Below are 104,661 nucleotides of genomic sequence, written 5' to 3'. Positions count from 1 at the left end.
AGCACCGGGCCCCCCTCCACCTAGGGGCCCCATTTTTGGTTATGCTAACCAAACTTGTGCATAACATGCCAATTCATTCACCAACATTGTGCGTAGCTTAGTTGGTCTGTCAGCAAACCTGCGCGCGAGAGGTCCCAACTTCGAAACCTCTCCCACCTTTTGTTCTTTATTATTTAAGTTCCCTATTTTATAGGCAGCCATACGTTCTACCTTCTGTAGGCGCCCCCATTTAGTAAATAAAAGCCCCAGTTTTATGATTTCATAACACTCCTCATAGACATTCTAAAGGCTACCAATCTCTATTTTCTAGGTTCTACCCCTAGTCTCCTTAGGCATTCCACGTCATTTTACAGTTTAATAAAGTTCCTTCCAACTTCTACAGGTGCCCCATGCCCAAAATACAAAGTTCACTTTAATGAATTCATGATCCGTGTTGATATTCTAAAGACAGCTGCAGCCTCTAATTTTTTATTATTACCTCAATTTTTCTCTCTCTAATATGTAATAGGTTTCTATGTCTTTATCTCCCTAGAATACATACTTTCTATGTTTTCGTAGTAATTTTTTTATGCAATACAATATTGTTTTCTGTTTGTTGCATCTAATTTTGTGTCATTCTTAATTTATGTTAGTATTTATTTTAATTTATAAAATTCACAACTTTCAAATAGTGAGATAATTTATTTTCGTAGAGTTACATAATCACATTGAATATAGTTTATATAGTTTGAAAGTTATGTAACAATTGAGATAGTAGTATTTTTTCATATAAACATATGTATTTTATGAAAAAAATTCTTCGGACAAATTATTTAAATATTAATCTATTATATCACATGAATTTTTTTCGTTCTCCAATCATAAGAAGGGCCCCGAAAAAAATTTCGCACCGGGCCCCGAAAATCTCGGTCACGCCACTGACCACTATTAAGCACCCCGCTACCTCTTTATTACCAACCCAACATAATTTCACCATCACCCCTATATAAAGTTCAAATTTCTCAATTCTTGACATATGAAAAATTAATAATTTTGTATTTTTAAATTTAGTTTTTACTATTTGTATATTTCTCTTATTAATATAATGAGATACGTATAATTTTCTAATAATTACAATATGAGGATTGCATTTTTACCAAATGTCACATAAGTATTTAAAGTGCGCACGAAACGACTCAGATAGATTTTTCTAAAACATCTTTATTTTATAGGCTAAGAGAAACAAGAGTGCTATAATTAGGGGTGGGAATCGGACGGGTATGGGCACCCGCGGGTAATTCTGAGTCGGGCTCGGGCGGGTCGGGTAAGTTTCTCCTCTGCCCACTCGGGTTCTCGGGCGGATTCGGGCGGGCTTTTCTGAAATCTCCTATGATCAAAGCCCGCCCATGCCCACTAAAGCATCGGGCAAGTCGGGCTTCGGGCAAATCGGGCATCGAGTTTCTCTATCTGATATTTTTTTACCAGATCAGGAAACTCTAGAAATTTGATATTGCTCAAATAAGCTTCTCTAAACAAATTGATACCAAATCTTTACAAAACTTATAAATCAAGAATGAAAGAAATACTCAGATTCCGTAACATAAGAAATCAACAACTGATATAGATCTATATATGCAAAACATGAGACTTGGTTGTCTTCCACTTTTTTTCTTGTCTTTGTATGTTTCATTAGTTCTTCTTTGTTCTTCCTTCGAATCAAAATAATCTTAAAATTTGACCACTACATAGAGATGGAAGATGATCCCAATAACTTATTTAATAGAGAAGAAGGTTGGCACAAGAAGGTCTAGTAAATAAGAGAGAAACGGCTAGAGAGACAACGTAGATTCTTTTTCTTTCTCTATGCTACCGAATTTCTCAGATTCAATGTGGTAAACTATTAGGGTTGCTTCAATGTGTAGTTTATATATCTTGGGAGAAACCTTAAATCTACTTTGGGCTTTATAGTGAAGTATAATCGACACTCAAAGTGATTGGCATCTATAGGCACCCGTCGGGTGAGCATATCGGGCTCGGGTATGGGCGGGGTGGCGGGCAGAGCTTTTCACCCGAGCCCGCCCACAAAAAATCATCGGGCTGGGCGGGTAGTACCCATCTTCGGGCGCGGGCGTCCATGAACATTGTCGGGCGCGGGTAAACGTGACGGGTATCGGGCTTTCGGGTAGAATTCCCACCCCTAGCTATAATAGCAAGATCCTTAAAACGATGAGTCATTTTTACTAAAAAAACAAAAATATCTCTAAATTTAACTTTGATCTGGACCGTTCATGTTACCGTGTGCCTCATCGTGTCAAGAATCTTGTCAAAAATTCTTTGTACACTAAATTTTCCCAATCGAAAAGCTCATAATATAAACAATATGTACCCAAACGAGGCCTCATTATGTCTAATGAACATGACTTGATTAAAATTCAATAGCATGAAATGCGATGATGTTCATTATCCAGACCAAACCCCTCGATTTTGATCTTCAACATCCTTACCAATCCGGATAACCATATGAACGGTCCCCAAGCCGCCCAAATCTTTTCGGTTCGGATTGATTTGTTGGTCATTACAAGAATGTTTCTCCTCCGAATCCGATCCATAAGTAGGCCATGAACGCCGTTTAATTCTGTATGTATTTCACAAGAATTTTCAGGTTCATCAGACTCCGCAGCAGGCCAAATTACAATTGATAGGAGTCCATAAATTGAATTTCGTCGGGAAGAGCAAACTTATAAGGATTGTATTCTTTTTTAGTCTAAAGAAAGAAATGATGATTAAATCTATTTTATTTTGATGACAAGAAAGAGCTACTTAACACAAAAGAAACCTAATCGTAACTGGCGTATGTATTTTACAAATGCAATGTGGATAGTTTTATTTTTATCAGTATATCTCAAACCCTTGACCTCTGAGGTGGAAGACTATACCTCTTACCACTCCAACCAAAGGTTGTTGACGCAATGTGGATAGTTCATGGTGCCTTTGGTCCAACATGATTCATTTCTATGTGAAATCAATGTTAATTGGATATCTGATGTCAGTTCGAGGTGTTGAACACAAAAACGTGGAGCATGAAGTCATAAAACATGAAGCATAAAGTCATTCAACGGTTGGGTGAAAATACACCGAAGAGCTTACTCGGAATAAAATAGCCTATGGACATGTTGAGACTTTTTCTCTCAACAAAAGTGTTTTGAAACAAATAAGCATATACAAACCATATATCTCTCATCAGCACATGTTGAGAGTCTGGATGAACTTTCTAGATATCCAAAATTCTAAAACTCAAAAAAAAATGATGAGGTCCTACCATCAAACCAGTAGTCAGAACCCAGATAGCAGGATTCAGAGTTCTAAGTGCTTAGCACCACAGCATAGAACCATTTTGGACTGGTCCCCAAGCCGCCCAAATATGTTCGGATCGGTTTGTTGGTCCGTCCGGATACTAAATTTACACCCGTGTTTCTTCCTCGGAATCCGATCCATAAGTGGGCCATGAACACCGTTGAATTCTGTATGTTCTACAATTGTTCTCATCTTCCTCGGAATCGGATTCAGAAGACCATGTACACACTTGACTTCTGACTCTCTTGTCATTTTTCTGTCTCGAAATTTCATCTACGTCAAAAGAATTTTCATGTTCATCACACTCCGCAGCAGGCCAAATTACAATTGACGGTGATAACACGGAAGAAACTTCTTGATTTTGATCATTGCTTATTGGCGACTCCTCTGGGGTAGAATGTGTGCTTCCGTCGCAAATGGGCACATCTTCAACAGCTACCCAGGCACTAGGTGGTTGTATTGCAGGGACAAAAGAACCTTCAAGAACCACATTTTTCACTTCGTTTCGAGGTAATGTTGCCTTGAGTGATAGTTTTATATTACCCCTGACATCTTGGCCGATGCACATTAATGTAAGTTGTTGGCCAGTGGATACTACATCGGTAACTCGAGAGACCTGAAAAGAACACCATAAAATATGACACGCTCAAGATGAAGCGAAGAAAGAAACCTCGTATGAAATTATTGCTAACTTAAATTAGGAAATCTGTCCAATCAAAAACTATATTCTTACCTGATTATGTGACAACTCCGATACATGTAATAACCCCTGTTGGCCTCCATTAAGTTCCACAAAAGCACCGGACTCCTTAACTGCGGTCACAACACCTTTATAAATTCCTCCAACTTCGATCTCTCCTCCAAGAATAAAACCAACCTGAAAGAAAGTAGATTACTTTACCAGGACATAATCATAAAATAACTGCAATTATTTCTTTAGAGATGAAATAGCCCAACCAAAGGACTAGAATGTAAAGCCCCGTCAGTAACTCAGTAGTGAAGATGAGAAAATAAATCTTCATTGAGACCGGAAAAAACATTATCCTCTCATGGCTCATTGTGGAGATTATTCTATGCATCGTGCTGATTGTCTTTTACATTTTCCCGAACAGTAAATTATGTTTTTCCTAAACCAGGTAGCCTCGGGAAGATGCAACTAAGAGTCCAAGACTAAGGCTGTCAATATATATCTAACAACTCGATTTGAATCAGATTATTCCATTAAAAAGTTTTGAAATTGAATTTGAATTCAGGCAAGGAATGAAATTTCGGTTTCGGTAGAAATTTCGGTCGGTCCAAAAGTGGAAATGTTTCGTTGAAACGTTTTATGGAAATCTTACAAATCTACAGAAATGATAGAAATGTGATGCAGTTATGTACAACAAGATTATTAAACCATAATGAAGCATAAAAATGATGTTTAACATTATCTATTAGTTTGAGGGAGTATTAACAATTACTTGCAGGGGTAAACTTTATAACTTTTTGGCTATAACAACCAAAAGATAACATTCTTACTGATAATAGGTAATAGTTAACAAACTTTGTTAGTTTGAGAAGGCGTCGTCAATTACACAGTTATATCAGGGGTATTACTAAGATAAAATCAATTTAGGTAGTTAAGTCAAGGCGTAAATCATTCAAATAGATTTAAAAACCATTAAAAACATAACATATAATTATATAAATCAAGAGAGGTGCAAGAGAAATGAAGATGAAAAAGACGAAGGAAGGGATGTTTCTAGTATTAGTTTCTCCGTTTTTTTGCTAGATTTCTACTATGTCGGTCGAAATTTCCATCATGTCGGTGGAAATTTCGATATTTCCAACCATTTCGGTGGAAGTTTCGTCATTTCGGTGGAAACTATGCAGAAAATAGTTGTAAGTGTTATTTCGTGCACCTAATCTAATTTTAGGAAACGTTTCGCTAAATTTCGGTGAAATTTCGGGAAGTTTCATTCCTTGAATTCAGGTACCTTTATCTGGTAATATTGTCGCGGATTCCGATATTCCAGCACTCAAGCCAACAATTACCAGAACCAGAAAATTTTAGATTTTAGAGGAAATTGATCAAAAAGCAAAAATTACCTTTTCTTGTGCTTTTTCAATAACTGATTCATTCTTCGCAAGCATAGTGAGTGTCCCATCACTCACAAAAAGCCGTGCACCTGTATGAAAAATATATAACAAATAAGCTAAAGCTCTAAACATTCCGAGGGACACAATTATCCGAAGAGCAAACTCCTCCAAGCATTGACTAAGTTTATGCAACAGAAGAAGTAACACCATTTATATTTCTTCTTTGTTAACCCTTAATTCTGTATCATATTGTATGAAAGTGAAAAAACACTATCTTATGTTTTTATTTCTTCTAAAACAACTAGTATACTCCTATTACGCATTGTCGATGCGGCATCGAGACATTTGCTTCAAGGGCGGGCTTTGCTTTCCGGAACAAACTGCCTTGAGGTAGGCAAACGTTTTTTAACCATTGGTGGTCTAAAATCCTTAGAATGAATCATCAAGTACACAGCTTTTTTCATCAAATAAAATATTATAAGCAGTTATGCACGAAATTCGCAGTTTTCAGACGATGAAACTAAATTCACCTAGAAAGTTGAAACATCATAAATGCATTTTGAAAAGATACACATTTTTTAACAGAAAGGGAATGCAAACTACCAAAAACAAATAAATGGGAGATTCCAACCAAATGAAATCCATCCATCCAAAATTACCTCTCGTCAACACATTTCTGCTGGAAAACCAGCAAAAGGGATCACAAGAGAAACAAGTAGAAAAGTACTTCTCGTGAACATACTCGAGCCAAACAGTACAATTTTTCGGAATGCCAATCATATAGTTCACGCAACATGAGAACTGGAGAAATAAACATGTTGGGCATAAAAATATATGCAGTCTCACCCTCATGGTACTAAGTTCAAACTTCAACCGGTAATTGAGATACTCGGGCTTTTGGACTAACTGACATGATCTCTAATTACAATCTGTAAGTCAGCTGAATTTTTGTCATTTCGTAACAATGTTAATTTGGAAATAGAAGAAAGAGAAACATGATTAGCATATTTCTATTAATTTTGGCTTATTGCTTACCTACAAATTTTCCCATAACAGTCAATGCTTTAACAACATTTCTATTATTTTCATAATCATATAGTATTCCCGACAAACTTAAATATTTCATGGAAATATTAAGACTTCCAGACAAATTTAGATTGAATGCATGCCTTATCCTACAACACACCATTGACATTTAGGATCCGGATAAATCAGTCTCTACACAATTGTTTTGTTAAATAATAATTGCAACAAACCTCTAATCTCCTATAGATTACAAAAATATGTATTCAAAAAGAACAAAAAGAAAAAGGACGGGAGATTTGCTGTTTGGACCCCCTTTCCTGTAATTGACTTGCTGTTTGGACTTCCTATTTCCAGAGTTGCATTTTGGACTCCCTTTTGACGGAATCATCCGGGAATATTCCGTCTCTAAAGTTATACTTAAAAAAATTCCCCCTTTACCCTTACATTATCAATATTGCAATTTGGACTCCTTACTTTATTAATTCATCTTCTTCCTCCATTTAAAAATACAAACCCTAATACCCAAAACCACCCAATCACCAAAAATCAAGACGATGACTAAATATCATGGATAATATTAGTTTTGGCTAAATAGAAATAATAACTTCATCTTTTTCTGATAAAACTTCAACTTCACCATGAATTGAATTGATGATTAAGTTGATCAATGTTCTTGGGTAATGACACATCATGAATTATATTTTTGTTTTCATCAAAATTGAATTGTTGAACACTAAAATTCATAACTTGTGGTTCTTCCATGAAGCCACTAAAACCCTTACCAGACATTAAATGATACTTACTAGTATTAGTAGTAATGAAGGGATTCTCTATTATTTTCATTAAACCCTTACCGGGCATCTTCAATCTAATTAAATTTTATCATCTTCCTCATTCCCTTTTCATTTTTCTCTGATTCTTAAACAATGCCTCCAAGTCAAATTCCCAAAGATGAAGAAGAAGAAGAACTATAATATTGTAGTTGGAGAGTCCAAGAAGAAATCTACGAACAGATTGTGGAGTGAAGATTATGAAAGGACTATTAAATTAAAAGAAAAAGGGTTTAATTCTTAAGAGTTTTTGTTTCAAACTAGTAATGGTGGTGGGTAAGAACATTTTGTCTCTTTGATGGCTGAAAGATCAGAAGATTGGGTTGTTTTTTAAGTTCTGGTCAGGGCTTTAGATTGTGAGTATTGGTGGGTTTTTTGTTGTTGATTGAATTTTCGTTCATGGGGTTTCTATGTTTTGACTTTGTTATGAAATTGATCATTTTGATGTACTTGAATGATATTAATTTCAAAAAAAAAATCTAATTCAATTTTGAGGATTCTAGTGAGAGAAAGAAAGAAAGAGGAGTTCAAGAAGAGGGTAAAACAGTATTTTCACCTATTATTATTTTGGAACAGTTAATTTTAACCTTTTATTTTGAAAAAGAGAGTCCAAAATGCAACTCTGGGAAAAGGGAGTCCAAACAACAAGTCAATTATAGGAAAGGGAGTGCAAACAGCAAATCTCCCAAAAAGGACGAAGTCTAGCCGACACTTTAAAGGAAGAGAAAATTCGACCGGAGAAGCGAAGAAACAGAAGAAAACGTAAAACAAAAGCAATAAAATGAGAATTAAGATGCATGATAACTAAGAGATATTATCAGATAACATGGTCAGTAAAGAATCTAAATGCCTATAACCATGAAATCTCAACAGACCAAATAAGTCAAAAAAGTTCAATTCAGCAAAGAACTCAGTCACTCATACTGCAAGATAAAACAGATGCATGGATCATTCATTAGAATTTAAATTGCAGACTAATGACTCCTGAACAAATTAAAGGGTTAAAAGTACCTGTTTCTTCTTCAATTTTTCTCAGTTGAGCACCTTGAGGTCCTATCAACCGTCGAAAATTGTCATTGTTGTACTTCAAGTTAACTGTGATGGGTCATACATTTTAATCCACAAGTTAATCAGCAATTAGAACGTATATATAAACCATATTATGAGGGCATTAATAGATATCGTAACAAAACCAAAATAAAACAAATCTTCCAACCTAATCGTGGAGAATTCCTATCATTTTGAGTACGAGGAGCACTGATCTCCTGTTCCATGTGATCAAGGATTTGAAGGCGACCTCTCCGTGCGTGCTCTAATGACTCGCATATAATATCCAAAGGAATTCCAGCAGGTTTCATATCCAATTGAATTGCAGTTACTCCCTTCCGGGTGCCTGCAACTTTGAAGTCCATATCTCCCAGATGGTCTTCCAAGCCCTGTAATCCCAAAGCAGACAGAAAACATCATCAGGTAGGTCAAGGCTTCCAGAAAAAGCAGTCCTAGATTTTGAAAGCTACGACATCTAAAACTAAATGACAAAAGGACTCCTTAAATCAAGGAATGAAATTTCGAAAAATTTCGGTCGAAATGACTGAAATTTTTCGGTATTTCACATTACCGACACGAAATCTAGCTTACATAAACTTGTTGTCAGATTTCGGTCAAAATCTGCACGAAATCTCCATATATTCGAAACAATGGTGGATTGTTCAAGAGATTTCTTCCCTAATTTGATCATAGATTCATACCTTCAATATATTCAATGGATTTCTTCAGATTTTTTCTATGGATTTCTTTACTGGTTTGGAAGTGGGTTTTATTCAAGAGATTTATCCCTAATTTGAAAAAAAAATCTAGAGAGAGAGAGAGGAGGCGTCGAACTTCACGAAAGTTCAATCTTTTTTTTTTTTAGTTTTTTTTAAGGGAACCATTTCCATTAATAAGTGACAAAATCACATTGTTTACATGGATGATACATCATTCTTATTTCTCTCCTTTGAAAACTTCATGAGAGTTACATACCTTTAAATGCAAAGTGCCTCATGAAGAGAAAGAAATGGGACTAGACACAGACTTAATAAAATGACCCTAAAGGTCGAGAATGAGAAGACCCTGAAGGTCGTGAATGAGAAGACCCTAAAGGTCGCGAATGAAAAGACCCTAAAGGTCGACAAAAAGTAATACCAATACAAATACTAATACTAAAATAACCACCGTAGTCTTCACCGGAAAGTCGTCGTCGTCCGGAAAAACCGTTTTCATCACCGGAAAACCGTCTTCATCGTCGGAGAACCGCCCCCATCACCGGAGAACCACCACCACAGGGGAACCGTCGTCCATGCTCCCGATTCATAATCATGTCTTTTCCATTTCTCTCACTCAACATCCTCTCAATTTCGATTCCTATAATAATACTATCTTCTAAATTTCCATTTGATCTTACTCTTAATCCTTTCTTCAAGTTATTCCTTACATCTAAATCCCACAACAATTCTCTTTCCAAACCCTAATCTACCAAAATCTAATCAAACAAAACTAACAAATCTGAAAATGCCGAATCAAAAACCAAAACCAATTTGCGCTAAATTTCCTCGTGAAAACTCGGTCCGGTAGGAAATCATCTTGATGACTAGGCAGTTGTTGATTTTTCTGGTGAGGGATGGGTTTTGTTCAGTGTTTAGTAAGATGTTTGGAGTGGGTTCTGTGGTTTGAAGGTATTGTAGTTCTAATGAAAGGATATCAGATTCAGACAAATGTGTGGAAGTGTTCTTAGAGTTAGCCATTGAGAGTGAAGGGATAGGTGTTAATTAGGGTGAGAAGATGAAGGATGATGAAGGGAATGTAATGGTATAGAAAAACCTGAGAGTTTTATGCAAGATCCCTAGGATTATACGAAAAGGAGTTAAAATAACCGTTTTCACCACCACCCAATGGAGGTTGGCGGCGAGAATTGTGGTTGTTCCGCTGCAGAGCTTTTCCTTATCCGGGTTTTTTTCCTCTTGTAAAGACTTAATGATCAAAGTTCAATTTGTTTAGTTGATTGTTCCGGTTTCAAATTTTTAGAACTTAAGAAATAATACACGAAAGTTCGATCTAGAAATTAGGGTTTACTAGGAGACTTACTGTTGTTACTAAGCAGGTACATCGAGTTTGAACTTTGATGTTTAGTTTGTTTTTACATCTTTAACATTTAACCCCTATTATAACTGTTCAGAAGTTAATTTTATGTCATTTAGCCCCCTGATTTTACTCTGTTATTTCATTTTAGCCCCTAAACTAACATATGACTATTATGTGTGTTATTTTCATCGAACAGTTCAATTTAGCCCCAAATCCAACTGTTTTACTGCATATTAACCCTCAAATTAACAGTTTGTCACATATTAGCCCTTTGTAAGATTTCCACACAGAGCGAAACGGACCGACATTTCCACCGAAACCGACATTTCATTCCTTGCTTTAAATAACTTGCTCTCATATTAACAAAGAACATACTCCAATTCTACGCAACTAAGAACAGAGAAAGACTACAACTTCATATCGGGTTCTTACAGAGCCAAACGACATTCTGCCCGTAAGGCATAGCATCAGTGTTGTCAAAATCGTGCGATTTGGGATTCAAATCGCACGATATAAATCGAATCGTGAGGATATCGATTCAAATCGGTTTTGAAACCGCAACTTACAAAAATCGTCCGATTTTTATGCCAAATCGTAACAGAATCGTGAATCGTGGGATTCATTGTGAATCCCACGATTCTAATTCCAGTCGAGAAGTTGAAAATTTTCTATCAGATACAACGAAACTATTTATAGAAATTGGAAACTTACCTTCAAACAAGATTACGGTTTCTTCATAATTTTTTTTTGCATAAATTTCTTCATATTTTTTCTTCTTGATCTCTCTCTAGAAACTAATCTACCTAACGTCTCTCTCTCACTACTCTCTCTCTCTTCTACTCTCTCTAGAACCAGGTAAGTTGTTATAAACTTGTAATCATTTTTTTTTCACTTTTTATCTCTAGAACCAGCAGGTAAGGGTTTCTCCCTCTCTGGAAACTGCCCTAATTTTATAACTTTTGTTTTGTTTTTTTGCTGAAACACATTTTTTAGTTGTTATATTATAATCTATTTGTATTGTATTATAATCTGTTTTAGTATTATATTATAATCTGTTTTAGTATTATATTATAATCTATTTTAGCATTATACTATAATCTATTACAACTAATGCAATTATAATCTTTAATATTTTATTATTTTTTACTTTAACTATATTGTTTTACAGTTTAATACTCTCTTTTTAACTCTAAAATTAATTTACTATTTTTTACTTATTAATTTTTATTAGTATTAGTTTACTTTACTGTTTTTACTTTCTTAGTTTCATTATAATGAAGAATGCAGAAGAAGAACATCTTACATTTTGTTTTTAATAGACACGATTCGATTTAGAAAAACAATTTGCGACACGATTCACAATTTGACAACATTGCATAGCATTATAGCAACACAACAGACATCTTCCTGGGCCACCGTTTCGAGGAAAGCAAAAAAAAAATTCCGGGGAAGACGGTGGAAAACCAAAAAAACCCCAAACCAAACGCACCTTAGAGGTCGCCGACAAAAAGTCGCCGGCCGGATGTTGGCGGTGACGGCCGGCGACTTCATCTCTTTCCTTTCTCTCTCTCTTCTGTTTCTCTCTCTTCTCTCTCTCTTCTGTTTCTCTCTCTTCTGTTTCTCTCTCTTCTCCCTCTCTCTCTTCTGTTTCTCTCTCTTCTCCCTCTCTCTCTTCTCTCTCTCTTCTTTCTTTCTTCTCTCTTCTCTTTTTCTCTCTTTCTTCTCTGTCTCCGGCGAAGGGGAGGAACCCCTTCGCCGGAGCTCGTCTGTTTGCAAACCAGACTCGTCTGATTTGGTTTCCAGACGAAACCAGATCTGGTTTCGTCTGGAAACCAGAGTTCCGGCGAAGGGGTCCTCTCCTTCGCCGGAAATGGAGGAGAAAAAAAAAATTGTCGCCGGAAATGGTGGAATTCGCCGGAGATGATGAAAGGAAGAAGAAGCTGAAATTTGGTTGTTTGGGGAAACAAAAAAACTAATTATTTTTTTGTTTCCACCCAAAACTTCACACCCCGGAAAATTTCTTTATTTCCCCGTGACACCGGCCTTTGGAAATAGGTTTTAATCTTTCAGAAAGTATATTGATTATTTTTAATCTCAACAGAACACCTTTGAAAAAGATTAATGGCCGCACTTACTAATATATCTGTCACTATGCGGTAATCCTTAATCGCTCCGGATGGATCAACTTCACTAATAAGCCCTACTGAAACACCTGCCACGTGTTCTCTTAATGGAATACCAGCATCCATCAAAGCAATGCTTCCTGCAAAGAGCATCAGAGTAAGGCATGTTCAGCAAAACGGGAACTCGTTAACGAAATCAGATAAGTTCTGGAGATGTTGGCCACTAGGAAATTTACTATTGTATGATGATATTAACTACTCTTGTTCACCCTTTAATACTTTCTCTTCATCTTTTATTTCTATGACATTCGTTTTCTAATTATATGCTGAAAACGCCTTGTCAACTTGGGAGTGACAACAGTTTTTCTTTGAAAAGCTAAGGGAAGTCAAATGAATGTCTTTTTGTAGGATTGGCGACATGAATCCAATTTCACATTTTATTACATGTTGTATCCTCTTTTTTGTAAGTTCGCGGTTTCTCATCCTACTAAATTCTCAACTAGCTCCTGTTAATTGATGAGTGTTATAACAGGTTATCTCTTTAATTTTTATGCAGAAATGCTCTTTAAACTATGCATTAATACCATATTACATTAATAATATGTGGATGCATCCACATATGAGGTCCCAAATGAGGATATATCTATCCTAGGCGACCATATAGTCATGGAATCATATTGCAAGTCATTTAAGATCAGTCGTAAAAGTGAAGAAATATTAGTTAGCGAATAATTAAGCGTATCCCAGGTTATCTTTAGTTTCCTGTGAACTGGAACAATTGCCAGAAAAACACTTGTAAGAATTTAACCTCCGCACCTAAGAAAGCTCGAATGATTCCAAAGACTTTTTGGTTATGACACATTAAAACATAAAAATACAGGAGAAGGACAATACCTCCACAAACAGTTGCCATAGAGGTTGAACCGTCTGAAGCCATGACTTCTGAATTGATACGAACAGTATATGGGAATTCATCTTCAGGAGGTAAGACAGCAAGCAAAGCTGTCTCTGCTAGAGTGCCTACAAGCATAAGACAAGAACAAAGGACAGAGAGGAATTAGATATTAAAATTGCCTCATTTTAAAAATGCACAAACATCTAATATAAACTTGTCGTGGGATAAATATGTCCAACCCGATTTCAACAAGCAAAACAAAATACTGTTTCCATTGCTATGTAGAAATTGGCTTCTATTACGTACACACTTCACATTATTAAATAGTAATACATGATTAATGTGGCTCTGTCCTTGAGATTAGGAGGTTGATTATCAAGGTACCTCAATTACACTCACCAGTAACTACCCACGTGGCTATATATAGCAAGTCATCTAATGATTTCAAAATTATTTCTGCCAACAACTGGTAGCCCAGTTGGTCAGTGCATCTACTCCGCAATGCGGAGGTCCCAGGTTCGATCCTATGGAACTGCAAATCCCGGATTATTGAACTTGGATATAAATAAGGTAGATTATGTAGGTTTTACGCCATTTCATTCGTCAGCTATAGGCCATTTAATTTTGTTGGGCTTTACGTCAATAGTAATTCGGCAGTTACCGTGCTCATCACATCGTATCGATGTATCAATGCCTTCGTAATGACCATGTTGTCAATACTCAAAAAAAATATTAATTCTGAAAGAAGCAATACAACTTTTTTACTAATTGTGTTCTTTTCCATAAGTCATTTTCAGCTTTTTTTACTATAATGCAATTAACATGAAATAGAATGTAAAAGCATACCATGCCCAACTTCACGCTTATTTGAACCACCTCGTTTGCCTACTTCATTAATTGAAAAGGGTGGAAAACTGTGGTGAAACATAGAGCGCTTTCTGAGGGGACCAACCAAAGAATCCAGGCGTTGAGCATCTCCTGGTGGCCTGAGTGTAACAGTGCACATAACCTGCAGTTATAATTTCAATGAAGATAACTGATATAATGATAAAGGTTGAGTTCAATACAACTTCTGCAGATTTCAAAGTAGTAGAAAAAAATAAATATAAATTGAAGAAAGAAGGTAGTAACCTTAGTGTCCCCTTGCGAAAAAATAGATGATCCATGAAATATTGATAAGTTACCAGATTCACAGTAAATAGGCCTAACTTCATCAAGACGCCTTCCATCAACTCTAAGTCCTTTTTCAATAATCCTACTGAGAACAACCTAAGAAGAGGAAATGAAATCTTGTTCAGCCGCTTCCATCAATCAAACCAAAGGCAAAATGTTTTAACTGGGGTGAAGCATAAGAACTTGCATCCAAAGCCAAATGCACTTATACTGTCTCAAGGCGATATGAAAGGTAGCACGAGACACTAACATCTAAGGTATACTGCTTTGAAATAATTATAATATAATGGAATCATAAAGGAAACGAAGAATACCAAGAGCAAACTGTAATTAAACAAAAACATAGTAATTACTTTGATCTTTTTTAATCTTTAGTTATTTACAAATCATATACTTTTGACCAATCTGAATGCACTCATGAAGGACCTTAGGTGGTGTTTGATATCATGGAAATAGTTTATAGAAATAAAAGAGTTCCATGTAAAGTCTTCCCCAAAATTTATTCCGTGGAATGTGGAAATAAGAGTTCTTTCGTTTGATAGGCATTTATTATTCCATGGAATTACGCACTTTGTTATTCGGTTGACAACTAACTTCTACGAATATAATATTTAATTATGAGTTTTTATTTATTCTTTATGTTGTCAAAATGACATTTTTACCCTTATGTTGCCAAAATGACATTTTCATCCTTATGTTGTCCAAACAACATTTTTAACCTTATGTTGTCAAAACAATATTTTTGCCGCTATGTTGTATAAATTATTTAACCTTGTGTCACTTTGCTCTTAAGAGTAAGAATGTCAAGAATCAAGATGTTAATAAAACAAGATGAGAACGTAAATTTGATATCGTATGGAGAAAAAAAAAAATTTACTAATATAAAAGGGTAAAAATGTCATTTTAATGCAAAAGTGTAGGCATACCATTTAACAAAATAAAGGTAAAAATGTCATTTAGACCACAGACGGCTAAAAATGTCATTCTGACAACATAAGGGTAAAATGTCAATTTGATATTATAAAAGGGTAAGAATGTAGTTTTGGTTACATAAAGCCAAAATGGCACTTTGACAATTTCGTAAAAAGGACAGAAATGTCATTTGCCCAATGTATAAGTAAAAGTGTATTTTGCTAAATTTTATAGGCAAAATTGTCATTCCGAACATATCTAGAGATAAATATTAGGTTTCATGTATCTAAATATATTAAAATACTTTTCTTTTGATTTTTGACTTTCCACGGAAACTAATTCCTAGGGGGAGCAAGGAATTAAAAGTGGACTATTTCGTGGAAATAGATTCCTAAGGAATTAAACCATAGAATTATACTTCGTATCAAACGGTGGAAATACATATTTCCATGGAAATCCATTTATTTCCGTGGAATTAGGTGATATCAAACACACCCTCTTAGCCTGTTGATTCACTACAATAGATACATCTTTTGGGCTTTGTTATTCTCTCTTTTGGTCTTGTATCCGATAGGGAGGCTATCATGATACATCATTAGGCCTCTTTAAATCCTCTTAGCCTCCCTTTTTTTCTTTCTTTTTCTTTTTTATTCTTTTTGTTTTTCTCTTTCGCTTTTGTATCACCTATTCTTTTCAATATTAATTCCAATTTTCAAAAAAAAAACATTAAACACACTCTTAAAGGAAAAGAAATAAGAGAACTTGTATATCTTAGTGGAAAAACTTGCCTTTTTTCTCACTGTGTCTACAGTCTTTGGAAGAACTTTTAAGCTCTCTTCATCTTCTTCTTCTTGGAGAACTTTTTTCACATCCTGTGTAATTTTATCCAACGCTTCTCCACGTTCGAACTGAATGTAAATGACACAAAACAAAATGAAATTTCCTTAATGGCACGAATAATAAATAAAACGCTACTGAAAACCACCTAGCAATTGGGAAAGCAAGTAAATTATTACAAAAACTATTGCACCACTTACTAGGCATAACAACAAAAATGAAGCAAGGTAACCAATTATGACCATTTAAGTAGCATGTGGGTCTCCTACTGAGAAAGAAAATAACATAATAGTTGTCTGCGACTATTTCGCTCATCTTGTATCAAGACATAAAACACACCTAGCATCATCAGTTTAACAGAAATTGTCACGGCAACATAGGCAAAACATCAACAAAACAGTTCTCTTTGCATGCAAAAGAAAGATCCTTTTGAAGTAATTACTTAAGGAAAAAAAGACAGAACAAGTGTAAACCAAACATTCCAAATTGGTCATCTAAAAGGAAACAAAAATAAGAGAGAGATTTTCACCTTCCCATATGTCAGATTAGTAAAAATAGCTTCGATTGGCCCTTCAGACAAGCTCTTTACTTTTTCAAGTGTTCTCTCTGTTGCCAGGGTTATTTTGTAATCCTTCTTGTGTTTCCCAGCTTTGGCAGCCAATCTAATTTGGGGTTCAAGATAATTTACTGCCTAATAATCAATTTCACCAACTTAACACAAATTCATTAATGAAGGATATAAAAGACAACAACAAGAAGTTAATGTGAGTCTCTTGACTCACCTCAGAGTGTGCAAGCCGTAAAGCTGCTACTAGATCTCGCTCTGAAATTTCACGCGCTTGTACGTCTATCATTAAAGTTTTATCTCGGGTGCAAGCATACATCAAGTTGAGATCACTTATGCTAAGCTGCAGTATATCCAATCGAATAGACATTAAAAAGTAACAAAAGGAAGCAATCTCAACAAACATAAATAAATCGTATGTCCGTGTTCTGTTGTGTGAGCACTGAGCAGTCAAACCAAGTCTAGAAACTGATAATGATATATTAGAACACAAAATGCACATGTAGAACATAACAAAGTCACGACATGCGACAGTACATATTAGCTTATACTCATATAGGCAAACGAAAAAAGGTGGTATATTTAGAGCAGTACCTCATCTATGCTAGGAATGATAACTAATTTTCCGCAGATCCTTCCTATACGTATGACGCCGATAGGGCCACCCCAAGGAATATCTGATAACATAAGAGCTGCAGATGTGGCATTAGCTGTCATTACATATGGATCTTGCTTCTCATCATAAGAAAGGACACTTGCCTTTACCTATAAACAGGTAATACCAATGAAGATCTTAACATTTAGAAGGTTCTACCCCTGATACTAGAAGAAGAGAAAGTAAGTAACAGCAACATACCTGGACCTCGTGGTAGAAACCTGCAGGAAAAAGTGGTCGAATTGATCCATCAATAATACGACCACAAAACAGTTCACGTTCTCTGAATCTACTTTCCCTTCTCATGTACATCGAAGGAATTACCCTTTCAGCATATTGTTTTTCCTGATAATCAACCTTTCAAAAGCAGAAAAGAACTAAGAACAACACTCTTGAAATCATCAAAGCACCATGCAGTTTAAGAAGCCTACGAAACGGGAAAGAAAAAAAAAAGATACTGATAACAAAACTAAAACACATTAGATCACGCTTAAAAAAACGCAGACTTCTTACACCAATTCTAGTCCATGGTGAAATCATACAAAAAGATACAAATTTGAACATTAGGAACCTTTAATCAACCAAAGAAATGATATGTAAACCAAATCCGAGTACTCGGCTCTGTATCTAACACTCCAAGTCTATTAGTTATGAAGTTCCATTCGGACATATAATGTATAACAAACTTTCGTCGTAGACAGATTTCAGGTGCTATGTATAAATTGCAAAACCAGTCGCTTGTTTATACAGATCACTCATCTTGGGATAGATAGATGATTTGAAACCAATTAAATGTAACACAAAATACAGCTTACCAAACATAAATCGATAACCTAAATTCAAAAAGGTAACATTGCTGCATAAATGGAGCCATGAATGAACCCTAACTAAAACCCTAAATTTAAACAAAAAAAATCCGAACTTTGTGATGAAATACACTTACAGTTAGTGGTAAAACGTCACCAGTTCCATCTCCTTTAGCAGAAGCAGCAATAGTAGACGAGACTTTAGTTTCTTCCATGGCCATAACAACAGAACCATTAGAAACCCTAGCGATTTCCCCCGCCGTCTCAAAACTAATCACATGAGATCCTATCTCAAATTCTTCCTTAAATGATTCCAAAACCTTGTTTGGCAATCCAGGAATTTCAGACTCGGAAGTCGAAGCTTGGAGGGATCCATGGAGGTTACTACTACACACATTACGTAATCCAAGCTTTCTGTATTTGAGGATAATCGATACTGATGAAAAGAAAGGGTTTATTCTTCTTCCTAGAGCTGTCATGCTTAAAACCCTTCGGGCAGAAGCAGTTGCTATCAAGATAGATTTATCTTACGTCATTTAGGTTATAAATAATGTAATAATTTATCGGGCTTTAGATTTCTTTGTTATCGGACTTTAGACCTCTTTATTGCCGGGTTTTAAACCTCTTTCATTCTCAGCTTAAATTAGGATGTGTCGGGTTTTAAACCTCTTTCATTCTCAGCTTAAATTAGAATGTTATCGTGTTTATTCCAAAATTAATGTCATTCTAAAATGTGTCTTCAACAGTTACTTTTTAATTAATGTCATTAATAAACGTGCCTTTCAAGTCCCTCCAAAAGCATACGAGCAGTACCTTGGTGTTGTCGCCAGCTGGCGGCGATATGCCTAATACATTGGTTTTTGTATAAAAAATATTTTCAAACTTTTACTTCTTTTGAATTCTTTATCTAGGCTAAAATATTCTAGGATCTCTTTGGACTAAAATAATTTCCGCATCTTGAACATTTTTCGCCGCATCATTTTTCTCAAACGAGAAATTTTGCCTAATGCTTCTATTTTGTGAGAGTAATTTTTGTTAATTGTGCTGGTTGTCTTGATATATTTCTAAAAACATCTTAAAATTGCATTACTTCCAATACAACTCAAAACTCGATTTTGTTCATCAACCCAATCATCGAACAAACCGTCAGTCGGTAATGTGATAATCAAGGTAAAGTAAAATTTCAATCGGGTAACTCCGATGCGCCTTCTCCAGAGAAATCTAGATAGACTCAATGAACACAATACTTCTCGCAGACAACTCCTCACTACTGATGTCAAAAAAATGGCATTCCGTTATATCAGCACGAAAAAAGGAGTTGATGCATGACAACCTCCGTTATGCCTGAATATTCTGTTATAGAGTTAGATTCCGCCGATTATTCCTACTTCCGGCTCTGGTTCTCTGCTCTTTCGCTCCTGCTCCTTGCTCCTCGCACCAGCTCTTTGCTCCGACTCCTTGCTCCAACTCCTGTCTCGACTCCTATTCGTCTGTTCAAAAAGGGGGGAAAACCTGCAAAGGGCTCTTTGCAGTAAAAGAATGAATATTGATTGATCCTTTTTGGGGGGCAAGTTGTGAGAACTCTGAGTTTCTTGTGATCTTTTAGGGGTAAGAGATCGTGTCCTGTGAAGGACGATGTAGGGGGTCTTTTATAGGCGATGTTAGGCCGACTATGTTTAGTGGTGGTGTTGAGCGGTCGCCGTCCCACCAAAGGAGAAGTTTCCTCTCTTGAGTATTTAGAGTTTCTCTTAGAGTCTATCTCGGATCTTTGATAAGTGGAAGTTCCTAAGTTCAAGGATTCTTCGTAGATATCTTGCCGAAGTGATAGACTCTAAAGGAGAAGTTTCCTCCTTTAGATACGTGGAGTTCAAACTGGCTTAAACACTTCGAGATGTGTAGCCGACTGAGATCTCTCTAGAAGTTTCGGGATTAAGTCGATAGGTCATTTGGCGCTTCTGCCTCCCCAATTCTGGGCGAAGGCATTGACCGAACTTGTGCAGACCCCCCTTACTCCTTTGAAGACCCCATGGTTGATCTGTTCATGCCAAGGGTGTTTGCAGGGCTGGTTTCCTCTAGCCAACCTCCCAGGTAGGGGAATATGTGGTGGACCATCAACGGTTCAGTTGTCCTGCTGCCTTAAGTCGAGTTGACCCAATGGACTTAAGGTCTGATTTTGACTCTTCAGACGTTAGTCAACGTCTGGACATTTTGTGCATCATCATGACTCTTCAGAATTTACTATTGATGGTTAATCTCTCTTAACATGCTACTGCCATCCAGATCGAGAGAAATATTGGACGAGGATGCTACTTCCTGATCTTTAACTCTAGATTGGGTCCATTTATCCTTAATCCAATTAGCATATAATACCAATAGTTTTGAAGATTAGATATATAATGGTAGTTAAATCTTGGTATTTGCTCCATTTTCCTTCTATTCTTCTTATGTTAGCTAGCGTTGAATTGAATCATATAATTTCACATTGCAATCATCTGAATAAATTCCAAAAATATATTAAGGCATGAAACCTTAGTTTCTTGCAATTAAATTATTTTCAAGTTCGTTGAAAAATATAAGTTCCTTCCAACATTTCATAGTTTTCACCTTACTATGCACAAATTGGGTAGCTCTAGATACGTGAGTTCCACTCATTTTTTGAATTTACCTCGTAATGAAGCCAACATTGTATAATATAACCAATTGATAAGGTATCGTTTGATATAAGCAAATGTCACAAGAGAAAATAAATGCTAAACTACCTCCCATGTCATTTTTGTAAAATTTTACAATGAATGCTTTGGTTTTGAGAAAGGAGCAAGTAGTGCAAATTCATAATTTTCTTTGCCCACCCTTCTTTGAGGTCATTAATTAGTGCCTTTTTTTATTGTTGAAATGCATTCATATGTGTACTTTGTTTGATTAACTTTATTATTTAACCATAATTAAATATACAGTAATTACATAGGCGCAATAATTCAGTTGTGGTGTAATTTTCTTAAACTTAAGTAGTCATCAGGAACGTAGGAGAGGGGGGTGCAAGCAGTACGGTCGCACCGACCCCTCTTCATCTTAGGTCCCATTTTAGTAATGTTTAAGAATATTAACTATAATATGAGTAGGGATTGGATACTAAACAAAAAAAGTATGTAGCTTAGTTGGTGATGAAGTAACCCATCCGCATAATAATAGGTCTTTTGTTCGAAGCTCCTGAATCTCTATTTAAAATTTTATTTTTCCAATATTTTATAAGATATTACATCTAAAGGCACCCAGCCTGGGCTCACATTATAGCTATTCTAAAGGCCTCTCTATCTCTTTATCTACTTGTTTTCTTTCATATGTTTACCTAACTTTATTTCTATGTTTTTATTTCATTTTTCTCTCTACTGTGGTCTTTACTTTTCTTTTTTCTTCTTTTTATTTCTATCTTTTTCTTCTCTCTTATTACTAAAATACAATAAGGTCCTATGCCTTCTTCTGTAAGTGTGTATATTTTTCTTTGTCACCTAATATTCATATGCAAAAGGTACGGGATTTTCGTGTAGCATTGGGTTTTCCAAGGCATACTTATTTGTTATATGAATATTCTTTTACGTATTTTTGTCATTATAATATTTTACTTAACGTATTGGGTTTTAATCATTCATGCATTAATGTTTTCACTTAACGTATTTTTGTCATTATAATATTTTCTTCGGTAAAATTTTTAGATATTTTACTAATATATCGTATGTAAAAAAATTTGGTTCTTACATCATATGAAGGGTCTCGATTAAAAGTTTGCCGAACTCCCAAAATCTCAGCCACGCCATTGGTAATCATTAAATCTAATTCAAGCGCACTCTTTCTTAACCCACTTCCCAGTTTTGATATCTAAATTTGCAGTCTAGATCAATCAATTTCATCTGATTTGATTACGTATATAAGAGTATTTTATTATAATAGATGTCTCATGAAAAATGAACAGTTGATTTGATCAATCTCAATCACATCTTTCTGAATTTTGAGGTTTGGTTCTTTATGTCTTATTGAACTTTGTTTGAACAACTGAAAATCATTAAAGACTTCCAAAATCACATATTTACAGATCATATCCATTTGTATTTCAACAACATTAAGAGGCAAAACCCCAAAAGGAATTTTTTTTTAGTTCCCCCAATCTTATAATTTGACACGACACATGCAAAAGAGTTTCCCTCTCATCTCGTCGACGGTCGACACTGAAATAATCCGTTTATAAACGAACCCTCGCAAACTAAGTTGTGCAAGCTATATAAGGAGAAAGAAAAGGAGAACTTTTCGTTTCACATTTTATTTAGAAGTCCAACTAGATCGTAAATGAACAACAAGACTAAGTTATTCTTTCAGCTAAAAGAACCACAAGACTAGTTAAGTGCGATTTGTCTTTTATAAATCTGAATCTGAAAACTGAAAATGATTAGGTATGCAATTTTAGTTGTTTTGCATGTTTTTATATTAAGATCTTAAAACAAGTGTGCATATTCAATGAATATGTTTTCAGCCTTTAAAACAAGTCTGAATTTAAAAAGAAGAATTTGTTTTAAGGTCTGGATTGATTAGAGAAGTAAACACATAGAAATCTCAAACTATATAAGTAACTACACACTATCTATTTCAGATTTCAGATTTAGAGTTAACGAAAAAACAAACAACACCTAAATTATTACAAGAACATAGAAAAATCAAAAGGTAGAGACTAGGTTTTTTTTTGTTGAAGAGACTAAGTCTGAGACTAGTTGGGTTGACTATGTCCTGACCTACTCTATTTTATAGTTTTTGCAAATTCAATACACCCAAGAATTTTATAAAAATGTAATATCTCCAAGGAGGCATCTGGTATATTCAGATAACCACATGGAAATATGAAGAAAAAAAAATTGAGGGTAGTATGTTTTGTGTCAAACTAGTAACTTTTAACAAAAGAAAGTGTCAAATTAGTAAAGACATACAGTATAATTTATAATGGTTATGACTACGTTCGGGTCAAAAAAGATTAGCGTATCTTAAATATATTAATTAAAAAGATAATCTCAAACTATATTTAACTAACACATATGAAGATGAATATCTCCTTTGAATTTTACATTTGGGTTGAAGATATCTGTGAACTTATTCTTTTGCGAACTCAACATGTTTGGCCCATGAAAGGCGTAGCAAACTTAATTTTTTTGTAATCGAATTATTTCCTATGAAATTTTGAAAAATATAAGTTTCTTCCGATATTTCAAGTGATCATGTGGTCAACTTATTATGCATAAATTGTAAAACGAGGGAGTAATATAAATATAATATAGTCACTCCATCATGAGAGAAAAATTGCAGAACCATCCCCATGCTATTTTTGTGAAATTTGTTGATAGAAATGATTTGAACATGAAAAGTGAGAAAGTATTGTAAATTCATGGTTGTTTATTCCATTCTCTCACCACTGTCCTAATGTGTCTATCGTAACAGATTCGACGGTTGTTTATTCCATTCTCTCGGATCACAGCAAGCTCCCCGACCCCTTGAAATGTGTGGCATATCTGGGCATCTGGCTGCTTATTCTGAAACTTTGGAGGCAGTTTCATCACTGCAGTGTTCATGGAGCTGAACCAGCCGGCAGATTATCTAGCTAAGTTGCGGTCAGATGGGGTTCTAGAGCTTGATGTTACCTGCTTCGTGTGTGTATGGCTATCTTAAAGTATGGTCAAGTCAAATGGTGATTTAATACGGTTAACTATTGACCAAAGGTATCAAAGTGTATTGGAATAAACTTGTAAATACCATTAAGTGATTTCTAATTTGATGAGGGGTCAAATTAAAAATAAAAGTCTACAAATAGGAGTTATGGTCCCCATCTGGGCTTCTTCTCAAGCTCTCTAATTTTGTGTGACATCCCTTCGTCACAAAGAAGTCTCTAAAGGAAGAAGAACCAAGTGAAAGATCAACCTAATCAACCATCTTCAAACTATGGATCAAGGTACGCTTCCGTAATTAAATATATTTCTTTGAATCTTGTGGATAGCATGTCTAGTTTACATTATACATGATATTTTAACATATTAATGCTTCTTCATGGCACCAACAGAGTGACTGACCAACTACCAATAAAACCCTAACTTGAATATTTAGTTGATGAGTGTCGTTTGACAACCAAAAGTAGAAGTACTTTTGCTTGTAGTAGAAGTTCTTTTGCTTTAAAAAAGTAAAAAAATTTCAGAAGTATATTTGGCAAAAATGTTACTTATAAGTAAAAAAGTCAAAAAGTTAGTTTGGTAACTCAATTTACTTTTGATAATTTTATTTTTCTTTTTCATAGAAATACTTGATTTCAATTGAATTTATTTATAATTTCCACAATTACTCGTGTATGCGAAGTAGTGGTAATACTGGTGGTAGTGGTGGTGGAGGTATGATGGTGGCGATGGTAGTGGAAGTATGGCGGTGGTTGGGATACGGTGGTGGTGATGGTGGAGATACGGTGGTGGTTGGGATACGGTGGTGGTGGTGGTGGATAAAGTATGTAAGTGATAGTGACAAAGTTATGGTGGAGGTGGTACGGTGATGGATAAGGTATGCAGGTGGTAACGATGGAGGTATGATGGTGGTGGTGAAGGTATGTTGGTGGTGGTGGTGGTGGCGGTGGCTGTGAAGGTACGGTGGTGGTGGTGGCGGTGAAGTTAAGGTGGTGGTAGTGAAGGTACGGTGATGGTGGTAGTGGTGGAGCTACAAAGTGATTATTGTCGAGGTGTGGTGGTGTATGGTGGTGGTGGTGGTGGTACGAAGGTGGTGGTGGTGGTGGTAGTTGAGGTAGGGAGGTGGGGGAGGTGCAATGCGTGTTGTGGTGGTGGTGAGGGTAGAATGTATGGTAGAAGTTTAGTTGGGTAGTGGAGCGGAGATAGACAAAAAAATAATTCGTCAAGTAAAATTCATGCATGTCTCAAAGAAAAGTTACTTTACTTTGAAGTCAAAAGCTAAAAATTTTAACTTCAAGAAAAAGTCAAATTTTAACTTAAATGAAGTCGGTAATTTTTGCGTACCAAACTAACTTTTTGACATTTCTACTCAAATAAGTAAAAAAGTAACTTATTTTAGTGTTGCCAAACGACACCGAAAACAAATTTGTTTTACATAAGGATAGCACAAAGGTCTCTTGTAATACTCCTAAAAGTATGAATGGAAAATTGGGTACTAAAAATGGTCTAAATCCAACATTTGTATTACAATCATACGTCAAGACTTCATTTTTACCCGAAATTCTAGGTCAAGGTGAAGAAAGAGGAAAAGAAGAGAAGTAAACTCCAATCTCCTGACTGTTTCACAACTGTAAAAACTGAAACTTAAGGGATTATACTCTAAATTCTCTTTTTTCCGCTCTAGTCCTCCTTAAGAAACTTCATCCACATTTCCTCCATTTTCTTGACTCGACCTAATCTATTTTATAGTTTTGCAATCTGAGTACACACAAGAATTTTATAATAGTGAAAAATCTCAAAAGACCATATATTTGGATCATGTACATGGATATGGGGAAAAAAAATATTTAAGTGTCATATTGGTACCAAACTATCAACAATATTAATTTTTACTATTCTATAATTTGTGTATATATATATATATTTGATTTGACGATTTTAATTTCTTAATATGAGAATTATCAGATTCATCTTCATATCGAAAAGTATATGTTACTTATAAAAATCAGAGTTTCAGAGACAATGAGATAGCTTTGGCTTTTGGAAATACAAATTCTAAAATCTCTCAACAAAAAAGAAAAATACAATTCTAAAATTAAACAAAAGCATCAATTTTGTGATGTCCTAAATCATTTACTTATTTCTAAAACTTAGAAAGCTTGTATAGGACCCCTAGTTGATTGATAGGGGCACCAATTATATAGGGACATTAATCCTATTTGTCATATTACAATTCCGTCCTTAACACTTTTTATATTGCTTTTAGGAACTTATTTTGATAAATTCTTCACATATGGGCCCTTAACTATGCAATTAGAGGCAAGAAATAGACCGATGTCGACCACTTAAAATCAACCGGAAGTCAAACCAATCAGTGAAAGTTTGAAAATCATCGGTCGAACCGATCAAATAGTCGACCGAATTTGTTCGACCCAGTTCAGTTTAACTCGACTGAGTTCGGTTGGTAGATTCAGACGAGCTCAACTAACCAAATCAAACATGAAGAAAAAAAGTTAACTTGAACAAGAAGGGTGGAAGTTTAAGTTTAAGTTTAAAGTCTGCCTTTAAACTTTTAGGATCCTGATGGGTAATGATTATTAATTCATAGTATTCTATAATTTGTGCGTGTATATTTATTATATATATATATATATATATATATATATATATATATAGTTAGGTCGATTCGGTTTTGACAGTTTCAACAACCTAACTCAGAACTAGTGTTGTTAGAAAGGCCGGGCCGGCCCGGGTTGGGCCCGGGACCGGCCCGTTCCGTACAGGCCCGGCCCGGCCCGGCCAGTTAGGATACCGGGCCAGGTTAGCCCGGGTCTGTTGGCGGTCCCGGGCTGGGCCGAGAGTTTTGGACCGGCGGGCCATAACCGGCCCGGCCCGGGAAGAACCCGGATTTCAGCCCGGCCCGGCAGGCCGTTGAGACGGGCCGGGTTATCCGGCCCGGCCCGTCTCAACGGTCAGATTTCAATTTTTTTTTTTTTTTTTAAAACAAGTACAAAAACGGCTAGTTGGGGGGTTTTTACCATTTTTACCCCCCAACTAGCCGTTTTCTAGTTGTTGGGGGGGGTAAAAGGTGTCATTTTACTTCCCCCCTTTTGTTATAAATATCTCCTCTTCTTTACTCAATTTCCATTCAAAACTATCTCATCTTCTCTACTTCTCTTAACTTCATCTTCAAGCTCTATATTCTTCAAGCTCTAAAAATTTTCATCTTTATTATTTTACCTCTCATTCTTTAGAACTACAAATATTCAAGATATCAACATTTTCAAGTATTGGTTTAGTAATTAAAGAGGACTATTATTCAAGAGTCAAGTGATCAATTATTGAAGACTTCAATTAATTACTTTAGTAATCAATTACTCAAGACTTCAATTAAGTGTATCAAGTAAGTAATTTACTTCCTTGTCAACTTATTTGAGTTTTTTACATATAATTTCTTTTCTCCTACCCTCTCATTTTTATTTTAGTTATGGATAACTATGATTTTGGTAGTCTCTCCGGACATGATAATGTCCAAATGTCCGGTGAAGAACCAACCGTAGAGACTAATATCCCCGGACATGATAAAGTGACACCAATTAATTTGAAACCACTAAAAGACAAACTAATCTAGATAAAGAACTAAGGAAAAAAAAAAGTAATACACAACTTATAGGCTTTATGAAAAGAAAAAGTGTTTTCAAATAAAAAAAGTTGTGTTCCTAAAAAAAAAAAAAAAAAAATTTGACCTGGCCCGTTTTTTGAAGCCCGCGGGCCGACCTGGCCCGGACCGGTCAAACCCGGGCCAGTTAACAGTCCCGGGCTGGGCCCTTGTATTACCAATAGGGGTGTTCATTTAGTATCCAAACCGACCAATCCAATCCGATCCAAACAGATTTCAACGGTTTGGATACCGATCCAATAGTATTCCGGATTGGTTCGGATGTTAAAATGGCAAAACCGAGTGGTTTGGATCGGTTTATGGATTTGGTTGATGGATAACCGAACAAACCGAACCAAACCATTTATTGTTATTTTTTATATATTATATATATAAATATAAATGATAGGAATGATGAACGGTTGAGATTTAATAGTTAAGTTAGTTCCATGTTTGTTAATATCGTAGCTTAATGCATGTGTATCAGAAGTAAATGGCGTCGAGAGTTGTAGCTTAATTCAATAGTTAAGTTAGTTCCACGTTTTTAAGTCGAAAGTGCGAAATTTTATATATGGTAAAATATCACAGGTGGTTCTGTTATCCAACCGATCCAAACCGCTCATGCATAGTTCGGATCGGTAACCGAACCAAATCATGAACGGATTGGTTCGGATTTAGATTTAAAAAAACTGAACCGTTCGGTTTGGACTTTGGATTGGTCGAAAAAGTCGGTTATCCAACCGATGTTCACCCCTAATTACCAACCCGGGTTGGGGCCCGGCCCGTCAATTTTCAACCCGGGCTGGTTAGGCCCGGCCCGTCAACTGGCCCGGCCCGGACAGGCCCGGGCCGGGCCGGCCCAGCCCGGCCTTTTTAACATCACTACTCAGAACAAAACCGAGTTGAATATTGATTGGTTTTGTTCGACCAACAGTCGCTCACCCCTATCTTCAATCCACGAAAGCCATAAAACGTATCTTTCTCTTCCTTTTCTTTGTTCATGACAGATGAAAACCTCTGTTTTCAACAATTAATCGTCTAAAATAAATAAAAAGTTGTCTTTTGTCTTAGATGCAGAGCCCATCGACAAAAGAAGTCTATCCATTATTCTCAACAGAGATAGAAGAAAGGTGAACAGAGTCTGAATATGATGAAGAAGACAGGGACAAGGGGAAGTGGTAGAAAATCGCGGTGGTATTAGCGTTATGAAGAAAATTAAGATGAAGGCTCTTCCTTGGAAGTGATCGAAAGTGATTGGTTGATGTTGGAGAATTATCATAAACACCAAAAGCCTAACAAAAATGTTAAAATGCCTAAAAAACTCGTACAAGATCCAGTCGAAAATCGACCTAGACGACCATATATCGTTCATTATACTCTCTCTCATTCTCTCTCGATCGATGGATCGATGAATTAGGTGAAATCCAAAACGTTAATGTCCAAAGCAAACTCCTCTCAAATTTTGAGTGCCCCTTTACACCAAGTGGGGGTCCCTATACATGCAACCAAAACTTACTGCTTTTCTCTCTATGTATCTCTCCCTGTCTTGTTTTTTATTTTCTTCTTCTCTTCCAAAGCCTTCCCTTGTCTATTTTCCTTCCTTGCAAATACCCACTATTTCCAACATCGTCCACTTCCTGGGTAACTCTCTCTTCTCTCTCTATCTAACTAAGGGTATCTTGTTTTTTTGATAAATAAGTGAGCAATCGATGTTAATCTTTACATAATCATTAATACCCATTTTTAAGAAGTTGATTTTTAACGTGGGTTTTGATTTTCTAGCTTTTTTGTTTATTGATGCTGGTGAATCTTATAGATTATATTACTATCATGTTTATTTGTGTTGTCTACTTCATGCTTTAATGTAGTTATGGGTTATTAGTTTTAAGCTATCTTTAGTGTTCTAAAAGTGTTTAATTTGATTACAATTCTCATTATAAGTTATGGGTTCTTTATGTTTTATGAGTTAGGTCAGGTTTTATGAGATTAGGTAAGTTTATCTCAATACATCCATATCATGAGAAATTTCCTAATACATTCATCTGGGTTTCATATATAGATCTTTGAAGTTGTAATAATTAGGTTTTCTGCCCATCTCAATGCATAAAAATCGTGTTTTCTTTCGTTATGGTTTACGATGTTAATCGAAATTGAACGTGAATCGTGACCACTTCTATGGAGTTCAACCCATTAAACGTTTCGGTTCTTTCGTTTCAATCTTAAGTTATTTGGATTATACACTACTAATGTTTGGATCTATTTTATTCTATATTTTAGGTATTGGGTAAAGTTCTTTTTATGAATGCAGATGGATTCAACTAAAGAAGAATATCACCGAGATTGCGTAATGGAGAATGCGTCAGCATAGTTACCAGAAACGAGATACGCTCTGGTACGAATACGGGGTACGGATACGGGGTACGCTAATTAGACGTTTCCGATTCGCTAGGGGGTATAATTATTCGCAGAAATTTATGCAATATATGTATATTGCATAATTATTCGCTAGGGGGTATATATATATATATATATATATGACGTGAAACTTAAAACCGAGGAAAGCAATATTCACACTTTGTAAACCCTAAATATCATGTTTTCATCTTTTTTTTTTCTTCTTGCGAATGGGTACGCCAGATTTAGCGATCTGATTCGCGTACCCACTCTAAAAGGGTACGATCGAACCAGATCGGAGTTCGCTCTCCAAATGACCGAATCTGGTAACTATGTGCGTCAGATCCAGGCTCGCTTTGTTCGGGTGCTCCGGGTATAAGTCAAATATGGGGAGATCGACAAGTACTTCCTCGAGTTGGAAATGAGTATCAGGTTAATGTTCCTCCTCTGATAACAAAAGCTGATATTCTTCAACTTGATCACGATTCTTGTCGAATTGGATTAACTTTACCAATCATGTGGGTTCATAATGAGCTCGATGGGAGCAAAATTGATCACAATGGGTCTTCAGAATTTAAGAGAAACAGAAAGATACGAAGCTGCTCGAAGAAAGAAGCTTCAAAGCTTAAAAAAAATTCTTCGAATTCTATATCTGATTGTGTAAACCAAGTGAAGCAAGAGTCCAAAAACAAAGTTCACTTTCCGGTTCCTGGCTGCTTAGGTAGTTCTTGGACTGAATTTGAGAAGGAGTGTTTTCTCCTTGGTCTCTATATTTTCGGCAAGAATCTTGTTCGAGTAAAGAAATTTGTTGAAAGTAAAGAAATGAGTGATATATTATCATTCTATTATGGGGAATTTTATAGGTCAATTGGCCAGAGAAGGTGGAGTGAGTGTATGAAGATGAAAAAGAAGAGGTGTATACATGGGCACAAGATTTTTACAGGGTCAAGGCAACACGAGTTTTTATCCCGTCTGCTTCCCCTTGTGCCCGAGGAATGCAGAAACATTTTGTTGGAGGTAATCTTAATGTTTTATGCAATTTTTACGAGTATAAACCTCATTATTGGATGATGACCCGAACTATCTCATTATTTTTACGCCGTTTCCTATAGAGATAATTTCGCTTTTTACTTGCTTGGTTTTGCATTATTGTGTTCCGTCGTTGAAAATACTTGAACTATTATCGGTCTGTACTTGTAACATTTCAACTAAATATCATTCTCGGGTCTCGCTTAATGTCAAGGCAGAGCTTAATTAGTTGAGCTGAGAGCGACAACCTGCTCGAAAGATGCATCTACCTAGCTCACTCTTCCTTAGCCATGCTCGAAATAGCTGTAAAATCATTCTCTTGGATGATAATGCATTTCGACTATCCCAAAAATCTCTCTTCCATTCTTCAGTGTCAACCGTCACTTTGCTTCTCTGAGTGGTTTTGTCGGAAAGAAGATACAGAATATTAAACCTTACAACTATATTTATTCTCTTCTTAGCGGTTATCTTTTTGCAGGTCTCGAAGAGTTTCGTAGAAGGGAAGATCTCGCTGGAAGAATATGTATCGATTTTAAAGGCTAAAGCGGGTTTGGATATTCTTATCGAAATTGTTGGGATCGGTAAGGGAAAGCAGGATCTTACTGGCACTATCACAGAGCCTACAAGAACCAACCAAGTTGTTTCTAGTCGTCCAAGATTACCTATTGGAAAGGTATGCTCCGATCTTACATCTGAAGATATAATTAGGTTTCTAAATGGAGATTTTCGACTTAGCAAAACCATATCAAATGACCTATTTTGGGAAGCCGTTTGGCCTCGTTTACTTGCACGAGGATGGCACTCAGAGCAACCTAATAATCGGATTCGCACAAATCTTAATTCGTTAGTGTTTATTATACCCGGTATTAAGAAGTTCTCAAGACGAAAACTTATTAAAGGAGACCACTATTTTGATTCTGTTACCGATGTTCTGGACAAAGTTTCAGCTGATCCACAACTTCTTGAGCTTGAGACCGATCCTGCTAAAGACAACATGAGGAATGAAGAAAATGGGTCGGCCCAAAAGAAGATGAAACTGGATAGCAATTATGATTATAATAGGCAATGCCGGAGTTATCTTAAAACAAAATTATCGAAGAGTATTTCAGACCTCATGATTGCAGAAACCAACTTGAGTAACAGAGAAGATGCAATCCATATTGAAGAATCGAAAAGGTTGCCAATGGATACTGCTAATATTTCGGCCCCTACAACTTCTTCGAGTGAAAATAAGGAGATTCTCAGTTACGGGTTGTTATCAAGTCAAGGAGATACTATGTTTAGCGTTCCGACGAAAGAGATTCTAAGTAATGGGCCAGATAAAGCGAACGTAACGTTGGAAGGGCCCGTGGGTTCAAATGCTGGTAATGACAATAACCCGAGTAAGGTTATAAAGTGTCAGTTTAGCCGGAGGAAGAAGCCTAGCCAGTCAAACTACTTAACTCCTGTCACTAAACGCCACAGGTTAACAGCTCGTTGTCAATCAGATACAAGATGCAAAGTTGGCAGTTTATCTGTCGACAGTGGATTTAGAAAAGACGATGAACGTCTGATGGTAGGCCGGTGCAGTCCAAGTGAGCCAGTGGGTTCTGAAGTAAGATTGTCATCTGACAAGAAAGTATCTATTAGTTCTTCGGCTAAAGACAGTGGAAGTGATTGTAGCAGTGAGGGAAATCTCAGTGAAAACTGCATTGTGAAGCCAACTTCTCACGAGAAACATCGTCGGAAAGAGTTGATCGACCTGAATCTACCCCATGTTCCATTGAACCTCGAAACGGGTGAACCATTTACGACAGAAGTGGGAGAGAGCTTGAAGACCCGACCTTTGCCTTGTAGCGATAATACTAGTGAACAGAAGCAACCAGTTGTGATTGCTCGAAGGCAAAGCACAAGAAACCGTCCATTAACAAAACGAGCATTAGAAGCTTTTGCTTATGGGTACTTAAACACAAAGCGAAAAACGAAAGTATTTGTTGCAGGCCTCTGATAGAGGAAATAATGGTGGTGTTTCAGCCAAGACGATGGAGCCTACGCTGATAGTAATGTCGAAATGCCTAACAATCTAATGAATCACAAACGACCTCGAAAAACCAGGAAATAGAAATTCATGCACAACTAGAAAGGTATTTTGGGCGATTTTTTGAGGAGAGAGAAAACGCTCTTGTTCTTCTCTCTTCCTTTCCATCGCAAACCCTAACCCTTCTCTTAAATTCAAGCCAACTACTACCACACATCACCTGTTGCCAAGCTTTTACTACCATTTGCAGATCCACAACACTCACAGTGATACTTCTATTTCTACAGAAAAAGCCCCAAAATACTCTTCGGCCAAAACCCCATTCAAACCCTAAACCAAGAACAACCATCACCAAATCTGCCATGGCTACTCATCTGACCACACATGCAACACCTCTTTCCACCTAACTACCATCAATAAGCACAACAGGAACAATCAATTAACTTACTACCCCAAAAGAAAAAAACGGTTAAGTGGGTTTCTTTTGCCAGTTCGTCACAACAAACCCAATCAAAGTAATTTCCGACTAGGGCTTCGGTTTGTAGCAAAGAAAGCTTGATCCAACTTGGGAGAGGCTCTTCGCATCCAGTACCCATCTTTGATTCGGTGACAGGCAAAAAAAAGTCTTCGACCTATTGCAAAGCCAACATCAACGACTAACCTCATCATCGTCCCAAATCACACACAACAGGGAAGTTCCTCTTTAACTCTAAGCTTTGGTTTTGATTTCTTTAAGTATACTAGTTTCATATCACTTTAACCTCATCTTGCATGTGATTCCATATGATGTTATCTATTCCCTTCTTGTCTGTTGGAATCCATTCTTTTATATAGGTCTTATTCTAGCTCTTATTGGTAGTGTCATGAATAGCTTTCTTGGTGTCATGAATAGCTTTTTGCATTTTCTGTTGAATTTGGTGCGCTCTAGATCTGGCGGCAACCATACTGTCACATTTTTATCTATGTTTCTGCATCTCTCGACTTTCAGATGTGTATCTTTAGAGGTCAAGCTTATAGGTCAACATCGGTTGGTGGTTTTCATCCCACTCAGGTTAATCGATGATCATATCGTAGGTTCCAATTTCTCTTCTATTTCAACTGAATCTTACTCTAACTTTAAACCACCTCCTATCATCTTATTTTTCATCTCCAAGAAAGGTTATCACGTATGTAATCATTTCATGTTTAATTGGATCCATCGCTTAACCTTATGGATCATGAGCTCATATCGTATGTCTTATAAGAGATTTAATATTAGTATTAACTTACCTTTCGACCCAGGAAGACATTTCGATTCACATAGGCATGTCCATCTTAGTAACCCACCTTTTGTCTCTTATGTTTCAGCTCAATCTCTGTCGAATTCTTTCGTGTTTGATTTTCGAATAGATTTAACTACTTATCCAAGGTCCTTAACATGCTCACTTCCACCCCTTGTCGCAACTCAGTTGCGATCTTTTGTCGGATTAGCTGAGTATTTATACTCGGGCTATGACGGCGATCCCATTTACCAGGTGTCTGATCAAATTCTACTTTGTGGAACTCGATCGGATATGGTCTCTGCATATGGAGAATACTGGCGGGATATCTCGGAACCATCTTTTGGTTCCACCTTACAGATGCCCTTGTTTCGCTCTGGAACTTCGGGTGTCTGTTTAATCCATCTCCAATGTTACAGGAAGGCAGGTACTAGTTTCATCTTTCAATCTATCGGAAGAAATCTCAAGACCAATTTACACATCATCCTCTTGAAGAGCTGCAAGAAGTATAAGCTACAGAATGAAGGACGATCCACTACACGAAGTTATTTTATGCAATCCCTCATTTCTGTATTTTGTTGTATTACTTTGTTTACTGTTTATGTTTTTCTTTTTAATTGGATATTGTAATAGACTCTTAAATTAATGTATTTGCTTTCAACAAAAAAAAAAAAAACAAACGACCTCGAAACCTCAAAGTTCTTGTTAATGGTTATCTGCTGTAGAAGAAGGAATCAGAGATGTTTCCTTGATGGTTATGGGCTCTCGTCGAGTCCTAGAGAGTTGGATTTCATGAAACTGTTTAAAACATATTTCTTGTACATCTCTAGGGAGAGCATCTGAAGCTTGGACTATAGATGCGTGCTCAAGCGTAGCAAGTGTTGAGGCCGTCTAGGTAGGCTCGTGGAGCCTTCGCCGAGAACATAAATGTGTATCCATGAACTTGGGTTTAAGAGTAAAAAGGAAAGTCAATATCGATAACTGCTAAGGCTTTCGGACCTAGCCACCTCATATTTTCTGGGAGAGTAATAATGGCTACTCTCCATGACTTCACAAACTTCATTCAGTTTGCAGCTTAATTATACAAGTAAATCGTACTTCAACCCCATTATGATCTTCTGTAATTACTAAATAGTTTTTACTCTTTTATATGCATATATTGTGCTTAACTTCTCTGTTTTTTCTGAAGATAAATGAAATATTTGAGATTTGAAACCCTATATATCCCATTTGCACTTTTCTTTCTCTGTTAGAAAATAATTGAACCCAAATCTCTATAAGAGGCTTGATTATATCCCGTAATCCGAAATGGAAGCCTCTAGATCTAGACGGAACCAAGCACCATGAAATCAGAAACAAGAAATTTCATCTTTAGAGAATTAAAAGAAAGAAAAGTAGTTGAATAAAAGCTTAAATTGCCAAATTGAAGATAATAAATTTTTAACAGGAAAGAATCCTTCTCTCTTTATTCTCTTCTTCACCTTTTTGGAGAGAGATAGAGAGTGAGAGAGATGAAAAGTTAAGAAAGAGATGATACTAAGGAGAGAGAAATCTTGAACCATTTCTATTTGTGTTGTTGTTAGAGATAACTAAACCGGTGATATTCCCGCGGACGGTAGCTATTAACGGAGCTACCGCCTCCGGTCAGTGGGAAACCTTGGGATCGAACCCCTTAGAGTAACAATCCTGTTGATACCATGATAGAAGCAAAACTCAACCCATTAGGAAAAAGTAAATAAAACAAACACCATTTACTACTCAACAAGCAAAACTCAACTAATAAAAAAAAGGACAGAAGAGAATAACAACTGTGAGTGCTTCAAATATAGTAGTATCTATTTATATATAAAACCACCATGTATGGCATGGAAGTTGATAAAAGTATAATAATAGTTAATAAGAACAACAAGAACGTCAAGAACAAAACCAACAAGTGAAAACCTAAAGAAAAGCACCGAACCGATTATAACGGTAGAGGATTTTTGGTTAGAGTAATATTCTTCACTTGAAAAAAAACATCCCTTGATGGATTGGGGGTTTATTAATATTGGAGTGATTCAGTTTTGACAATGATTTGTTGGGTAGTCATCTCTTCAATCTCCTCTGTATAATTTGACACCTACAAGAAAAAGATGCATGACCCAACATAAAATTTTTGGTTAGAATTAGTCACAAAGATTTTAATTTCAAGTATTCAACTCTGTTTGATCTACATATTACCGAAGAATCACCGATGGTGGTAGTGAATGTGGTGGTGGTAGTGGTGGTGGTAGTAGTTGTAGTAGTTGTAGTAGTGGTTTTGTATTGTAAAGTTTCAGAATATTCAACCGAAACTATAGTAATAATAGTGGTTGTTATTTTGGATTCAAGAACTTGAACTGTTGACGCCATTCTTCGTCTTGGTTTCTTCTTCTATGTTAGAATCATCATCAACAAAAAAACAGAAATGGAAAAGTTGTTAGTTCAATCTTTCTTTTTCTCTCAACAAAAAACAGAAATTAAAAAAAAAAAAAACTTTCACATTCTCACTCTAAATTACTAACCAGCTGAGAATGAAATAGGAAATGTTGAAGGTAGCTAATGAAGATGGTGGTTTACAGACTCCCAAATTTATAGAGTTTTTGCATGTAAACCACCAAGTGGAGATGCCTTCTTGTCATTAATGCGTAGAAGAAGAGAGAGAAACAGAGGAAATAATCAATGAGAGGGCAGAAAAATAGCAAAATACTAGTATCTGTAATTCCTAAAAAATAATCAATGACTGAGTTGGAGCTCTTGTCAGACAACACCCATAGGGTATAGCTTAATCAGAACACAAGTCCTTACCAAAGTAAGAAAACAACACAAAGACTCAAATGAAGTAACAGCACAAGGACTAAAAGATTTAAGTTATATCATTAGAGGGCTAAAGCTTCAATCGCTAAACGATGAGGGACAGAATTCGAAGATCTAAGAAAGTGCATTAACCTGATATGCTTCAATCTGATTCGGCCACGTATCTCTTCGATCTCACCTCTTATTCTTCACATGGGTTGCTGAGAGCCGTCGGATATTAGGGTAAATATGACTTTGACTCCCATTCCAACTCTAACCGAATTCCGATCACCTCACTGTAAAATGTAAATGGCTGAGATTATAAGAATTGTCTTCCCTATAGACAACCGAGTATACTTCCATTTGAGTTTCTTAGAACTGCTGATGCTGCAGAGGCTCCATTGTTTCTTTATGCTCCATCGACGTTAATCTTCAGTGTACCTGTACTAGGAGGTAACCATGATGAGCCCACTTATTGATCTACAACTACAAGAGAAAGATTAGCTAAATTGAGATTATTTCCCAAATCCTCCTCTGCCCTCCACCAAACCCGATCCAGATCTACAACAGCTTGTATAAAATACTTCTCGTTTCTTTGCTTCCACCAAACCCCTATTTTAGAGATAGGTCTCCTGGCCGAAAATGTTGAAAAATTAAACATAAAATTGACCGAAAATGTTGAAAAATTAAAAATCAAATTGACCGAAAATGTTTAACGTTCTAAGCATTATTTCACTGAAAATTTGGGATGTTCACTTAGAATGTTGTTATATGAGTCCAATGAAGAGTTGTAGTTGAGTTCTTCAATATCAAACTCTTCCATTAATGAAACCTCTTGACCACCAAGCTCCTCCAGTAATGTACCTTCTTCATTGTTAGGTTCTTCAATTAATAATGTTTCTAGTAGGTGATTGTGAGTTGATTGTTTATAGTTGTGGTGGTGGAAGGTGTTGGTGGTGGGATTTAGGAATGAATGAAATAAAATATCTTCTACTCTATAATCGATATTTTTTTTCAGTTTGATCCTTATCAAAATTTGATTTTAGTCTCTAGATGCTCTGTAAATAGCAAAACCTTTACAGAGAAAGTGAAAAGGTTTGAACTTTTGGACTTTGTAATAGCTAAAGTAGCACTGTAAATAGTTTCGAACAGATGAATTAGGTGAAATCCAACCGTTCATGCAGGAAAACAATTCCTCTAAAATTTTGAGTGCCCCTTTACACCAAGTGGGGGTCCCTATACATGCAACCAAAACTTACTACTTTTCTCTCTCTGTATCTCTCTCTGTCTCTCTTTGTTGCTAATAAACTGAAGACTTTGGTCTTGTTATTTTTTTTTGGTTCTTTTCTTCCAAAGCCTTCCCTTGTCTATTTTCCTTCCTTGCAAATCCCCACTATTTCCATCATCGTCCACTTCCTGGGTAACTCTCTCTATCTAACTATGGCTATCTTGTTTTTGTATAAATAAGTTAGCAATCGAGGTTAAATCTTTACATAATCATTAATAATTTAATACCCATTTTTAAGAAGTTGATTTTTAACATGGGTTTTGATTTTCTATCTTTTTTTATTGATGTTAGATGAATCTTATAGATTGTATTACTATCATGTTTATTTGTGTTGTCTACTTCATGCTTTAATGTAGTTATGGGTTCTAAGTTTTAAGCTATCTTTAGTGTTCTAAAAGTGTTTAATTTGATTACAATTCTCATTATAAGTTATGGGTTCTTTATGTTTTATGAGTTAGGTCAGGTTTGATGAGACTAGGTAAGTTTATCTCAATACATCCAAATCATGAGAAATTTCCTAATACATTCATCTGGGTTTCATATATAGATCTTTGAAGTTGTTATAATTAGGTTTTCTGCCCATCTCAATGCATAAAAATCGTGTTTTCTTTCGTTATGGTTTACGATGTTAATCGAAATTGAACGTGAATCGTGACCACTTCTATGGAGTTCAACCCATTAAACGTTTCAGTTCTTTCGTTTCAATCTTAAGTTATTTGGATTATACACTACTAATGTTTGGATCTATTTTATTCTATATTTTAGGTATTGGGTAAAGTTCTTTTTATGAATGCAGATGGATTCAACTAAAGAAGAATATCACCGAGATTGCATAATGGAGAATGCGTCCGATCCAGGCTCGCTTTGTTCGGCTGCTCCGGGTATTAGTCAAATATGGGGAGATCGACAAGTACTTCCTCGAGTTGGAAATGAGTATCAGGTTAATGTTCCTCCTCTGATAACAAAAAATATTCTTCAACTTGATCACGGTTCTTGTCGAATTGGATTAACTTTGCCGATTATGTGGGTTCATAATGAGGTCGCCGGGAGCAGAATTGATCACAATGGGTCTTCGGAGTTTAAGAGAAACAGAAAGATACGAAGCTGCTCGAAGAAAGAAGCTTCAAAGCTTAAAAAATTTTCTTCGAATTCTACATCTGATTGTGTAAACCAAGTGAATCAAGAATCCAAAAACAAAGTTCACTTTCCGGTTCCTGGCTGTTTAGGTAGTTCTTGGACTGATTTCGAGAAGGAGTGTTTTCTCCTTGGTCTCTATATTTTCGGCAAGAATCTTGTTCGAGTAAAGAGATTTGTCGAAAGTAAAGAAATGGATGATATATTATCATTCTATTATGGGGAATTTTATAGGTCAATTGGCCAGAGAAGGTGGAGTGAGTGTATGAAGATGAAAAGGAAGAGGTGTATACATGGGCACAAGATTTTTACAGGGTCGAGACAACACGAGTTTTTATCCCGCCTGCTTCCCCGTGTGCCCGAGGAATGCAGAAACATTTTGTTGGAGGTAATCTTAATGCTTTATGCAATTTTTACGAGCATAAATCTCATTATTGGATGATGACCCGAACTAACCTCATTATTTTTTTAGCATTATTCTGGTACGTCGTTCAAAATACTTGAACTATTATCTGTCTGTACTTGTAACATGTGAATTAAAGATCATTCTCGGATCTCGCTTAATGTCAAGGCAGTGCTTAATTAGTCGAGCTGAGAGCGACAACCTGCTCGAGAGATGCATCTACCAAACTCACTCTTCCTTAGCCATGCTCGAAATAGCTGTAAAATCATTCTCGTGGATGATAATGCATTTTCGACTATCCCAACAATATCTTTCCATTCTTCAGTGTCAACCGTCACTTTGCTTCTCTGAGTGGTTTTGTCGGTTCTAAGTCTTCATTTAGAATGAAGTCACTTTCATTTGCGGCTGAATATTAGCCTATCTCGGAAAGAAGATACAGAATATTAAGCCTTACACAACTATATCTATTCTCTTCTTTCTTTTCCTTTTCGAGTTTTTTTGAATCATACTTCTTAGCGGTTATCTTTTTGCAGGTCTCGAAGAGTTTCGTAGAAGGGAAGATCTCGCTGGAAGAATATGTATCGGTTTTAAAGGTTAAAGCGGGTTTGGGTATTCTTGTCGAAATTGTTGGTATCGGTAAGGGAAAGCAGGATCTTACTGGCATTATCACAGAGCCTGCAAGAACCAACCAAGTTGTTTCTAGTCGTCCCAGATTACCTATTGGAAAGGTATGCTCCGATCTTACATCTGAAGATATAGTTAGGTTTCTAAATGGAGATTTTCGACTTAGCAAAGCCATATCAAATGACCTATTTTGGGAAGCCGTTTGGCCTCGTTTACTTGCACGAGGATGGCACTCAGAGCAACCTAATAATCGGATTCGCACAAATCTTAATTCGTTAGTGTTTATTATACCCGGTATTAAGAAGTTCTCAAGACGAAAACTTATTAAAGGAGACCACTATTTTGATTCTGTTACCGATGTTCTGGACAAAGTTTCAGCTGATCCACAACTTCTTGAGCTTGAGACCGATCCTGCTAAAGACAACATGAGGAATGAAGAAAATGGGTCGGCCCAAAAGAAGATGAAACTGGATAGAAATTATGATGATAATAGGCAATGCCGGAGTTATCTTAAACCAAAATTATCGAAGAGTATTTCAGACCTCATGATTGCAGAAACCAACTTGAGTAACAGAGAAGATGCAATCCATATTGAAGAATCGAAAAGGTTGCCAATGGATACTGCTAATATTTCCGCCCCTACAACTTCTTCGAGTGAAAATAAGGAGATTCTCAGTTACGGATTGTTATCAAGTCAAGGAGATACTATGTTTAGCGTTCCGACGAAAGAGATTCTAAGTAACGGGCCAGATAAAGCGAATGACACGTTGGAAGGGCCCGTCGGTTCAAATGCTGGTAAGGACAATAACCCGACTAAGGTTATAAAGTGTCAGTTTAGCCGGAGGAAGAAGCCTAGCCAGTCAAACTACTTAACTCCTGTCACTGAACGCCAAAGGTTAACAGCTTGTTTCTCTGTCGACAGTGGATTTAGAAAAGACGATGAACGTCTAAATGTAGGCCCGTGCAGTCCAAGTGAGCCAGTGGGTTCTGAAGTAAGATCATCGTCATCTGACAAAAAAGTATGTATTAGTTCTTCGGCTAAAGACAGTGGAAATGATTGTGGCAGTGAGGGAAATCTCAGTGAAAACTGCATTGTGAAGCCAACTTCTCTCGAAAAACATCGACGGAAAGAGTTTATGGACCTGAATCTACCCCATGTTCCATTGAACCTCGAAACGGTTGAACCATTTACGACAGAAGTGGGAGAGAGCTCGAACACTCGACCTTTGCCTTGTAGCGAGACTGCTAGTGAACAGAAGCAACCAGTTGTGATTGCTCGAAGGCAAAGTACAAGAAACCGTCCATTAACGAAACGAGCACTAGAAGCTCTTGCTTATGGGTACTTAAACACAAAGAGATAAGCATAGCATTTATTGCAGGTCACAGGTAAAGGAAAAAATGGTGGTGTTTCAGTCGAGATGATGGAGTCAAAGCTAGAAGGTTCGAAATGTCTAGCAATCTCAAGAGTCACTAACAACACCGAAACTTAAAGTCTTAAAGAGTTGGATTTCATGAAATGGTTTCAAACATATTTCTGGTACACTAACGAAGCTTGTAATAGTCCCACATCTCTCAGGAGAGGCATCTGGACTATAGATGCGCGCTCAAGCTTATTATGTGTCGGGGCTTTCTAGGTAGGCTCCTGGAGCCTTCGCCAAGAACAAAATTATGTACCCATGAACTTGAGTCTAAGAGTCAAAAGTTAAGTCAATGTCGATAAATGCTAAGGCTTGGGTTGCTACAAAGCTCTTTGAAAGTCTGCAACCAGGGAAACAGAGAGTAATGTTTGATGTGTCCCACCTCATGTATATTCAGTTGGGATGTTTGTTCGATTATGCAAGACTAACAAAGTAACAATTGCTACTCTCCATGACTGCACAAACTTCATTTGTGTCGAGTATCTAATACTTGCAGCTTAATTATATAAGTAAATCGTACTTCGACCTTTTACGAACTTTTGTAATTACTAATAGTTTCTTTTTGGACATTGATATTTCATTCCGTAATAATAAAACAATTTACTGTGTTTTTTTGTTGAACGAAAATTTACTGTCCTATATGCATATATTGTGCTTTGCTACTCTGTTTTAAAATAAATTCATTCATTTCTCGATCCTGAGCACGATGGCACTCTACAAGTTTTTTCTTTGCCAAACATCTTAGGCTAAGTTCATTTTCTGGCAGAAAATTACAACTTCGATGACATTCATACTAAAAATTACAACTTCAATGACATTCATACTAAAAGATCCACATTAGTGCTCGAACTTTGACAACATTCATAATGAACGATCTAGATTGGAACAAACACTGTTACGACAGCGTTTATTTCTACAATAGAGACAATTAAAGATATTTTAACATATTAATGCTTCCTCATGGCACCAACCACCAATAAAACCCTAACTTGAATATTTGATTGACAAAGATACATTTGTTTTACATAAGAATAGCACAATGGCTCTCTCGTAATACTCTTAAATGTAACAAGGGCAAATTCGGTACTAAAATGGTCAAAATCCAATATTTGTATTACAATCACTAGTCAAGATTTTCGTTTTTACCTAAAAATCTAGGTCAAGATGAAGAAAGAGAAAAAGAAGAGGATTAAACTCCAATTTCCCAACTGTTTCACAACTTGAAAAACTGAAACTTTGGGGACTACGACCTAATTTCAGTTTTTTCCTCTTTAGTCCTCCTTAAAGAAGCTTCTTCCCATTTTCTTGACTTCATTTCATCTTAGTACCACTTAAGAACAAGTTCTTCTGTTCATTCATTAATTTTCCGGCTCAGTATCTTCGATCTCGCCATCTCCGATTATTTCCCCCACCTTGTCGAGAAAAGTCTCGACGACCACCACCGCCACCAGTATCTCGTCTTGTGGACCAATCATTTCTAGAGTTTCTGCCATTTGTCCCCCTTCTGAGTTCAGGCATCATATTCCTACCTGAATGGTACCCAGGAGACCTGTCTGGACTCCAACCCTCAGATTCTTGCTCACCAAAATACTCGTCTCTGTCCAAAGTTTGCGATTGATACATCGCGGGCCCTGACGGGCCTCCACCAAAAGCGCTATAGTTATTATGGTTAACTTGGGTCATATCGTTTCTATTATGGCCATTATCGTTCCATTGCCACGACTGTTGGGTCGGCTCTTGTACGACTTGGGGAGGTTGTGATATCATCGTAGTTGACAATAGAGCTGCCATTGAAGGCACCTTGGAAGGATGGTTTGTGACCATAGAAACTGGTGCAGGCTTAACATTATGGAATTGTCCATAACTTACTGATTCTGGTTGCAGTAATGGAAGTGCTGCAGTAAGAATACTATGTTGTAATGAACTAACAGTGGGTTGGATTTGGGTTTGAATTTGAGGGATATTGGGTAAACTAGAAGATGAAATTGAGTATGAATTTACTCCTAGGTGGTGATTTTCCTGATTCATTAATTGGTATTGTTGTTGGGCCTGTATCAGGCCAGTTCCGAGGATGGTGGTAGGATTTGGAGCAGCTGCCTGAAAATGAGCAGTTTCTCTGTTGGCCGCTACAATTGGTTGTGAAATCGAGTCATTAGATCTCCATTGGTTCTGCAATTTAAAAAACTCGTATTAGGATCATATAATATAAATTTAATGCAGCAAGAATACGGTCAAGAACAATGCAGTACAAATTGAAGCATCATAGGGTATGCGTGAGTAAATGAAACAACACCGACGAATAACGGTCAAACGACTACCATGTTGGCTGGTCAAAGGACCCAATAGCATCTAGCTATCACATTTTATAAGGTCAAATTCTACCCATATTTGAGAGTCAAGCAGCAATGGCTAGACGATGGGTTTATGACTGTTGTTAATTGAACAATAAATTTACAGTTCAAATTACAAACCATTCTGATTTCTGATGGAGGAGTTGGGGAAGGAAGAGACGTCACTAGTGGGTTCACGGGCTGGCCCATGTTTCCGATGTTTCCACCCATTAACCCACTTAAGTTTCCAGCCAAGTCAATCCCACTTGTCTTGATCATGTCAAGCAATTTCACTGTATCCTGACTTGTGATATTTCCAACTTGGCCTGAAGTAAGTGCAAAAACTAGTTCTGGGTTTTTGAGCAGCACAGCCAACAACTCAAAATCTGGTACTGATTCAGTAGCTTTCACTTCACTACTACCAACAGGCACCAGGTTAGAAGTTGAAGCTTCTGCCGGATTTTGTATGTTGTTATACGAAGATGATGAAGTTTCTGCTGGAGTATCAACATCAGAAGGTTGTTCCATTGGAATTTCAAGAGTTAAACTGTCATCATAATCCATCTCTCGGTCCCAAGGATCCCTCGGATCTGATGGAATGTCTTGGGTTCTCTGGTAGATAGTTTCTTTCTCCCTTCTCGTTCTGTCTCTCTGAATTTCAACTTCTTTGCTCTTCTCACCAGCACCAACTCTCCATAGACTGTTGATCTTAATCTCTGCAGAATGAATATGGAAAATTGGTCTGAAATTGATCGACATTGTAAACTTAACAGATACAACACTACAAGCATAGGAAATTAGGAAAGTTAATTGCTACTTATTTATTGCCTTGCATGTCGAAGGGAAAAAAAAGGTAAGTGGTCGACAATTTTGTGCAAATTTTCGAGATTGTCCAAACCATATCTAGACTCTGGAATGTAAAATGAACTTTTTACTGGCAGACAAAATAACTAAAAAAAACATGTAATTGGTTAAGTAATTTGATCACATCGAATATGGAGCTCTTTCAAATTAGATAAAAGTCCGAGTTTTTCCTTAGCCCAGCGACTCACACTTTTGAGTAGTAATAGATGTCGAAGGCTCGAAGCCCATCAGAAAAAGTTCTGTCATGATAGTGTGCCCTCTGCTTAATCATATGTTGATGCTCTCGTGTCGGTACTCAGCCGGGACAGACTTCTTTTACGATATAACTCGACTGCCTCTTGGCGTATTAGAATATGAATTAATCAGAGTCAAGATTGAGCGGCTTGTTTCATCTATTAGAGTTAATATGATAGTGAAAAGATCAACTGGATCTACCCAGGGTGATAAAATATACGAATAGAAGTCTGGATATCCAAAGGTGACTCTGGGACGAACTCGAGGAACACAATTAATTTCTTCTTAATGTGGTTTTCAGCAAACTTCAAGTTCTGAGTAAGTTCGCCGGAAAAAAAACTTCCAGAAACTTGACCCATTAGAAAAAGTAAATAAATGGAAATAATTTGAAGGTTGTTAAAGGTCATTTTCCTACTACTAAAGCAGAACTCAGCTAATTAAAAAAAAGAAAAAAAGAAAAAACAACTCTGAGTGCCCCAAATATATCTATTTATAAAACCATGGCAGTCGATAAAAGTGTAATAGTTAATAAGAAGATAGGTATTTTGAACAACAAGAACATTTGACAATATGTATAAAGAACCAAGAACAATACCAACAAATACAAGTGTACCTGATGGCATCTGCCATGGGATTTGATCCCTCTTCAAATTCTCCCACGAGGGACGAACGGGTGAGCTAATTTCTGGAAGAACGGGTGAGCTAATTTCTGGACGAACGGGTGAGCTAATCTCTGGACGAATGGGTGAGCTAATTTCTGGACGAACGGGTGAGCTAATTTCTGGACGAACGGGTGATTCAACCATTGTAGTAGTAGTGGTTGTAGTTACTGTGGGAAACGCAACAGGTTTTCTCGATTCTGGCGAAGAAGTATTTTGTTTAATTACTTCTGGTAAAGCAGGAAAAGTCTCTGGGGCAACTGAAACCTGATCTCTATTTTCCTCAATTTCCGGCCTAACGGGACTTTTACACGCTGAAATCAGATGTCTGGCTTGAGAAGTAGAATTTCTATTAAGAACTGCAACTTTTAACAGGGGTTTGTCATTCGAAGAAGTAACACTCTTCCCATACTTGCTCTGCATGAAACTTGCTCTCATCTTTGCTTTTTGAATATCATCAGTGGACATTGGACGACCTTGGGTGGAAGTAACAGGTCTTGCAATCTGAAGGCTTCTGCCACTAGCATTTCGCCCTGGTTGTTCCACCAGGAGAACTTTTCTACGTTCTCTGGTTGCTGCTACTGGTCAAGGAAGTAATCATATCATATCAAAAACATACTGGACAACAGCTCAGTCACAACTCTTGAGTAGGGATAGAGCCACATATAAGCTTAGTTATGATTAAACCTAGCTAGTTTTGTATTCTCAACGTGATCTCATTTACATAGAGTTCACATTCAGCTTTCGTGTCACTTACATTGGTGTTAAGAAACTAGCTAAATGTGATATAACATTTATATCATCCATATCCCGAGTTCTTTTCTGATTCCGAGCCATTGTGCCTAAAGATGCCATATAATCATATAAATTACTCAGTTTGTAGGCTACATCTAGCAATTACTTCGTCGATTCCTCATTATGTTTTCTATTACTTAATTCTCGAAACTCTGTCTAATCTGAAATTCAATCAAGAATTCCTCCTGCTTTCACAAACATTACATAATTATGACCCTGCTAATTATTTTGTAATAAGAAATAAGCAAATGGAAGAAATTTTCAAAGGATACGGGTAGAAGAGACACTGCGGGCATGCTTTCTATTTGATTCATCAGTGGAAGCTGGGAGCAGCTTTAAGGCCTGTGGAGGTTCTGATTTCCTGAAGTAACGATTAACAGTCATGTTCAGTAAAAGATGAAAATTTAACTCTATTCATAACAATTTCTGTTGGGAACGACTTGCATCTAAGGGCATGTTCAACTGTGCTTCTTTTTTCCTTTAATTTTCTTTCTTTTTCTGTTTTTTTACATTGCCTATGATTTTTTTTACCAGAACTCAGAACCTGATCGAACTATGCTGGAACAACAACGAAGAAATGAAAGGATTCTTGCCCCCAAAAAGCAAAGAAAATTTGTTGCACTATCAATTTATTTTCTTGTTCAAAGAAGTGAAAACCTAAAGAAAGGCAACGACTACAACGGTTTTCTGGACTTCTGTTTTAAAGAAACTTTAACTGCACAGATCACAAACATGCCCTTAGTAACCCTGCAACTTGAAAATGGGAACTATACCTGCAATCTTCTGAATTTTCATAAGTAAAAGCAAGAATGTCCTCCTGTAGAACAACAAATCGATATAAGAAATTTTTAAAGATGGAACTGCTGGTTATATGAACATTCTGTGCAATGAACTTACAGGAAGATTAACTATGGCCTGATTGTTTTCACTGGTCCTGAACACAATTACAACATCGTTAGAGGAAACATTTGGGAATAAATATCAGTATGTCTGATAAGATGAGGATTTACCTCTGTTTGTTAATAATCTGTTTATGTGTATCATTTGGTGAATCTGTAGAAGAGGGTCTCTTTAATGCCTGGCTTTTAAAGAATAGTTTGCTCCACCGTGACAACAAAACCTTTGCCCTGTTTGATATGTCTGATCTTCAAATTAATATAAATGAGTTTCAAAAGGTTGGATAGAAATGAAAACACACCCACTCACACACTACAAAAAAGCTAAAGTTGCGAGAATATTAACATCGGCTGTCTGTTTGACATAGATGTCCATTATTTCCATGTAAGAGGATTGACACTTCACGTACACGACAAGGAAATCCACTAGTTGGAGATTCTTATTAACAACTTAAGAACCAAAAAAAAATGGCATAAAAACTATATTAACGTAACACACCTGTTGTCCGGTAAAACCTCAACCTATTAACTGTTTGCAATATAGCAGACATTTGTACAGGAAGAGCTTTTTGCAATGGAAGGTGACAGAGAACCTGTGTAATACTAATCTAGTGAGAAATCTATATAAACAACGAGAACGCAGTGAATTAAGCCCATCGAAAAAAATATACACCTTAAGAGTTACAAGAAGAACAGTAGTCTGCTCTTCTATGGTAGCATTACTCAACCATGCTGCCAAAATCATTAAACCACCTTTGGTTAAAAACCTGTAAAATAGTTCGGAGGATGGTCATGTTAGGAAAATGGAAATAAAATCTGGTATTACCTGCTCATTATACAGTATAATCTACACTTCTTCACAAAGGTTAAAAGGAAGTACCAACATAATACTGAAGGATTTTGGATTCGCATGATCCACTCCATCAACTTCACCTGCCCAGAAAACTTTTCTTCTCTTCTCATCAAATTAAAAATATTATCTATGAAATTTTTATCAGAAGCTTCTATCCCAGGAATTACTTCGTCTTGTGATGACGTAGGTGGTGCTACTGTAACAGCCTCAGGGGCCACAGTGTTCAAGGGTGCTTGATCTATAATAGATGTTGCTGGATCAGAGCTAGTGGAGCACTCATTTTCGGATGTCTTACTTGCATCGGACTTTGTTGCCTTCTCCCTTGCCAACCGAACATGTTTCCTTACTCTAGAACGTTGGCTAGCAAAAAAATCTCGAACCTATATTAAGTAAAAGTTTGATTTTAAGTGTAATATTCAGCTAATGATTTTCATTGTGAACCTAAAAATTAAGAATATGCACCCAGTTAAAGAGTTGATGCAATCATGGAACGTTGTTCAGTGACAAATTATATGATTTTAATGACATCTGAGTAGTCCCAAGCGGAAAGTTACATTAAATCACACAATTTGACACTAAACAATTCTAATGTAACTAACATCTCGACAAGTTCTTTATATAAATTTTTAAGTTGATATAAGCTCAAGTTCACGCCAGAAATGCACATAAAAGTTAAGAAAAAAATATACCTGTGTGACAGTAACACCACAAAGGGCACTAATCTCACGAGTTTCCTTTTTGCTGATAGTATCTTTAATGGAAAATACTGACTGCATATACTTCACCCCTTTTGGATTTAACAAATCCCTAGGCCTTTTTCCTACAGAAGGTGGAGAATTTCATTTGTCAGACCCTGTATACTTTATGCAAGATTATGACACCCTGGAAGCTCTCAACGAACTATATATATATATATATATATATATATATATATATATATATATATATATATATATATATATGTCTATAGACCGAGCCTTTGGGACTTGACGAGCAGGTGTGGTTGGTTTGATCTACAGATGACTCTGCTGGATTTTTGTCTCGTCTAGTCCTCTACTCCTCTGTGAGTTGTCGGGACGTCTCCTGTGACCGGCCATATGTGGGGCGCGAGGCACACGAATGCATCACACGACACCGCAAAAGTATAAATTCGCTTCGAACTTCAAAGAGGTGATCCTTAAAACTGTATCACTAAATGTTTGTTCTCTAGGATTAAAATGGCATCCTAGCTTAATCAAGTGATAAGCTTAATCCTGTTATGCTAAAGGAATATACTATTAACTAATCAAAATTCAAACAACTACCCCCAATTTCTGGACCTCAGAATGACAAACAATTTTTTATTTCTAATGTTGCTTCTAATTAATTAGCAAGACTTGATTAATTAAGGAGTCTAAAAATTAACACAACTAGTTTGAAATACCTAAATGGAATGAAATAATCATCAAATAACTCACCAATATTAACAGATAAAGCACCAGCTGCCTGCACAAAATTAAAAAAAAAATGATTTTTTAGCAATGTCTCTTATCTACCATTCCACACACACAAAAAAATCCTAAAAACAAGAAAAACCTAAAACCAAGAAAAGAAACCCTAGAAAAGGGGAAACCACAACCATGAACCCTAGAAAGAAAGAAATAAATACCATTTCTTGAGAGAGAGGATTTGTTCCAGTAAGTTTACATTGAGTAACAACAATATTTTGTAACTGATCGATCTGATTATGAAAAAGTTGTTTCTGTAATTCCAAAAATGTTTGTAAAGATTGTGCGGAGTTTCCAATACCGACTTCCATTAAAGTCGTCGTCGTCGTCGTCGACGTCGTCGATGTATTTGTCTTCTGTTGAATCTCCATTTTCCGATCAAAATCAACAAGATTTTACAATTCTAGTTGATTTACTTCATGAATTGATGAAATGAAAAATGATTCTATATACATTTATTTGATTGTAGACATAAAGACCACCCATAGAAATTGGAGTTGTTACTAATTTTTAGGGTTAGGGTTTCTTTGTGCTACCAAGTAGGGAGAGAGAGAGAGACGACGAGAGCACTGACTTCCCGCGATAAACCTAGATCCTGCCTCTTCAAGTTCACGTTTCTCTATCTATCCTACGCTTCGAGCCTTGCCCTCAAAGAGAGGGCCAGTCAAAAGTTATTGACTAGAGTCAACGACTGAAATGGGGCGCCTAAGCAAAAAGACGTTGCGCTTGTATACTCACCCAAGGAAGAATTTCACACCAAAAGGTAATATATTGTGCCTACGACCGCAACGAAGAAGAAGAGATGAGATAGGAGAGAGAGAGAGAGAGAGAGAGAGAGAGAGAGAGAGAGGGGCCTGAGAGAGAGAGAGTTGAGGAGTGAGAGAGTAAAGCGTAGAAGAGAAAGAGATGGATTCGAGGAACGAGAGAGTAGAGCGTAGAAGAGAAAGAGATGGATTCGAGGAACGAGAGAGTAGAGCGTAGAAGAGAGTTAGAGATAGAAATGATGTGGGTAAAATAAGAAAAACTTATTTACATAATTGACATAAAAGTTCTAGAAATTTTTGGAATACTTCTGGACCGTCTCGGTCCGAGAATGTAAGCAAGATTCTAGACTATCTAGTCTGAAAACTCTCGGGCTAGACAAGCGATGGAATTTGTTTACTCTCGCGAACGGTCAACTTAGACAGTGGGGCGTCTAGAGAGCAAGCCAATCAAAAGTCATTGACTAAAGTCAAAGCAACGCTTTAACCAGTCCGCCCTTGTTTGCTTTCGAGTTAGGACATGGGGTTAATACGTTCGTGAGATTCGGAATGACCTTCCAGTTCTAGACTTAGGTGAGAGAGTTTAGTCTGCGACTGTAACAAGATCTCAGTCTGTCCAGTCTGAAAAATCTCGGCTTAGACAAGCCCGAAAATTTGTTTACTCTTTCGGACTGTCATGTCAGAATATAGAGCATCGAGAGACGGGCAGAGAGTGGACCAGTCAAAAGTCATTGACTACAGTCAATGACTCAAATGGAGCGCCTAAACCAACAAAGTCGTGCGCCTGTATACGCGCCCTCCGAAGAGAGTTTCACGCCAAAAGTCCGAAAGGTTTCATTTCTGATTTCTCTTTCTCATTCCCTCTCTCTCTCTCTCTAAACTCCCTTTCTCTCTCTAAAATCTCTCTTTCTCTCTCTAAACTCTCTTTCTCTCTCTAAACTGAAGAAGCTATAATGGCAGCGAGAGCAAACTCTCTTCCACCTTATCCAGACAGATTCTACGCAGCTGCTTCATACGTTGGTTTAGGTGAATCATCAAACTCTTCCAAAGCTGGTGCCGCGATCTCCAAGTTCGATGACGATACAGCGTTATTGCTCTACGGATTGTATAAACAGGTTTTGAATTCGGTTCTCCTTCAACTTTTTGTCTCGGATCTATCTTTAATTTTCTCAATTCTTTATTCATTGTCACTTTCTTCATGTGATTTTATGGAATTTGAACTTTAGATCTTAAGTTTTGAATCTGAGTTGTTATTGTTTAGTGATTGTTGATCTGATCTGAGTGATTGTAGAACAAAATGATAGATGTGACTTGAGTTCAATGTGGTTTTTGTATTTACAAGTTGATTTGGAATTTATTAGTAAAGTTGAAGAGGAAAGACAATTATGTTTCTCTGGTTTAATTATTGTTTATCTCGAATTGATTTGTAACTCAACGAGTTATTCTGAAGTAGTGAAATTTCACAATTATGTCCGTTCTTCGTCGATGATTTCGAGAGAGAGAGAGAAGACATTTATGTTTTTCTTATTGTATTATCGAAATAGATTGATTTGTGGTGCAATGAGCTATTTGGAAGTAGTAAAGTTAATTCGTTTATGATTTTGGAGAGATGAGGCAGTCATGTTTCTCTGATCGAATTATCGGAATCGATTGTTTTTTTATCTGAATGAGCTATTAGGAAGTAGTACATTTCAGTTATATTTGTTAATAGTTAATGATTGCAGGCAACAGTTGGACCATGTACTATTCAGAAACCGCGAGCTTGGAGTCCTGTGGAGCAAAGCAAATGGGCAAGGTTTTAATGCACAATCAGACTTTTGATTTGTTATCTTACCATTTTTTGCAATAATTCACGGATATTTTATTCAATTCTGCAGTTGGCATGGGCTTGGAAACTTGGCTTCAGCTGAAGCTATGCGTCTATTTGTGAAAATATTGGAGGTAACTGTAGTTTGAAATTGAATGGGTTAGGCTTTTGATATGATGTAATTTACCGGATAGCTGATTGTACGACTTGTTTCTTTGTGTAGGAAGAAGATCCGTCATGGTATTCAAGGGTGCCCGAGTTTGTCATCGAACCTGTTGTAGATGTGCAAATGAATGTGAGTTTCTAAAATGATTTCCATATTTCGTGTTAGTGATCGAGCATTTTCCATATTTCCCGTATAATTCATTGGACCCACTTGTCCATTATGCCCAAACTTATCAACTTTATTTGTACGCATTATTGAATTCCTACTAGTTTTTGTACGTCTTTTTCATCGTCTTGATTCTTAACTAACCTATTTTCATTTCCCTAACATTGTAATACACCACATGTAGTTTGGTTGCTACAAATTGGAGAAGCACATCATGTGCTATTCAATTCTAATTTAACGAGCATCATGCGCTTAAGCCTTTTCCCCTCTTTAATGAGGTCAACCTAGATAGGAAATCTGTTTCTAGGTGGTATTTGTTGCCTAACTTGTGGAAGTAGACGATAGACTGGTAAACAATTTAGTGAAGCAAATAAACCAATAATGTGTTCATTGAAGTTCCTCACGAGTTTTTCATATAAATCTACTCTATAAACTCCAAATTGGCCACAACTTTCTCATTCCTTGTTTGTTGCAGAATACAAGGGCAGAACCAGTAATTCCAAACGGAAATCATTTTCCTGAGTCAAAAACAATTTCCATAGAAAATGGCAGCCTAGCTGAGACTGAGGATAAGGACATCGTCTCTGAAGGCGTTGGTTCAGTTAGTGTATATGATCAATGGATCGCACTTACAGTATCCGGTCAATGCCCAAAAGCTCGTTACGAGGTGGTAATCCTGTCCTTGCCTTTTTAATGGAGTTGTATAGTTTATGTAAGTGTCTGTTAGTCTGTTACTTTTGTAGCTTATTTATATAATGTGGATTCATGCAGCACGCTGCAGCAGTAGTTCAAGACAAAATGTACATAATTGGGGGAAACCACAATGGCCGTTATCTTAATGATCTTCAGGTACGCTGTATTACTTTGTAAATAATGCTGATGACTTGTCTCTTCTCATAATGTATTGACAGGCTTCAGTAACTATATTAGTAAAGAATTCATACTTCGTCCTGTTATAGATTATTTGGATTTCTAAATTAGTCATCTAGATATTTTGGAAGATATGTATTGCATGCATGTTGGCGTTGGTTGTTATTCATGGCATCCTTTCTTTTCTGCTCTTTTTAGGAATCTGCAATTATGAATCTCAGCTGCTTACCATATGGTTATTCTTCGTTACTTTGAATGATGCAGGTCCTTGACTTAAGAAGCTTGAAGTGGTCGAAAGTTGAGGTTAAGTCCGAAACAGGTTCTTTGGAAATGCCATCATCAGTACCTTTGCCTCCCTGCGCAGGTCATACCTTGGTTAGTATTTTATACTTCCTTAGATGTGCCTTCTGCTAATGTCCTCTTAAAATAATATAATTTATTCAATTTTTTTTGGGCAGATACCATGGGAAAACAAGTTGCTTTCAATTGCTGGGCATACTAAAGATCCTACAGAGACTATCACAGGTTGGCTACTTATATGGAACTTGTGTTTAGTTTAGTCTGTTCATATTTAATTGTTAAATGCTTCATAGTGGATATATCTCACTTCGTTACTAACATTTTCTTTTTTCCATGATAGTGAAGGCATTTGATTTGCAGTCATATACGTGGTCAACCTTACGGACCTATGGGCAACCACCGGTATGTCATACGCCTTTTTCTTTTAAAGTAGAATGTACCACTTTGTATGTTGATATAATCTTATGGTTTTGTATCCTTAATTAAGAGTTTGGTTAAACTTTATCAGATTTTATGAACTTCGGAAATGTTATGACTTACAGGCTTGCTATTTTAGAGTCGGCCTCCGGCAAGATTGTTGGTCTAGGTATAGCACCATTTCAAATGTTGCTCACTTCCCTTGACCAGCAAAAGAAAAGAAAAAAGTGAATTACCTGAAGACTTTTTTCTTTTATATAAAAGAACCTAAAGACTAAAACTAATATAAAACTTCCATCATATTCAATGATCGGCAAGCCTATTGTCAAATTTTACTAATCGTAATTTGTAAGGATGATCATACAACTGGTTCTTCGTTGTCTTTTGCAAATTCCTGATAACTCACATTTTGACCATCTTCTACATTCCATCTTTTGAAGCTTTATTAATATCTTACTCAGGCGTGGTGTCTTTCTCTCTCTTGCACTAGATAAGCTCTGAACTGTTGCATTTCATTTGCAGCTCACTCGTGGAGGTCAGTCTGTGACCCTTGTTGGAACTACTTTAGTCATATTTGGTGGTGAAGATGCGAATCGATCGCTCTTGAACGATTTGCACATTCTTGATCTGGAAACCATGACTTGGGATGATATAGATACTCTGTAAGGGACTTCTAAAATTTCTGAAGCATCATTTTTTATTTATTTTGAGACTCTTAGCTAGTCAGCCACAGGTGAAGAAGGATTATGCCTGTCAACCAACAGACAAGAAGGCAATAAAATAGCAAGACCTTAGAACAGTCTTCTCCCCGTAGTTCTTTTATCTATCTTCTATGAACGTTATCTGCCTTATAAATTTATCTTACCTTACTAATCAAAATCAATTCTCGTCTAAAATAAGGTCCTTAGATGAAAAGTTTTCTCGCATGAGTTCTTAATTTCATTATAGTAACATTTGCAGCATATGGGGTCACCTTTCACACTTTCATCTCTTGGGTTCACTATTTTGTCACTTTTATGCATAAGAAACAAGGCCTTTTAGTTTGCTTTGTATTGTCGCCGTAATTATTAGATCTTTTGAGTTGATCACTTAAGGCACCTGTTGTTTTAGTGGCTTAAGAAAAGAGATCTGTCACGTTTTTAGTGATTTACTTCCGCATTACTTGCCACATAATCTTCTTCCATTCCATTTATTTTTCAGGGGAAATCCTCCTTCTCCAAGATCCGATCATGCTGCTGCAGTACATGCAGAAAGATACCTTCTCATCTTTGGTGGGGGTTCACATGCTACATGCTTCAATGATCTACATGTCCTTGACTTGCAGGCTGTAAGGGAGCTTTCTAGTTTGGCCTTTTTTGCGGGACATTTTTTTCTTCTGAAAAGAGCAATACCTTTTCTTTTCAATATTTTTCTTCTAATCCAAGAGATAATTTACCTGTTTTCCAATTTAAATATGTCTTGCTGTTGCAGATGGAATGGTCGAGGCCAATGCAACAGGGTAGCATACCTACTCCACGGGCTGGACATGCAGGTGTAACTGTAGGAGAAAATTGGTTTATTGTTGGTGGAGGCGATAATAAGAGTGGTACTTGTGGATTTGCTTCACTTATTTCTCTTAAAAATTTCGAATTAAACATATGCTTCTCAATTACTTGGTTTCTTATTTGTGTTGTGGTGATTAATGATCTTTGTATCTTCTGCAGGTGCCTCAGAAACTGTTGTCCTTAACATGTCTACGCTAGTATGGTCAGTTGTAACAACTGTCCAAGGCCGCGTTCCTGTAGCTAGTGAGGTAAGTTTTATTTCTTGAAATATTTCTATACCCCTATCAGTTAGCATGAGAGTATATAAATCACTCGCAGTCCCTCATGAGTGCGGCACCAACATTTTTGTTTGTATCGGAGTCGTTTTGGCGGGGCGTACTATTAACACTACGTACCACACCACGGGCGGCTCGCCTGAATGCTGAGTCTTCCTCAGGCGCCAACTCGACGTTGTCAAGTGTGATGCTTCATGGATTCTGACTTGACTTGGTTCTCCAAGACAAGATGGACTAGCACTTCATCCAGCATGGCTAAATCATCTTTTCCTTCATTCAGTTGACTAATGAAATAGAAATGGAAATCTATTTATGTATTAACATATTACGTTGTAGGGCTTAAGCTTGGTGGTGAGCTCGTATAATGGCGAAGATATCCTTGTTTCTTTTGGAGGATATAATGGGCGATACAACAACGAGGTACAACCTAACTATAATTCTGCTACATATATTGTATTTCTAAATGAACTATTTCCCCGCCTAAATTTTTTTGCTTGTGATTAGGTTAATGTTCTTAAACCAAGCCACAAATCAACATTGCAATCAAATATGATGGAAAGAGGTGTCCATGACAGTGTTGCTGTAAATAATCCAACAAATGCTACAAGAGACGGGGAGTCCGAATTAGAAGCAGGGAAGATAAGGGAAATCGTCATGGATAACATTGACTCGGACTCCAAGGTAATAGAATGATGCAACACCCGTATTAATATTCAATACCAACCATATAGCCCTTAATCTAAGTGCCACCCAGACCCACTAGCCTAGTTCCACACAGAACAAGATTTTTCCTTCGCGTAGTCTGCCCGATAGCCGAGACTACCCCAAGCTTCTCTGCCTAACCACTCTAGGCACCAAAACCCACCCAAAAGACCTGGCCAATATGCAAGTGCAAGATAGGGTTTATGTTATGACCCACCTCTGGCAGGGTGTCTTAAGCAACGTGGAAGTGGCTTGCACAAGAAACTTCTGTTTCACGTCATTTAATAGAGAAATTTGGTCAAAACTCCCTACAAATTTTTGTTTTGGTGAAAAATGATAACTCAATTTTTTTCTAGTCCTCGTCTCTCTAGATATTTTCGTAATTTGCAACTGTTGCAAGAGGTTTCCAACTGTTTGCAAGAGGTTTCCAACTGTTTGCAAAAGGGTTGCAACTGCTTGCACAAATATTGGGGTTTTAACCAAAGAAAATACAAATATTTGGGTTTTTAACCCAACAAATACAAATGTTGGGGTTTTAACCAAACAAATAGCAACTTGTCTTTTTAAGTTAATAAAAACTTAAAAATTAGGCCTTCGGCTCGCTTGTATGCTTGATCTTACCCGTTAATCGCAATGACCTCTACACTACACATGGTACTGCAAATTTTTACATGAATTGTCTAAACATCCGACACGCGATTTGGATAAATATTCTTACTACCAAGTTAATTTCATTCGATGGAGTTAAAAATTGCTATGGGCTTCACTGAATATAATTGTTCATTTTCAATGCTAGGGATCACACAGAAACAACTTAAAAAAAGAGGATCATAGTGGTAGGATGATTGCAGCCCTCAAGACAGAAAAAGAAGAATTAGAAGCAGCATATACAAAAGAGCAATTACAAACTCTTAAGCTGAACCAAGAGTTAGCAGAAGCTTATGGCCGAAATAACGATCTTACAGAGGCAAGTACATTAACTTCAGGTCTATTTTCTGCTTAAAATCAGCAATCCCATGTTCGTCAGCTCCAGCAATATATCATCAAATTCCATAACAGGAATACACACTTTAATGCGATCTCCTTTACGATTCGTCCCAATTAATTTTGATAATGTAGGTCCAATTTACATTGCCAAAATCATGCGATTAACGTGTTTTTGTAGCCGTAACTTCATCGAATGATCAAATTAATCGTGTTCTGTTGTTTACCTTTTTCCTTTCTAGGAGCTCCAATCTGTTCGGGGTCAGCTTGCTTCTGAGCAGTCAAGGTGTTTTAAGCTTGAGGTATTTGCACAACAGTTTGAATGTTTTTATCTTTTGATGTATGGGCCTTCTATTATGTTATATTGCTCCATTTTACATACAATTAGGCAGCTAACTACATGTATTAGGAACTAGGTCCTGCTCGGCTATGGCTGAGCCCGAGACCAGGGGACACTTTCGGACAAAAACTTGACCATCACTACTTGTGTTCCCCTCTATCCCAGTTAACCAAGTAACCCCCAAATAACTTGGGACTGATTTCCAAATCCGACTAGACCTGCTATTAAAGAGTTGCTCTGGTAAAAGGATTTCGTAATATTTGGCATGGTTTTATATATTGAACCATAAAACTCAAACTTCTCTAAACTCAAGTAATTGTAGCATAAAATTCAGAGATTTTCCTTATTATTGCTATAACTTACTGGTCTTATAAGTACACAATTTGGAACTACAGGTTGATGTTGCAGAGCTAAGACAAAAACTACAAACAATGGAAACATTACAGAAAGAACTCGAGCTATTACAACGACAAAAAGCTGCTTCAGAATTAGCTTCTTCTATAAATGCTAATAAGCAAAAGCAAAGTTCAGGCCGTGGTTGGGGTTGGTTTGGTGGAGGAAACCCTTCTCCTAACCGAAACGACGATGATGAGGATGAAGATGATGATGATGCCTGAAATTTTGCTCCAGCAGATTAATCAGTCAGTAGTTTTACTTTTCTCTTTCTTATTCTTTTTGTTTTTTTACTCCTATGCAATCTTTTTTATACTAGGGTATATCCCGTACCCTATGGCACGGACACTTGTATCAATCAAATGTTACGAAATTTATTGTTATATTTTATTGAGAGAGAGAGATTTCAATTTCTTTTTTTAACGCTTGAAATTTATTTTGTTTCTTTATTTCTTAAATTAGTTATTTTATTTCTAAGAAGGTGAAAGAAGTATTAATTACTCATCTACCCTTAGTTGGTTAGCGGTGACTGCCTAGAAGTAGCCCCAAGTTAGATCCGGCAGCTCTAGAAGCACTCCGAGTGGGGATAACTAGTCTTGTTTGCACGGTTTTGATTGTGTCTTTGTTCTTTTAAACTTTATGATGTAATTCTCATTAGCCTTTTGGCCTTTAAATGAAGTTCGATTCCAAAAAAAAAAAAAAGGAGTAAATTCGATTTATTCCCACGTCAGGTACCATATTTATTACCAATTTTATTCAAACTGTATTTGAGCACGAGATTAAACTTAGTATAAATAGACAATCTACATCATTTGGTTTTGATACAATTAAGAATTTAGTATGCTTACAAAGAAAAGAAATTCCGGTTTCGATAGACGTAGACGTGATCACGGAAATATTTCTGTCATTGAGACCGAAATATTTTAAAATTTAAATTCGAAATTTAATTCTTTCTTGATCGTAATTGCTATAGAACTACTCTATCCCCATATGTCTTAAAGGCCACACAAATTAGCCTACAATTGATCATTTATACCCTTAATATGATAGTGTGAAGAAATCATAGATTTCTACTTGTAACGAAAATCAAAACCAATGATGTTTGGATTTGCAGAGCGAATGTCCAACTACTCTACCTATCAAAAACAATTACCTATCGAAAATAATCGTTATTGGTTACTTCACCTCTACTATTGGGTTGATGTTCTTCAAATCTTATAGCTGCTTTTTGATCATATACTTGAAGCCTAAAAGCACAAATTGAAATAGCCTGAGTGGGACACGGAATTAAATAAACAAGTTGCATAGATATTAGAGAAGGTGGACTCTTTTTTCTTCTTTGCTTCTTATTATTGAAGGAGGTCAAACTTTACAGACTACAATTATGCAGTATAGTTTTATTTTGAACAATCAAAGAAGTCGAAATGAACATTCTTCTAGTTTTTGGTAGGAAGTTTTTCTAGCAATTCGGGTATTGCTTCGAAAATATCAGCTACAAGTCCATAATCAGCAACCTGCAATATGATCAGGAACTTGTTAGATTCGGCAAGAAACGAAAAAATGCAGCTGACCCATCTATACAACGACACATATGGCTTAGGCGGATGGTTGTGGCAGGCCTGCATCTCATGTGAGAGGTGTATAAAGAAGAAGAAATATTTAGGTTTCATTGTGTTTCATGGAATGAAGAGAAGTCGGCCTAGGCGCTGAAATTGTTACCTGGAATATAGGTGCATCTGCATCTTTATTTACAGCTACAATGACCTTAGAATCTCTCATGCCGGCTAAGTGTTGAATAGCTCCAGAAACACCAAATGCCATGTACAACTCCGGAGCTACAATTTTTCCAGTTTGCCCTACCTACCAAAAAGAGGAAGACAAAATATCATATAAATGCCCTCCCGAACTCGCTAATAATATTGAAGGCCAGAAAGTGTTTGGTGTAAGTATTTCAGTTTCCAGGCGGACCAATTTTTCTTTACCAAATCTGAAATTGTAAGGTGTTTTTACCTGGAGCTCATTAGGAACATATCCTGCATCAACAGCAGCACGGGTAGCACCAACTACGCAAAACAAACACACAAGTTACTACACGAAATTTTATCATTTTCATGAGCATGAATCTCATCGTCCTTCATTTATAGTAAACTAACAATCCAAGTATTTGATAACTACGACAAAATATAGTACACGTTTATTTAGGAACTTCGGAACTTGGTGGCTTAGAAAGATTCATATGTAATATGCTTACCTGCTCCACCAAGTTTCTCTGCAAGTTTCTCGATTAATTTGAAGTTCTCGACACTTTTAAGTGCTCGGCCTCCTGTGACTACTACCCGCGCACTTCCGAGATCTGGACGTTCTGTATCTTGAGATGTCTTCTTTATAAATCTAGATTTGCCAAGACTATCTGTAAAAATTTGAAATGGAAAGGTAAGACACATATATTGTTTGTGAAATTGCAAGTTTATCTAAACTAGGATTAGTGCCATATCTAGGAATATGAGAGTTCAGCATCCAGGGTATATATTTTCAGCATTAAATTAATGAAAGACAAACAAGAACAGACCTTCACTAAAGGTTGAGAGATCAACTTGGGAAATCGGAGCTGGATCTTTTGAATGTGCTGAATTAAGGGACAATGGGAATGATGTTGACCTAATGCTAAGCATACAAGGATTGACACCTTTGTAGCGGACAGTACAAAGTGCATTTCCAGCATAAATAGGCCTGCCAGATAGAAGCAAAACCTTAAACCAAACCGAGAGAATCGTCACTTATCTTAGAACTCAGCGAATGAAAGCAAGAGAAGCTTAATTGTAAATATAGGAGAAAGCAATTATTGCTTGAGAGTGATTGAATAGTATACCATACGACATAGATGACATTGAGACCTTACTTTGGAAATGGAGGGTCTAATAGATAGTTTTGTTTCGGCAATTCAAGATCTGAATCAAATAATGGCATGAATTAACGAATATTCAACAATCAAAGAAAAAAGGGAGGTCCAACTTTTCGTATTCTATAGAATGGGTAATGTTATTATTAAAGGTGGTTTCCTTTCAAAGTAGATGTTAATGGGGAAGAACATAGACACTTTGTTTACGCCATCACGATGACCCACATTGGGATGTTTGAATATCCTTCACTACTACAGTACTATATGACGAGAAGACCACCCATACAGATTCAGGCCTTGGATTTTTTTCATGCACACAAATGAAGGTGCAATGTAGATGTAGAGGCTTGGTTCGGTTAGTAGTATGACTCCTTAAAAGAAGACATAATAACTAAGAAGTCAAATACGAAGAACTGAACACAACTAATATACTAAGAAACATAATTTAGACAAGAGAAAATTGTACAACACGTAACTAGCACTAACTTTTGAACCAAAATAATGCTCCAAATAAGTTCATCAAGTAAATGATATAATTCAGTTCAAAGAAGTAGCTTAAACAGCGAAATAGTACCTGACGAATAACTGAGGCCCAGTAATGTCAATGACATCGGTAATAGGAGAAACGTCTAAAAGAGCAGCTGCACGTGGAAGTATATTCTTCCCAGATGAACTTGAAGCAGCAATTATGTGAGAGTAGCCACCTCTCTGTTGAACCAACTGGACTAATTCAGCCCAAGGTTCGGCCAGGGGATGGTTTAGAATATCCGAATCTGCCACAAGAACCTACACGCGAAACATCAAATAAAAATATATTTGCTATATTGTTTGATATGAAAAATGAGAATAACGGGTTTAATTTGTTCAAATGTGTAAATAGAAGAACCTACTTCAGAAATCGAAGGATGGCTTGAAGCAGCATGAGAAGCAGCTTCTCGAAGGGAAGAACCTGATCCTGCCAGCAACATAGAAATAGAATCGCCCTCACCAATAACCTTTGATGCGGCTTCAACTGCACTTAACGATGATTTTGTCACCTGCCCACTTTCATGTTCGCCCAAAACCAACGTGCTTGCCTATGTAATAAACGTAAAAAACATAAAGTCAATAGCGCACCAAAGGTGCAAGAAGAGAACCACACTGTATTCGTATATCGGTCGAACAAATGAATTTTTTCTTTGCAAAATTACCACTCTCCCCTCCTTTCCTGACATACGTCATCGGTAAGTGAAGTATTACACGTGTGAACCCATTCACCCAGACAGGTGTACCCTCGGCTGGATGACATGGGTGCTACCTGCGTTTACAAAATTGATGGTTCACGAGATTCTACAATTGAAACCAAATATCACATTTTACTATGTTCTCCATTGATGGGAAAAATCAAGGCATCCGTTGCCGAGAGTCTTCCAAAGTTCGGACAAAACGACCTTTTCGTGGGTCCTTGTCTCCTAGTTTTGGTCCCTTAGCACCTTCCAGGCCTCGGGATTCATTTTCTCATTAGGTCGACCCAGACGGGTGGCGGAAGGAGAGACGATCTTCTCCGAGGAGATGAGCGAACTCCACCGCCCTCTCCCCTACTACACAATTCAAACTCATCCTAAATAGTCAAAATTCAACATTCCTTAACCACAACAATACTTAGATATTTGTGTATATTCTCCATGTGATGCCCTAAAACTACTAGAACTCCCCATGGATGAAGTTCATGCGACACCAAACTAATCGAATTTGTTCATGAATTAAGAAAAGAACATGACAGAAACAAACAGAACTTACCTAAAAATGAGATTTTTTTTTTCACAGAAAGTAAATTCTGAAGTTATTATACTAAATCATCACAAATAGATAGATAAAAATAAAAAATTTGAAGGTTCATCAGATAGTTAGTTGCAGAGAACTTACAAATCTAGAAATTGAGGTGAAAGGTGAAGTTGAAGATGATGAAATTGCAGGTAATGATCGTTTCCTGATAGCTCTAAGCATCACCAAAGCTGCCATTTTTATCAAGATTAGAGAAAAATCAAAAATTTGATTTCTAGGGTTTAGTTTTCAGTTATTTATGTGTTCTTCAGATGATCGCCGGAAGAAGATAATCACCAAAGTGTCACTGCTGAGTTAGCTCTTAGTTGAGGTTAATCGTTTTACTTTCCAATTTTACCCTTACTTATATAAATATGTACACATACGTGTAGGGATGACGTCGAAAATAAAAACAGTTAAGTTCGTGCAGGTTTTGACTCGTAGTCTCTTCTAGCATCACTCATATCTATATCTCATCCGCTTTTAAAATTCAGATATCGGATACTAAACAATTTTGGATATTATAAACATTTAAAGCACACGAGACAATAGAAAATCGCACTCGCACAGTTATGAAGTCGTTAAGTAGACACTAACAACTTGGAAGTCGAGTCACCAAGCGGGCAGATAGAAGGATAAAAGATGAGTACTAGTAGACATGCAAAAGACGAATAAAACCGCAAAATCCTTGGGAAATACCTGAATGGTGCCGATTAAAGGAGTCTCTGGTTGTCATGTTAACGACCAAGTATAATACTAGAAAAAGAGATAGAAAATAACTCGAGATAGCTTTGTAGTTATCAAAGCTGAAGTAGTATGATCTTACTAGGATTTATTTCGAGCCATGGGTGATGTGCGCAACTACTAATCGTACTTGTTCTTGGTAGAGGTGGTCTACTCTTACTGAGAGGAGCATGGGATACTACCACCTGTCCATAAATGACATATTGTAAGTAGTAGCACTCATTAGTGGTGAAAAAAATCAAACACCTAAAAGGTAAAAATGATTGATGGACTCAACCCTAAACTCAAATTCATTATACCAATGGAAATGGTTAGTTGACAAAGTCTAGAAGATGAAGACTTTTCCTTAATTAAAATTTATGCTCTAGATTATTAAGTTCAAATATTCTAATTATTGAAGATATTCTAGTACACAAAATCTTTAAATAACCTATATTTATCATCTTAATTTTAAAATTTTAGAAAACTTACCAATATTTGTATGAAATTTAGATAGTAATTGAAATTATACCATATCAAATAGGGTAAAAGTATTTCTTCATTGACTTTTACCATATCAAATAGGGTAAAAGTATTTCTCTCTTCATCTTTTTTTCAAATTGAAGGAAAAGAAAAAGGAGGAAAAGGTTTACAACTTTAAATTGGTGTTATAGGTATGTGTTAATATAAATGTTTTTCCTTAATTTTGTATTGTGCCCTTAAGACAAGATTTAATTTGTGGTTCACTCTCCTTACTACACAGTTTAGAAGTTTTTAATGATCATTTAACAAAAAGTTGGTTATAATGAAAATCACAATTGTTTTTCGGTAACGATAAACTAGGCTACTGATATTTTTTTTAGTGAAATAAAATTGGGTGAAAATCACAATTGTTTTTCGTTAAAATAAGCCAATTCGTTCGTTTGAGTCGAATATTTTGACCATTAGACATTTTTGCCTCCTAATTTATAGTTATTTCAGTGTGTGTTCTTATCATTTATATTTGTTGTGCAGAAGATCCAATAGAGATAATAACAAGAGCATTAACAATGAAGATCGATTCGTCAATAGCTAGACAACCCATTTTTTGGTTCATAATCGCCTTGGTAATCTATATAAATCATAAATTTATTATATCTTTATTTTTCAAATTTTAATATTTTAATTTCGCAACCACTAATTAAAATTATATTGCAGGGAATATTGGTATTAAATCCCATTTCGGCTATTTTTTCATATAAAATTATGGTTAGACAAGTTGAAAGCAATATGGAATTTGCCTCCGGTTCTTTACACAAGAAAATACTTTCCGACGTTCAAAAGTCTGCAGGATTTCCTCTACATTCTTCGACCGCAAACTTGGCAAAAATCTTGCGTACAACTTCAAATGCAACACAATTATCCTTCTCCAACATAACGGAAATGGTAAGCCAACTAAACTTCTTTAACGTTTCATCTATTTTAAGTTTATAAATAGGTCTTACTTGTCGTTTTCTCTGGCCCTTCAAACGGGTAACGGGGGGCCTTTTTGGGCCTCCACGACCCGTTGTGAAACCTCTAGTATAACATACATTGGCATGATTGTGTACTTGTGTTGTAGGTGGCACCCGAATTATTCGTTGTTTTCTCCGTGCTTCCTATATCCCAAATTTCTTATATGCAAGCGGATGGTTTATTCTTCTCTTATTACACCATAAAGAATCAAACTTTTGCTTCATTTTCGAATACTTCATTTATCGAAAAACCTTCTAATATTTCTACTTGGTACACCCAACTAGTTGATGAAAACACCGGGTTGCTAATAGGAGAAATGAAGAGTGGGAATTCGGAAAAATCGTTCGTAAACTCAAGTTGGTTTAGGAAGGCAATGAATGGTACTAAAGAGCATGGACTTATAGGGAAAGGATGGAACAAGAATGGTGAGTCTTTGTTTCTTTCAGTGGCTTCTACTAATGGAGGTTTAGTCTCTCTTGGTTTATCTGTTAAAGGTTTTGCAAATGCCATTCAATCTATAAACACTTTTGATGAGACTTTGTTCTTAGCTACAAGTAATGGGCTTTTACTCGCGCATACCGGGCCTCTCAATGCTAGTATGACAATCAATGAAGACAGGGTTTCACTTACGTTCACAAGAGTTAATGATGTTCTTATTAGTGAAAATGCCGTTGATATTTCATGTCAACTGAATAATAACTTATCAAGAGCAAGCGATGTAGAGATTGCAGACGAAAAGTATCTGTTTTATTGTGCTCCCATTGATATTTTCGGCACTAAGTCGGTATGTACTTGCAATATTTTGTACACATATGATATATATATATACATACATATATATATGATATTTGTTGCTTATTGTTTTGTTTTGTAGGTATCTGTATTGATTTTCCCTCGAAATGGACTACTGAGAACAATTCATAAGTACAATTACTTACCGTCTTTGCTCTGGGTGTTATCGTTCATATTTACGGTTATCTGCATAGGATTCTTTGTAATCTTGAAAGTAAAAACATCACGAAGGGAGATGATTCTTTGCTCTACACTTATAAGACAAATGGAAGCAACACAACAAGCAGAAAGGAAGAGTATGCACAAAACTCTTGCTTTCGCAAATGCTAACCACGATATACGTGGTGCTATTTCAACAATCATAGCTCTCGTACAATTATGCCTCAACGATGTACCTCATGGAACCGACATGCATAATTATTTGTTGCAGATGAATGTTTGTTCAGCCGACCTTCTCGGTAAGCTTCCTATATTGATTTGCAGTGAATGAAGATGCCTTAAATGTTATAGTTTTGGTCATGAGAGTACCTTTTGCCTATGTGGTTAGTAGTATTCTCAACTTCTCCCTCGCATATGGCTTTCTTTGAGCCTAACAAATGTCCTTTCGTTGGAAAGTAGCACCTGTCGGTTTTGGGCCTATCATGTGCCGGCCTAGCTCTCAAACCATATTAATTTTGGAGAATCCAACTCAAAACTAATTCTCTGTTAGTGGAGAGGCCCGAAATATTTTACCATTGGTCACGGGTGACTAGTCTCAAATCCTACACTAGTCGTGTTCTAACAAATTTTGTCTGCATTTTGTGTGGTTATTTGGATACCAAAAAATGTTACAGAACTCCTGAATTCTGTTCTTGATGCCACAAAAATTGAAGCGGGTAAGATGCAGCTACACGAGGATGTTTTCAATCTTGCCGATGTTATCGAAGAAGCGGTGAACTTTATCTACCCAAAGGGTGTGAAGAAAGGACTAGATGTAATCTTAGACCCTTGTGATGGCTCTGTTCTTAGATCTTCTCTTGTGAAAGGTGACAGGGTAAAACTAAAACAGATACTAAATAACTTGTTAAGTAATGCTGTCAAGTTTACATCGGACGGGCATATCATTGTTCGGGCTTGGGCCAGAAAACCAAGTAAAGAAACATCGATGATACTTCCTTCGAAGAATAGTAGTATATGGAGAAGTATGTTGCAGTTAGTTTATAGCAATAACATAGAAGAGTATAACAATGTACTTAACCAAGATGAAGATTCTTTGGAAGTAGTATTCGAGGTTATTGATACGGGTAAGGGGATTCCAAAAGAAAAACAACATTCTGTTTTCGAAAATTTTGTTCAAGTTAAAGAAACAGACATGGAACAAGGAGGCACTGGCTTAGGACTCGGTATAGTTCAATCTTTGGTACGTAATTAGCAAGCTCTTTATATATGTTCATTTGTATTTGAATTATCCGATTGACTTACATTTTTATCTATGTTATGAACTAGGTTCGTCTAATGGGTGGAGATATCAGAATTATAAATAAGGAAATAGGCGAAAAGGGGACTTGTTTTAGCTTCAACATTTTTGTTTCGACGATCGAGAACACCTCAGACTATAGTAAAACACATAGAGGTACCATAGCAAGTAATTTTAACCAACCTTATGGGTTAAACTCCAGGACCCAAAGTCCCATTTTAGGAGGTTCACAAGTTCTACTCTTGTTACAAGATTATGAAAGAACAAAGATCATCAAGAACTTCATACATAGCTTAGGAGTACAAGTTTCGAGTTTGAATCGTTTAGATAACATTCGTCGTACTCTTCAGAAGGTCAAACACAAGTTTTTCTACCTCAACTATAGTCTAAGTTCTTCTGGGAAATCAGAGTTCGGTTCATATATCGATAAATTGAGCAATTCGGGGTCTCATAAGTCTAATACAAGAATGGGAAGAACAAGTTCAAGAAGTTCATTATCTCCCTTCATACTCATAATAGTTGATGATAGTCTCGAACGATTACCAGAGGTTTGTTCAATATTATCAACTTTTCAAAGAGAAGTACCTAATAATTTTCGATGCAAGTTTGTTCAATTAGTATCATCTTCTCTAGTTAAAAACGAGATGGTTATCTATAGAAATAGATTGTTATCTATATGTGATCATAGTATAAGAAAACCATTTCATGGGTCTTGTCTATTTGAAGTGTTAAGACTATTACCCGAATTCGGAGGTGTTATAAGTGAAGGACTAAATGAATCAAGATCTGTTAAAGAGGAGCTTAAACCACAATGCAGTTCACCTACACTACTTCAACAAGTTAGAAGTGAAAGTGGTAATTTCGGAAACGAAAAACTCTTGAATGGAAAAAAAGTTTTGGTTGTTGAAGATGACTTCGCGTCACGGAAAATTGCCGAAAGCATTCTGTTGAGGTTTGGTGCCTGTACTGAAGTTTGTGAGGATGGAGAAGAAGCTGTCAATAAAGTCTATCAATCTTTACAAGAAAGTGAGGAAATGATACAAGAAGAAGGAGCTTCTAGAGCTCTTCCTTATGATTACATTTTCATGGATGGACAGGTAAAAAATTCGGTCCGTCTCTCTCTCTCTCTTGGATTTGTTCCGGGCTTGAACTCACTAGAGTGGTCTTACTAGCCTGCTCGAAATGTGATAGTCCCACACCGATCACGAGAGTGTTCGGGGCCTGGACTATAGGTGTACGCTCACGCTTTTTAAATACCACGGTTTTTTGGGAGAGCTCATGGAGCTTTCGCCAAAAACAAAACCCGTTCCTATGTCAATGCCTTTGGGAGGGCCAGGATATACTAGTTTTTCACATATATACTTTTTTTTCTTTTTATGAAGCTTTCATGAAAGATTGACTTATGATGCAGATGACAAAAACGGATGGGTATGAAGCAACAAGGCGGATACGAATACTAGAACGAAAATACAATGTTTATATTCCTATTATAGCGTTCACGGCTGATGATTCGCCCGAAGAAAAGGCGAAAGAAGCAGGGATGGATTTTTATATAACAAAACCACTAAACCAAAATAAGATTTTGGAAGTCATTCATTTCATTGAAGGTAATAATAATCACTCTATGAATGCTTATGAACAAGTTGTACTACTATTTGAATGTCAAGTTGATTTTGACCTAATTTTTTATTTCTTGGGGTTTTCAGGTAAATCAAAGAAGAAAAGACAAGGATTGTTAAAGAACTCTTAAAGAATATTGTTTTTTCCACTTTGGAGATAGTTATATTCATTTTTTATCTTGTGAGAACAAATTTTGTAGGTTTTGATGTTTCTTTTGTTTGTACTAATTTAAAATGAAAATGTTCTTGTCAATATATGATGGATTATTATTTTAGAAAATGAGAGAAATTCGATCTCCCATGTGATGAGAAAAGGTAAAAGTTAGGGGGAAGAAAATGATTGCATTTCGCAGATCTAATTGCTCGCAAATGGAACAATCACAAAGTGAGCGAATCTCATGAAATTTTGATTGTTCCTACGAGAAAAATGAAAAAAAACGATGATAGAACTCTCCAGAAATTCTACAATTTATTCTGCTTCTCACACATCAAACTCCAGCGCGTGAGCGTTTTTCTAATTGGCTCGGCACACACTTCACCTATCTAGATATTAAGGTAGTTGGATGGACTCTTCGCGAAATAGAAACGAAAATGGTGATAAAAGGGGATATTTGTGTGGATATAATAATACCTTCTAGATAAGATGCCTTTTCCATTTCTGAGTTTTTTTTGTTAGTTAAGGAAAAGAAGCTAGGCAATAATATCAACAAATGCAAACTCTAATAGATTTATCAGATGGAGTTTTGAACGTTTGTCAGAAAAATAACATGACTGGTTTTCTTCTGGAAGCATGTGATTATTCGTCAACTTCTCACCACTCACCTCATCGTCACCCTCGGGGGTATTTTTCTAATCGGCGAAGTAGCTGCTTTAACTCTCTGGTCACATAGAATCGATAATATACGTAGCGTCTGAAACTCAAATTGGGGCGGAAATATAATGTCTTTGGCCTTTCATTTTATGAGTATTTTGATTAGGTTGGAAAAGTAAGGCACAAACAGCTGTATTACAAACGCGCTAACACCGACGGCCTAACGTCTAGCGCTTTTCTGATGGGCCCATGATACAGCGAATACTCTCTCATTTGTCTGGGAAAAAGGATATAAAGAAGTAATAATTGGGATGTTATTTAATAATGAACAACTTTTCTTGAAGAAAGACAAACAAGAGTAACGACGTGTTTGGAAGCATATTAAAAACTTGAACTGTTAACAGATGTAAAGTACTTACTTAAATGACCTTGGTTTTGCTCATTATTATGGTATTGCCATTTCTCAACTTAATTGTTAGGAAACCATATCTAGTGTTGTGTACCAACCACTACTTTATTTTTCATCATCTCTTTATCTACTTCTTCTCAATATACACCCCCACAATTGATTCATTTGAACTAATCATTTATCAATTTAATAACATTTTATTAATTTTGTAATATTTGTGAAATTTTGTTGAGTCACTCAAACTCCAATTATTAAGATCTGTGCTAATGTCAAGCTATGTTGTTTGAAGCGCAAGGTTAGGCGAGGCGATGAAGCTCTCGCCTGCACCTTGGTCGCCAATGCGCGCCTTTGCGATCGTTTCATAGTTGTTGAAAGCAGAGAAGAAAGAGATTGTTGTAGAAGATGGAGAAGAGAAGTAGAAGAAGAAAACGAAGAGAAAAGGCAAATATCGTGCTGCTGGTTGAAGAAGATGAAGGATATAGAAACCCTAAAAGAATTTAACGCGTGGCCCTTAGATTATATGATCTAACTATTCATATTTGGTTAAACAATTTCTGACTTTTTAGTCTTTAAGAATTTCGGACCAAATCTGAACCGTCTATGTTATAATCTTGGACCATTAAATGTGTGATCTAATCTTAGCCCTTAGATTAGATTTAAAACCCTAATTCCAGTTGCCTTTCTTCTTCTCTCATCTTTCCAGCCGTCAAGTCTTCTTCTTCTTCTTCTTCTAAACCTTAAAACCAGAAACAAACTCCTTGTTGTCTTTGACCGCCTCCTTCTTTTCCCAGGAGAGTCGAGCTCTTTCCCGACCTTGCGCCTTGGTCGACTTAGCGTCGCCAAGGCGCGCTTTTAACAACATAGATGTCAAGAGACGATTTCGTTATCCAATTAGTATTCTATTCTCACTTATATTTCTATAAAGTTGTATTGAATATTTTATAGATTTATTGCAAAATTTAAATGCAACTTTTGTAAGTGTTTTTGTGCCTCAGTTAGCTTTGAAACCTACAAACTTTTATCTTTTTGGCCCGTGGGATTATTGTAAGACCGTGTTGCTAGTATTAGTTTCTAAGCCGCTATTAATATTGTCTGCTTTAGTAGTTAAAAGCATAGGTCTCAAATGTGACACTAAAAAGGAGTGTTAAGGCATCCCACTTGGCCTACGACTAATGTGGAATCATTCTACAACAAATCTTCTCAAAATCACATCATAGCAAAAATTACCATGCTTCTAACGCGTTATAGGATTGTGCATACTATTGCAGAAAATTACTAGGCCTATTGTCCGCTTTGACACTAGCTAGTCTTTTTCCAAGGACACTAGTTAATAACACACCTGGCCTACCACCAATGTAGAATTGTTCTACAACAAATGTTCGCAAAATGACAATATAGTAGAAATTATCGTGCTCCTAATGTGTTATAGGATTGTGCATACTAGGCATAAGGACTATTGTTCGCTTTGACACTAGTTAGTCTCTTTGTAAGGACACTATTTAATCTTTTTTCTATTAAAGATCTGACTGTTGACAAACTGCTTCCAGCGAGGCTCGATCTTACGACTTCATGGGCTTAAAAGGGGTGACCAACCACTAGACCAAAGGCGGGTGGACGCTAGTTAATCTCTTAAATGTCTTGGGGATTGACTTTTCACAGCTAGTGGCATTTATGTTATTAATTCCAATATCAATGTCATTTTCTTTGTGTCACACTCTTTATAAAACCACAATCTTCTTCCTCACTAGAAACCCAAGTTCATCAATTCCACACCACAGAGGAAAGAAGAAGAAAGAGCAACCTAAGAAACAAAACCCACATAGAAATGTCCAAGATGAATTCAGGTATAACCCTAATTTGTGCAATCTTCATCATCATCAATCTTCTAATCTCATCATCATCGTCTACCGTTGAAGCTTATGGGGATCATCAATTAAATTGGCTACCCACGACGAAATCAACGGCAACCCAAGACTCAATAGTCTCTAATTGGTTTGATGAAAATGAATTCGATTTGGATTCTGAGATCAACAGGCGTATTTTAGCAACAAACAATTATATCAGCTATGCTGCGCTTAAGAAGAATAATGTACCTTGTTCTAGAAGAGGTGCATCTTACTACAATTGTAAAAGAAGTGGTCAAGCTAATCCTTATCAACGTGGATGTAATCGAATTACTCGATGCCGGAGTTAGTTTGTTTTTGTCTGAATAGTCTGAATCGTATGAATCGAAAGTTAACTCGCTATTCAAACATTTCGAAGGTCGTCCTCCATAGAGAGTGTGACATACGAAAGGGAATTCGAAATGTGGTTCAAGTCAATTTAGATCTGTATGGAAACTCTTTTCATTTTTCTTTATATGATTATATACACTTTATAAGAGGGCAGATTATAATGGTGGTGAGGGGTGGTAATATATTCTTTATTGTGTAATACAATTCTTTTGTACAATTTTATTTTTTCTTCCTAATAATATATACTTCCGATTATTTTTATTTTTATTTTCATGATTAGAGGTAATGGTAGTATTTCGTTACGAGTTAGTCGGAGTCTCACAATGAACTAAAAGTCAGACATACTATCAAGATTGATTTTATAGGTGCAAGTATAGTGTTTTCGGGGAAGAGTTTGACTATATGGCAACTACATAAATCCCTAAATAATTTTAGATTCAAATCATATCATATACTGTAAAAAAAACTCAATCAAGATGTTGAGACCATTGATTGATTTATCATCAAGAAGACAATTCTATTGGCAATCTTATTTTAATATCCACCCATTTTTTTTATTTATTGAAGTGACCCATATCATCACATGCCCATGCATTGTTGATGGATTAAAAAGGCATTTGCCAGTAAGATGATGATTTTCTAGGGCTGTCATTTACATGATATGAGTTGTGAAGATTGGGAAAATGACAAGGTGCCAACCATGTTCAAATTATATGTGGTGGTCACACACCTACTACTTTTTTTTTATGGAATATTGTTATTATCTTTATAATACTTTGAATCTTATCTTAATTGATGTTCTTCCAGCTCAATCACAATATTTTTCTGAAATTGAAAAATGTTAGCCCATCTATAGCGATTCGGTACTGGTACTACTTTACTGTTTGGTTTGCTCAGAAATAAGATTAAGAGAGATTGATTTTGTCCAGACAATTCTGAATTGTTGAGAATGTGATTCATGTTGTATTCCCACTTACCAAACACCACTATAAAATGTGATTCATGGTAATCACATTTAATTCCTCACATCAAGGGGTTTCTTGAGTCTAACAGGAACAATTTAGTTTGGCCAAGTATTATAGTTGAGGCTATCGGGTGTAGTTTAAGTTTTCTTGTCGAAAATAATCACAGTGGTTAAGAGCAAAAACTATAGATATTTTTTACTAGGTCAGGAGACCTATCATAGTCCATCTCAAACAGACTAAATCGTTAACTACAAGAAAAGGATAATCGGGAATATGATCATAGTGACAAACACAGGTCCATGAAAATCACAAAAATGAGAATATGGCAGGAGTTAATATGTTGATATTATTGAACTATTTTTTGTGTACTTTTAGTAATGGGGAAGAAGTTTGGTCAAGTAATTCGTGTTGGATAACAAAATTATAGAGATTATGGTGTAATGCAGGTGTTAGAAAATGTTAAATTCGCCTAAACAAGATAATGACCTCGTTATATTCGCTAACAAGGTAACAATACATGCTTACGTCGTCCGGCAGAGCTTCCTCAATGTGATAGATATTCGCCTTTGTTGACAGATTTCTCGCCCATTTAACACCTGAAAACCCGCCTTTCGATTTATCTCATGCTTCCAGAGATAACGAGCTTCTCCGTGCATAACAACTAAAGATCCCGGTACCAAAAGAACAGGAATCTTTGCAGTTTCAACACTATCAGAAGCTTCTCCTTCTGCTCGGCTGAAGTGCATCACACATTCAGATTCTAGAGAGATAATGGCAATTCCATCTTCAAATCGCATTAGGTCAACATGAGCACAGATACCCTATAAGAACAAAAGAATGCTCCAGATTATCACTTTCGATAAACAATACAGTAAAGCTTTACTACATATCGTTCACCAACTTACTAAACGAGCTTCTGGTCGAGTTAAATAGTCAAAGGGTTATGAAGCCAAACTGAGAGAACTAAAATAAAAGGAAACAAAGAAGGAAGAAAGGATCGCATCGACTAGAAACAAGAAACATCCTTTGTTCATTGTGAGATGTGCCGTTTAGCTTATCTATCTATACAGGCCACGTTAGGCCATTTTCAGGCTGCCACGGCGAGCCATTTTCAGGCTGCCACGACCCGTTTTGTAATACCAAGTAGAGACCACAAGATAGTAGGTTATATGGCGCCTTAGACCAATTACTTGAAAACACAGAACAGTAAGTCAAATGTTTCAAATATCTCATAATCAAGGAGGAGATTACCGCACCTCACCTGGTTGGTATATGTTTGCGATTAGTTGATCAAAGAGTGGTAATCTAAACAATAAATTTGATGGTAAAGGACAGTGACCATCGATATCCTGACCCAAAGTTTCCACACTCTCAATTTCAGACGTATATTCGCTGGAACCAATAGTTTCACGAATATTTGCAGAAAGGTCGATTGCCCACTCTGGGAGATCTCCAAACCTCATCACCTATCAAGAAACAAAATCAACAAGTAAAGTGGACCATATCAATGTTTTCTAATGAATCATCTTAGTCGAGGGCGGAAATTCGGAATCGTGCTACATTTATTAACCTTATACCAAGTAAAATAGAATAACTTTCTTCCTCAACATCGATAAATACTAATTGGCAATGGTAAACCCATGATTTAATATTACTAGTACATACTTCTTACTGACATAAAACGGATGCACTTTGTTTGTACCATCTCATTGGCGTATATGGAGAGGATTACAGGGTGAGTCCTCTTTTTAAGGATGAGCTCCTCAGAACAGCAATCTTTATCACAAAGACTCGCTTATTTAGTATAAAGTAGATTAAAAGATGGCTAAACATTGAATTAATATCTAATGGTGTCAATGAATCTTGGATGATATGATTTTTATGGAGTGATCGGGTGAGAAAGCCCTGTCGAAAAAAATCAGCTCTTGAATCATCTTAATACAGGCATCTAAGTCAGTGTAAACATGATGATAGAATAATTATGGTGTTACTTTCATAAAACAAAACTAGGTTGGCCGAAGTCAAGTTTGGTTTTCTAACTTCTAAGGTGGTGTCTGTTTCTTTCTTATCCGAATCTGACTCGACTAAAAGTTTGAATTGTCTGAACAAAATAAACCAAAACAACCCAAATCAACTAAGGAAACGAGTCAGACAAAAATAAACGGTCTCAATTCTGACTCAAAGAAAAACTAATTTGTATAGAAAGAGTACCTGATTTTTAGAGGCTTCTCCGAACCATCCTTCTGCGCAAGCAAATATTATACAAGAAAACTTTAAGAGATTACTAACACCAAAACCGAAAAAAGATTGGTAAAATGAATTGTCTAAGATGGTATTTGTTTCTTCCAAATTTAGATATGACTTGTCTAAATGGTTTCTGACACGGAACGAACTCAGAATGTTTTTTTTTCCTGACTCGTCTAAACTGCTGACTCAAGCATATTTTAAGTCTATTTTGAGTCAGATATAAAATAAGTCTGAACTGAACCTCATACTTAGAATTTAGAATTAACTTGAAATGACTAATTGTTTTCTTTTTAATATTGACTATGATGGGCATTACCTCATTACAAAGGCATTGATACACGATAAGCACGATAACTGCCGAATTACTACTGGCCTAGAACCCGACAAAATTAAATTGCCTAAAACCCGACGAAATTAAATGGCCTAGAACCCGACGAAATTAAATTGCCTAAAACCCGACGAAATTAAATGGCCTATAGCTGACGAATTAAATGGCCTAAGGCCTACATAAATTACTTTATTTACACCCAAGTTCAATATTCCTGGATTTGCACTTCCACGGGATCGAACCTCGGACCTCCGCATTGCAGAATAGACGCACTAGCCAACAGGGCTACTGAGTTGTTGGGGAAATGACTAATTGTTGTGCATTTGCATAAGACATGTCAAAGTTCGAATAAATCAGATTCAGACGAGTCAGTAATTAGTCAAGTCAGATGCAAACAATGATACTCAGAAACTTCATCAGTCAATCAATTAATCAAAATAAACAAACAAACCAATTTTACTTTTGATTCAATTAATCATCTAAATCGATAGATAGATAAAACCCATATTACCATTTTTTATTTGAGAAAGCAATAAGGCTTGTTCATCATGAGAGAGGAAATGTTTGCATAACCATAAACCCTTGATCTCTTTGACTTGTTCCCATCTATGTCTAGGGTTTCTTATCTCCTTGTATGGGTATTTCACTGATACCACCACCTTTTCTTCTTCTTCATCATCATCGTTGGATGAATCCCCAAATACCTCTTTTAGAATATTGTCAAGTGGGATTTCTTCTTCTTCTTCTTGTTCATCGTCTGATGAAGAATCTCCAAATACCTCTCTCAAAATATGACTCTGGTCCACCTCCATCTCCTCCGAGACCTCCACCAGTTCCGGTGAAGAGGCATCGGCGAGAGAGGTTGTAAGAACTAGGGTTTGAGAGAAACAGATGAAGTGAAATTAGGGCAAAGACATTTCCTTTATATAAGTCAACCCGAGTCAAATGTCAATGAAGACCAAGGTCATGATTCAAGTCCAAGTCAAGAAGTCCAAAGTCCAAGTCAAGCAGTCCAAGTCAAAGCAGTTTAAGAAGTCTGTGAAGATGGTCAAGCATATCAAATAGTGTCTATAGGCACCTGTAACAATAAAGAATTAGTTGAATTAGTTAGGAAAACTAACTAATCAAGATTCTGTTAAACTTGTAACTAATTCTAGTTATTCTCTAATCTCTACCTATAAATAGAGATTATAATTGTACTTAGAATTCATTGAAATAAAATCAGAATTCTTACCAAGGAAATCTAACATGGTATCAGTCTCAGATTAGATCCAAATTAGGGTTTCCTTCACTTGAATTCAATAGCAATCAATTTAACACCTCGTAAAATCAAACACAAACCAAAAGATGATCAATACTCAGTAAAATTCATCATCATTTCATAAAGATCTTAGATAATTTTCGAAGAAGAAGAAGAAATTCAAGGGTTTTCAAGGAAGACTTACTGTTTCTTCAGACTTATCTTCAAGCACGCTTCCACAAGAAATCATGGCTTCAGCAAATCTTGGTAACCTTCCTCCTATATCCTCTGTTACTAGTTTTATTACAGAAAAACTTGATGATTCTAACTACATGATGTGGAAGGATCAAGTTGAAACACTGTTAGTAACATATGATCTTTTAGGTTTTGTCAATGGAACCATTGAAACCCCACCACAACTAAAAATAATACATGGGATTGAGCAAGTTAACCCTGACTATCAAATATGGAGAAGTAAAGAAAGTTTTGTCAAATCATACCTTAAAAGTACTTTATCCAAATCAGTCTATTATGATATATATGGACTGAATTCTGCTCAAGAAATTTGGGATTGTCTCAATCTTACCCATAATGAAGGTCTTGAATCTAAGAAAGACCAGCTTAGAAAGAAACTTCAGTCAATTAAGAAGGGAAATGTTACAATCTCTGAATATCTCAGAGAGATTAAACAATTAGCAGATTCTCTTATCTCTGTTAATGATAGGATTAGTGATTCAGACTTGGTCAGAATTGCTATTCAGGGACTAAGCTCAGATTATGATCAGTTTATCATAGCCCTAAGAGCTAACAATGAGCTATTATCCTTCATACAACTTAAGTCTAGACTCACACAACATGAACAGTGGCTTATTTCAAAACAAGATGATCAAGAAGCATATTATGTTAAGAGAACAATGCATAGACAAGTTAACAAGCCATCTCCTTCATACTATAGAAATCAAAATTCTGCAAAAAGGGATATGTCTTCATCCCAACAACAGTATACTCATTCTGATAATGTCAAGCACAAGAATCAAAAGGCAGAGGACTTTGACTTCTCTACTGTCCCTTGTGGCATTTGCAAGAGATGGGGTCACTCTGCTGGGGTCTGTTATTTTAGGTTTATCAAAAACAAAACCCATAGTGGATATCATACTGAATCAAAAAGTGAGCAAGAGATTCAAGTTTCAGAAACACCCAAAGAGTCTATTGAATCTAAATCCTTCTTATATGAAGATGAATCACTTCTAGAATGCAATAATGCCATTATATATGACTATGTATATGAGGATGATGACTCTACTGATGTATTTCATGAATGTCATACTGCAATTTGTGCTGATAAAGATGATATATTTCTAGAATGTGAGTCAGAAGTCATAAGTGATACAGAATGTGAGTCAGAAATCATAAGTGATACAAGGGATGATATTATAAATGAAGAATGTTATGTTCTCACTTCATCACATAAGTCAGATATTAAGGATCAAGCTTGGCTAGCTGATACTGGTGCCAGCAGCCATATGACACATTCAGCTGCTAATCTCAAGTCTATTCAGCCATATAATGGAACAGAGGCTGTCATGGTAGGTAGTGGCAATCTCTTATCTATCTCTAGTATTGGTAATTCTCAATTATCAACCTCAAGTCATGATTTTACTCTGAATAAAGTACTTTGTGTTCCTACTCTAAAAAGAAACTTGCTGTCCATATCCAAGTTTACAAAAGAAAATTCATGTTCTGTTGAATTCTCTCCATGGGGTTACAACATTAAGGATATTTGGTCACAAAAAGTACTAGCAGAAGGTCCTGTTAAGAACAACCTATATCCTATAGAGGTTCATTCACACAATCTACAATCTGATCAGGCTCATGTGGCACATGTTGTTACTAGTTTTGATATTTGGCATGCAAGACTAGGCCACTCTCATAATGGTGTTATTAAACAACTACATAAGGAGAACAAGATTGTTGTTTCTAACACCACAAATCAAGTTTTCTGCAAATCATGTGAAATGGGTAAAAGCAAATGTCAACCATTTGAAAATTCTTCATCCACAACTCATACACCTTTATATCTAGTTCATTGTGATATTTGGGGACCAGCCCCTGTGTGCACACCTAATGGAGCAAGATACTATATACTTTTCTTAGATGACTATAGCAAATATAGTTGGATATACCCAATGAAACTCAGGTCAGACAGTATAAAGTGTTTTACTCACTTCAAAGCAACAAATGAGAATCTACTCAAGTCAAAAATTGTATACTTCCAATCTGATGGGGCACCTGAGCTAAAGAAAGGTGACTTTAGGGAGTTTTTGGATTCAAATGGTATTCTTTTCAGATGCTCCTGTCCTTACACTCCACAACAGAATGGTAAGGCAGAGAGAAAACACAGACACATCACTGAATTAGGTAATACCTTATCCTTTCATTGCTCTTTACCTAAAAATTTATGGTTTGATGCTTTCAACACTGCTGTTTACATCATTAATAGAGTCCCAACACCTACTTTAAAGGGGTTTTCTCCCTTTGAGACTCTATTTCATCTATCTCCTGATTACACCCAATTGAAAATTTTTGGGTGTGCTTGTTATCCTCATCTTGGAGAACTTAGGAAAGATAAGCTCAGCCCTAAAAGTGTTCAATGTGTATTTTTGGGCTATAGTGCTGAGCACAAGGGTTATAGGTGTTATGATCCTGTTTCTAAAAGGATTTATATGTCTAGGCATGTTACTTTTGATGAGAACAACTTTCCCTATGCTCACATCAATAATTCTATGCCTAGTGGTGATCAGAATACTAGTTCTCAGATTCTATTACCTCTGCCTACTTTGGATACAAATCAGCCTGTCTCAACTACCTTGGGCACATCTAGTATAAACACTAGTCCACCAACAAATACAGTATCTAGTTGTCTATATTCTCCTGAGTTGGGCATTCCTAGTAGTTCTACTAGTACACCAGCAAACTCAACACAACAAGACCAACAACAACAGACTGATTGTATTGTCACTAGAGGCAGAAATGGTATTGTGAAGCAAAAGCAACTTCCATCTGATTTTGTTGCCCACTATTCATCATCTCACCTATTAGATGTTGCTTTCTTATCCATTTTGGAGCTTCCTACTGAACCTTCTAGTTATAAAGAAGCTTCAAAACACCATGAATGGGTAAAAGCTATGCATGAAGAGTTTTCAGCATTACAAGACAATGAGACATGGTCTTTAATACCCTCAAATGATAAAATGAACATTCTTGGCTGCAAGTGGGTATTTAAATTGAAGCAGAAAAGTGATGGGACTATAGAAAGATACAAAGCCAGATTGGTGGCTAAAGGTTTCCATCAACAAGAGGGTGTGGACTATGAAGAAACTTTCAGTCCAGTTGTTAAATCCAACACTATCAGATTAGTTCTTTCTATTGCTATCTCAAGGACTTGGCAAATCAAGCAACTGGATGTATCAAATGCTTTCTTACATGGAACTTTAGATGAGGCAGTATATATGATACAACCCCCTGGGTTTGTTCAAAAAGGTAAAGAAACCCATGTTTGTCACTTACATAAAGCTTTGTATGGCCTCAAACAGGCACCAAGGGCCTGGTTCAATAAATTTGCAACCTTCTTATATGAGTATGGGTTCCAGAAGAGCAGATCAGATCAATCAATGTTTGTGATGCATAGTAATTCAGATATTATGGTGCTTCTACTCTATGTAGATGACATAATCCTTACAGGAAGCTCAAATACTCATATTAGCAATCTCATTACTGATCTTAGCAAACAATTCAAGATGAAAGATTTGGGATTGCTATCATATTTTCTGGGCATAGAAGTTACTTATGATAAACCATCAAGCTCTATGATGTTAACTCAGAACAAGTATACACTCCAACTTCTCAAGAAAGCTGGTTTATTAAATTCTAAGCCATCAAAGCTCCCTGTATCTAGTGGACAAAGGGTATCTATTCATAATGGTGACATTTTATCCAATCCAACTGAATACAGAAGTCTGGTTGGGGCTTTACAGTATTTGACCTTAACCAGACCAGATATTTCTTTTGCTGTGAATTACACAGCTCAATTCATGCATAGCCCTACATCAACTCACCTTATTTTGGTCAAGAAAATTCTAAGGTATTTAAAGGGTTCAGTGGGCTCTGGAGTTCGACTATCTTCAAGTGATCTGACTACTATAACAGCTTATTCAGACTCTGACTGGGCAGGATGTCCTGACTCCAGAAAGTCTACAGCTGGTTATTGTGTTTTCTTAGGGACGAACATCATATCTTGGAGCTCTAAGAAGCAGGCGACAGTGGCAAAGTCCTCTACAGAGGCAGAATATAAAGCCTTATCAACAATGGCAACAGAAGTTGTATGGATTTCATACCTGATGGCCGAGCTTCGATTTCCTCTACAGAAACCCTTTAAGCTTTACTGCGACAACATCAGTGCGAAATACCTTGCCTCCAACCCAGTATTCCACGCAAGAACGAAGCATATTGAGGTCGATTTTCACTACGTGAGGGATCTGGTTTCAGAAGGTTTAGTTGCAGTTCATCATATCCCAACTCAAGATCAAGTTGCGGATATCTTTACAAAGGGTTTAGCTTTTGAACTGTTTCAGAAGATGAGATCCAAACTTATGGTTCATCGCCTCTCTCTTCCCCATTCGTTTGAGGGGGGCTGTAAGAACTAGGGTTTGAGAGAAACAGATGAAGTGAAATTAGGGCAAAGACATTTCCTTTATATAAGTCAACCCGAGTCAAATGTCAATGAAGACCAAGGTCATGATTCAAGTCCAAGTCAAGAAGTCCAAAGTCCAAGTCAAGCAGTCCAAGTCAAAGCAGTTTAAGAAGTCTGTGAAGATGGTCAAGCATATCAAATAGTGTCTATAGGCACCTGTAACAATAAAGAATTAGTTGAATTAGTTAGGAAAACTAACTAATCAAGATTCTGTTAAACTTGTAACTAATTCTAGTTATTCTCTAATCTCTACCTATAAATAGAGATTATAATTGTACTTAGAATTCATTGAAATAAAATCAGAATTCTTACCAAGGAAATCTAACAGAGGTCATTGGCATCAATTTCTCATAGAAAAGTGAACCTCCTCAACTAGTAAGTAGTCTAGTATGGGTCTCTGTCCAATTTTGGCTTGGGCTATTCCATGGGGCCTCTGCTCTTGTAATTGGCTCGTTGCCATTACGGGGTGCATGTCTAATTGTCGATGCAGTAACGCTAGTATCTTATACTTGAACCGATAATTTGGCTCCGGACAGACGATTGTGGCATGTATTGTGCAAGTAAGATGGGAAGTGGTTTTTTGAATAACCGACGAGTGAGTAAGAATAATGGTAGGCATCGGGTCGTTCCTCAAATGACATTCCAACTAATACCCCAAATGACCTGACTCTAATATATGATTAGTAACTCTACTACTATGTTGAAAAAGTACTATGTTGAAAAAGTCGGGACTAGTCCCCTGCTAGTCCCCGACTACTCTTCAGTCCCCACTTTGCCGACTCGTCTAGGGTTGAAAATTCTAGTCGGGCCTAATTTCGCCTAAAGCCCCGACTCGACCCGACTAGGTCGAGTTGACTAGTCCGACTAGTCGGGACTTATAAGGGACAACATGTATTTTTTTATTTTTATTTTCTATTGTCCAACGAGAAGACTGCTCTAGGGTTTGAAGCTTTGCCTTCTTCACTCATCTTCTCATCTCCAAACATCAATCAAACAAGATTCAACTAGATTTTGAAGCTATCATCTTCTTCAAACAAGATTTCAAGCTAGTTTCTCTCTTTATTTTCTTCATTTTCTTTTAACTACTCTTTCGCTCTCTAGAGACCATATGTTGTTGCTTTTTACTGATTTCTTAGTCTTTTAAAGTTGAAAGCATGTTTATAATTGGAAATTTGGAATGTAGTTATTAGGGTTTGAATATATCCGTGATTGTTGAATGATTTCATAGCGTTTCATCTAGTATGATGTTAGAATACTTTTTTTTGTTTGAATTTGTCTCAAATGTTTATATTTATACCTATAATAATTACTTATACAAAATAAATTATATATTTATATTATACGATTAGTCCCGTGTAAATACGACTATTAACGACTAAGCCCAGTCCCGGGTCCGCGGACTAGTCCCCGTTGCCGACTTTTTCAACATAGCTCTACTAAGAAACTTGAAGTCGCTTTCATTAAAAACAAAAAAAAAATTTTGAAGTCACAGTTCTTATTTTTATAAAATTCTAATTACGTTATTAAAATACCTAAAGTATAATCAGACCCGTACACACTTCACATCTAGACACATAAAAAGTCACACCACCACCCATCATTGGTTTGACAAAAAAGACATTCAAGAGTTATTACATTTGTTATATGACATTGATATATTTTGAAGATACAACTTAATATGAATAAATTAGTCGACGATTATAAACATGATACTTAAACTTTTATAAAAAGTCATTATAAAGACAATTCAAAGAGCAATTGTCTTCACTTTATCAATGTGCGATCATTACAGATGATAAATCAAGACTCGAACCTATGACCTCTGTTCCAGACGACGAACGAAAGACTCGAACTCGTGACCTGTCCTAGTGAAGTTGGAGAGTCAAACCACTACTATGCCAAACAATGTTCCATTTGCTCCCTATAGTATTTTACAGGCTCAAGTCTCAACCCCCACCTTACTTGTCTCATTCAAGTTTTTGATAACACACAAGAAGAGAAGAAGAAGCACAGTGAGAGAGAAACACATAAACAACCATGGCTACTTGCCTTCAAGCATCCACTCTTCTTCTACCCTTATCTTCTTCTTCTTCTTCATCTTCTTCTTCAAAGAGAAGATTGAGATACAAAACTACAACCAGAAATATAAACCCTAAATGTGCAGCTACAATTCCAATGCCTCCATTAAACCCAAAAGACCCATTCCTATCAAAACTTGTTTCACTTGCTTCTAATTCTCCTGACCTAAACCCTTCTTCTTCTTCTTCCTCTAAATCAGATCTCCCTCCTTATCTTGACCTCTTTGATTCTCCTCAACTCATGGCTTCTCCTGCTCATGTATTTATACTCTCTCTAAAATTCTCTCTACCCTTTTCTTCTCTCTTCATTTTTGGTACTAAATGTTTGGAATTGGTTTGATTTTGATTGAATTTTAGGTTGAAAGGTCGGTTTCTTACAGTGAACATAGACCTCGAAAACCGCCTCCTGATTTGCCTTCATTGCTACTGAATGGAAGAATTGTTTACGTTGGCATGCCTGTAAGTTGGTTTTTGAGATTATTTTTATGAGTAATTAGTATGTGTTCATTCAAATATGAAGCTAATTTGAGGTTATTTCTTGGTGTTGTTTGTTATCTTTGATAGGATGAATTAGGGTTTCATGTAGTTTGCAACTTGTGAAATAACAGTCCCACATGAGAAATTTATACGCTCGTAACCAAGATATTGATATCTAGGTATTATCCACTCATTGCGAATTGGTTTTGAACCCGACCACCACAAATTTAACATGGTATTAGAGCTAGATGCACACGCGGTACTTGGTAGGCTCAACGACCACAGGTGTTCCACGTTACCCCAAAAGGGACAGTATTAGTCTCAAAGAATGCCACATGCGAGGGCGTATGTGCGAATAGTCCCACATGAAAAAAGTATCCTTTCCATTCATTGCCAATTGATTTTGAGTTTAATGACCACAAATTTAACACAACTTAGTTTATTATTCTGTACACTTCAGTCTTTAGAGGAAATTAAGCGTTATAATCGCATGCTGGCTCGTTTTATTTCAGTTATGGAATGCACATGAAAGACTTTCTGATCGCTTTTGTTTTGAATTAGTTGGTGCCAGCGGTGACTGAACTCGTAATTGCCGAGTTGCTTTACTTACAGTGGATGGATCCGAAAGAGCCAATCTATCTTTACATTAATTCAACTGGAACAACTCGTGATGATGGTGAAACAGTGAGTTCTATATAGTTGTCCTTCTACCATAATACTCCATGGTGTTTCTACCTAAACTCCGTCTAATAAAAAAGTTGAGATGACCTGCTTGGTGCTAAATGTCATATGTTCTTAAATCCAAACCTTTCTCAACTGAGATAAGTTATTCTTTTAGTATTACCGATTCACCTCTGCTAGAATAACGTACTTACTGTGGGGGTTGTACTACTCCACTGCTTAACAACCAATGACAAACCAACTACGTCCTATATAGGTCTGTGACTCTAAGGTGGAAATTTTTTTCACTGAGGTCCCCATCACGACAACTCATGCAACCTAAGCTTTTCTTTTCATTTGACGCTCCCTAAACTTGTCGAGGCAGATCAAAACAAGCACGTGCTCGGAAACACATGTCCCTGTTAGTCCTTCTCAGAGAGTTAGGTGGAAATCTATCGATGTGGGAGTGAGCCTTACTTAAGAGAGGGGTTTACTCCCATGTTATTGTGCTTGATCCCCTACAGTTACCCGTCTGAATAGTTCTTGTCCATCTCCCTCCCTCGACAAAGGTGGTTTTATTTTAAAGAATGGTGTCTATACGAGCTAGCATTCTGTTTGACGTGGTTATCCTGTATACTCTAACCTCAAATGTTCACCTTTGATACTTTTTTCTGTATTTAATTTTTCTGATGTCTGTCGTCGCTGTGGCTTCAAATGCTCGTGTTTCAGGTTGGGATGGAATCAGAAGGTTTCGCTATCTATGATGCAATGATGCAGTTGAAGAATGATGTACGACCATCTTTTAATTTTATTGCTATACTATTATTCTTTACAGTACATACATTTCTTGCATCCTGCATACATATTTAGTTCTTGTATCTACATCTGTGAATGTACCTATTCTCCCACCAATTTTATTTTAAAAGGACGACTTCCATGTGCTTTTGGTTGTTTCGTTAGTTAAGTAAAGAAAGTGACATGACTAAATACTAATTACTTAATTAGTGTTTCTTGCATAAAAATAAAATTATGACTTGAACACCTATTGGGTGTTTGAAACATGATCAGAAAGTAGAGAAAATTTGAGGAATATCATCTAGTAGAAATGGGAACGACATGCATTTAAATGGCTCGAAGGAAAATACTTTATACAGTACAGTCTGTTGACTCTGTTCAATACTTAAATGGCTTTATAAGGATCAATGTCCCTCTCTACGAGCTTATGTTATCTGTATACGTGTAACGCATGTTCACCATCGGAGATTAGTTACATAGGTATTTCCCTAGCCGTTGCTAAATACGAATAATACAAATTGTTGTTCGATAATGAACATTTTTACGATTTACTCAATAAACTACTCATACGAGTAATTATTGTTCAAGCAGAAATCCCTAAATATAGATACTCATCACTCAATTTGCATCTAAATATTAATCATGGGTCACTGCTGGTCTACTTGTAGATAGAGACGGTTGCTGTTGGTGCCGCCATCGGTCAAGCCTGTCTGCTACTTGCTGCAGGAAAGAAGGGGAGACGGTTTATGTTTCCACATGCAAAAGGTCCATTACGAACATAAGCAGTATGGGTCGGAATGCTGATCGCTGAGTTACTCGCCGAATCCCTAACTTGAGGTTTCACCCATAGGTTGGCGAAGCTCTGAGGCTCTCCGCGAGCCTGAGCTGATTCCTGAGTAACTGGGCGGAGTTAGTCGAGCCCAAATACTTAGATTCAAGCATATACCAACTTCTTTTACCTCTTATCTCTTCTATGTCTCTTCTCGCTTTAATGATGTTCTTATATTACCTTAACCTTTATATAAATTATCTTTCAGCTATGATCCAACAACCTCGTGCACCATCTTCTGGTCTAATGCCAGCAAGTGATGTTCTTATTCGTGCTAAAGAGGTTAGTGACATGTTTTATCATCCATGATGTAGTGATATAGTAATTCACTAGAGTTATACAACCCTAATATATGGTTTCTGCAGACAGTAACAAACAGAGATACACTTGTTAAACTACTGGCGAGACACACCGGAAATGTGAGTATAATGGATAAGTAGTCGTTCTTTCTTCTTCACTTGGATCAAATGAGAAACTAGTAACATCATAACATGACCTGATCTTATTTCAGTCGGAGGAGACTGTTGCAAACTTGATGAGGAGGCCATTTTATATGGATTCAACAAGAGCTCAGTCATTTGGTGTCATTGATAAGGTACAGTCTAACTCTAATCTAGTTTGACGGTTATAAGCACGAAACTGTTACACTCCCCCGACATCTATATTATCTCCCTTTCTAACGAATATTATGTGCTGACCTCTGGGGCAAGCCCAAACCATAAGTACCCGCAGCCTGCCCACCCTAATAAGATAAGTTATATAAGCTTTTTACAAGCCTGCCCTCGTCTCCCATATCACTTTACACACCCTTAGCGGGGGCTAGGATTGACAACTTTGATGGTGCTTATAGAACTCCCGCAAACCCTAAAATCTAACGTTGTCTGTCAAATTTACCTACTTCTTAACCTTCTATAAGTTAGTTTATTGAGCCACAAGTAACATGTTCTTTTTTTTGGGAAATCGACTATGATAGTCATTACAAGGTATTGATACATCATGAAGAGATAATACAAAGGTACATTATGATTCATGAATTAAATAAGCACTATAACCGCCTGATGTGAGCCCCTTGAAGGCCATCCGAAAGAGCCTAAAGCCCAAGTAAATTACTTTATTTGTACCCGAGTTCAATAAATTATATATCTGCACTTCCATAGGATCAAACCGCTACACCAAGAAGTGGCTGACACCAGTAACGTGTTTTTAATCAACAAAAGTATATTTCTTTTTGGTGCTATTCGAGTTTTATCAATATCATAACTAATCTGCAACTTGTGATTGGCTCAGATTCTATGGCGCGGTCAAGAGAAGATAATGGCAGATGCTCCTACACCCGAGGAATGGGACAAGATAGCTGGGGTGAAGGTTGCCGACGCTATGTAAAACCGTATCGGTTAAATCCCTCGCCTCGTAATCTAATGCCAAAACTGTAAGTAGTTTGGTCGAACAAATACTTCGAATATCTCAAATGCTACTGCAGCCTAGGGTTTGTTCTCTTGTAATAGTGATTGTTTTTAGAAAGAGAAAAGCTAGTGAAAGACTTTCAAGTATTGTTGTCAACTTAGAATATTACATGATAAATTGATTTGGTTAGAATATAAAGTGCTTCTCCTCCACAAACTTGTTAATTTTGTTCATGTTTGAATTTGACATTTATTTCATGAGTTACCTATAGAGGATTTTGGACTCTTATTTTGTTTTGTGGGTTCTATACTCGTATGGATTAAAAATACGATGGAAATTTTGCAGGAAGAACATGGTATTATTGTTTCAAATTGTGTACAAGGACAGACCGCGTAGCTCAAAGACATTTAACTCTGCTTGTTACATAAGTGTACTGTGTTTAGTCGGGCGTTAGCGGTGAACACCTAGATTGGTACTAGGGGTGTTCGGTGGTTGGTGTCCGGTATTTCGGAGCTATCCGTTACTAAACCGCTCATAGTTTTGTTTGGTTACCATCCAGATCCTCAATAAGCGATTTAGATATTACTGGATACCAAACCATTAACAGAAACAGTTTGTTGTCTACGAAAACCGACGAATCGAATTACTTTCTTTATACCTCAATGCATGAAATCGGGGCAACCCTCCCTGAAAACCCGAGGAAATAATCAAATTAATACAATACGATAAATAACATTCCAAACATTGAGAAAATGTGAAAGCCACAATATAATTTCACTAAAGAAATGTGCGACGAATAAAGTGAAAAGAAGTCAATAGTTCAGTGTACAATAAGCAAAGTAAGGAAGATGAAGATAAAGGAAAAAAGGAACTTAGGCTAGGGTTATCATTTCATTGTATATGGAATTCATCCATTCACCGAACCAAACTAGTCGGTTTTTGGACATCTACAACCGTACCAAACCACTTGTTTAGTTTGGTTTGAAACCCGACTAGACCGGTTCGGATTTATTGGTTTGGTCTATTTTTGCGCACCCCTAATTGGTACGCCCGCCTCACTAAGAGGCGATTGGCAAAACAATTTCCGTTATCTCTTCCCCTTTGGAGAAGTATTGGTTATTGTTGTTGATCTTTATTTGTTATCCATCCCTCTTCCTTTTCTTCTTCTTAGTAATTTTGTTATATGTAGTCAGCCATTTTCGTTACATGCACTCGTATCTCCTTTGAATTGAACAAAATATATCTTAGATGTGTAGTAGTATATGACAAAAATGGTGAGTGATTACAAAACTATGAGAAGCCCATTAACAAAATCGCCCATAGAATTTACTCTTATGAAATTCAAGAAGGAAGTGTCAGGGGAATGATTAGTTTCACAAGCAAGAGAAAGAGAGAGAGAGAGAGATTGTATGAATAATGTGTGCCTTAGAAAAACTTATTTAGTTAGCCTATGGCTGGAAGGTTTAACTACGCCTCCTATGAGTGTTATTGGCCCCTTCGTACCTCCTTCGATTTGGTAAGTTTAGTTTGACTGCATTAGGTTATAAGAGCCTTCAAATGGATGGTTTTGTGCCGAATTTTGTTACAATTTGATAACTTTAATCTGACTATATTTGGTCACAGACGTTCCCAAATCAGTGATTTCAGATCGAATTATGTTACAAAATCCAACTCAAGATCCACCAAGTTTAACTCATCAAATGTTTTGAGTTTAAATTGGTACACTCGGACGGACTTTTGTTATTAAATTTAGTTCAAGGTCTTAACTATTTGGCCCCAATGATATTTATGGGAGGCGCTTTTAAAACTTCTAACTATTTTCTCTCTCTCTCTCTAAAACTCCAGAGTTACTAGTATACTGAAGAAGAAGAAGAAGAAGAAGAAGAAGAAGAGGGTTTGGCAGAAGATTCTTTCCCGCCGATTGTTCTTTCCCGCCGATTGTTCTTCCGGCTTAGACTTATTAAGGGTTTCATTCTGACCTAATCACTTCTACGTACGCCTCTCTGTCTCTCTCTCTCAATGCCTCCATCTATTTGTGTTGTTTAGTTGATAATTCAAACTGGTTTTGGATTTTGAGATATGGGTTGTTTTGAGAACAAATAGCTCACTACAAAAGTAAACATTTGAAAGAAAAGAAATGTTTCTTTTTTGTTGATTGAGAGGTTAATCAATGAATAGAATTATAATTTTAGTAGAAAAATCATTCCTTTTTTATTAACTTAGTGATTTCCTAGTTATACAAAATTAAAATCTGTAGTTTCCTGTAGTTCTATAAAAAAAATTTAAAGAGATTTTTGTCCTTTTCAAAGGGTATATAGATTTGGGTTTCTTTTTGTTTGTGTAATTTTAATCTTTTACTTGCATATTATTCCTTGTTTCTATCACTTAACTTGTTTAGTCTATACAGACAGTAGTTCTAGGGTTTGAAAAGCTTCTAATATGGAGACTAATAATAACAAGTTCTTTCCTTTTTGTTTTTTTAATTGCAGAATTTTCAGCCAAAAGGGTATTCAATTTTTTTGTATCTTTTTGAAATTGGAAGAGTTCTTCCAATTCCAGCAAAGATTGTTGGATCAATGCTGATGAAAGTTAATGCAGTTTTTATTAGGGCAGTTTCTACTATATCTAATAACAATGTAACAAACCCATTTCAGAAGGGTGTTCATCCAGCAGGTTAGTGTAATTAGGGTTAGCATATCAAAGAACTTTCAGTATCCATCAAAGATTAGAATTTTTATCGTCTAGGTTTGTTATCATAATGATATGTAAGCTTAGGTGCCCATGATGAATCATAAAGGGTTACTTGCTATTTACTTGTTGATGTTGCCTCACGTCGCAATTAGTTATTGTTTGTGTTATTAACTTATTGCTAGGATGAGTTCGTTCGGTATTTAGATCATCCTAGTAAAAATATCTAGCCCTAGTTCATCTTAAACGTCATAAACTTTTGCCTTTCAGGTATATCTTTACCAAAAATTGATACTCTGTCGGACAACTAGGTTGGTGGAATCCTGGCTGGCTTAGGTGGACCGTGGACAGACATGATTTAGAGAGGGAAGTGAGATTCATTTCTCTTTCTGAATCCTGGTCGTCCACCTAAGCCAGTCGGGCAGAGTATCACTGCTGTTCTTGTCAGTCTTTGTAATATGTCACAATTAGCCAACTGTATAGGTGAACTTGTTTCAGACATCTAAATATGTTTTTTATTTGCAGCTTCGAACCTGTAGGTAAGAGGAAATAAAGGTGGTTTTCGATACTGTGCGCTTATAAGATGAAGAGACTCTTGAATATCAGAGGTAAAACCATTGTCCAACTTTACGAGTCCGAAAAACTCCATGAATTATGTGTCCATGTCTTGTTATTTATGCACATTTCTCTCTTCAAACAGTTCATGTTTAGTTTGCAAACTAATATTGTGATGTTGCAGGTCTCTTTCGATCTGACACAAGGCGTTGTAATATCTACATTAGTGATAAGAAATTTTCAACTTCAGATAATGAATCTTCTTCTGGTCTACAAGGTGAAGTCAGTCCTGTCAGGGAGGGGAAAATAGTAATTGATGATGTGTGCCGGATTTTGGGGAATGGTCCCTGGGGATATGCCATGGAAGAAGCTCTATCTTCACTGGATCAGACACATCAGCCAGAATTAGTTAAGGGAGTTTTAAAGAGGTTGAAGGATGTTAATTTGGGTATGAATTATTTTCGATGGGTTGAGAAGAAAAGCAACCAAGTACACAGTCGAGAAGCGTATGATTCGCTTCTCATGTTAATGGTTCGAAACAAAAAATTCGATTATTTGGAGCAGATTCTAGAGGAAATGAGTCTTGCCGGATGTACTCTCTTAAATGATACTTGTGTTGAATTAGTTACTACTTGTATTAGTTCCCAAATGCTTCGTGAAGCTTTCAACCTGATACAAACTATGCGAAAATTCAAATATCGTCCTGCATTTTCAGCTTATACTAACTTGATTGGTGCCCTAGCAATGGTGCATGAGCCTGATCTTGCTCTCACCCTCTTTCATCAAATGCAGGAGATTGGGTATGAAGTGAATGTGCATTTATTTACAACTCTCGTTCGAGTTTTTGCCAGAGAATGCCGTGTCGATTCTGCTCTCTCCTTACTAGATGAAATGAAGAGCAATTCTGTTAATGCTGATATTGTTCTGTATAATGTTTGCATAGATTGTTTCGGCAAGGTCGGTAAGGTAGATATGGCTTGGAAATTCTTCCATGAGATGAAAGCACAAGGAATCGTGCCCGATGATGTGACTTACACTAGCATGATCGGTGTTCTCTGCAAAGCAAATAGACTTGATGAAGCTATAGACTTATTTGAGAAAATGGAGCTTAATAGGAAAGTACCATGCGCATATGCTTATAACACCATGATTATGGGGCATGGGTCTGTAGGAAAGTTCGATGAAGCTTACAAATTACTCGAGAGGCAAAAAGAAAAGGGTTGCATTCCTAGTGTGGTAGCTTATAACGGTATCCTTACTTGCCTCGGGAAAAAGGGAAACATAGATGAATCTTTGAGAATTTTTGAGGAGATGAAGACAGACGCAAAGCCGAATGCTTCAACTTATAATATTCTCATCGACATGCTTTGTAGAGCAGGAAGAGTAGAGGCGGTGTATGAGATTCAAGATTCCATGGAAAGAGCAGGCTTATTTCCTAATGTGCTAACCGTGAATATTATGGTGGATCGATTATGTAAAGCCCGAAAGCTCGACGAAGCTTGCCGTATCTTTGAATCGATGAGTGAAAAACAATGTACTCCAAACGCGGTTACATATTGTTCTCTTATAGATGGCTTGGGAAAAAATGGCAGGATCGATGAGGCTTACAATTTGTTCGAAGATATGATAGATGCGGGTCATAATCCAAATGTTGTTGTTTACACATCTCTTATCAGAAACTTTTTCAAGTGTGGTAGGAAGGAAGATGGGCACAAAATTTACAAAGACATGACACGAAGAGGTTGCTCTCCGGATCTTACACTTCTTAATACATATATGGATTGTGTTTTCAAGGGTGGAGAGACCGAAAAAGGAAGAGCTTTATTTGAAGAAATCAAAGCTCGAGGCTTCATGCCCGACGTGCAGAGCTATTCTATACTCATTCATGGGCTTGTAAAGGCGGGCTTTGCACGAGAAACCTACAAGAAGTTTTACGAAATGAAAGAACAAGGCTGTGTCCTTGATACTCGTGCATATAATGCAGTCATAGATGGGTTCTGCAAGTCGGGTAAGGTTAATAAAGCATACCAATTATTGGAAGAAATGAAGACAAAGGGTCATGCACCAAACGTGGTTACTTACGGCTCTGTTGTTGATGGACTTGCTAAGATCGATAGACTCGATGAAGCTTACATGCTCTTTGAAGAAGCGAAATCAAAAGGAATAGAGTTGAATGTAGTTATATATAGTAGTCTAATTGATGGGTTCGGAAAAGTCGGTAGAATAGATGAAGCATATCTAATCTTGGAGGAATTGATGCAGAAAGGTTTGACTCCTAATGTCTTCACATGGAACTGTCTTCTTGATGCTTTAGTGAAGGCAGAGGAGGTCAGTGAAGCCCTAGTATGTTTTCAATCAATGAAAGACATGAAATGCCCTCCAAACACCTTTACCTACAGCATTCTCATAAATGGGCTTTGTCGGGTTCGAAAATTCACCAAAGCGTTCGTATTTTTGCAAGATATGCAGAAGCAAGGTCTAAACCCTAATGTAATAACTTACACAACGATGATATCCGGTCTCGCAAAAGCTGGTAATATAGCGGAAGCAAATACTTTGTTCCAGAAGTTCAAAGCGAAAGGTGGTATTCCTGACTCCGGTTGTTATAATTCTTTGATCGAAGGGCTAAGTAATGCAAATAGAGCGATTGATGCATATAACCTTTTCGAGGAAACTCGGTTAAAGGGGTGTCGTATCTACGCCAAGAGCTGTATCGTTCTTTTAGATGCATTACACAAAGCCGAGTGTCTTGAGCAAGCAGCTATAGTTGGTGCAGTACTTAATGAAATGGCGAAATCTCAGCACGCTTCTAGATTATTGTAAAATTTAAGCTAATTTTGATCCAAGTTATAGAAGAATGATTTGTGGTGTTTCAGTTCCTTCAGCGGAGCTCTTTTTCGGCTTTCCGAAGAAGGTGCTCATGGTAAATCTTGTTTTCCTATTCTGCTCTTTAGTTTTTCGTGGTTGCATGTGCATCTTAAAGAGGTTAAACCTAGATTACAAGTATTCAGAATTTAGGGTTTAGGGTGTAAGATTGAATTCAGAGAGTTGATATTTTAGAGGAGAATAATCGAAAAATCCTTGTATTTGATATGTAAAAGCTTAACAATGTTACAGAAATCATTTGAATTAGATAGGAGTCCATATGATAAGAATAATTTTTCTTTTTATTGTGATTTAGTTTTATGATATTTTTACAAGAAGTGCTCCGTGTTTTCGTGGTTTATACTGATCCGATTGAATTTCATCCAGAAGAGGAAACTTATAAAGATCGTCCACCACCCTTTGGTGTAACGGTTGAACACCCCTCGTAAGCCCATGAGGTCGTGGGATAGAGTCTCGGTGGAAGCAGTTGCCATCAAGATTTATCCTATGTAATTTAGACTATAAATAATGTAATAATTCGTCGGGCTTTAGGCCTCTTTGTTGTCGATTGTTGGGTTTTAGACCTCTTTCATTCTCGGTTTAAATTAGACGGTTATCGTGCTTACTACATCTCCATGATGCATCAATGCCTTGTAACGACTAACTTAGATCGTAGTCAAATTCTCAAAAAAATAAAAATAAAGATCGTAGTTGTTTTTGTCAAAAGAAAGGAATGATGATTAAATCTATTTTAGCGGAGACAACAAACAGCCTCCATGAATCACAAACAATAGTTTAGGTTACAAGGCCCAAACGTCATCGAAGTGTCCACTATCGTAGGTCTTTATGACCAGTTTCTTGTGTTAGACAACAGAATAGTCCATGGCCATTGGACTTCATCGATCAAGTCTTTCAAATATGTAGGATAAAGCATCCGTAAAAAGTTTAAATGATAAACGTTCTGTATTGTCGAACCGAAGCCTGAAGATATGTTCAATCAAACAGATGCCCAAAATACTGATTTGTTACAGAAACGTCTTACATCATCATATAAAAAAAACGTTCACATCATATTTTCGTAACACCTCTTAAACAGATTAAGATATGTTTTGTCAAACAGATGTAGATATGGATCTATTTTCGAAATGTTTTACAACATCACCGAAAATAAAAAGAAACATCATCGTCATCATCACATATAAAGACAAACACTAACATCATATTACAATGACATCTCTAAAATAGATGGGGTATGTTTAATCAAACAGATCCTAAATCCTAAAGTTAGATATGTTTGATCAAACAAATGCGATAATATAGATTCAGAGATGTTTTTTACATGGACATGTACTTAAATTATTTGCTTCAAGTATTTTCCATCCTGAAATACTAGCAGAAAAAGGGTTCTCAAAATTTGCAACAACACTTCATCAAAAGGAGAGAATAATTCCATTTTTCAGACAACAAAGAATTAAAAAATGTCTTGAACAAACTTAAAATTGTCTTGTCTTTCCATTATAAATTTTGTCTTTGCCAAAGTATGAACAATATAGTTTGTGATTAAAAACCCCACTCCAAATTCACACTAAGAAGTTCCAAACCTTGGGGAGAAAAAAAAACCCTAACTTTTCAAACACATAGGAACACAACATATCTTTTCTTTTACACCTTAATCTCCATTCACAACAAACCCATGTTACAGAATTCTCGATTAGGTTCAAGATCGGCTTTCATGTCCGCCAGATAGCAACTGCGCGTAAAGAGAACAGTGAGGCCCTATTCAAGAAATAAGAGCATGGTGAGGTAATGAGCAGGAAAGAAGAGGTGATTACGAGATATATTGATGTGAGATGATTATGGCTTGTTCATGCTAGAGCATCCGGAGATGATTGATAGAATAACCAGATCAACGAGGGACTCTTTTTCGGCTAAGTATCTCCTGTTCCTTCAAGCGATGTTGGAATCTAGCGAGACGAGCTTGTAGGCTTACTAGACTTGCTGCTTTTCGTGACAGAACAAAACTCAGTTGATTGACATAGTTGTCTATGTGGCTTCCGGGTTGATCCACTTCTGCCAATAACTTCATCTCCTGATTTATTCGAAAAAAGAAACGGAGAATGGTAAATATTCGCAACCCAAACTTTTCAAGTATTAATAACTTACAGACAGAGAGAGATACGGTACTCACTTCACGAACGATCTCCATTGTATCTTCGATTTCTTTTCTATGAGCTGCAACTAACGCGTCTTCTTCCTGCAGTAACAATGGCGTACGAGTATATGTAAAACTTCAAACAAGTATGAACTAACGAATAACGATAAATGTCAAGATTATATATAAATCGAAAATGAAAAGGAGAAAAAGTGAAGGTTGGAGTAAATATAAGTAAATATAGTATACTGAATTCCTGACCTCAAGAATAGCATTGATTTCTCCGTCATGAGGGGTTTCGGAATCCTTTTGTCGAGCCCCAACATTGTTTGAAGAATCAGACGATTTCTGCTGCTTGTAACTTGTACCCGCGGAATCAACTCCATCTTTTTTAGATATAATACTCTGCTTTTCTGAATTTTCTTCCCTGTAAATTTTTCTACGAGGTGGAGAAACCTTTTGCTCTTCCTCCCGAGAACTATTCAAATTTTGAGTAGATGAATATGATTTATTAGCTGAACCACTGTAAGTATTTTTCATGCCGAACCTCTCCCTGTCCACAGTACTTGAACCGGCCGAGTTTTCCTCTCTACCATTAAAGGGATATGATGGAAGACTAGAAGGTTGTTCCCTCCCACTGGAAGGGTATGACGGAAGACTAGAAGGTTGGTCCCTCCCATTGAAGGGGTTATTTAGCACATTAGAAGGTTGTTCAACTCGTCTAACTGTCTCCGCCACTTTCACTTCTTGAGATGCTTCGGCAGTATAGTCGTACTCGCCAGGAAGCGGCAAAGACGGAAATGATGGTTCCTTAGGTATAGAGGAGCCTGAAGGCTGGTCTTTTCTAGGATTCCCGCTTTTGGACAGACTTTTAACCCTGTTCATTCAGAAATTACTTTTCAGTTAGCTTTTTAATCAAACCCCCAAGAATTGAGGTGGTCTAACTAGAGATTTTACCTGTCGGCGTATCTCAAAGTATTAAGTGTATGTTCACAAGACCCGGCATTTGGAGAAATACAAGAGATCATAACAGTTCGTGAGTTGCCAACAAAGGAATCACGGAGCACCTCTGTCAGTTTGCTTCCACGAAATGGGATATGAATCTGGTCATTGTCAAGAGCTCGGATACACTCCTTTAGGGCCAAAAGGCTCTTGTTGATTTCTGCTCCTTCAATCCTGTAGTATTGACATTGTGACACATGAGTATACGAGAATAGGGGAATATTACCAAAACTCTCCACACCAAATTTTCTTTTGTAAAAAACAATCAATATTTTCCCTACACAAGGTTGCACGGAGCAAAGTTTTCGCAAGTACGGACATAGTATGTGAGGTTTGGACGTAGTTAGCACTGGTTTATACAAGGAGCCGGAGCCTAAAATAATATTGACTTCTCCTTTTAACCTAGACCTACAGAAAATTGGATCTTCTGGCCAATTTCTTGTGAGTTGTGACAATAAGCAGTGTGTGCAAGCCATTCAAAAGAGTTCCTCTTAATTCTTATCAGGTCTAAATCAGACGTTCCTCCTCAGGGTTGCTCTAGAACTTATCTTTGTCTCCTCCACACAATATTGGGATTTTCCATAATCAATTTTACATTAAAAAGTGTATCCATGATGAAGAATGAGATCCCAAGTATGCAATCAATGAAAATGAAAAATGAAGAAATAACGCAGTACTTGCCGTGTTTGTCTATCATTGTCGGTAGTGTCAGCACCACGTTCACTACCTGCAAGATCAATGAAAGATATTTTACCCACAACCTTCCCAGGCTTGGGTTCAATAGTTTCATTCTGCCTTCTAGATTCTTTTACTTCAGCTTGTTTCTTAATGACAAGTTGTAAAATAGCATGAGATCTAGATGATTCCTCATTTGCACCAGTAGATCCAGTACTTCTTGATGCGTTTCCTCTCTCAATATATTCTTTAACAATCTGAACATCTAAGACTTCAAATTCCTGCAGTCCAACTATGCAAACTTGTTGGCGACCATCTTCTCTCATGAGGAGTTTTCTGGCCAACAACATCAAAAGATAATATATTAATATGTATTTATCACTTTATCAGCACTTCATCAGCGAAAATATATATAAGCACTTTTATCCATAGATGATTATATACTACATCTAGTGACCGCAATGAATAAGAATATATCAATCACAAAACAAGTTTCAGCAACAAGGTAATAAAGGAGTAATCCACAACATTCGAACTAGAGTACCCAAATGTTTAAACCAAATGTTCTCTCCACCAGATTTACACAGAAGACGAGAAACCCTATCCATCGGATAGCTCACAACTTACTCTGTATCTGCTCAGAAAGGACGCTTAATATGAACCAAGCAATCCTTGTTGCTGGAAACTATAGCTTCGACTTACAGGCTTCACTATAGAATTTGAAGTCCGAACTACAGTATTCGACTGTCAAAATCGCTCTAAAGCTAAGTTGTTTGAGGCATGAGGCGAGAGGCTTAGAGATAAGCCTCAGATCATGGGAGTGGCACCTGGCCCAGATGCCTTCCTTCAAACCTCGATGTATTTTATGTTTCTTTTGCAAATATTCATTCTATTTACAACCATATCTATATATCCATGCAGATTGTAATACAAAACAATAAAGTATTACAAACTCAAAAGAGTCAACATGGGAAAAGGAAAGAAGGCATGGCGAGAGGAAACAGGGCTCCTCAGGAACTTTTATATCAGTGTAGCAATAAAGAGTACGTCAAGTACACAACACAAAGAAGGCTAACAGAGAAATTGAAAGAGATGGACCTTCTGTCGCTAAGAAGATCATAAAGCTTTCCTCCATATATCTCAAAATAGCTAAGCCACAATTTTAATTTCTGATTGCGGTACATCGGGTGATGCAATAACCTAACAATGTCTTCTGCAGCTCTGAGAGGCAGAGGTTGCATTGTGAATGTTTTGCCACTACCTGAAAATTAGAACCAAGTGAGGATAAAAAGTGTCAACAAAAAATTCAGAGATAAAAGACCAAGGTAAAAAAAGGTGGTTGTTTCCATCGGTGACAACAAAATGAAATATAACCTCAAATTCTCAATCAACATAATTAGTGATGCATCAGGAGAAAACCTAGCATCTTTTATACCATTGTTAAAGAATTTTTGGTAGGTAGATACTGTAGATAGAATGAGACAGAAAAGCATCAAGATCTTTACTCACCAGTTTGACCATATGCAAAGCATGTTGCTTTTGTTCGCTGAAAAATGGTAGGAATAATTGGCTCTACAGTGTTACGATAAACCTGGTAAAACAAATGCAAAAAGTAACCGAATATTTAATTTATAAGATATATATATAACAACTCAGATGGAAAAAGTTAAGAAGAAAACATAAGTTGCGTATCAAGTGATAAAGATGAAAAAGGGTGAGATACGCCACTGCACACAAAACACTCCAGGCAAAACTATGAACACGTCATGTCAAAGCCAAAAGGGATACAATGTGGTCTCCTAGGCAAATAACACAACAATCTGAAAATAAGAATAGTGATTCAAATGTATATAATACCTCGTCATTCGATACATTCTCATCTAAAACAGCATCGAAACAAAATTCGTGCTTCTCCACATACGCAGTTAAATCCACCTTCATGTCAAAACATAAAATTAATTAACTTACACATTTAGAATCCCATCGACTTCACAGTTTCAAGCAAGTAATAAGATTTGTGTACTAAGTACAGAAAATGTAGGTGATAGGTACAACCAACCTTTAGTTTGGGCTCATGGACAGTTAAGTATGCATCGTCAACTACAGATACAATATCTTCTTCCTTCCGCGACAGCTCCTTCTTGTTTAAAGGTCTTTTACGTACCTAAGATTGATAAATAACATGAAAAATCAGCTTCGACTTCACAAGATAAGTTTACCTACTATGAAGAATATAGACACATTTGTTGATTTACCACTAAGGTAAAGAAAAAGAAATATGGTGGTGTTCTGCAATATCAACAAATATGATCCCACGCTCAACATAATAATGCATTTCGTATCATATACAAAATCAAGACGCTTACAAGTTAGGAATCTAACTGCACACATGTATATGCATCAAAACTGAATATTTAAGATAACTCAAAAGAAATATTGACAACTCATTCACCCTCTCTTTTTAAAACTTAATCATTCACAATGTTCCGACATTAAATTCAAAAAGCTATTCCGAAATAAATCACTATACCAACTTACAACAACTTTAATCTTGGCCAAATTGCTCTCTCTTGTGCCACTCTCTTTCTCATTCTGTGGTTGTCTGATAGAAGCCTCTACTGCTTGCTCTCTTTGTTGTCTACTTACCACAGCATCAAAGTCATTCTCATACCCCATCGGCTCAGCTGGCATGAATGGTGATGCTTCAAAGGGTTCTGACATAACATCCTGCAGAGGAGATGAAACTGCTGTTAAATGTTACTCAACAAACTCTCATTACTAAAACTATCATTCGAAAAGGTAAAAATTAAGAAACAAGAAAAACAAAGAGCAAAAAGAAACTTAGATGATGTAGACCGCATAAAAATGAAATCAACAAAGTAATTGTGAATAAGTTATCTAAGAACATCTTAGTACATAAAAAAATTGTAAACGGACTAAATTCAAATAGCAAGCACCATAAGAAAAAGACAACGCCGCATAATTCTGACACTCTAGCATCCTTTATTAGTACCAACTCTCCACACTTACTAGATACTACATGAAAAACATTCATGATGAGAATTCGCAAACAACTAATGCTATGTAAACATGGGAAAACTTACATGTTGGTGTATGTAAAACAAGAGTTAGACATTACGTAAGGATAGAGAGGATCTAGAAGAATAAAGTTAGAGCAGTTATGACGTTCCGTTCTTATTCTTGACAGATAGCAGCACGAAGAAAAGATGACAAGCCGCAAGTGTACTATCTTGTAGGTGAAAATTTCACACCATAAAGCATTTTACCTCTGAAAGTAGCTCTGTGTCATCCACAGCATGAAGATCCAAAAGCCCAGCACCAAATTCACCTCTGAGTTCAGGGGAGAAGAAGCCTTCTGTTGTAGGCACCGCTCCTGAGCTTTGGGCAGTTGGCGTGTATGGTTCTGAACCAGAGTCTCCATTAAAATTAAGGTTCCTCAATAGTTTGAAAAGTTTTTGTTTTTCTTCAGCAGTTTGTGCTCCATAACCCTTCAATAATACCAAAGCTCCAGCATTACAACGTAAGAACCACAACAGTACAAGACGCCATATGTACAAAAATAAATAAAATGTATATTTAAAAAAAATGCTAATCCATTTATCCCCACTTTATTTACAAATTGTACTCCCCATGTCCTAGCCTTTAGTTTTTTCGAAGACAATATTTCAACGTAATCCAAAATCCAAGTGACATTGAAGGGCTACCTTATTATGATTTCATTTCATGACATGTTGAGGGGATATCATTAGGTGACTTGTAACGTTTATATCCCCCCTTTATTATTATTCTTTTTCTGTTTCTTTTTCTTCCTCTTGTAAATATTTTTTCCCCTATATATTCAATCAAGTTTCAAAAAAAAAAGGCTACCTTGGGTGATAAAAGCAAGGAAGTACATCAACCGGATTACAAGATTGCATATTTTGAAATAAAAAACAAGTGTTCAACTCGCATAAAGTAAGCACGAAGAATAAACCAATAAATGAAAATACATGTAAGAACTCATTGCTCTGAAACCTAATGCTGCATGTGTAATAGGACCCATTAGCCGGAGATGCGAACATCACATAACTGTGTATCGTGGGGAGAATTAGCAAGATATGGGACTTATTTACTCACAATATCAGTGCAAATTCAACCATGGGCCGAAGCGTGTGAAAGGGTGACCCTAAATATCAATGCTGGTTCTGTGAATAGCCAATCGAACAAAGATCTAATTAAAATAGTAGAAGGGGATGAGTATAGGTCGTTTCCACTTTCAAGTACCTGCATCAGTAGGTTTGGTACGAGCCGCTGCTCGACACCAGCAGAAGTCAAGGGAGATGCCAAATGCTGTAACCCAGCAGACTGGAGCCACCTTGCCATAACAGCATCACCTGCATCACTAGACTGTCCAGCACCACCAGGATGGTCGTAAAGAGCAGCCGCAGAAGCAGCGGCATTGCTCTGTTGCAAATGGCCGCCCATCTGGCGCTGCGACCGGCGTTGAGGAGCCAATTTTTACACTTTATAAACAACAACAACAACAACAACTACAAACAAATAACAAATCAAAATCAAAACTCAATCTTTCCAACAAAATTTCAAAATCGAAACTCTAAAACTACTGAATCATCAAGATATACTCACTTCTGAGGTAAAAATTCAAAGATCTAACGATACATTAACTTGTTTCCTCACAAATCCTTGAAATCTGCAATCAAACGCAAAATCAAATCCGATCTATCTAATAGACCGAAATGAAAACGATCCTATTCATATATTCATATCTAAACCCTAAAGATAAGAGAGATACTCTATAGATGCGATTACGCGAATGATTCGAAGCTCTTCGTTAATCAATAAATCTATATATCTAAAGAAGTAATCAAATCGTAAAAGAACTTACTCGAATCGATCTGAAACGATGCGTCTTTCTGTATAACGAGTTAAAGCATCGATTAGTTGTTTGAATGGTTGAATAATCAGATCTGGTGATGAAAATCAAAACTCTCTCTCTGGTTTTGATGCATGCATGAAGATTTCGATATTCGGCCGTCTCTCTCTCTCTCTACTTTCTACTTTCTCTCTCTAAACGAATGCGATAATGGCAGGGCCTCCACGCTGGGAGGAAGTATACTTCATTGGTATTATTACCTCGTTAAAAATTTAAAATACACTGTCGTAACTTAAATGTTTATTTCTCATGTCGTCTAAATCAAACTATTCAGACATTACAAAAAGGGTTATTTCCGTCCACCACCCTTTGGTGTAACGGTTGGACACCCCTCTTAAGTCCATAAGAGCGTGGGATTGAGTCTAGGTGAAAGCAGTTCCATCAGTATTTATCCTATGTAATTTAGGCTATAAATAATGTAATAATTTGTCGGGCTTTAGGCCTCTTTCATTGTTGGTTTAAATTAGGTAGTTATCATGATGCATCAATGCCTTGTAACGACTAACGTAGATTGTAGTCGAATTCTAAAAAAAAAGGGTTATTTCCCTAATAGCTCCCAACTTTGTGACCGGTTTCCTGCCTAGCCCCCTACTTTGTCAAAAATACTTAGATGACCCCCTTTTTCAGATTCTGTTATAACACTGTTAACTAGTCATCACCTCTCTCTCATCCAACTCATCGCCACTCTCTGGCACCTCATATTCTCGCCACCTCATCATCTTCACCGGCGAAGGTCGTCGACCGACCAATTTTCTAACCGGCGACCTTCAAACATTAAAAAAAAAAATTAAACTCTCCTCTTTCTCTCTCTAAAAAAAATAATC

General features: G+C 36.7%; 11 protein-coding genes, 1 long non-coding RNA gene and 1 pseudogene across 21 annotated transcripts; 6 read left to right on the top strand and 7 right to left on the bottom strand.

Annotated features, from left to right (window-relative positions):
• Positions 1-3,065: 3,065 nt before the first annotated feature.
• LOC147535947 (polyribonucleotide nucleotidyltransferase 2, mitochondrial-like) lies at positions 3,066-19,095 on the bottom strand. 2 transcript variants are annotated; one of them, XM_086639932.1, is made up of 15 exons: positions 18,492-19,095; positions 17,750-17,905; positions 17,488-17,658; positions 17,111-17,236; positions 16,858-17,019; positions 16,280-16,399; positions 14,538-14,675; positions 14,253-14,415; positions 13,406-13,531; positions 12,524-12,651; positions 8,485-8,704; positions 8,280-8,363; positions 5,422-5,501; positions 4,067-4,210; positions 3,066-3,949 (listed from the first exon to the last, which is right to left on the bottom strand). In XM_086639932.1, the coding sequence occupies exons 1-15, from the start codon at positions 18,831-18,833 to the stop codon at positions 3,440-3,442; spliced, it is 2,670 nt and encodes an 889-aa protein (XP_086496058.1). In that variant the 5' UTR covers positions 18,834-19,095; the 3' UTR covers positions 3,066-3,439. The 2 variants fall into 2 exon arrangements, with proteins under 2 accessions (XP_086496058.1, XP_086496059.1); XM_086639933.1 differs by having other exon boundaries at positions 17,488-17,585; positions 18,492-18,883.
• A 10,159-nt stretch (positions 19,096-29,254) lies between these two features.
• LOC147535946 (uncharacterized) lies at positions 29,255-35,090 on the top strand. Of its 4 annotated transcripts, none has more exons than XM_086643473.1 (4): positions 29,255-29,352; positions 30,020-30,078; positions 30,449-31,122; positions 31,613-35,090. In XM_086643473.1, the coding sequence occupies exons 2-4, from the start codon at positions 30,066-30,068 to the stop codon at positions 33,119-33,121; spliced, it is 2,196 nt and encodes a 731-aa protein (XP_086499599.1). In that variant the 5' UTR covers positions 29,255-29,352; positions 30,020-30,065; the 3' UTR covers positions 33,122-35,090. The 4 variants fall into 4 exon arrangements, with proteins under 4 accessions (XP_086499599.1, XP_086499597.1, XP_086499600.1 ...); XM_086643471.1 differs by having other exon boundaries at positions 29,989-30,074; XM_086643474.1 differs by having other exon boundaries at positions 29,989-30,078.
• Positions 35,091-38,406: 3,316 nt separating this feature from the next.
• LOC147535945 (uncharacterized) lies at positions 38,407-42,718 on the top strand. Of its 2 annotated transcripts, none has more exons than XM_086644179.1 (3): positions 38,407-38,644; positions 39,309-40,034; positions 40,583-42,718. In XM_086644179.1, the coding sequence occupies exons 2-3, from the start codon at positions 39,309-39,311 to the stop codon at positions 42,032-42,034; spliced, it is 2,178 nt and encodes a 725-aa protein (XP_086500305.1). In that variant the 5' UTR covers positions 38,407-38,644; the 3' UTR covers positions 42,035-42,718. The 2 variants fall into 2 exon arrangements, with proteins under 2 accessions (XP_086500305.1, XP_086500304.1); XM_086644178.1 differs by having other exon boundaries at positions 38,482-38,644; positions 39,278-40,034.
• Positions 42,719-43,068: 350 nt separating this feature from the next.
• Positions 43,069-51,130, bottom strand: LD (Homeodomain-like superfamily protein). Of its 2 annotated transcripts, XM_086644177.1 has the most exons (14): positions 50,371-50,834; positions 50,180-50,207; positions 49,412-49,542; positions 48,890-49,102; positions 48,750-48,802; positions 48,543-48,636; positions 48,369-48,462; positions 47,984-48,113; positions 47,871-47,907; positions 47,747-47,790; positions 47,246-47,334; positions 46,133-46,753; positions 44,563-45,137; positions 43,069-44,260 (listed from the first exon to the last, which is right to left on the bottom strand). In XM_086644177.1, exons 1-14 carry the CDS (start codon positions 50,578-50,580, stop codon positions 43,463-43,465), a joined length of 3,117 nt encoding a protein of 1,038 aa, XP_086500303.1. In that variant the 5' UTR covers positions 50,581-50,834; the 3' UTR covers positions 43,069-43,462. The 2 variants fall into 2 exon arrangements, with proteins under 2 accessions (XP_086500303.1, XP_086500302.1); XM_086644176.1 differs by having other exon boundaries at positions 48,750-49,102; positions 50,371-51,130.
• A 466-nt stretch (positions 51,131-51,596) lies between these two features.
• On the top strand, positions 51,597-59,400 carry LOC147535943 (acyl-CoA-binding domain-containing protein 4-like). The gene is made up of 18 exons (XM_086644175.1): positions 51,597-52,085; positions 52,695-52,765; positions 52,848-52,911; positions 53,001-53,072; positions 53,584-53,775; positions 53,880-53,957; positions 54,243-54,353; positions 54,437-54,503; positions 54,619-54,680; positions 55,218-55,357; positions 55,896-56,022; positions 56,166-56,280; positions 56,399-56,487; positions 56,851-56,934; positions 57,019-57,195; positions 58,013-58,183; positions 58,443-58,502; positions 58,936-59,400. The coding sequence occupies exons 1-18, from the start codon at positions 51,924-51,926 to the stop codon at positions 59,155-59,157; spliced, it is 2,064 nt and encodes a 687-aa protein (XP_086500301.1). The 5' UTR covers positions 51,597-51,923; the 3' UTR covers positions 59,158-59,400.
• Positions 59,401-60,244: 844 nt separating this feature from the next.
• Positions 60,245-63,985, bottom strand: ETFALPHA (electron transfer flavoprotein alpha). Its single transcript, XM_086644173.1, has 8 exons — positions 63,738-63,985; positions 62,723-62,908; positions 62,407-62,618; positions 61,503-61,663; positions 61,185-61,343; positions 60,944-60,996; positions 60,653-60,793; positions 60,245-60,447 (listed from the first exon to the last, which is right to left on the bottom strand). The coding sequence occupies exons 1-8, from the start codon at positions 63,831-63,833 to the stop codon at positions 60,370-60,372; spliced, it is 1,086 nt and encodes a 361-aa protein (XP_086500299.1). The 5' UTR covers positions 63,834-63,985; the 3' UTR covers positions 60,245-60,369.
• On the bottom strand, positions 63,084-63,239 carry LOC147535942 (5.8S ribosomal RNA; annotated as a pseudogene).
• A 1,576-nt stretch (positions 63,986-65,561) lies between the features above and the next one.
• On the top strand, positions 65,562-70,016 carry LOC147535940 (histidine kinase CKI1-like). Its single transcript, XM_086643354.1, has 7 exons — positions 65,562-65,783; positions 65,959-66,636; positions 66,727-67,102; positions 67,478-68,043; positions 68,130-69,197; positions 69,512-69,707; positions 69,807-70,016. The coding sequence occupies exons 1-7, from the start codon at positions 65,604-65,606 to the stop codon at positions 69,848-69,850; spliced, it is 3,108 nt and encodes a 1,035-aa protein (XP_086499480.1). The 5' UTR covers positions 65,562-65,603; the 3' UTR covers positions 69,851-70,016.
• A 4,450-nt stretch (positions 70,017-74,466) lies between these two features.
• LOC147535938 (2-oxoglutarate (2OG) and Fe(II)-dependent oxygenase superfamily protein) lies at positions 74,467-83,129 on the bottom strand. 3 transcript variants are annotated; one of them, XM_086639936.1, is made up of 5 exons: positions 83,034-83,129; positions 77,225-77,574; positions 76,350-76,381; positions 75,395-75,604; positions 74,467-74,959 (listed from the first exon to the last, which is right to left on the bottom strand). In XM_086639936.1, the coding sequence occupies exons 1-5, from the start codon at positions 83,042-83,044 to the stop codon at positions 74,660-74,662; spliced, it is 903 nt and encodes a 300-aa protein (XP_086496062.1). In that variant the 5' UTR covers positions 83,045-83,129; the 3' UTR covers positions 74,467-74,659. The 3 variants fall into 3 exon arrangements, with proteins under 3 accessions (XP_086496062.1, XP_086496064.1, XP_086496063.1); XM_086639938.1 differs by having other exon boundaries at positions 75,400-75,604; XM_086639937.1 differs by lacking the exon at positions 83,034-83,129 and having other exon boundaries at positions 77,225-77,525.
• Positions 77,577-78,505, bottom strand: LOC147535939 (uncharacterized). Its single transcript, XR_015225113.1, has 3 exons — positions 78,159-78,505; positions 77,948-78,033; positions 77,577-77,791 (listed from the first exon to the last, which is right to left on the bottom strand). It is a non-coding gene; the product is annotated as an uncharacterized LOC147535939 (long non-coding RNA).
• Positions 83,130-84,447: 1,318 nt separating the features above from the next.
• LOC147535937 (ATP-dependent Clp protease proteolytic subunit-related protein 3, chloroplastic-like) lies at positions 84,448-89,162 on the top strand. The gene is made up of 9 exons (XM_086640940.1): positions 84,448-85,040; positions 85,139-85,240; positions 85,820-85,942; positions 86,648-86,707; positions 87,382-87,478; positions 87,751-87,824; positions 87,908-87,961; positions 88,054-88,137; positions 88,830-89,162. The coding sequence occupies exons 1-9, from the start codon at positions 84,741-84,743 to the stop codon at positions 88,923-88,925; spliced, it is 990 nt and encodes a 329-aa protein (XP_086497066.1). The 5' UTR covers positions 84,448-84,740; the 3' UTR covers positions 88,926-89,162.
• Positions 89,163-90,282: 1,120 nt separating this feature from the next.
• LOC147535936 (Tetratricopeptide repeat (TPR)-like superfamily protein) lies at positions 90,283-95,389 on the top strand. Its single transcript, XM_086639934.1, has 5 exons — positions 90,283-90,462; positions 90,792-90,939; positions 91,436-91,619; positions 92,160-92,242; positions 92,374-95,389. The coding sequence occupies exons 4-5, from the start codon at positions 92,218-92,220 to the stop codon at positions 95,010-95,012; spliced, it is 2,664 nt and encodes an 887-aa protein (XP_086496060.1). The 5' UTR covers positions 90,283-90,462; positions 90,792-90,939; positions 91,436-91,619; positions 92,160-92,217; the 3' UTR covers positions 95,013-95,389.
• A 1,148-nt stretch (positions 95,390-96,537) lies between these two features.
• LOC147535935 (kinesin-like protein KIN-13A) lies at positions 96,538-104,220 on the bottom strand. Of its 2 annotated transcripts, XR_015225112.1 has the most exons (15): positions 103,790-104,141; positions 103,531-103,594; positions 103,168-103,433; positions 102,171-102,392; positions 101,422-101,610; positions 100,943-101,047; positions 100,741-100,818; positions 100,393-100,474; positions 99,982-100,144; positions 98,890-99,219; positions 98,164-98,382; positions 97,468-98,083; positions 97,243-97,308; positions 96,887-97,143; positions 96,538-96,804 (listed from the first exon to the last, which is right to left on the bottom strand). XR_015225112.1 is itself a non-coding variant. In XM_086639935.1 (14 exons), the coding sequence occupies exons 3-14, from the start codon at positions 103,366-103,368 to the stop codon at positions 96,961-96,963; spliced, it is 2,454 nt and encodes an 817-aa protein (XP_086496061.1). In that variant the 5' UTR covers positions 103,369-103,433; positions 103,531-103,594; positions 103,790-104,220; the 3' UTR covers positions 96,538-96,960. The 2 variants fall into 2 exon arrangements, 1 of the variants encoding a protein (XP_086496061.1); XM_086639935.1 differs by having other exon boundaries at positions 96,538-97,143; positions 103,790-104,220.
• Positions 104,221-104,661: the final 441 nt, after the last annotated feature.

Source organism: Eschscholzia californica, unplaced genomic scaffold (assembly GCF_041429995.1).
Source record: "Eschscholzia californica isolate CP2 unplaced genomic scaffold, dmEscCali1.0.p SCAF_5, whole genome shotgun sequence".
In the NCBI taxonomy this organism is placed as follows: Eukaryota; Viridiplantae; Streptophyta; class Magnoliopsida; order Ranunculales; family Papaveraceae; genus Eschscholzia; species Eschscholzia californica.
Note: the sequence above shows the minus strand (reverse complement) of the source record. Positions and strands in the feature narration are given on the sequence as shown.

Coding starts and splice junctions, on each gene's coding strand:
- LOC147535947 (XM_086639932.1), bottom strand. CDS start 18,833: ATGACAGCTCTAGGAAGAAGAATAAACCCTTTCTTTTCATCAGTATCG. Junction 17,906..18,491: donor GTGACGTTTTACCACTAACT/GTAAGTGTATTT, acceptor TGCTTTTGAAAG/GTTGATTATCAGGAAAAACA. Junction 17,659..17,749: donor GTTTCTACCACGAGGTCCAG/GTATGTTGCTGT, acceptor ACCTGTTTATAG/GTAAAGGCAAGTGTCCTTTC.
- LOC147535946 (XM_086643471.1), top strand. CDS start 30,014: ATGCAGATGGATTCAACTAAAGAAGAATATCACCGAGATTGCGTAATG. Junction 30,075..30,448: donor CGTAATGGAGAATGCGTCAG/CATAGTTACCAG, acceptor TATGTGCGTCAG/ATCCAGGCTCGCTTTGTTCG. Junction 31,123..31,612: donor GCAGAAACATTTTGTTGGAG/GTAATCTTAATG, acceptor ATCTTTTTGCAG/GTCTCGAAGAGTTTCGTAGA.
- LOC147535945 (XM_086644178.1), top strand. CDS start 39,303: ATGCAGATGGATTCAACTAAAGAAGAATATCACCGAGATTGCATAATG. Junction 40,035..40,582: donor GCAGAAACATTTTGTTGGAG/GTAATCTTAATG, acceptor ATCTTTTTGCAG/GTCTCGAAGAGTTTCGTAGA.
- LD (XM_086644176.1), bottom strand. CDS start 50,580: ATGGAGATTCAACAGAAGACAAATACATCGACGACGTCGACGACGACG. Junction 48,114..48,368: donor GAGGTTTTACCGGACAACAG/GTGTGTTACGTT, acceptor TTTGAAGATCAG/ACATATCAAACAGGGCAAAG. Junction 47,791..47,870: donor AGGCCATAGTTAATCTTCCT/GTAAGTTCATTG, acceptor GTTGTTCTACAG/GAGGACATTCTTGCTTTTAC.
- LOC147535943 (XM_086644175.1), top strand. CDS start 51,924: ATGGCAGCGAGAGCAAACTCTCTTCCACCTTATCCAGACAGATTCTAC. Junction 52,766..52,847: donor GAGCAAAGCAAATGGGCAAG/GTTTTAATGCAC, acceptor TCAATTCTGCAG/TTGGCATGGGCTTGGAAACT. Junction 58,184..58,442: donor GAAATAACGATCTTACAGAG/GCAAGTACATTA, acceptor TTTCCTTTCTAG/GAGCTCCAATCTGTTCGGGG.
- ETFALPHA (XM_086644173.1), bottom strand. CDS start 63,833: ATGGCAGCTTTGGTGATGCTTAGAGCTATCAGGAAACGATCATTACCT. Junction 62,619..62,722: donor GCCATCCTTCGATTTCTGAA/GTAGGTTCTTCT, acceptor TTTCGCGTGTAG/GTTCTTGTGGCAGATTCGGA. Junction 60,794..60,943: donor ATGTTCCTAATGAGCTCCAG/GTAAAAACACCT, acceptor TCTTTTTGGTAG/GTAGGGCAAACTGGAAAAAT.
- LOC147535940 (XM_086643354.1), top strand. CDS start 65,604: ATGGTTAGACAAGTTGAAAGCAATATGGAATTTGCCTCCGGTTCTTTA. Junction 65,784..65,958: donor TCTCCAACATAACGGAAATG/GTAAGCCAACTA, acceptor CTTGTGTTGTAG/GTGGCACCCGAATTATTCGT. Junction 69,708..69,806: donor AGTCATTCATTTCATTGAAG/GTAATAATAATC, acceptor TGGGGTTTTCAG/GTAAATCAAAGAAGAAAAGA.
- LOC147535938 (XM_086639936.1), bottom strand. Junction 75,605..76,349: donor GAGAAGCCTCTAAAAATCAG/GTACTCTTTCTA, acceptor GTTTCTTGATAG/GTGATGAGGTTTGGAGATCT. Junction 74,960..75,394: donor ACATATACCAACCAGGTGAG/GTGCGGTAATCT, acceptor TTGTTCTTATAG/GGTATCTGTGCTCATGTTGA.
- LOC147535937 (XM_086640940.1), top strand. CDS start 84,741: ATGGCTACTTGCCTTCAAGCATCCACTCTTCTTCTACCCTTATCTTCT. Junction 85,241..85,819: donor TTGTTTACGTTGGCATGCCT/GTAAGTTGGTTT, acceptor GTTTTGAATTAG/TTGGTGCCAGCGGTGACTGA. Junction 86,708..87,381: donor TGATGCAGTTGAAGAATGAT/GTACGACCATCT, acceptor GTCTACTTGTAG/ATAGAGACGGTTGCTGTTGG.
- LOC147535936 (XM_086639934.1), top strand. CDS start 92,218: ATGAAGAGACTCTTGAATATCAGAG. Junction 92,243..92,373: donor GAGACTCTTGAATATCAGAG/GTAAAACCATTG, acceptor GTGATGTTGCAG/GTCTCTTTCGATCTGACACA.
- LOC147535935 (XM_086639935.1), bottom strand. CDS start 103,368: ATGGGCGGCCATTTGCAACAGAGCAATGCCGCTGCTTCTGCGGCTGCT. Junction 99,220..99,981: donor GATCTTCTTAGCGACAGAAG/GTCCATCTCTTT, acceptor GTTGTTGGCCAG/AAAACTCCTCATGAGAGAAG. Junction 97,144..97,242: donor CAATGGAGATCGTTCGTGAA/GTGAGTACCGTA, acceptor CGAATAAATCAG/GAGATGAAGTTATTGGCAGA.